A 115,159-nucleotide genomic window follows, 5' to 3' on the forward strand; every position below is an offset into this window, starting at 1 on the left:
ATAAATATAAAATGATTATAAAAGAGTAAACTTTTTCAATTTTTAAAAAATATCTCTTATTCAAATTGCTACCACCATCTTCAATTGGATTGAGATGAGAACATTTTTTTGGAAAGATGACAGAGAAAATGTTGAGATGAGAGAGAAAATATCTATGATGACAGAGAGTTTCTGATTTTTTTTTCAATTGAGGCAATAATAGGATGACAGAGAAAATGTTGGAGTGAGAGAGATGACAGAGAAAATGTTGGAGTGAGAGAGATGAAAGATAAAGGGTTGAGAAGAATGAGGAAGGTGAGTAAGGGTTTGGGGTTCTTTTTTTAGTTTTGAGAATGAAAATTATTTAAATATCCTTAACCTTAAAACTTAGAATCCATGATAAATGAGGGTATTTTTGTCTACTATAATGCGGTACACATTGTTAAAATGTAACAACTGAAAAACAGGCCTACGCGTGTTAACAAACCCCATATATATATATATATATATATATATATATATATATATATATATATATATATATATATATATATATATATATATAAGTAATTGAAGAGAAGATACAATAAATGACAATTTAAGTAGAAATTCTTCGGCTAAGCAACTTGGATTTTATTTCTTCAACACCCAATGTTTTTACTCTCTTATCGGCATGTATAATACTAAAACAATATTTTCCCTACTACGATAATACAATACACTCACGAAAATATATTTTTACACTACTCACATCAATTGACAATCTATTATTAAGATTATTTTTATCATTAAAAAAATTACCATTTGTATTTCTATAAAAAAAAAGAAAGATATGAAAAGGTAAAATAGTAAAAATAAAGTATGTAAAAAGTTATTAAGCATGAAAATAATATTGATACAACTAAGCCTCTACCTAACATATCAAACATGCGAATCCCAGAAAGCGAGTTACAGAGCTAATTCCAAAATGTGTGAATATTATATTAAAAGGTGATGAGCCAACGCCAATGATTTGTTAAGTCTAAGTAATAAAAATCATTAACAATTTCAGAGCTTTAGTCTGGTCCCCCATTTTCATGACCGATAGAATCTCAGCTCGCTTATCATTTTCCAAAAGCAACCCTTACAACCTCATTCCCATTTTTCAAACAGATACCTTAATTATTATCTGAGGTTAGTTAACTCATGATGTTACAGTTAATCACCATTACTATATATTTCAAGTATATTCTATTGGTTTAATCCATTTAGTTGTCTCTATTTTCGGAAGGTTTTCCCATTTTGATCCTTGTCTTATTCGAATCTCCAATTGAGTCCATATAAGTGCTAATTTCAATCAATTAAGCCTCTGTCGTTAAATTTAGTTAATGAGATTAACTTTTTGCACAGCTAGGAGGATGACCTGTTAATTCTATAAATGTGGCCTATTTAGAGTTGAAACGTGGCATGAATTGAGTCTCATAAGTGTTAATTTCAATCAATTTCAACTCTAATTCATGCCACGTTTCAACTCTAAATAGGCCATGTTTACAGAAATTAACAGGTCATCATTCCAGCTGTGAAAAATGTTAACCTCGTTACCTAAATTTAACGGCAGGGACTTAATTGATTGAAATTAACACTTATAAGAACTCAATTGGAGATTCTAATAAGACGGAGATTAAAATGAGAAAAACTCCCAAAAACAGGACAACTAAATGGTTTAAACCTATTCTATTTTGAACTATCATATGTTTAAAACTATTGTCTTAACCAACCCTTCAATTATATTATAGAAAAATCGGACTTCAATTACCATGTCTCACAGCCAACTTGTACCTTTTTCATTATTACTCTACCCACATGCCCTTTTTTATCTCTACACAGTATTTCAATCTATATACTATTCTGCGTATCTTCTCCATTTATGCCTTCACTAACTCTAATTCTCTTCCTTCAGCTGCACACTAGACAAAAATTCACGTAAATCTGTGTCTGGTTTTCCCTTACTACAGTTTATCAGACTTATACCCGAATTGTTCTAATTCTACTTTAGAAGACAGAAGCGAAGGAACAAAGTTCTAGCAGAACTTTCCTGGAAAAGAAAACTTGTAATACCATGCTTTTGTCTTGTAATACAAAGAATTGACATAACTTACCGACAACCAAGATTGCCTGGTCTGAATTCTCAACCCAGAGAGTCCTATAACACTTCACGATGCATTAAAACTTATATAATAAAAGAATATTCAGTCGCACATTTTTTACCCATTTTTCTGTCTCATATTTGGCGTGTCGGTTCCTTTACCCATTTCAGCTTTTCACTACTGCTTTCAATTTTCAAATTTTAACGCTTTCAACAAATTCACGTATCCTCTTAATATTCAAATTCAATCTTTTCCAATCCCAATTTCAGACTTGGTTTGAACAGAGAAAAAGTGAAAAACCCAAAGTTGGTTAATTAATAAAGCTACCTACAAAAAGAAAAGTATTGAAAATTTATACTCGCAACATAAGAGGGACTGTGATTTGAAAAATGGAAAACGAGAGCATTAATGAATCTCTGATACAATCACTAATACATGGACACGGCCTCTGTCTTTTTCCCACCCACTCAGATTCAGACTGAGTAGCACAGAGTGGGTAGAACCAAAGTAAAAAAAAAAAAAAAGTGACATTTTTTCTGTTCTTTTTACACAAAAGTTCAAATCCAAATAATAACAATAATACTGGTATTAAGATTTAAGAGGAGGTAGTGTATTCTGACAATAGCAATGCGAAAATGGATGAACACAGATGTTGACGAATAACAAATAAATTTATATAACAACAAGAAAACGCATTGGACAAAAAGAAAAAGAAAATTCAGCTTCTGCACCTCGTAATGGCGCTGCAACCGCGGCTGTAAGGGTTGGCCTGAGCCCCTGGTTTGCAATTGTAGTAGGAGGCGCCGCGGCGAGAGCAGGGAACAGTGTTCCTCTGCAGCGCACCGTAGCTTATGTAATTGTTGGTGGCTAAGATGCGCCGGTTGATCTCTGATTCCAACTCATACTCCTCCCCTCCCAGGCACTCCCCGATGGACCCCCTGCACGTGGAAGCCCATCCCAATCCCAGGTGGTGGTCCCCGCCTCCCTCGGCTGTCGGCCACCGACTCATCGCCACCAGTATTGCGGCGGCGCAGATCACCGCCATAGCTAAGGAACTCGACTTCGCCATTGATCAGAGGCTTCTCTTTTCCCTTTCCTTGCTCAATTCGGGAGTGCTGCGTTTTTCTTTTCCTTTTTATTTCCAGACGAAACGAATTCAACTCACGCGATGAAATGCACACAGCGAGCTGCAAGTTTCAAACTTTAAACCCTCTCTCCGATCTTTGAAACAAGACACTCTACTCTCTTTATTTACGCTTTTGCCATTTCCGACAACGACAACCACCTCCTTAACGATTTTCTTTTAACCCCTACATCAAAATCTCTCCTTTTATAATTTTTATTTGAATTAAAAATTCAATTTTTCTTTTTCACATTTTAGCCATCACTCAATGGAAAGAAAGTTTTTATTGTGTAACCAAAAAAAGAAAAGAAAAAAACTTAAGTAATAAGCAATCCCACTTAACAAGTTTGTTTCTTTTTATTAAATAAATAAATTTAAATTGCCGAATTTGACAAGTTCATCTCTAAAATTTGGTGGACCGAGATGGAGAGTAAGACGAGACGTGTGGAGCATGCAGAGGAGTGTATTATTTGCATTTTTCTTAGGTATGTTTATTGAGTAAATGTTTATATTTATTTGAGAAAGGTTTATTATTATATTGTGGTAAGTTGACTATTTGTGTGGTATGTTTCCAGCCTAGAACATAGAAGAGTGGTTAGCAGAAGGAAGAAACTAAAATGGGTAGCTGCTATTATATTACTCTCCAAAATTTGCATTCGTTAGTTCCCAACACGTCTAAGAAGTACTTTAATTGGTGTGATTGAGAAGGAAGCGTGAGAAAGAACTATTGGGAAAGAGATTAACTACCAGTATTTTGATGAATTGTACAAGGCTGAGTTTGGTAGAACAGAAAGTCAAGTCTCAGAAAATCAATTCCACTTAGATTAGGTGTTCAACATCTATACTTCTATCTTCCTTTACTTTAAGATTGTTATATTAAAGAGTTACTCGAAAAAACTTGCATGTGTAAAAGTAACTCTGTAAGATAGAAACATGTTATTATTTCATTTTGGCATCATCTTCTGATGAAAATGTTTTAATCAAAGACATGTACTTCAAGTTTGTCGGTATATCGACTCTAAACATGAGTTATAAATCCTACCAAGAAAATTTCATTTACTTTAACCTAAATATATTTGGAGTGAAATCAAATTTATTATTTTTTAGATTGGATACTAGGATTCTATTAAACTCAGTCTCACTCAATTATTATATATAATATGCTTTAGTTTTAATTTGTTAACTATTAATATTTTATAAAAATAAAGATGGAAAAATTTATATGTTTGAATTTTTATTTTATTTTATGCTCTCTTGTCAAAACATTCCTTAGAACATATTTAATACAGACATCTTTCACAACTTCTTAAACTATTTTGTTACATGTTACAGACTTAATGTTGTATTTTAGATACACTTTTTACTCCAACGATAAGCTCGCCATATAGTTTCTTTCATTTTAGTTATCTTAAAACAAATATATATTTTTTATTTGCATAAAATATATTTCTTTAGATGAAAAGGGTTTTACAATAATGTGAACCATATAAATAATGAAAACAGCTCCCTAGAGCTGTAAATGGTGTTAATGTGAATGAGTCCATATATAATAGACTTTTAATTTGAGATAAAAAAAAAACCCAAAAAAAAGACTAATTAAAAAGTTTACAATATTAGAAATATAAATCAAATTCTCTTAACTATAAATCAAATTAACTAATATTTACCTTCCATTCGGATAGTATTATTTTGATCTTCAACTTAAACTAACATATCTTAAATTCAATGAAATTTTAGTTAGTACAGACTCGTCGAATTCAACCAAATTTTGATAAGTCAATTTTGTCAAATTTTGGTCGGGGCCAACTTGGTCACATTTGGCCAAATTTGTGACAGGAAAGACTCGACCAAATTGGCCAAATTTCGACCTCAATTGAAACTTGATCATGTTGGCCCGGATCAAAATTTGATTGATAATCGACCTTGGTCGACATTCGACCGAGTAAGTCTTGGTTGAAATTTCAATGAATCATATTGAGTGGGTCTCGACCAACCTTGACATCCGTCTCAGGCCATCCCATTTCGAACTTCAGTCTGAATTGGTCCATTTTGTTGTTCAGACTCGGATGATCCATCTTAACCTTCGATATGGGTTGACCCATCTTGACCTTCGGCTTGGACCAATCCATTTTGACGTTTACTTTGGGCTAGCATGTCTCAACCTTTGACTCGAGTCGGTCCTTGTCGACAATCGATCTGGGATGAACCATCTCAACGCTCAACTTGGGCCAACCATCACAACCTTCAACGTTGGCCTGTCCATTTCATCGCTCTATCTGAGCTAACTTGTCTCAAGTCGTTCAGTCTCGACAGTCAGTCCAGACCGATACGTCTTGACCTTTGGCACAACTTGACCTGTCTTGACAATTGGTCTAGGCCGTCTGAAGCTTAGATTTGGGCCTTCTCGTCATGACTTTCACCCCAGGTCGACTTGTCTTGACCTTCGGCTCGGACTAGTCTGTTTCAGTTTTGGCTCGGGCAACCCTACATTAGCCTTTGACTTAAGCTAGCCATCTTTACCTTTGGCTTGGGTTGGTCCGTCTCAAATTTTGGCCCGAGCTAACCAGTATTGACCTTGGGCTTAGGCCGATTGTCTCGAATTTCGGCTTGTCCCATCTTGGCCTTCGATCCATTTCAACCTTCATCCTGTGCTAGCCAGTCTTGGTCTTTTGCTCAATCTAGCCTGACATGTCCTTAGGCCTATACTACTTTGTCTCGACCTTAGGACTAACTTGTCTTGACCTTTAGTATTGGTCGACCTATCTTGACCTTCGTCACAAACTAGTTCATTTCGACCTTCTACCTAGACTGACTCATCTTATCATTTGGCTTATGTTGACCTTCAATCCATACCAATGTTCGATCTTTGACCCTAGTCGGACTATCTCAGCCTTTGGTCTTGGATGACCTGCCTCGACCTTCAACCTTAGTCGAACTATTCTTTTTAAAAGTTAATTAAAATCTTTGAGAGGGGTTTGAGGGCCGGGGAATTTTTTGGCCCCATATTTAAGCAAGCCATAAAAAGAAAGCTTAACGAAGGGTGCGTTGATACCTCTACCTATAAAATATATTTTGAATGTCTGATGAACATTTAAGCTTCGATTCTTTGATAATTAAGCCAAAAGGTATATATGTCTTCATTTCTTTGGAAGCTGAGACCTATATGTTTGCAAAATTTACAAAAAATTCATTCTGTCGTTTTATGTTGTGGTTTCTTAAACTGAAACCTATTTAGTGCATTAGAAGATTTATTTTATACTAGTGATCCCATAACATATCAAACCAAAATTATGAATTAGGTTACCTATACTTAATTATCAATAATTAACATATTTATGCATTATTTAAAGTAAACTAAGTTATCATCCCAACGATGACTTTGAACAAATGAATGTTAAATTTCTTCATCAATTGTAATATATTTGGTAAAGGGATTTTTATCTTTTTTTTGTTTACCAAACACGATTTTGACTTAAACTAACGATATTTGAAAATAAACGAAGAAAAACATTTACTTTTTAATATGAATACATTGAAAATATCAAAAGTCATATGCAATAGAAAAATCACAATATGTTTATACAAGAAAGATCAATACAATTAAACTACATCATTAAAATTAAATATGTTACAAAGGGTTGCAATTGACCTAAAACATAAATTTCCATCAGGGTGTAAGAATGGAAATCTTCTCACATCTATGTAAGATAGAGTGGTTAGTCCCTTCCATTCCTAATGCATCTTTATTGTAAATCATATATATGTTCAAAGGAAAAAAATAAAAAAATATTAATAACAAATGTAGAAATTAACATATCATTTAGCAAACACAAATTATACCACAATATTAATATATATATATATATATATATATATATATATATATATATATATATATATATATATATATATATTTATTTATTTATTTATTTTCTCGTCTTAATCCTCAATAGGGAGTATACTCCTATAAATTAATAAAAAGTGTAAGAAATTACAAATATGTTTATCAAGACATACAATTTTAAAAGCATAAAAGAAATAATAGATGAAAATTATTTTGTTGCAAGGTCTATATTGTATGTTCTTACCATTGCTCTAAAAATGGTTGTTATGTTTAATTATGATTATGGTGTGATGATGTTAAGATATAATTGGACTTTAAACAATGTTACACTCCAAGAATATCATATCATGAATCCAAGGTAAATAATATTAATTGTTTTGGAAGTTGGAATTGCAATTGTATAATTGGATGCACCTTATGCAATAACCGTGCAACAAATTTTTTAAATCATTGAAATGTAATATTTATATACCACATTAGTCATTCTAACTTAAGTAGTATAGCACAAAGTTGAAACTCAAAAGATGTTCTTCCCATGCCAAACACTGGAGGGAATATGTTCCTCTCTTTGAGGAAGGGAATCTGAAATTGAAATATAAACGTATAAACTGATTAATTGAATAATGACTATTCTTAAATTGCTTTTGGGTGTTCATCGATTCTCATCTTAGTCACAACCTTTTGATTTTAATAGAGTCTATTCTCATCACACCTATGAGTCTATAAGAAGCATATATCCCTCTATAGTAAAGTCATGGATATGAGGTAGTGGAGCATGTGGGGTACCATAACAACTCCAATAATTTTAATTTTCCAATATATATATATATAATTATTCTAGTCATGATATGGAAGTAAAAAACAAGAACAGCCACTGAACAAAAACCGAAGGCTCAGAGCCACATTGACCCATTATTGTAACTTACTTTTCATCCTTTCCATAAAAAAAGAAATAGTTTTTTTTCCCTAAAATATATTAATAAAAAGGAGGCCTGTGATAATATTCTTGTATATCTACAAGCATTACAAAATTACTTGGATGAAATGATTACATGCCATGCAACTCACATTCACATGAGTGAGCACGCATTAGGATTTTCATCGCTGAAGAGCTCGAAAGAATCCGACGGCTGCGATGGAGCATATGATGGAGTATACGATGGAGCATACGATGGAGCATACGATGGAGCCTCGTACATGTAGGGTGGAGGCTCCACTTCGTACCCAGGGCGCACCACGTGGGCGTACGAAATCGGTCGCGTAGGGGCATAGTACGCAGCGCCGTAGCTGCTGCTAGGATGCGCCGTATGGTAGCTCACACTGTGAACAACTTGCGGAGGAGCAGGAGGAGGAGGAGCGTAGTAATGCGGTGGGTACTCACGGTAAAAGTGATGATGACGTGTCGCACTATCATTGGTTGGGATCGCAGAAGGAACTGAACTTGAAACTGGAACCGCTGGCTCATGAACATGACCTTGACCATTTGACTGGTTACTGGAACCTTCTTTAGCTTTTGCATCACTGGCAACGTCGTTCCCGTTGTTGTTATTACTCTCTTTCCCGGTAGCCGTCACCTTCTTTTTCTTCTTTTTCGCTCCACCGGCACCGGCTCCACCGGTTGTATTCTCATTCCCGGTTGCTTCATTGTCGTTAGGAACTTGAACAGCGATGCTCACTTTTTTTTCGGTTACCGGTCCTGCCGGTTGTAACACCACCGTCTGCCTCACCTCCGGTTTTGGCTCGTGCAACTGAACAGCGGCTTTACCGGCGGCGCATCCGTCGCTGTTTTTTTTAACGGCTTTACTTTTGGTACTATTATTGTTATTGTTGCTACTTTCCGCGTTTTTGGATGGGTCTTGCGCAACAACCTTAACATCTTCTTTATCGTTTTTCTTAATCCCGTGGTCGCTGCTTTCTGCGTCGCTTTGCCGCTTCTCTTTGCTCTCTGAATTCGCTTGCTGTTTCTTTTCGGAATCTGCGTTTTCAGGCCACAACTCTGCATGCTTCCCCGCCTTGGTCAATTTCCAAATCAACAGCTCGGCGTCAACGTTCCCAGTAACGACCACTTTATGTTGCTTCTGATCGATGTCTATGTCGTAAACACCTGCAGCAGGGAAAGAGAAACGAGTGTAACGCAACAAAGAAGGAGGAAAAGGAGGGAAATTGAAAATGAGTGTTTAGTTTTGAAGGTGGTTACGTTACCGTAAATGGCTTGGAGAATTTTCTTGACTTTCTTTTTGCAGCCTTGGCAGTGGATGGAGACCCTCAACGCCACGGTCTGGGAGACAGAAGCGTAACAAGTTCAGAACCTGTTGGAGAGTACTGGGCGTTGTTAAGCGAATAAAGAAACGTAAAAGATGAAACGATGTTTTACCTTGCATGCGATGGGTTCTCTTTCTACGCGCTCTTCCGCTTCTTTGGGTTCCGCTTTAGATTCTGTTGCTGCCATTGGAGCTTCAAAGAGAGAAGAAGAGAAGAAGACAGAAGAATAGGGAGAATAATGTAAGAAGGCTTAAAAAGCTGAGAAGGAGAGATTTGAAGCATAAGAGAATAATTTATTTATTTATTTAAAATTAAAAAGAGAATAATTTATTCATGAAAAGAAGAACCTGCATTGGGAAAAAGAATGTGAAAACACGGTGGTATCAGTTTAGACGTAATTCAACGGGAATCGTTCGATTTTCTTTTATGCAAATTTAATTCTTTTGTTAGTGGACACATACTTGATTCCATTTTTGCCTTTTTCAACTGGGTTTTATTTTCCTTCACATCATATACATATATTGATGAACTAAATGTTTCAAAGGTTTTACTTTTAGGAATTTCGAGAATATATTCTCATACCTTCTTCTAATCATAGGCTTTATTAACACATAATAAGGTTTAATGTATTTTCTTAATCCTACTTTAATTTTCTTAATCATCTTATTTTCTGTTTGTTTTTAAGTTTCTAATTAAATTTTTCATCTTTTCTAAAAAGTTATAATTTTAACAGATAGTTAATGAAAGAAAAATATTTTTTAATACATCTAAATTTTTTATATTTATTTAATATTACAGAACTAAATGCACCCATGAAAGTTTAGGTTTATGTAAGTTCAATCTTTATCAATTAGAATAATTTTTGTCACTAGTTTGGATTCCATTACTCCCCGTGGAATTATTAATCAACTGGGCTCAAATTAAGTTTATTTTAATTTTGAAAACACAAGTTTAATTTATTTCCGAAAAAATTAATTATCTATTATTACTCATGGAGTTATTTAATTTAAAATGTTTATTATTAATTTAAATTATAATAATGACAAATCAATTAAAAAATAAATTTGTAAAATCTTTAGATTTGAAGATACTTACGAGTTGTTTTCTTTTACTTTAGGGGGTATCGCATAACACTCTAAATTTATTTAAGAAAAAAATTAGTTGCTTCTTCAGGTAATTTAACTTTAAAAATAATTATAAATATCTGTATCCACCACGTGTGTGCCAAACATAAAAGAAGTATCAAGTCGTTAACAAATAAACACCAAATATTCTCCATAACATTAACAAAAATCCACGTCACCAACATTTTACTCTTTCGTTAACGATTATTTTTGCCGCCGTTAACAATTATAACCTATTTACATAATATTTTAAAAAATAGAGACCTAATTGATAAAAATAAAAATTGAAGAATCTATTTAAGATTTTTTTTTTTTTTACAAAATTCAACCAAAACATAATTAAACATTTCTTATAAAATGTCATCAATATTTTCACTATTTTCTATTTATACTTATAGACATATGCATAAAACAAAATGAGATAACTATATAAAGGAGCACAGGGAAATACTGTACTTGAAGGCGACTATTTAATAAAGAAAAAAAAGACATTTATTTCTTTTCCTTTTTACTTTTTACACCACTTTTATAGAGAGTTTGCAAATTGCTATTGGATATACAGATAGGATTTTGCTGTAAAATCATGGGAAACATCTTTAGTTGTAAAGCAATTTTGGAAGCCTTCTATGTTAAGTTATCATAGTCCAAAATCAAATTTTCAGTTTATACTTTTCACTTAAAATTTTATTATATCCTCAATAATTTAAAAGTAAGAGATTAAAAGTAATTTGTATAATTATTTAGTTGAGATATTCTCATCCAATCAATAGTTTCCCAATTCTTTTTATTATGTAATGTTAAGTATCTCCAAAGAATCTGTGGTGATCAAGTAGTGTTTTTTAAGGATAGTACAAGTTGGTATTCATTGGCTGTTTAGCACGGGCACCTAATTTTATATTTTCCTTCAATAAGATGGTATTAATTAATAGGTTTAAACTCTTTTTTTGTCCCTAAGTTAAGTTCTGATGTTCAGTTTAATTTCTGCTTTTAAAAATGTCAGCATTTAGTTCCTATATTATGAAAAATGTATCAAATTAATCCTATTCATTATCAAATCACAAGTTTTTCATTAAGTGATTTGTTGTTCATAACACCTTCGGTTAACAAATCACAAAACATTGAATATCTAGGTATGAGAATTTGTGATTTATTGTTTATTAAGTGATGTCATGAGGACCTGATTTGATACATTTTTTATATTATAGACATTCTTAAAAGCGAACTAAATTGAACATCACAACTTAACTTAGAGACAAAAAAGGATTTAAACCTAATTAATACTAGTAGCGGATAGATAATGACTTTAATGCTAGAAACATCTCATTTCAAAGTACTCAATTGAAAGGCTAAGGCTAATTTGTTTGTTCTGATTAAAACTCTTTTATTAGAAATCAAGCTAATTTAGACTAAACCAAACCCAACAAGTCTTGTAAAGTTACTAGGATTGATCATCCAAATTTTTATAACACTCTAATAACCAGTGACAGTGACACAACTCAGCAAGACAGATATAGATTAAAGGATTCTGACACCATATATATGTAAAGAAGCAAAGTTTTATAATGGTAATTATTAAAAAGAGGGAAAAAGAACATGAGTAGTAACTTCTATATCTGTTTCATAGCATGAAGTGTAGAAGGACTAAAAGATGAAATAAATTCATTAAACTGGAAAAGATATAATTACTTTGTTCATTTAGTTTTTTTTAGACAGAACATTATTTTTAGCTCATTTTGGCATAGAAAGTAGTATAATATAAACTTATTTATCATTTGAACCAAATACCAGCATAATTTTTATACAAAATATTTTACTAGTTACTTTTCAGGTATTGAAGACAAGTATCTTTAAAGTAGTAAAAACTTATTTTACTTAAGTTAATGATTTCAAGTCGAGATCGGTAGGCAGCGAATGTGTGACACAGTAAAAGTTCATTGGTCACAAACAAAGTAAGGAGAAAATGAGAATTTCGTAAAAGAAATATTCAAACTTCTGTATTTGGTCATTTGGTCATTCCATCTCTAAGTATCTTCCATTTCAGGTTGAACACTTGACGGAGAAGATGAGCTCGCGCATGGTTCGCTGTCTCGTTGCGGCGGTCATGATTGTCGCGACAAAATGTTAATGGCGATTCACGGTGAAGGAAGGGAAAGATGATCACGGTAGTGTTTTTGGATGGTTGCTGGATGAAGAAGATGAACAACAGTGGTGGCGACGCGACCATCTAATTAGGGTTTCGAAATGTTTGATGATGGAGGTGCGAAGATGGTGGCTGGCCGTGAGCGTGGCGGCGGCGGTTAGGGTTGGAGGGAAATTAGGGTTTCTGGAGACAGGAGATAATGATGATGTGTCAAGGGTGATGTGTCACTTATTGTACACTTAAACTCTCTGTCGTTAACGATGTAAATAATGTCTACAAAAAGGACTAAATTGAACATAAATTACATTCTTTAGAACAATTAGAGTATTAAGCCTTAAATAAACTAAGAAGTTTGACATATATTACAAAACAATTACAGTAACCATTTGATGTGATAATATGAAAGCCCAACATATCAGGACTACACACTACTTAAAAAGAAAATGCAACTTCTAGATACATGTAAATTCCATGTATCAAATGCAGCTAGCTATATACCACCGCTACAACAAAAAATAATCCAACTATAGTCTATATATGAATACATTTACCAAAAAAAATATCAAAATAAGTGAAAAGAATCTAAAAATTTTCTTTGTGAAAATCGAACTTGGTGCTGGTTTTCCTGGAAAAGTCGAGAGAAAGCCTTTTCAGTTCCCCAACCAATCCATGTGCCCCACAGTAAAAAACACCTGAAAATATTGCAGGATGCAGATGCAAAGTTAGGTGAGTAAAATGTCTCTTTAAAAATCAGGAATGAAATTGAAAACAAAATGAATATAACACTTACCAACTCTTTTGTCAGGGTGTTTGAGGGCTGTATGTTTAAAGACATTGCGCCAGTTTGGTCTTGCAAAATGTGTCTTTACCCTTGTTCCCGATACTATATCCACACCACTTTTGGCATGGTGAAGGGATTGAAGCATAGTGATCAAAGCTGACCGAGCATCTCCTTCTTCGTACACACTTGTGCAATAATTGTGAAGCTCAATGACTCCTTCCTTGTCATTCTCTGCCACCTCATTCATCACCCCTTTAAACCATTCAAAGGAACCTTCCTCACGGGTAACCCAGTAGAAATAAGCTCGCTTCGTGGCAAAACCTTTTCTCTTGTTGTCCTTAACGCCACTTTCCACCACTCCTTCTTCTACGTCTTGATGTTGCTTGATATTGTTTAGCACGTCTTTCAGTATGCTAATCAAAGGGGTGGCACCAATTCCAAGCCCCACAAGAAGGATCACGTCATAGTTTTTGTAGTCTTGTGCCGGAGCTCCGTATGGTCCATCGATTAATAGCCTTGGCATCCTGAAATTTTGTTCATGGTTACATATCTCTTTTAACACACATTTAAAATGACATTTTTAAGACAGCTAAACATACCTTGGTTTGTTGTTGCCTTGTAGCATATCAGCTCGTAGAAGACCACTTTGGCCATCGTTTGCTGGTTGACATGCCTGCATAAGTCATATTGAGAATGTTCGATGATCAGCCATGTCATCAGAGAGGATTAATTTGAAAAACAAAAAATAAAAATGTTATGCAAAATTTACCTTGGCGAAAACAGCTTTCAGTTGTGATGTCCAATCACCTAAAGTTCGAATGTGCACACTCACGTAGTCATCTCCCGGAGCTGATGTAATAGAAAAGGGATGCCTACAAATAGATATCAATGCCACATAATTAAATTAACTTTGTTCATGATCACCATCCTGGTAAAAGCAGTTATATATATATGAACTATGAAAAAATAAAGGTGCATACCATTCAAATGGGGAAACATCTGAACAGTTAACATATATATACTGGCCACTAGAGTACTTAAATCCTTGTGGTTTAGACACATGCAATGCTAGAACATTTCCTGGGTACACAGCAACCTGGAATATTTTTTGTTCAAATTTCATTTAGTAAAACAATTGATATCAAAGCAGAGATGGAATGAAGTTGTTGGAAATATACGCACCTTGAGAATTCTCACAGATTTGTGGCGAGACCTAAACGCGCGAAGTAGCCTTTCGCATCCGTATAGTATCATGGGAACGGCGAGATACATCCATGTCTGTCGTGTAACCAATTTAAAAAAGAAAAAGAAAAAACATCAATAAAGAGGATTTGCAAGAAAAAAGGGAAGAGAGAATGAACAGAGGTACATGTCTGAGAGAGACCATGCACGTACCGTTTTCTTGTACCATTTTTTGCTCAGGTATAGGAAGTATCCGTGAATGATGAAAAGCACATAGACGATTACAAAAAGGTGGTGGGAGTACCAAAAGGCATTGAAACCGGTGAGCTTCTTGAGGGATTTAGGGAGGTTTAGCCTGTTCCTTCGGAACCATGGTTGTGCCAAAATGAAAGCTATAGCCATAAGCACCACCATCAACACCCCGGTCCATCCCTCAGTTCCTTTCACAAACCACCAATAGTTATTGGGTCTATCATCCCCAAAAAATGGCTTCATGGGCTCGTATTCTGCGTCCGTGGCATGCAACAACCTTGGGAAATCGCACGTGAGATGTGAAATCGCATGCAATCCAACACCAATTGCAATGCCAAAGGCTACAACCTGTATATAAATGTTCAAGTAAGTAATAGTACTGGTAGTACAATTTAATCAAAAAATGATAACCAGTATAATTTGTTTTTGTACGAGGGTCTTGTTTTAGTTTTGTTTTGTTTACCTTGTGAAAGTTGATGTTGTCATCAAAGGGAATTATTGCGCCTAGTTTGGTCCTGCTTCTGAGCCAAGTGATGGTGTTTCTGCATACAGGCAACAAGATCAAGGCCATGTTGAACTTAGTTGTTTCTGCGCCCCCCTTAGCTACTGTGACACAGTAGCCCATGACATGGAACACGGCGCGGTGCTTGTATTGGATGAACTTCCAAGTGAAAAGGCCAGCGCAAATGGAAAGCCACAAGGCTATGACCCAAAGGCGTTTCCAATTGTCCTGGACGAAGTATGACACCGCCCTAAAGCCACGTTTGATGGGGTTGTACTCTTTCGTAGGGACTAATCTCTGGCTCAGCATTTGGCTCAGCACCCTACTATCCGTGGTTATGTGGGTTGATTGTGCTGGCGCTTGCAGAAGCAGCATTTCCAAGTTGTACAACTGCATCACACCACAGCTTTACGTCAGGTAACATTTTTCATAACAGTATCAGAATAATTTTTATACCCACTTCATATTTATCGTTTTACTCTTTAATTACTTTTAATTAATAACTATATTACCCTTAAAAATGGATTACGAAGTGGTGTTTGTACTGTCAACAAATTATTTTTATATCATGTAGAAGTGCAGCCGCTGGTCCAATATGGGATGGGCTTGAAGGTGCTAAACACGCGTCTTCTCCACCATTGGGTGCTAAAATTTTCAGCAAAAGAAAAAACAACCAATTGACCAAAAGAAAAAGCACCACCACCACCAGAGGCCAATAATGCAGCCTACCAACCATGTGTAGGAATATAAAAAACAATGACAAAAGATAAACCTCAAAGTATAAACATATTAACAAGACCATTAAACCATTTTCAATCTGATTAACTTATTTTGTTTTGTATTTATGAATGTAAAATATAAACCTCAATGTATCCAAAGTTGTCCGGATCCAGCTCCTCCATGATAAGGGCAGCATATTCCTCTGCACGTTCTTGTAACTTTGACAACTTATTAGCTGAAGCGCTTAAGGTGATAATCTGCAAAATCAAGCATACAACTATGTTCACGTCTCCACCAGTCTCCAAATTAAAAAAATAAACAATCTAAATCATTGAAAACTAAAGTTTTAATCAGGAGCCATTGGGCATTTGGTTCGATTAATGGTCTCTGTAATAATTGTCTTTTCCTTCAGAGTATCCTTATATATATCCAATAAAAATAAAAGAATTTTTCTTTTGGGGAGTTCTTTATAAGATAATAGACTCTTACCTCTTTTACTTCTTCTTCAGTGATTCGTCCATCAGCATCTTTGTCCACCCTGACATGATTTACGTTTATCAGCAACCAAAAGTGCATGTAGACCTAATCAGTGATGTAATATTTCTTACATCTGGCTTAAAAATATTATTATTATTATTATTATTATTTATTTACTGTGACATGCATACATAAATTCTTCAAATAGAGCCGCTTTCCATTTATAATTTTATTATAGTCACCTAACCTTGGTTATGCACACATGACAGTATTTATTTGTATTCGATCATTTATAACATCACTCCTATTTGTTTGTGGAAACTTGAATAGTGAGTCATATAATTGAAACGGTTGGAAAAGTAAAACAAAAGGTTTCATGGATGTAATTGATACGTAGAAAAACTGTACATTAGTCATCAAAACAAATTACTGACTCCAACAAAAGAAATTGTGACTTCAAATAATTTTAGTTACACACGAAACAGTTGCATGGGATTAGCATTCTTTTATATATCACAATCCACAACATCGTCATAACATTTTCTTAACATATCCTATATAACACATTTAATCAACTAATTAACACAATATTATATTACGACAAATGATTTCACATGCAGATTCCACGAAACGCGGTAACGATATTTGGAAGTCTTACAGAGAAAAAAATGATAAAGGGAAATGATTTTCTACATAATAATTATTTGAAAACTACTTTGACATCAATAGTCCAACCAAGAAATATTTGTATATAGAATTTGGGCCATCTGTGGAAGCAGACAAAATCCGTCTCTTTCATGTTGCCTAATTAAATTAGGAAATTAAATAATATCTTCTGGCATGCATATCCTAAGCAAGTAGTTTTTCACTACAAAAGCAAAACAATGAGCTGTTGAATTATTTGTTAGATATTTTTAAACTATAACAACATGAGCTTCCAGATGAAAATGAAATTAGAATTAAATAATATATACTAGAAGAGATGCTGATCATGGAGACTTACATGTCGAAAAAGGTCTGAAGCCGTGAATCAAAACTGTCATCGGTAATTTGCTCCCAAAACTCACGCAACTCGTTCTTGGTTACGGAAGATGATGTAATTCCCCGGCGGCGAGCTAATGCGTCGAATAACTCACCGGCAAACTCCTTGGACTCCGTCATCCCTGGTTGTCATAAAAACTAATTAGTTCCAGGAAAAGAACTAATTTCTGAAAACGAGTTTATTATAAAGTGCTGTTGTAGATGATAGTTTAATTAACTAATGTGTGTATGTGATACCTATGCACTGGCTAAAGCGAGTCTTGGGCAATTTTGCGTCAATGGCCAACTCATCGAAGCGTTTCTCAACCAGTGACCAACCTTCTCCACCTGCAGCGCTTTTGGTCATGAACTTGAGACCGCGTAGGGCGCGAGCAGCACCGGATTTGCTACGGTCAACTTTATCGAAGGCCTTGTTAGAGGTCATGCGTTTGAGTTCGCGTGACACCTGTCTGAGGCGGCCGGAGAAGGAGGAGGGCCTCATCTCGAGGCGACTGGCGAGGAAGGCGGTCTCGGAGTCACCGCCGCGGATGTTCTGGACGGAAACGGCGTCGTCGCGGACGTCGAGCGTTATCTCGACCATCTCGTCGTCGTCCTTAAACCTGGCGCTCTTGTTCTTGCTGCCGTTCCTCTTGTGGCTGGTGGTAACTAAAGGCCCGCTCAAAGGCCCGCTGAGAGGCCCACTGAAGCCCACATGCATGCCTCGGCTTCCGATGCTCTCCGTCTCCGACCATGAGTCTTGTTGGTTTTCGTGAATCTCCATGTTTCCACTCTTGTCTGGCATGAGTCCGAATGTAAAGAAAAAATGGTAAATATTTGTATATTTTGAATGAGAATTATATTGAAGGGTTGGTTGGTGGAGAGATTTTGGGGCAATATAAGGTGAGAAAATGGAGTGAGGGGAGAGTGTGGAAGTTTATATAATGCAAAAGAGAGAGGAAAAGGTATATAAAATGGATATGTAAGTCAAAAAATGGGGGAGGTGAATCAAGGGGCGCAGTGGATATTCTTGTTCTGGTTTTGTTTTGGACACACACGGAATAGAGTTGTTGGGATTCAAACCCTTATTCTCGTATTCAAACCAAAACCTATTTCTTACGTATGGAAATGGTTAAGTTGCATTTTCTACTTATTTTTTTCACTGCAAATTCCACTTTCGAGTGTCTAGATAAGCTTTGGAACAAAATATTGCGGTAGGGCAGAGGAGCGAAAGCGACACAATTCTATTATTCTTACATTAAAAGTCAATGATTCAACTTCTTTATTTCAGATTATGTTGTAAGTTCTGTTTGACGTTTTAACTTTTAACACACATTACTCAACACAGTTTTTGTGCTAGCCAAACACAACTTCACAGATATCATAATATAAGAATAATGCTTTCTTTGCTGCCTCCAAGAAAAGACAAAAATTCCCTCGTGTTTTTTATACAAGTCAATTATAAAATATGAGAGGTCTCCATGTATTACGTATTCTTTCTTCTTCATAATGTAAGACATCAATCTCTTTAAATACCACAACTCAAAATTAAGTTACCACGCTATATTAAATTTTCATTGCATACCCAACCAAGTATAATACTTCTCTTCAATGAACACACAATTAAGTGTAACCCAATATTCGGCAAAAGCCACACGTAAAATGACAATCAAATGAATAAGAATAACTTTATATATTAATTAGGATAATTATTATTATTAGGGTAATATACATAATTTGTTGACTTCAAGTAAAGATAAAAAAAAACCTTCACTAATTGCAAGTTTCAATTAACTTCTTGGTTTAAAGACAAGCATTGAACGAGTGAAAAAAAATGTTCATTTAACTTCGCTCAATAAATCTCAAATTTAATGAAAATAAATATAAAAATGTGGTATATTTTTTAAATTACTAAAAATCTTTAAATTTAGATTCTTATAAAAATCATATATATATATATATATATATATATATATATATATATATATATATACACACACACACTACACAAATTAAAACCAAAATTCACATTATAAGAATTAAAAAGAGTGATCTTAAAGTTTACAAGAATAAAAGGCAAATAAAATCTTTTGCGAGGACCAAAATTAGAACTCACCAATTTTTAAGAGATTACATATATATACTATTTTTTAGAATAATAAAATATATTAAAAAATAGAGTTTTTGTCTGAAACTGAGTTAGAATCTCCCCAAAATGTAGTTTTGCAGTTCTATGATATATAGTAAAGTTCATATTGTCAAATCATTGTCACTAAATTGTAATATAATAAGTAATGGTTCAGCAAAATATTAGTTAGGATAAGATTGATTAAAGTAAAGTTTATGGTTTGGAATATAGGAAACTTTGAACATTGACCATTGAAAACTTTTATTCGTGGATTGAATATTACATCTACTTAATTTATATATACATGTGTGTATTATTTCAAGGATTGAATATGCATACGAAGCGTAGCAAGGCACCCTAAATTAAATAATTTTATTTACAATGATTTAGAAATTAATATACGTAATTACTATGGTAGTTGTGAAAGGTTGGGTAACAAGGCATTGGACTTGTATGCATTGACCGTGTGAAAAAGTATTAATAGGAAAACAGCTTGGTACATGGTATAACTAAAACTATACAACTAAGACTCCTTAATTAATGATAGTTTAAGAATAATAATTTATACGTTAAACAAAATATATTTCTAAGATGCCAAAAAGACGTTTGACTTTAACATCCACGATTGCCTTTATCTATGACTTATCGTTGAACTTATTCATTAAATAGCAATTTAAATTTTCCTTGTCACACTAAAGACATATTGCATTATCGTATTCTTCTTGACTGCTGCGAAAAATGCTTTCAGCTTTCTCACATATATAGTTTAGGTTTGAGGTAATAAGATAGTTTATTCTCGTGATCAAATCTTCTGAAAATAGAAATTTCAAACTTAGAAAAATCTATTCGGTAAACGTTTACTGATACTAGAAAAACTTACTGAACAAATTATTTGAATGAGATGAAAATTGAGAAGGTGGAGTTTTGCGCGTATTGTGTTGGATAGTTGTTAGAAAGTGAGTTTGTAAGTCTAACTCAATCTCACAAAACCAGCTTGTAAGGTGAGGTTTGTACCTCACTTATATATTATAAATTGGCCTTATCTCTAGTCGATGTGGGACTTCCAACAATAGTTAATATTATCTGCGTCTTAGTGAGTTTGTGTTTAAATTAATAATTTTTCGTAAAGCAAACAACCATTTTTGTGAGAAACATAATAGAAGAAGAATTGAAGAGGTTGTTGAAATGGGAAGAGTATGATGAAAGGAGAAGCACGATGGGCAGTGAGGAGCACTAGGGGTTGTGCTTATTGGAAGTTGTCTAATTATAGTGTTGATAATGTTAGTATGATCTTGGATGGAACTTGAAATAATTAGATATTTAGATTTGTTTTTCGACTTTTTGTGAAAAGGACAAGCACTAATGACCCCTTCAAAGAGACGGCGTAAAGCGCGTTAGAAACGGTCAAGAGCAAAATGACTACATGCATCACAATTGCATTTCAACTATAATTTTCATTTTTATCCAATTACTTTCCTTATATATGTTTTACATCACAAGTACGAGGGACTCTTGTTAAAATAGTGTTGTTAATTACTACTCTTTTTTTATGCACGGATTTTTTTTAACTAAGATGATAAAAGAGAGAAAACTTGATAGGTTAGTTATAGTCAGTTTGTTTATTTCGATCATCCTATTATCTAATTCTTTTGTTATCTCGTTAGTTTGATTTATCTCGGTATCTCGTCTATTCATTTATTTTGTCAATCTGCGTTTTGAATCATCTCGTTAGTTTGATCCATCCTGATCATCTCGTCAATCCGTTCATCTTGATCATTCTGTCAATCCATCCATTCTGACTATTTTGTCAACTCATCCATCTTATACATTTTAACTATTGATAGATGACTTTTTATATCGTACAAACATCATCAAATAACATTAAAACAACCCAATAATATAGATGAAAAAAATGTGGTTAAAGAAAAATAGAAATTAAGATCAAATAACAACATGAAGGATCAAACAAACACAAATTTTGAAGAAGAAAAAACTAAAAATAAGAACACGAAAGATTTAAAGTAATACAAGTTAAAGAAGAAGTGGGAGTGAAAAAATTAAATGATAAATAACTAATTAACTAAAAAAACTAAACAAATGTGATTATATCATACGTGATATAATTTCCTAATATATTATTTTCTTACTCAATGAAATCTTTAAACTATCATTAGTTTCATATTATTCTCGAATAACAATAAATAAAAATCTCTTTTTTATTTTTGTATTAATCATAAACAGTTTAATAGCATAAATAAAAATATATAGTCTAATTTTGATTTTGAAGACTAGAGTGAGTGATTTTGTAAAAGTTAAATCGAATTAATTAATTTTAAGTAAATTAAATAAAAAAAAAAATTGTTGGTAAGAATACAAAAAAATTCCCTCATTTTAATTATTTCTTTTTATTTCTATTCTTACAAACAAAATGTTTATTTATATTTCCTTGTTTTAATTGATTTAAAATTGAATCTATTAATTAAGTTATTTAAATTATATTTTAAAATCAATTCAAAATTTTATCCACCTATTATAATAACAATAAAAAATTTAAATTCTTTCTATTAAAAATTTCTATACTTTTATATGCTTAATAGATAAAAATTTCTATTTAAAAAACGAACTCAACACCTACATATCGAATTCCAGCATGCAATCCATCAAAGCACATACATAATTAACTCCATTTTAAGTTTATTAGAAAAAAAAATCCATACAAATTCATAGAAATATTAAAATGGCATAACCATAGATGCAATACAAATATTATCTCATAAAATAAGAAAGTATGCATCAAAATACCAACCTATATTTCTTTGTATCTGAATTCACATAACATTATTCCTCAAAAATATAAAAGTAAAAATAAATATAACCATTTAGAATTAAGTAATAATATAAAACCTCTAACACTGTTAAAATATATCTTAAAGACAACTTTTTTTCTCTTGTAATAAAAAGTGACCAATGTTGTGAAAACATAAATTTTAAATATATAAATTATGTTCTCTTCCCTTTAAAAATACTATATTGAACAAAAGATTGGAATAAACATGTCAAAGATTTGTAACTTCATTTTTAAATAAATTAAAGAATAAGCTATTAAATTATTTATTCTAAAAATAAGTTAATATATGTTAACAAATCTTATATGAGTTCTAAACATAGAGTCACTTATTTTTAAAATGATTATTTTAATAAATTACAGTTTATATTTTCTTAAAAAGACATTTATGTATAACTTTATTTTTGACAGTAAACTTTTAAAGTAGTCTAATGTATATATTGTTATATAGTGTTTGTCTTGAGGCCTGGTGTTTTTCCTATCTATTTTCTGGGTCTTCTTCCTACACTCCCTCTTTTCTTCTTACACTCCTATAAAAACTGTAATTATCAATCTATCTTTTATGTCTTGTTTACTTGAGTGGATTGTAGGAAAAGTAATTGAGTGAATTTGAGAGGACTTGAAGGTGATTTTTTTTTTGTTTATTTGAGCGAATTTGGAGATAAACGAGAATAGATTTGGAAGTAAAGTTTGTCAAAATTAGTGTAAGATTTAATTTATATGATAGATTAAAAAAATTTATTTTTAAATTGACTCTCACTTATCTCCAAATCTATTTAAATAAACAACAAAAAGATTTATCTTTAAATCCTCTCAAATTTTCTCAATTACTTTTCTCCAAATGCAGTCAAATGAAAAAAACCTAATAAAATTATAATAAAATTCTATACACACCGGTATTTTCATATTTTTCATATTAGATATTTCGGAAGATATTTTTGAATATAGAAAATAATTTTCGAATCAGGTATAAAATAATATATTTTAGATTAAGTGTTTAAAATGTCTTTTTAAATCGAGAAATATATTTTGAAACGTCAATCTGAAATAAAAAAAAAAAATATTTTGAAACAGATGTTTCACAAATGATTTTCTAATTTAAAAATACATTTTGAAACACCTGTTATAGATTTTATAATTTTTGTATTCTTAATTGAGTTTTCTAGTATATGTTTTAGTATTCTTGATTAAGTGTTCCAGTAAACGATAATAGATTTGAAAATACGTTTAAAATAGTCATCGTAAAAAAAAAATTGAAACATGTGTTCTAGTAGGTATTTCCATGTCTAAAAATGACTTTTAGAACACTCGTTCTGGAGATTTTTTTTTTTTATATATTTTAAAATTAGTCATTTGAAAATACAAAATAAAAATTCAAAATGAGCATCTTAGAAGTAGTTTTCAAATACAGAAGTAGCTTTTAGAGGTGAGTCGGCTAGGGCAAACAGAAAGAAGACATGATGATTCACATATTTACACTTTTAATTTTTAATAATTTTTAAATTAAGGTTGGTTAGGTAATTTACTTTAGGCTATGAAGTGCATGAAGAAAATATGAAGGTGCAGAAAAAAAAGCCTCAGATTAATGGATGAATAAATTTGTATTAAAAACTAAAAATAACTAAATTTAATATTGTTATCATAATAAACACTAACATTAAATAAAAGATAAAACTTAATATAAGGTGATTTGGTAGTTGAAATTTGTTAATGGTTCCATTCACTTACCATTACTGAATACGTTTCCTTTTCAGAAAACCATAAATAAAAAAACAGAAATACCACTAAAAAATAGATAGTGCAGGCTAAATAATAATAATAATAAAATAAATAAATAAATAAATAGATGAAGAAGACATATGTCTATTAATTTGTAATTTGATTTTTAAGAAGAATAATAATACTTTTACAATATTTTTTGATCATATTTTAATTTTATTTATATATATCATTCTGTGGGTGATGTTTATAATTATTATAGATATTGTGAAATAATTTTAAATCAATCACAAAATGATATATAAATAATTTTAAAATGTTGTAAAAAAAATATATTTGGAGAAAATGTTGCATTGGATACTGTTTCCATTTCTTTGTTTGATCTTGTTGTTTGAAGTCTGTGGCAATGCATATGCGATATTCTTTATTCCCTCCCATCAATTATGTATCATTTGAATCTTCATCACATTATGGCTTCCTATTCCTCTTTCTGCCATCTGTTACTTAAATTTCTATAAATATTTACTCTTTTTTCACCCTTCAACTTCATCTACGCCATAAACAAGAATGACGGACAATCTATCATGTAGCCAAGTAATTTTCCTATTTTACATTTTCTTATCCAGAATGAATTTATTTCAAAAATAAATATTTTAATAAAATCATTCCTACTTTAATTTTTAAATTACACTTATTTACTACATAACTTCATCATTGTACCTTTAAAACTTTATTCAAACTGAAATAAATTTCCACTCTCTTCTTTCAATTTAAATTAAATTCACTATCTACAACATACAAAATCTTTAACTCAACACCAACTCATTCATCATTCATGCACATTGACCAATCTTCTCAAATAAAAAAATACCAAATCTTTTAAATTGAAGTATCATACAAAAATAAATTAGCTTCTCTTACGTTAATCAAACTTCTTGATTCTATGTGCTCTAATAACTTTTTATTCTCTCATAATATACAATACTTGTAACAGAAAATTCATATCAATAATATAAAAAAAAACTCTAAAAATTTTAAATAAACAAATATTCATATTGAATCTAATTGAATCCTATGAAACAACATATTTCTCATGTATGCATAACTTTCAAAAACTGATTCAAAGAAAAAAAAAACAAAAAATTGTTCTATTCTACTTCACAATCTTTATAATGGATTCTAATTAAAAGAAAATGAAAAAATGTTTCAGAAAAAAAAAAGTTAGAAGAGACTATGATCTTTTTAAAATAATTGATTGTTTTATTTGTAAACCTATCACTTTTAATAATAAAATATTTAAATACCATATAAAATAGACCACTTTTATTTTTAATTAAAGTCCTTAATTACATTTCTCATAAACTATGTTTTTTTACCGAAATACGGTTCCAAAAACATAGACTTCAGTTCCAAACATTTTCGAAAAACTGTTAGAATAGAAGATGAAAACAAAAATGAGTAGCAATCTAGTGGAGTGTAATAAAAGAGATTATAGATTTGGATAAAGATACTTAGATAACATTTTCTTGATAACATTTGAACATCATTATACATGTCATTGTGTGACTGGTCCATGGTGATGTCATTGTGTCATTTGGACCAATCACATAATAACACATGTGATAATATTCAAATGTTGTCAAAAAAATATTGTCTATATATCACTAGATAGATTTTAGTATAAAGAAGGATAAAAGCTATCTTAAATTTTTCTTTTTATTTGGTGAAATATTATATATATATATTTAAAATAGGAATGAAGTGAAATTAGAGTTAGAAGCAGGTACATCTGATTTACCTTGATGAAATGGTACAGCAAGTCAGAAAAACAAACGATGGGAAGGCGACACATAACAGGTTTTGCAAGTAGCTGTCAAGACCAGACCATTCTTTGAGGTTAAATCAGACATTCAGACGTGTACATGTCTGCTTCTTAATATCACCTCTCACAAAAAATTATTTTTTCCATATATTATTCTAACATTAGCTCACAAAATCTCAATTGCAACTGTAGCCATAAGTAAGTTGCGTTAAAACAACACACTTGAGACTGAATAATCATGTGGGAAGAAAACCAGCAGTTTCTGTAACATCTCATTATTAAACAATCAACATACTGCTTTTACATGTCTTCACGTGATAAGATGAGAAAAAGTTTGTGAGCATAATTAGCATATTTAATTAGGTGAATCTAAAGGTTTATATTTATTATACTGTACTGATAAGCCTGAGATAAAATTTCAGTCACTATATAATAAGTCTATGTGCCATTAAGTTTGCAGACGCAGCCTGTTGTTTGTTTATAATAAATAATAAAGGGTTGGAGAAATGTTATAGAATGGCCTCATAGCGTTAGGCAGGGCCAACAAAAGAGGACCTACCATATACTTTTACATGGTGTTGATTAGGTGACTTTTAGGTACTAAAAAGTTTTATCCAAACTTGAAATTCTCAAGAGAACATCGGTTTGAATCCTCAACTTAACACTAAAAGGGAGTGGATATTTGGATGTTTTAATCAGCATAAGTGGGAGAAAAGACCAATAACTTTTCATTTCTGACAAACACAGCTTAAAAAGGCATACAAGACAAAAGAATTAAGTCAAAATGGAAAGAGGGAAAACACTTTGGCTGTGTTATGTATGCAATGCATTAACAGTTGTGTTTTGTAGGGTAGAATTGATTATGGGGAGAAGAGATAAGAGTGTAGGAACAGGGAACTAAAGAAGGACCAGTACAACCACAACTGCCAGGTTCAGGGGTTCCTTGGAGTAGCATTAAAGACACTGTTCCAGATCTTCCCTCACACATCACCACCACCACCACCCAAATCACAATTCTTCACAAATTTATGCAATCGAATGGAACCAAACAACTTTTATAAGAGGAAACATGCATTCCTGTCTTTATGACCTTTTAGCTCGGACAAGGAAAAAACAAATGGCTTCTGCTTCTGACCATTTTTCTATCTTCTTCATCATCACCCTTTTCCTCCTCCTGTCATCACACATTTTTACTGTCGCGGATTCTCTTTTCAATGCAGTCGGAAGCTTCCAACTTCATGCCCTACCAGATATGCATTTCATTGAAGGGAATGATGAAAACCAGATTAAGAAAATCTCAGGACTCGATGAGAATGAAAAGAAGCAAGCTTTCATAGTGGACAAGTTTAGATCCTTGCTTGGACTAAAGACTTTCCACACCAAAGTACCACCTAATGGTGATTTCGACTTTCTCTCTCCCTCACCTTCTCCATCTCCCCTCATTGAAGATGCTCAGGCTTCAGCCCCTTCTCCTTCTCCACTTCCACACGTGCACTCTCATTCCCATCATCCACGGCAACGCACGAATCCACCGCTTCACCAAACTCATCATGAAGATAGAGGCAGGGCCAAAATAATACTAATAGCTGTTCTTGTATCTGCTGGTGTTGCTACATTGATTGGTGCTTGTGGATTATTCTTGTTGTGGAGGAAATTCTCAAGTCACAAAAAGAAACCCAAAAGGACAATGCCACTCTGTAGCAAGAGCAAGGGAAGTGGAGGTTCTTATCAAAGTTCATCCAGCAAGGTGAGTTTAAACTCTGGACTAGATCTGTTTTATCTTAATGCTTTGGGCGAGGACGTTGAGCAACACGGTTGCACCTTGAAAAAAACTTGCAAGGATGGTGTAGAGTATGATAATGTTAGCGGTTCTTTCACCAAGGAAATTGCATCTGTTCATGAAGATGCAGACTCAGAAAAGGGTGAAACTGAATCTGATGGCGACAACTCTTCTGGGGATAAGATTATCCCTGAAGATTGTCATTCTTCAGACGATGAAAGCTTCCATTCCTTCGTTGATTCTCATTCCAATAATAGACTTTCCAATGCTTCACCTTGTAATCTTAGTGACACAAACTCTCTGTCACGTCAAAATTCAAGTTCATTACTGAACCAATTTCTTAGCTCTCCATCACACAACTCGATCCCAAATACACAATCTCACCAACCATCAAGTAGTACAAAACATGAGGAGCAAGAGACTGAGACCACTCACCAATGTTCAAAAACATTTACTCCCCCTCCACCACCACCACCACCACCTCCTCCTCCTCCACCATTGCAAATGCCATTGTTTTCTTTGCATTCTCTCACTTCTTCCTCTAGAGTCTCTTCTCATTCCCCACTTTCTTTGACATCTAACAATTTATCATCTCCGGTAAATTCAGACACTTTCTCAGGTTCAAATCAAAGTCCGGAAAAGGAGTTGCCTTCCACACCTGAACCTTACCCTACACATTCTCCTCCCAACATCCCCCCACCACCATGCCCACCTCCATTTCTCAAAGGCAATAGTAACAATGCCAAAACCCCACCTCCTCCTCCACCGTCTCAACTCCCCCAATTCACCCCACTTGGTAAAGATGGTGCACCATTGCCAAAACTAAAACCACTTCACTGGGACAAAGTAAGAGCCGCACCAAATCGCACAATGGTTTGGGATAAACTGCGATCGAGCTCATTCGAGTATGTTCAACTTAATCACTCATAGCCCAGCATCAATGTTTTTTTATTTTCATTTGCTTTTACAGTTTAAGCACATTATGGATTTGATTCAGGTTGGATGAGGAAATGATCGAGTCTCTTTTTGGTTACAACTTGCAAAATTCAATTAAGAACGACGAAACAAAGAGTAAAACCCCGTCACCAGGCAAGCACGTACTTGAGCCAAAACGCCTGCAGAACATAACTATACTCTCAAAAGCTCTGAATGCGACAGCAGAGCATGTCTGCGAGGCCTTAATGCAAGGTAAAGTTAACTCCTCAATTATGAAATATGCCGAAGAAAAAGGTGAAAAAGATGAAATCGTTATTTAAAAATGTTCCTAACTCCAAAGCGCATGTTACCATAAGTATACTTATGGTGAAAATAATAATATATAATGTATCTCTTATTCCATTGACAACGTCAATAATAATCAATTTTGTTATGACCACTAAGTAAATTCTCACACCGACTTTTATTTTCATAACATGAGAGTATTCATGTGCATTTATTCCATATGCTGGAGAAAATTGATGGTCATAATAATATTGTCGAAGGTCTTATTGTTTTCTTGAAAACCAGGGAAGGGGCTGTCTTTACCCCAACTAGAAGCACTAGTGAAGATGGTACCCACCAAGGAAGAAGAATCCAAGCTCTTCAATTATAAAGGTGACATCAATGAATTGGGGTCCGCCGAAAGGTTCGTGAGAGCAATGCTTGATGTGCCATATGCCTTTCAAAGAGTAGAAGGCATGCTTTTCAGAGAGACGTTTGACGATGAAGTAGTTCACCTCAGGAACTCATTTTCAATGCTTGAGGTACCCATCAAAGACAAAACTTACATATCGATCTGTACATTTTTTTAGTACTTAATTTCGAACAAAATTAGAATTTTTTAGTAGGTGCACCAAATAAAGGTTGCATTAAATGTTAACATAAATGATAAGATAAAACTCTAAATTTGATCTGACAGCATTATTATTTCTGGGTTTTGTTTAGACACCAAACTTAAGTTCTTTTCATCCCATTGAAAGCAAGCGAAAGCTTTGTGAATTCTTTCTTTCACGTTGTCATTTTCCCATTTCCATAGGAAGCATGCAAGGAACTTCGATCAAGCAGGTTATTCTTGAAGCTACTAGAAGCAGTGCTCAAAACAGGAAACCGTATGAACGTTGGAACAATCAGAGGAGGTGCTAGAGCATTTAAACTAGATGCCCTTCTCAAGCTTGCAGATGTTAAGGGAACTGATGGGAAAACCACATTGCTCCATTTTGTTGTTCAGGAGATTGTTCGTTCGGAAGGAGTAAGAGTTTCAGATAGCATTATGGGAAAAATCAGCCAGAGAAGTAAGAACAGAACGGAGGAAGAGAAGGAAGAAGATTACAAAAGAATGGGATTAGAACTTGTTTCTGGTCTCAGCACTGAGTTATACAACGTGAAGAAAACAGCCACAATAGACTTGGATGTTCTTGCAAGCTCTGTGTCGAATCTATCAGAAGGTATGAAAAAGCTGCAACATATAGTGGAAAAGGAACTGCATAAAGATGAGAGAAGCATTAACTTTGTACAGTGTATGAAGTCATTTCTGAAGTATGCTGATGCAAACTTGAAAGAGTTACGAGGAGATGAAAATAAAGTATTGGTACGTGTGAAAGAAATCACGGAATATTTTCATGGGGATGTGAGCAAAGAAGATGCAAATCCTTTGAGGATATTTGTGATTGTTAGAGATTTTCTGGGGATGTTAGATAATGTGTGTAAAGAACTTAGAAAGTCTAAAGCTCCACGTAGTCCAAATCCTCTTGCAATGCTCCCTTTAGATAGATCATAGATTAGAATTAAACACTGTCTCGTGTGTTCATAGGAAATGAAAAATTTTAAACAGAGTGTAACTTTATTTTTGTTTTTATGCAGTTTTGGAGTATCTGGATTTTGTATTCACTGACTTTCCTAATCATATGAAACTTCGATTGATTAAAACTTTTCGTCTGTTCTTAGGAAATTATCACGTAGGGAAACATATATCTAACTTTATAATAAAGTGCTGTCCCAACGTGTTTTATCTTCTGCACTATGATCATCATCATCATCATGATGTATGCTCTTTTATCTTAGCAATGGAGTGGAATGTAAATACCATGCTTGATTAAATTTTGTATTGTTTGGGTTGTAATGAGTATGCATGTTGGGTTTGAATTCATTATGTTGTATTTTGGTGCATATTGGAAAGGATAATCATATTTTGAGAACTTTCTTTATAACGGGACACGTGTCATCATTTTATTGGTTTATTTGAATTTATTTTTAAAAAATATTTAAAACAGACCAATCACAAGCTGTTACGTATGCGTTTTCAAAAAGTTGTTAAAAAAGTGTTGTTAAAAGAAGTTTTTTCTATTGGAAATATGAAATGATAGGAAAAAGTATTGAAAATTTAAGATAATACCAATTTATAATATATAAGTGAGATGTAAAACTCATCTTACAAATAGATTTTGCGAGATTAAGTTAAATTTAAACCGACTATGTAATAAAAAATAAGAATGAGTGCATTGAAGTGTGGTACACTAAAAGGATTTGCTAATGAATCCACTTTGCCTTTTAAGAGAATTGTTCTTGTTCATAAAGAATAATTGTGCTAAAATCATTCTTAGTGAAACAAACAAGTTGGACCAATCAAAAACTGAGAACAAAAACCAAAATAATTACCAAATATATGCTTCTTAAGAGGATGTTCAATAAAACACGACAGCAAATAAGCATAATTTATTAAATGCTTTAAACTGTATTTTCTCTCTCTTGTTAATCCTTCCCTCTCCCAATCAGAAAACAAATTTGCACTTATCTACTTTCATGTTATTCTAAATTATGTTTCATCTCTTTTACTTCTAAAATAAACATTTATAATTATTTTATGTTTTTAATAAAGTAATACAAATATCTTCTAAATTATTAAAATAAATATTTGCATTTCTCGTATTTTTAATTAGTGATATTATTATTTTAATAAAGTGACATTTACAGATGTTTAATTATTACAATATTTTTTCTTCTTATAAAATACTTTTTTATATATTTTTTAAACTTTATTTTATAAATTTATGGTGTTTATTTAAATTTTAGTCAATATGACGTTTTATTGAAATATAAAGAAATTAGTGCTATTAATTAAAATAAAAAAGAGGTTAATTTTTATTTTAAAATAAAAAATATGCAGTTTTTTTATTAAAAACATAAAAGAATTAATATTTATTTTAAACTAGAAAAAAATATAAATTTCATTTAAGATAATCTCACCTGAGAAGATATAAGTGTTATTTCCCATAAAGAAATTCAGTATATATAGAATAAATAGATTAATTGCATTAAAACCAACCTTTAGTGTATTAGTTACTGTCAAATACTTAAGAGGAAACAGTTTCCATGTAAAGGGAAAAAACATATTGAGAAGTTTGAAGAAAAGGATAGGGGTATTAGTGTCAATGTTGTAGGGAAAACTTTGTAACGTGAAAAACCCTCCTATGATTAAAAAATAGGTTAATGTATTAAATGGGATTAAATAACTTTTTTTTTTTTTGCATTTTCTATGATATTAGATTTTTAAAATATTACATAGGACGAAGTTTTTATAATTACGATGACTTCACTTAACAAAAATCTAAAACTGTGTTACATATGATAATTTCAACTGACAATTTTTTCACAACCGATGTTCCAAGCAAATTTTAAATTATTTTCTTTAATGAAATCGTCACACATGACACGTTAGAAGCATTCTTTTCTGTAATAGCTTAAGTTGTATGAGGTAGTTCATATTTTTTTAATTGAAGTTGTTATACTTACGAAGATTTTTAGTTAAAAATATATTTTTCTATTCTTATTGAAGTAGTATGGGTGAGTATTAGGATTCACAAAATAAACAACCTAATTCGATTTGGTCAACTTGTTTCGCATTTTCATTCTTCCATAATTACTAACACATTCTTTTCCATCTTTTTCACTCTTTTATTTTTAGCTCGTCTTCTTTTTCAATTAATCTTTCTTCAATCAATCTTTAATTATGGTGAACCAACTAATCAATCTTCAATTATGGTGAACAGTTGGTTTCGATCACCAGCGATGATAAAAAATAGTTATTGTGTGTCTTCATATTAGTCAGTTTGTTGAGACAAGACAAGCTCATTTATAGAATCTTTGGTTTTGAAGTTTAACCAAACAACATAAAACGAAGTAGTATTGAATATACTTGTAGAAAGAAACTCAAACAACAAACGTTAGAATAGAAATCCTAATCTTAAAAGAATAAGTATCCGCACAACAAATCTAAAGTAGTCTTGAATATGCTTGTAGATAGAAACTCAGAAAACAAACGCTAAGATAGAAGCTCTAAACCTAAAAGAACAAATACCACACAACAAATTTAACATATTAAATCTACCAAGAAGAAAAGTCGTTAGACGACCTCTCAAAATAAAAGTCTAACACACATAAAAACACTTAGGAACATAAGAAACTTAGGACATAAGAAACTTAGGATCGTAGAAAACACTCAAACGCTAAGTTAAACGATTGGGGAGTCAAAAGCATATAAGAGAGTTATGATTAGAAAAACACTAAGGATTGTAGGAAACACAGAAACACCCAGACGCTAAGTTAAACGACTGGTAAGTCAAAAGCATTTAAGAAAGTTATGTTAAACGCATAAATTATACTGTATCCAAACGGTATTAAGTTGAACTATCAGGAAAACAAAAACAGTGTCAAGACTATGTCTTTGACAAAAACAACCTAAAAGCCTAAACTTACACATAAAAGAAAACATAATATGCTAAAAACTCCAAACACTCTTGTTCTGAAAAGGTAAAATCATGAAAAGCGTTTATTAGTTACTGTCAAATAGATTAAATAGATTAATTGCATTAAAAACAACTTTTAATCTATTAGTTATTGTCATTTAAGAGAAAAGAGTTTCCATATAAAGAGAAAAAACATTGAGAAGTTTGAAGAAAAGGATGTGGTATTAGTGTGAATATTGTTTAGGGAGATCTCTGTAATGTGAAAAACCCTCTTATAACTAAAAATATAGGTTAATTTATTAAATGGGATAAAATTACTTTTTGTTTTGTATTTTCTATGAGATTAGATTTTTAAAATATTATATTATAGGACGAAGTCTTTGTAAATGTGATGACGGTGACTTCACTTAAAAAAGGAAAATGTTTTCACACCATTTTTTTGACACCATTTTGACACTGCACGCGTGTTAAAATGTGATTCGACGATTTCAAATTAAAAAGACAAACTTTGGTTTTTCTCTTCCAAATATATCCTTATCTCAACTTTTTTAATTTGAAATCGTCCAATCACATTTTGACACGCGTACAGTGTCAAAATGGTGTTAGAAAATGGTGTTAAAATTTTATTTTCCCTTAAAAAACATTTTTTATTCTTTTTGAAATAGTACGGACTAAAGATAAAGGAAAATGATATTTTGACATCATTTTGACACTGCACACGTGTCAAAATGTAGTTGGACGATTTCAAATTTAAAAAACAAACTTTGGTTTTTTTCTTCCAAATATACTCCTGTCTCAATTTTTTTAATTTGAAATCGTCCAATCACATTTTGACACGTGTGCAGTGTCAAAATAGTGTCAAAAAATGGTGTTAAAATATCATTTTCCAAAAACAAACAATCTGATTCGCTTTGGTCAACTTGTTTTTGGCATGTTGAAAAAACAGGTTGAACTTGCCAATTCGTTAGCACAATAGAGTTAGAAAATGTAACTTGTTTCATTCCTGGATTCGGGTCAGTCCTTCCTTTTTCTAAGGAAAAAAACCACGAGTTTCTCAGACACATGTCTCACAAAATGACTCTCATTAGCTTATTCTCCTTCATCAACCACGGGTCACACATTTCTTTTGAATTTTTTCTGTTATTTATTGTGTATGAATGTGATGAGTGATATGAGCTAACAAGTTAGTCTGTGACCAACTTATTATGCATCCTAATGAATTAACGAATCAAACGAATCAGGTTGATAAATATTGATAACGAATTTTATATCTTTACTCAATTTATCTTTTTCTCCATGAGTTGACAGGTTAATTTGTCAACCTATTTTACCATGGCGAGCATTACTTCATTTTTTTAAATACTTTTTATCTTTTAGAATTTAAGTAATTTATATTAATAGTTTGGTTCAAAAATTTAATAAAATAAATAATTTTTTAATGTTGTAACTTTTTTAATAATTTAATTAGCTTAATTGAATTTTTTTTATATTAATAAAACTAATAGTTGGAAAATATACTAGAATAAGATTAAATATAATTATTAAGTAATATACAAAATTTAAAATAATTGGCAAATAAATAATGTAAAATAATACTTTATTGTCTAATTAGACAATTTCCTGGGATATATCACTTTTTATTTGTTTTCCTCAAGTTCTTACTCATATAAATCACTATAACTTTTTTTCTTGTTTTTTATCTTTGTCACGGATTCAACTCATTGAATTAATTTTTAAACATTAAATTAATTAAATAAAATCTAAAAAATAGATATCATTAAAACCTAATAGATTTTATTTATAATTATAATTATAATTTTCAATAACATAAAAAAGAGTTTTAATTGTGTTGTTTTGATTTTTAAAATGATTTACATTTTATTTATAATTATAATTTAATTTTTTTGAAATAAATGATTTATTTATTGTAAACAAAACAAATTTTTAAAACAAGTTTAATTTTTTTTAAATTTTGATACATATTAAAAAATTAGATTGAAAAGAGTAAATAAATATATTTAACTTATCAACCCATGATAAATCTGATAAATCGGTGCAGAAACAAATTTATCAAATACCTATTAGGTGCATGTGTCGCCATTGGAGTTTATGATTGGAGTGCAAGTTTGTGATTTTCTGGTGCATGTGAGTTGTTCGATGGTTGACTTAGAATACTTATCCCTGGGTTGGTCCCTATTGTTACAAGGTTGTAGTTCTTCATTCAAAGGTTAAAAATCGGACCTTTGTAAGACGGTGTCGTTTAGAATGATGTGTGTTTTTGAATTGCGAAATTGGGAATGCATTAATTAAATCTAATCATAACATTTACCGTCCTCCAGAAGAATTGGCGGGATTGAGTGCAGCATCACTTTCATCTCAGGTATACGCATTCTTCTATGCTCTCTGCGCCAACCCTTTGAATTTTGTTTCCAACCACAACAAGAAGAGATTTTTCTTTCTTTCTTGTAATTTATGGGAAGGAATGCGATGGATGGGAACGACACATGTTGGGACAAAGTCATTGCAGAAATGATTGAAATGGGTTTCGAGCATTCGAGCATAGTCGAAGCCATTAAAGTAGTGGGTCCATCTGTTCCCAGCGCTGTGGAACACATTCTCAATTCTACTACTGAAGAACCATCCACTACCCACACCTCCAATTCGCATGCCCGCAATGGGAATGCTCTCAAAAAACGACCTTTGCGCAAGTGTTTAGTTCGACAATCCAATATATTCGACCATTTCCGTTCCAATGACGATGTCGAAGAACACAAGAAGGAAATCCCTCAATTGGGGATTAAACCCAACCCCATTGTGCTTTCAGAGCCTTTTGAAGCGCAAGATTTGGACGTTGAATCTGATTGGGAGCAGAAGACTAGCAATCTGATGAAAAAGCATTTTGGTTTTTCATCCTTGAAGAGTTTTCAGAAGGAAGCCATCTCTGCCTGGGTTGTTCACAAAGACTGTCTTGTCCTCGCTGCAACAGGATCCGGTAATGTTTGTGCTTTACTCTGTAGTGTAGAGTAGCTTTGTGCATTTATTCATAATTATGTTTTTTGGAACAGGGAAATCTCTGTGCTTTCAGATTCCTGCATTGTTTTCTGGCAAAGTGGTGGTTGTGATTTCGCCCTTGATAAGCCTCATGCATGACCAGTGTTTAAAGCTGACTAGACATGGGATCAGTGCGTGCTTTCTTGGCTCCGGGCAACCAGATAACACCGTTGAACAGAAAGCAATGAGAGGATTGTATAGTATAGTGTATATTTGCCCAGAGACTGTTCTAAGGTAGGGTTAGGGGCCTTGTTCATATTGTCCTTAGCTTCAAGGACTAAAAGTTGATGTTGAAACTTTTCGTCTGTCCTAGAAGACTTAGGTTATGTTTGAGTAAACTTTTTCATAGACATTTACAGGAAATGAAAATGCCTTAAATTGAATTAACCTTCTTACATAAGTTATACGCAACTCTTGCACTTAACTTTTATGTAAACTCTTTCCATTTATCTTCTCCAGAAGTTAAGATGTTTTAGTTGATATTAGTATGAGGAGGAGTTGAATGCATTTTGCCTTCTTATTTCATTCTCTTGTAAGTGTTATGGATAAATTTATCCGAAAAGGGCCTTATTCTTTTTAGTTTCTTTTAATCTTTTAATGTTTTGTTACTTAATTGCAACCCCGTGTAGATTGATTCAACCACTGCAGAAGCTTGCAGAAAGTCGTGGTATTGCTTTATTTGCAATTGACGAGGTACACTGTGTTTCGAAATGGGGTCATGATTTTCGTCCAGATTACAGGTCCGTTTTATCCCCCTCTATTTCCTTATTTTTTATGGTTATTGGAGATGAACTGGACTAATAGTGTAATTAGAATGTCTTGAATGATCTTAAATGCAACTTCTGGTTTGCATTTAAGATCTTGATTGATTTGTGCATATTTCTTTTGTTCTTTGTTTGGTGCTCATACCACAATTTCTTGAATGTCTTTAGTGTACTTTAATAAGTATTACCTGTTTTTAAAATGTTTGCTCTTGTTTCAGGCGACTGTCTGTGCTGAGAGAAAATTTCAGTACAAGCAAGCTAAAATCCCTAAAATTTGATATACCTCTGATGGCCTTAACAGCTACAGCTACAAAAAGAGTACGGGAAGACATTTTAAAATCATTGCAAATGTCAAAAGAAACGAAAGTTTGCCTTACATCATTTTTTAGACCTAACTTACGATTCATGGTGAGTTTGTTCATTATTATAACTTGTATATTCTTCTCTGAATATATCATCTCTTTTACAATAAAGATTCACTGTTGTTTCTTACAGGTAAAACATAGTCGAGTATCACAGGCTTCTTATGCAAAAGATTTTCATGAATTGATTCGTGTATATGGTAGAAAGAAAAATATTGATGAAAAGGAAAAGGTTTTCATCTCGGATGATTCAGATCAGATTTCTAATAGCTCCGATGCTAGTAGTATATCTGATACAGACAGTGTTTCACCTGATGACATGGATGACAACCAAGATGATTATGCTTATAGAGATATTAATATAATGCACTCAGGAAACTCTGATGACTTTTTAACTGGAAAAGAATTGTCAATTGAATTCCTGGAAAATGATATCGATGCCTTTCAAAGTATGGATAACTTAGATGGTACTAATGTTTCTGCTATTTTTGGGTCTCTCATTTTATCCCAAAAATAATTTAGTTAATAAACCAAAAGCAATATTGGATCAAATGATGTATTGCCATATTTTGTAAATGCAGTTGCCCGTGGTGACTTCTGTGTGCTACCTCACAAGGAATTGGAATTATCCAAGAACACCAACATACCTAAGAAACCAGAAGGAAGAGTAAAAATTCTTAACGAGCCTTTGGAACAAGGACCAACAATCATATATGTACCCACCAGAAAAGAAACTCTGAGAATTGCGAAGTACCTATGCAAGTTTGGTTTGAAGGCAGCTGCTTATAATGCAGGGGTATGGGTTATATATTATATTCTATCTTGTTTGATTAGATGCTAGTGAATTAAAATTTATCAGGTTGATCATGTCAGTTGACAAGAGAATCTTAAATTTTAAGACATCATGAAGTACTATGCAGTAGAATTATGTTTTTATTTTTCTTGACATTTTACTTCTGGTTTAATTACGAACTCTTCTGGCATGCTTTATTGTGGATTTCATGGAACCAAACTTAATGGTTAGCCTGTATTATTATACAATAAATGTTTGCCGTACATTCACCTTTCGCCATTTGATTTATGTTTTTAATTAGGTTTTCAACTGATTTACGTGCTCCATCTCCTTTTCCAGCTTCCCAAATTGCATCTAAGAAAGGTTCATAAAGAGTTTCACGAAAATGGTTTAGAGGTATGTATATGGAGCCTGAACTAAATATTACACATGTCCGATGGGAACGGGGCTTTAAGGAGGGACCAAAACGTGTTATTTTAATTGAGATAGCCAATTATCAGTTATGATGTATCATTGTTGCATCTTATATTTGTGGTGTGCTGTTCACATAACTGCTTTTTTTAATGGATGTTTGTCTGATTTTTATGGCCTTTTTAATCTAAGTTGTTACCAGTTTGGATCTCTTCTTCCCCTTTCCTCCTATGTTTGCTTAGGCGTGTTTTTACATTCTTTTAGCAGCTTTGGGTATTTGAAACCCTGCCCTGCCTGGCAAACATCTGAGTTGGGCATTTCTTTGTAGTTGTTGCTTCTTCTGAAGTTTTTGTAAAATCAAGCCCCAAAAAAATGAAGAATTAAATTTCTTGAAGCATGACACGGATCTGATTTGTTTTTACCCTTGTTTATTCCGATGTTGTTTGTGAAATTACTACATAATTTATGTAATTTCCTTCATCCTGGAACTTTAAAAAGTTTGACCAAACAACATGTATCCATCCGTCTTTTATCATTCAGGTTATTGTTGCTACAATAGCTTTTGGAATGGGTATTGACAAATCAAATGTCAGAAGAATCATCCACTATGGTTGGCCACAGGTCTGTTATTCATATACATTTTTCCAGCCATAGTTAATTACAGAATTGGATTCTATCTGTATTTCTTCTGCACTTCAATGTTCATTCTTTCACTAGCTGAATTGTCTTTTTCTTTTTTAGAAATCTCAAATAACTAAAACTGTGAATGTGTATTTTTTTATCAGAGTTTAGAAGCATACTATCAAGAAGCTGGACGGGCTGGTCGAGATGGGAAATTATCAGATTGCAGTATGTTAAAGTAGACTAGAATATAATTTTTACCTTATAATGTTTGTTTTTCTCTCTCTCTTTAGATTTTAAACTTATATCACTCCCTCGGTTTACTTAAGTGTATGTTACTCATTTATTTTCCTTCTTCTAACACTAACATTTGGCCAACAACCAGTTCTGTATGCAAACCTAGCAAGCAAGCCATCACTTTTGCCTAGTCGAAAAAGTGAAGATCAGAAAAAACAAGCATATATTATGTTGTCTGACTGTTTCAGGTTTGCCTTGACAAATACATCTTTGCCTTTTTCATTTTTATCATGTAGTACAGAACCTTTTGTATATTTACAGATATGGAATGAATACTTCATGCTGTCGAGCTAAGATTCTTGTTGAATACTTTGGAGAGGATTTCGGTCATCAGAAATGTCACTTGTATGTTAAGTTTGGTCTCAATGCTTACTGTTTTGTATGTTTCAGCATGCATGAACTGAAAATATTCTAGAACAGAATAGCTAGTATGGAGTTACCTTGATAATTGCATCAGCACATTTACTTCTTTTTGTAGTCAAAGGTATTAACCCGTGTCCATATTTACCTGTAGCAAGTTAGAATGTTTGAATCAGCTATTAATGCATGTTACCCTTCATATTGTCACTTTCCTCATATACCTCCTTTCACGCAGATGTGATGTGTGCATTGATGGTCCACCTAAAAAGCAGAATCTAAAAGAGGAGGCCTGTATTTTTCTGCAAACTATAGGTGCCCAAAATGTATGTTGATTTCATTCTTATTCCAATTACCAACGATGCTATCAATTCCATCTTAGTTGTGAATTTATATCAAAATTGTCTCGAATTTTTAAAGCATTTTTTCAAAACGTGAGCACATTTCCCTAGTTGTGTATCTGTGTGTTTCTGTGGGTTTATGATATGATATAATGTGATAGGTTATAATGGGTAATGGGTGCAGGACAGATGATACAGTTTAGGAATTAGTTGTTAGTTTGGTTGCCTTTATAAAGAGACAGGGAGCTCTTGTGTCAAGGGACTTTTGGATAATCTTGTAGATTGAGCTTTGGCTCTTTGTGAAGGGGAAACTCTTGGAGGAGAGAGTGCTCTCCTATTTTGTGTTCTATACAGTCTATACAATAAAGAATATTACTCTTTTGTCTCTTCTCAATTCTGGGTTCCTATGAGTTTAAGTTTCAATTTGATGACTTGATTAAACAACAGCTTCGTTTTTGGAGTTCCAGGACCTATGGTTTTAGTATAGGTCGAGTTTTGTGGAACAAACTTGTTGTATTTTCTTTATTCCATTATAGGTGAAAAGGACGTGACATGGATATTAATTTAGCAGGGGCGTAGGGATTCCAAGGATTACTCATATGACGATGATATACATTTTGACTACAATTACAGAGGACAAAGAGAGAGGCCGAATCTTAGGATGTTGGTTGGAAAAATAAGGCAGCAGGTGAACCTAGTTATGATTGTCATTTATTACTGTTTGATATATTGGGTGTTCTCTTTTGTTGCTAATCCATGAAACTAGACTTGTTTTCACTTGAAAAATGTCCGTATACAGTTTCAAAAGTTTTCAACCACTGACATGTTATGGTGGAGAGGTCTTGCTCGAATTTTGGAAGTTAAAGGATACATCAGAGAAGGAGATGACAAGGTATACTTAATTGCTTTACCCAGAAATAACTTGTCCTTATAGTTTTTATACATGAAAATACTATATATTTATAATTACAAAGTCTGTCCATAAATATTGTTGCCGCTGAAAATAAAAAAAGTATACAATTAAGTAGTGATCCTAGAAGAAAAAAATTCAGAGATTCATAATATAACTCATGGAAAGCTCTTTTTATGGAGGTTTTTAAAATTTAAGGACTGACCAGAAAGATATTTCTGCATTCCGCATTCATATGGAGATGTGCCACTGATTTGCTCTTCAATAAATTCACCCAAGTCCTAAACTCCAACCAAAACCATAGTGTGACTATCTTATTGTGTAGGTGCTGTATTATCTGCAATATGCAGTTATGTGTTGTGGTAATTCTGTGATTTGATCTCATCAGTTTCCACCTTACAATTGCAGAGCCATGTTCAGGCAAAATTCCCGGAATTTGTGAGGTCCATGAATGAGGAAGCTTTCTGGGTTTACCCTGAAGCAGATATGTTGCTTGCAAGAAAATTAACTGAGAAACCATTTTCCTCATTCTCAGAATGGGGAAAGGGTTGGGCTGATCCTGAGATCCGTCGCCAGCGCCTAGAAAGAATGGGAGTGAAGAGAAAGTCAGGGATGGTGTCAAGTTCCAAAAGGAAACCAAAGAGAAAAGTGCAACATGATTTGAGGACTTCTCGTGGCAGACTAACAGCAAAACTCTCAAAATATAAGTGATATTTTATCAGCTACTAATGCAATGCATACAATTTATTCGTTGGCACCTGCAAGTGAACCTTTTCAACATTAGGTGTAAAATCATGATCAAACATAAGTGATATTTATCAGCCGCTGATCGAACAACATTAAATTTTTCTCAGAATTTTAGTGAAGCATTTATTGTATAAGAACATCAATAATATTTTAACTCTGAATATTGCGAATTATTCAAAAATATCAATCACCAGGACTGAGTTAAGATTTAACTCGGTGAGATGCGTTTTGAAGGACAATATAAAAATATCAAAATAAGAACATTTTGAAATTATCTTCATTTTGATATATTAAAAAGTTTTTAGTATATTTTTTTAAATATTAAAATTAACATATTTTGAAGACACATAAATATCATAACAAATTTTGGGAGGGGATTGCGATGGGCTAATTAATTTAATTTTTTCTTTTTACTTTATAAAAATTTAAAGAAATTCAATGAAATTAAAAAATAATAAGTATAGATTTTTAATTAAATTTTCCAATTGAAATATTAACTTTATAATAAATTTATCAAAGTATAAATGATGATAATGATAGATAAATACTTAAAAAACATAGTAATGAAAAAAATAATGTTAGAAACACACGATAAAGTTTAACTGATAAAATTTAAAATTTTTGATATTGAATAAAATATCAGAAAAGTATGTGAGTATTTCCAGTAAATGTGTGACAGAGGTTAGAACGATATAGTTTAGAAAATAATAATTTACCAACGTAAACGAAACGTGCAGAACCAAGGTTTAGAAGATAAGAAAAGTAAGTTTTTGAAAAATAGTAAGATTTATATGAAAAGTTTGAATAAATAAAACGATCTATAAGGAAAAAATGGAAAGGTTGAGAAAGAAAAATGTTTAAAAAATATAAAAAAAGTGATATTTTTCATACGATAATTTCTATTGAAAAATAAATAAATCTATACATGTAATGTTTCATAATATTTAGAAATATAGAGAATAATATATGTTTATGAATAAAGTCGGAAATAAAACAAAATTAGCTGTGAATGAAGTTAATAAATTTTAAAAAATGTATATATATTCTATAAAAATTAGCCCAAGATCTAACAAGGATAGATTCCATGATAAATCATGATAATAAAAGACAAAAATTATGAAGAACACTGTAAATGGAAGAGATCGCCAAGATACCACCCATGCACAACAAGATATTGTAAAAAGTTATTATCATGAAAAATTAAAAAAGAATACATAAAATATAGAAAGGTTTGTAGAAGATGTTATTAACTGACGTGTAATCAAGAATACAGAAAACGAAAAAAAGAAGTAAAATATATAAGATAATCATTTATTGTACGAAAAAATAATTTAATTTTGAATTAAACTAAACAAAGCATATTTGAAAGTTAAAAATAATGAATTTATGAATAATTAGTTTATGATTTTTTTTATTATATGTTATTTATATATTTTTTTATTATATAACTTAAATTTATAAATTTTACTAATTATTTATTTCTCTTTAATAATCAATATATATTAATTATAGAAAAAATTTGGTGTAAATTTTATTAGAAATAATTTTATATTATTACATTTTGGTTAGATTCCATGTTTTTTCTATCGTATTTAGGACTTTATCATGATATACTATCTTATTAAATTTTATATTTTTTCTCTATGAAATTGATAAAATTGTTAAAGTCAATAATTATAGTAAATTATATATTATATGTTTTATTTAATAACATAATAACTAATATAATATAAAAATATTGATTTAAATAAAATAGAATTAAAACATATTAAATTATTTAATAAAATGTATAATTATATATGTGTATATAAATGATATTATTTTTAAGAATTAATTAAAACCTTTTAGTAAAGTTAAATCTACCTTAATTCTAACACATTTGAGAAGATATTTTACGAAGTGAAAACTTTTTTTTGTTCCCTAGTCAAGAGGATTTCCTTAAAAAAAATATTTTTTTAAAAATAAACTAAGACTGATCAATAGATTGTACATCAATAGATTGTATGTCAAGTTAACTTTAAATATAACATATCTAAAGTGAGAAAATAATGATGTCTGATATATAAAATGTTATTAAATAAAAAAAAAATGTGATATTCAAATTTAATTTATACACCACATAAAATATTATGGGAAGAAATAAGTGGAATTCTGTTTAGTTTTTATATATTATCATAATTATTTATAAATTATTTTTTGAGTAAAGTATGTTTTCATATGAAATATTATGTGTGCGTGATAAAATATGTAATAAACATGTGCGATAAAAATAATGTGATGTAAAAATTATATTGATGAATTTATGTTTTAATTAATCTTGTTTATGGTTTGTTTTTGTTATCAAAATTCTATTTGATATAAGAATAGATAGGACTACACTTTTATAGTCGTCTTACACCAATTTAGGGGTGAAAGTTGTCTTGAAAAATTGCAAATAATTATAAGCAGGTATATTAGTTTGTTTTGTTTTATGGATATTATTATATAATACTATTAAAATTATTTAAAAAAATACTAAAAGTTAAAACACTTAATCACATATTTTATTCCATTTCGTTTATAATTTTGTATATTTGTATCTTAATATTAACTTCTTTTCACATTTTATCAAATTTTGAAAAATCTTATTAAAGCAAGGGGGATCACCATCAGCTTAAAACTAAATAAAACCTAATTACTTGAACTATCTATTTTAATAACCTGTAAAATTAATTTGAAACAATACTCTAAATTCAATAAAATAAAATGAAAATTAAACTTTTGAGGTATTAAAAAAAAATGGAAAAACATCTACATGTAAATTTGATGATAATGAGTTTATGTTTGGCAGTAAATATGCATTTTGATTTTCCCACAAACAGAGAGAAAGGGAATAGATAATGAATTGAAGGAAAAGAAATGTGGTAACTCCAAAGCGAAGCAAGGTACTTACCGGGGTCTCTCTCCATTGTCATGATGGTCATATATGGGGGTGTTTGGAGAAGTTGAAGCATGAACACCACCGGTGATGATGGATTTGGGCCACATCGTTTTCGCGGTAATAGGCTTCTCCGCCTCCTTCTTGTTTTGCGTCCCAAACATCAAGAGATGGCAGCGGAAACACCTGGCTGCCGAGAAACTAAAAATGGTTAGCGAGGCGTTGGAAGCGGNGGAGGAAAGAGCTGTGAGATTCCNAGAACGACACGACAGAATTTTGAGCCAAATATGCAGCACCTACTTGACCAATGCAGAGCTTGTTGAAGCAATAGCGGCTGCTCGAGCCACCATGAACCAGGCATTGGACTTTGCCCTTCAATTGAGGAAAATTCAGTTTAGAATCATCACTTCTTTCCCCGATGCAATCGACCTGCTGTTAGACATGGATGCGTCAAAACAATCTCCCACAAATTCATTCAGATAGGGTTTAGGTTACTCAACACCTGCTTTAATTTTTTTCTATATCTTACCATACTTCTATGTATTTATCTAGTCTGTTTTAGTATGTTCTATATATTTCAGTTCATTTTTTTTAATTACAACAACTAAAAGAGTGGTAAACCCATTATAAAGAATGAATTATGTCAAATTCATTAAATACTGTTACAGATGATTAATGATCTATAATAACATCTTTCGAATTTTATAAATTCTCTTGTCTATAATACTTAAGGATTAAAATTTATTCACCATTTTTTCATGATTACTCTAATTAAAAACTTTATTTTCATTTTAAGAATGTATTTTTTTTAACCTTTTTAAAAGTGATTACTCTTAAAATATATTTTTAAACCTTTTTAAGAAAGATTAATCATAAAAACGCATTTCTTAAAAAAGGTTAAAAAATACATTTTAAGAATTGGTTTGGAAAATAAACAATAATTACTTTTAAAATAGACGTCCTAGGTATAAGCACTAAATAGAAACATTTTCCAAAAATAAATTACAACGTTATTAATTAAAACTAAATAATTTTACTATATTAATATTCGTTATTTTATATACAATGTTTAATTAAAATTTAAGTTTATACATTTAGGCATTTTTAATCAAATTTTTATATTTTTTCTTCAATTAGATAACGTGTTATTATGTCCTGAACTCGTTTTTTTAATCAACTACCTGACATAAAAAATTTAAAATAATTTTAATAGATTGAAATTAATTAGTGATTTTCTTTTTCAATAGATTATATTTCAAAATAAAACTTAAGAATGAAAGCTACAGGTTATTCCTTTGTTCCTCTCATTGACATTTACCAACGATCCATGAGTAAAACGAAACAGTGTTCAAAGACCATAGATATCCTAGCGAATTCAATAGAACCAAACAAATTTAAACATTAGACGATAACCAGCTTCAAGGCTGTAGTGAATTTGGAGCAAATGCTGCTGACAATTCATTCTAATTTGTAACCAGGTGTTAATGGTTCATATATACAAGCACCCAACAGAGTAAATTAAACAACATTAGTGGATTTAGCAGTACTCATATTTACAGTTTAAAAGTTTCAAACAACTAAGTGAACAGAAAATTCAAATAGTATTGAAAGCAATATCCACTGAAGGTATATACATGATGCATCCATACTCAACTAGAATGTGTCTTCTGCCTTTAGGAAATTATAATATTCAAGTTGGGTCATCTCTCCACCGCTCGAGGAGTCAAACTGACATCGATAGAAGCTGCATCATCAATTTCAATAGTTACACTTACCATTCACACGAAAAACACCATGCCAGAAAACAAGGAACTAATGCCCCCACATTTAAACCATTTTATACACTTGTTTTCCGATATAATGTTCTCCAAAACATGCATCCTTTCATCATTTGCATGAGATGAAAATACTAAAACAACAAAATAACGATGCAGCAAGCCGTCTGGTTTCAAAATTCAAAGAAGGGTCTTAACCTTGATTGAACCTTTAAATATGAAAAATAACGACACACCACCCACTTTAGGACTGTAAAAACCTATCTGATTTTTTCCGTTTTCTAGACTACCATAAGCACAAAACCTGAATGAAGCCACCAATATTCGTTAATTTTAGAAAAACAAGGTGTACACATAAATAGAAGTTTAATGCAGTGATATGAAGTAGGCTCTAGAATCTAATCCTAAAATCAATCATTATTCCATCATACCCAATCTCTAATATCTCTTAAGCAACATCCCTCACCCATTTCAAAAAACAAAACAAAAAATGGCAGAGCATGACAAACTTAAGAGAGCACGAATGCCCTACTGACATACCTGCCATCCATGCCTAGTATTACAATTGTATTCTTTTGATGGCCAAATGCCACAATATACTGCAAACCTTCTTGCAAGCGAAATTGAGCCACGGACCACTCCGAGCTAAAATACTTAGGTAGCACACCTGTAAAAACAGACAAAATTATATCATCACAAGCAATAAAGTTCATCACACAATTAATAATTTCATGACTGAATGAACCTTGGTAATGTTAAAATGAACAAGGTTCTAAAATACAGTCTACAGCCTCAATTGCAGTTGCATCAGCTGCATTTGTAAGCAACGTCAGGATTATAAAAAAACTGCAGCTGCAACTATTGTTGTTCTAGTTCTTTCACAATCACTAACCATGACACTAAATTTCCAGAAAACATTATTCAAAAAAAATTCATGGCGCACAAACCTTTAATAAATGAAAGAGATGAAACAGCAGTAGGGTTAGCAGGATTAGTCTCGGAAGTACTGTTCGATCTGTCATGCCCCATCAGTCCAGAATCAACCTTCAGGTTGAAAACATGAACGGTACCCTTGTCACTTGAAACAGCAAGCCACTGTGCAGTAGGAGAGAATGCAAGGCTGTATATCTCTGCTCGGTCTGCACCCCTCCTTACCTGAAAATAATCACCCACAGATTCCCATTCAAACCTCCAAATCACTTTGATCTCATCACTAACATCTCAAAACATTAAATGCAATTTATTTCTCAGTTACTAAGCACGCATTTAGCTCCGACTATGCTAACCTATTTGAGCAAATCAATTCCACTCAATTCCTCTTCTTTTAATCCTAGAGAAAGTTACTTGAAAGACATTACCCTGACACCCTTTATTGTATATTGAGTACAAACTAAAGAAACCAAAATGGCGCCAATGTAATTTATTTAATTTTTATTTAATATTTCATTCATACACAAAGGAAAATACTTGAATGCAATTTCTTACTGCTTTTCCAATAAAAATGTGAGTTTCACTTATATAACCCAAATTGAAAAGCTTTCCGACATAAATTACCAAAAGTAAAACTCTAATTCTATTAATAATACTAACAACACATAAGATTTATCCTTGAAAAAAAAAAAAGAAAGAGGAAATGACATTGAATTCACCTCTTGGAGCAATGAACCGTCGAGGGTATTGAAGAGCCTAATGAGGGTGCCCTTGGAGCTAGCGGTGGCGAGCAATCTGCCATCATGTGTGAGAGAAAAACAAGCAATTCGGGAATCGTGCGCCATGATGAACTTGGTTCTCTTGGAGGCGTAGTGCTCAACCCTAACCTGCCCCTTCTGCAACCCGGGGCAGACTAGGACCATGGTGGCCGAAACGTGGGAGAGGTCGCAGAGGCCCTTAGGGTTCGCGATGGTCTCAATTTGGTGCAGCACCTTGAGATCGGAAAAGTTGTACACAAAGATCTTGTGCGCCAAGACCACCACGATGCGGTCGCGCCGGAGCCGGACGCCCTTCACCTCGGAGCGGAAAGATAGCTCGCCGATGCAGCGGGACTGGTGGTCGTCCCAGATCATAACTTTGTTGGGGGGATAGCGTGGGTCGGCGCCGCCACCGACGAAGGCGAGTATGTTGCAGCGGAAGAGCATGTGGACGAGGCCAACACCGCCGCCGGGGCCGAAATCGCGGCGGAAAATCTCCCGGAAAGGGTCGCAGTTGTAGATGCGGAAGCCGCGGTCAGTGGCCGCAGCGAAGCATCCGGAATCTTGGTTGAAAGAAAGGTGGAGGAGCGTGGCGGCATGGGATTCGGGGGTTTGGGCGGCAGTGGCAGCGGATGCGGGGGTTGGCTCCTCGGAATCGAGGGCTTGCGGTGGTGTGTGGGACATTATTGGGAATGGAATCGATTCGAATATGGTAGAAATTGAAGTGTTTGATTCTGAAAGAAGGTTTTGGTTTTGGTTTTGTGTGGAGTTGAAAAATGGAAGAAGTTGAGGTAGGTCCAAATCCAATAGAAGGGAAGTTGTATTGTATTTTGTCGTTTTGTGTTGTTTTGGATTGCCTTCGTGCTTTGCAAGGGATGTGTTGTGTAAACATGGATTTTCACAATCTTAACTACTTTCTTTTCTTTCTCTTTGTAAGAAAAATATTAACAACTAATATAAATACTTAATTTCATCCATAGAAAATACCAGAACTCAACTACCTCTGACGTGTATCATGCCTTCTTTAAGTTTATGAGAATAAATATTTTCCTTTTCCATTTTTTTAAAACAAGTATACTTTTTGTTTTTAAGCATATGCATTGTAATTTAATTATCTCAGTACACATGGAATAATTGTTCTTATACATACACTATTCGGATTATAGAAAAAAAAAATCCAAATAAAAATAATGTTGGATTAAATACAACATTAATGTAGGTCTCTTCTTTATTTATCAATAAAATTTATTAATAATTTTTTTCAACAATAATTTTTATTTTAATAATTATTGACAAAATATAAATTTTTTCATCTATAAATATTATCAACTACATCAGATTTTGATTAGTCAATAATACATTGGAAAAAAAATTTATTATTATTAACATAATTTTGACATTTTAATACTTATTTTTTAGTAAATATAAAAGTAATATTGTTAACAAAAAGAATATTTATATATTTTTTTATACCATATAACTTGTTAAATCCAAAAATTTATAAAATATATTTTATATTTTGTTTAACTATATCATTTAATATAATATATAACTGGTTATACCAACATATAATAAAATATAATTTATTGTTTTTGTACAAAGCCTCCATAGATTTAGTTTCCAAGCTAAATCAACAAACAAAAGCTAGGAGTAAATTAAACATAATAGTCCAAATATTGGGCGTGAGATACCATTCAGAATCTTCATAGATTTTTCATCTATTTTCATGGTTGTAGAAATAGTTTAATTTTGAATTATATAATTTAAAAATATATTTTAAATTATATACTTTAAAATTGAAAAAATATATTTTAAATTGTATACTTATTTAAAAAAAATTAAATTATATAGTTGAAAATGTATTTTCATATTAAAAAATATATTAGAAATTATGTGATTCAAAAATACCTTTTGGATTGTATAATACGGAAATATATTTTAAATTTTCAATAAAAAATATACTTTTAAATTATATAACTCACAATTAATTGATTAGATATATATATTCTCTTTATTTTTTATTGGTTATATTTAGTTTTTCATTTTTTATTTTTTTTTTCCCTATATTTACTTTCGTGAAAAAAAAATGTAAGATACTTAAGTATAACTTTAAATAGAATAAGTTATTATTTTCTTGTAAATTATATGAGATGTTGTGTTTCATCTGGTTAGAATTGTACATACATGTGTAATTTGATAGGGAAAGACGAATATAAGTTAGTAAGGTAATATTGATGTCTGTAGTTATTGAATTAGGTTTTATAAAAATACGCTAAAATTGTTTGTACCTTCTTTTTAAGTTGGTGACCAAGTTTTCAATAAATACATGACAATTGGTAAGTGAAGTTGACTGAATTCTCAATTGTAATTAAATGTTGTCATCATGTTTAGAGTTAACAAGTCTAGGATATATAAATATGAAATCTTTCATTATTTTTAGATTTTGTAACACTGTTGTTTTTAATTTGTTTGATAAGTGAAAGTTTTAATTAGTAATATGAATACGATTATTAATTTTTCTCGAATCTTAACCATGATTGTGATATAAATAATATTCAATTTTAGACAAAAATAATTGAGTTCTAAATAATATTTATTTGTATCTTGTATTACTAGTTTACCTAATAAAACTTAATTTGTCGATTGAGAACAAGGTGTAATATTTTTTAATAAGCCAATTAGTGTAAAACATAGTTTGAATATTTATTATTTCTTATCTTCTTAAATTGTATAATATTTAATTGTAACTAATCTTTGAAAGAGAGTTTTTTTGTGAAAATAAATTTTGGAAATTTTAAAACAATCCATTTTATCAATCTTAAAGTTGAGTTTTACTCATTTGACACAATCTCTTAAGAAAATTACTTGATTTTGTCAAGCAAAATCATTGACTAACTGCACATCATCAGACTTCATTACAAGAAAATTGTGATATACATAGAAATAATTACATACGGATTTAGATCTGAAGGTAAATTAGTTTTATATACATATTTTACCTATGAATATGAAAACTGAGTTACATGTGAATTTTTTTCGTAGGTAATGTAAAAAAGAAAATCCTACCAATTTTTTGAAAGTGAAATCTGTATGTAATTTTGGCGTGTTAGTTCCCTAATCTTCTTCAATCAATCTAACTTTGTCTCTCTTACTCACCATTGTCCTCTGGTGTTGACTCACAAGGAAGAAGAAGTTCATTCTTTTTGCACTCACTCACTCTTCGTTCTTTTGGAGTTCATTCATTATTCATTCACCTGGTAAGTAGTTTTTTGTGTTGATCCTTAAATCCCTAATTCCTAAAACCCTCATTCCTTATCTTCTTTGTTATGATTGACAGAATGCAATGTCATGTGGTTTGCGTGTTATGTGTACAAAACTTTGTTACATTGATACGAGAGTTTGATTGAGGTGAGGGTGTTGCGTTTTGGAAAGATTGAGAGTGCTATTAAGGTATGTTTCGTTGTTTGACTGCTTTTTTAGTTGTCTCTGCTTAGTTGCGGAGTAAAATCATTCATTTGTTTAAAACTCTTTATAAGAATAAAAGGAACAAGTTGAAATGGGTTTGGAATCAAAACTTTGTGAAAAAAAGTGATTTGTTATTTCTTTTACCATTTTGTTACGAGCATAAAAGTTGGACACGTATAAAACTAATATAAGGTGTGAGCTTTTGATAGTATAATAAAATGAGAACATTTGTGTCGATTTTTGTTCCTTTATTAATGTATGAAATGTCAAAGGTTAGGTCTTGTTGGTTCATGAGACAATATAACAAAGTAACCACATAATATATGAGAAGGACATTTGACATTACATATAACAAACATGTAGCTAGGAGCGAAGAGAATGTTTAACATGACATTTCTGAAGTTATAAATATGAGAGGATAAACAAACTCACGAACTAAGTTAGAATGATCCTATTAAATCTTATCCGATTAACATCTATATGTAATCTCCAAGACAGTTCTTTGCTTAGTTTATGATTATGAGATAATAGTTGGTGTTAATGTTACTAGATGTGCAGTTTGCACGAAAATAAACCAAAACCTTAAAATATATTTATCTTTCCAAACATTTCAAATATTTAAAATAAATATTTGCATTAACATTGTTTATAACTCTATCAAAATAAATAATAATATTTATATGTATAAATTAAATACATGACATATAATTTATATTGATTCTTATGGTGTAGTTAAGCAACCAGTTCAAAATTTCATTTTTTTTATAAAATAATTGTGAACTCACAATTATTAGTTTCGTACCAAATCATAAATCATGTACAAAACCATATAGCGGTATTTTCATTAATTCTACCTTTATTATTTCCAAATAGATTTTAAAAGAAAAATTATTTGTCAATCCTTATTGAACTCATTTCGAAATAAAAAAAAAAATTGAGACTTTTGTATTAGTAACAATCTAACAATAAATTAGTGTCACCTCATTAATGATGGTGACACTTCCAATGTTGACAATTTTAGACCTGACGTCAAAGATAAAGAAAAACACAAATAAAGAAACAAATTATTCATCTCATCTATATCTTTTCCTTATTATTTTCTATATATGGTGATGAATCATTACTAAAATCTAACATAACAATAATATTGTTAACCAAAAGGTACTTTTTTTATATATTTTTAAATATTTAGTTTGTTAAATCCCATAGTAAATATAATTTCAAACCATCTATAAAAATTTCGAAAAAGATAAAAATATAAATTACAGTTTTTTTAAACAAGTCAGAAGGAGTTAATTTCTAAATAATATAACCAAGGCAAAGGTCAAATCAAAACAAAAGAAAACTATGGATTAAGACAATTTCTTCTTGTACCTTTATGCTTTCAACCTACAATCTTACAAACTATTTTATTTTAAATTTTATAATTTAAATATAAATTTTGGATTTTAAAATATATAATCTTAGATATTATTTTTATATTTTAAAATATAAAATTTAAAATATATATTTTCTACTTTAAAATATATAAATTAAAATATAAGTTTTATTTATATATTTTGAAATATATAATTTAAAATATACAAAATTATATTCTGAATCATACAAATCTGAAATATAAAAATTTATGAGATGTTGGAAGAGATTACCTTAAATTAAACACATGTGAAACGGCCCAATAAATTGGGCCGGATTACAAATAGCACCACCACCCATGTCTGATGGGCATTACGTGGGAGTTTGAATGCTTTCAAGCTTGTGTGTTGAAGACCTAAACAAAAGGCAGTTGCAGGTGTTGTGCAAAACTCAAACCACCGGCATTCAAACTCTGGCCTCCGCCACAGCATCGATTTCTGACGAATTATTACGCTCAAACATCTGACGGTCGCCGGCTCGTTATGGCGGAAACGAAGTTGAAAGAAACTGTTCACGAAGAAGAAGAAAAAGAAGAAGCAGATAACAAAAGTTTCGAAGAACTCGGCGTGGACGCTCGTCTCCTTCGCGCCTTACAAAAGAAAGAGATAGAGAAACCCACTCCAATTCAGGCCGTTGCGATTCCACTCATTCTGGTCACCTTTCTTTCGAGCTTCATCTTTCGCCATTCACCATTCAACTTCACTTGAACCTAAACTTGTTCACTGTCTGTTTCCAGGAAGGTAAGGACGTGGTTGCACGCGCCAAAACAGGTTCCGGAAAGACCTTAGCGTATCTTCTCCCGTTGCTACAGAAACTGTTTATCGTTAGTGGTGATCGGAAGAAGCTAGCGCCCAATGCTTTTGTTCTTGTCCCTACTCGCGAATTGTGTCAACAGGCGTGTTAATTTGTTTCGATTTCTGTCATACTTTTTTTTTCTAAAAAAAAAAACTGTATAACTTAATTTGGTGTTATTTCTTTCTTTCCATTATTTCAGGTGTACGCGGAAGTGTTGTCGCTGGTTGAGTTATGCAGAGTTCAACTGAAAGTTGTGCAGCTGAATAGCAACATGCTTGCTAATGACTTGGTTGGTTATATCTTCTAAAATATTGTTCATTCGTTTAGGAAGGAAGTTAGTTTCTTCATCTGCTACACTGTTTATGTTTATAATTTGTTTTAGAATGTGCTTTGCTGTAATTGTCTCTGAATTGGGTTTGTAGCGGGCAGCATTGGCCGGACCTCCTGATATTTTGATCTCCACTCCTGCTTGCATTGCGAAGTGTTTGTCCGGTGGCATACTTAAGGCGGCATCCATTAACGAATCCCTTGAAACTCTTGTTCTTGATGAGGTGAAACCAGATGCAGCAAATTGTTTGTTTTAAGTTGATTTACATTCACGGAGCATTTGAAACTGTGTTAATGACACACTTGGTATCCAACATATTGTTGGGCTTGCTGGTTTTCATTGATTTCCTGTTTTCACGCTTTGGTTAATGATTTAAGTTATTAACATTTCAAGTAGCTGATGAACGATCTTTGCTTAGTATTTTGTGACGTGATCAATGTTCCAAATAATGTTTTCAGGCCGATCTTCTTCTATCATATGGGTATGAAAATGATATAAAAGCTTTTACACCTCATGTTCCCAGAAGTTGCCAGTGTCTTCTTATGTCTGCAACATCAAGGTGTGCTATTTATGGTGTTTCTTCCACTAATGATATTTTTCATGTTTCCTGTCATTTTCACATCCCTCTCTTTACATGTATGTGTGCGTATATAAGGTGTAATTAGTTCTCACTAACGAGGTTCACTCACTTTTTACCCTATCAATAGTTTTACATAAAATGCTATTTTCATTAGCCTGGTCATTGAATTATATCATTATATTAGTTCACACTAATATGAGTTATACTTACCTTTGCACCAACAATAGCTTTTCATAAATTATTTTAAATTGATTTGGCCATTGGATTATTACGTCCCATTACCTACATTATTTGTGTCAAATTTGTAAAGTTTGCTCAACGATGAGTTCTTTAGATTCATATATTTTAAAATACTTATTACATCAACTTTGGTGTGTATAAATGAGATATGAAATACATTTGGTTTGGATTAATCTAAAATTGTTGCACATATCCATATAATGGGAATACAATTAGCTAGTAAAAGTTTGTTTAATAGTGTGAGTTTAGCTTGCATGAGTGCGAATAGCTTCATTTTTGTTCCCTATGCAAGGATGTGCTTGCTTGCTAGTATCTTCATCATAGGAAACTGAAAACAAACATGTTAATTTTTCTAGTGCATTTGTAGATTATATTGTATGTTAGCTATAGGCTGAATGAAATACTATTCCTGTGAAATTTTAATGGTAAAGTGTTTTCCTGTGTATGCTTATTCACCATTTCCCGACATTAAGGGTTAGTCTTAGATATATTATTTCCATTTGTTTAATATCTCATCTAGTGCATTGATTTGTTTCAAATGTACTGTCTGCAGTGCGGATGTTGACAAACTAAAGAAGTTGATTCTGCACAACCCATTTATTTTGACTTTGCCTGAAGTGGGAAATAATAAGGATGAGATCATTCCTAAAAGTGTTCAGCAGTTTTGGGTAATGTATTTCTACCTGTCTTTTTTATCATTGTGAACTTAATTGCAGTTAAGATAATTCTTCGTTGTATCTTCACAAATATTGCATAATTTCTTTCTATAGAGAAGGTGGGGTTTACCATTTTTCTCTGTTTGGGATCTTTCTTCATTTATATTAGAAGGAAATGAGCCAGTCTAGCAAGGAAAATTATAATTTGGAGTGAGAAGGATTTAACACTTTAAAACTAAAATTGTCGTTTGATTCAGTGTTCCCAAGAACATTTCAAGTTTGTTTTATGAATTTAAATCTCTGTTCTGTTTCTACCTAGAGCATGTTTGAAAGCTATGAACTTGCACAATATATTTTAGATTTTTTTTTCATGTATGGCTGTATCTTTCTGTTTTTTCTATGGAACTGATCAGTTTTTAACTTTTTTCATCAAATATTTGTGTCAGATCTCATGTTCTACCAGTGATAAGTTACTTTACATCCTTGCTGTGTTGAAGTTGGGGTTGGTCCAAAAGAAAGTCCTTATATTTACAAATACCATAGACATGAGTTTCAGATTGAAACTATTCTTGGAAAAGGTATGTGTCTGATATATAACTATAACTATTCATAAACATTCACTTATTAGTGTTCAACTTTAGGTACCTGTTAATTTGTATGACATTTTGTGTGGACTGATGTATTGTCATCACTTCAAGCCCATAGGACTCTTGCCTAAAGTTTTGTGGTAGAAGTAAAACCAACCATTCATGATCCTTCATTTAATAGCTTAAGCTTTTGCTTTTTGTGGATTGTTTCTTGATAGAATGTTCATATTTTTAATGAACTCTATCAAAACTCTGATATAAACCTATCAAAGTATGAGAGATGTCCTGGGAAAACCTGTCAACTCCTGCAACAATATACTTGGCAATACGAGAGAATATGAGGAAAAGGAGAAAGGAAATGTGAGTCAAGGAGTCTTATTAAGAGCTTAGTAAACAGAGTAGTTAGAAAGTATAAAGAAACATTGTATGAGTGAAGTTCAAATATGAATTTATGGTAACAAAATGGAGAAAGAAATATCAGATACAAGATAAATCACCTATAAAGCCAATGCTTCTTCTTTAGAATTCATTCAAAAATATAAATATAACTCACAGCTAGGGTTATCATTTTTCTATGAAACTCATTGTGAATGATTACACTAGTAACTCATTAGGGCCCGCCCAGGTCTTATTTGATATCTAAATAGGGCTGGATTGTCTCTTTCTTGTGGCAAATGGTATACCATAATGTATATACTATGGAAACTAATCGCATAAACTGTGTTATCTCTTCATTAGGACAAAGAATATCAATTGGACAAATCACATTTAGCTCACGGCCTTCATTTCTCAATTTTTAGAGCAAACAATGACCTGTAACCACCCATAATGAAAATGCAATCAAATATACTATGAGAAGTAAATTTACACCAGTCTATCAAGACTATATTCTATCTCAAGTCTTTCATCGTTCAGATCAATACTTGCTTAAATTGTACATGAATTCATCACCACTACTGTTCTGAAATATAAAATCTCATAGTACAAGAGGAAATTAAATGATAGAATTTTTAAAATATGGAAATCAGCATAAAAGATAACAAACACTTTTTATGTAAATCATTAGCTTGGAATACTCATTAAAGTCGTCACCAAGTAGTTTAGCTATTACAAAGGACTAGTTTGGTCTCTATCAATGCATTCAGGAGGAGCTACTGGAGTAATTTCGTGATTCTGAGCGTCAACAAATTAATTTTAAGATTCCAGAAATCTATTCCAAAACCCATAATAATGGGTAATATAGATTTACCAAACCTCCAATTTACAGGCCTGGAGTTTTAAAAGAACCCATATAAAGCCTGGATTTAGCTTTCTACTGCTCAGTACAACAACCGTTACCCATTCATGCCATAAAACAAAATCCCAAAACAAATTCATTGTTGGTTTACCTCAACAATTTCATTCGCGTAAGTTCCTTAGAATTGTATTTCTCCTTTAAAGTTTCAACTCAAAACAACAATTGTTAACCTTTACTTCTCGTGGATGAAAAGGATTTGAGATTAGAATGTAAGAAAATGAAGGGAAAAAAATTTGATGAAAGAAGATGCAATAGCAAAGTTGATTGCTTCCTCACTTTCTCCTCCATGAACACTTGCTACCACTGTTGGATGTGTGTATTTCTCCAATCTGCTTATTCCTGTAAAAATAAGCTCTCTCTTTTTCTTTACTTTTGTTCTAATATATAGTTCCCCAAGTTAAACATGTGAACTTTTGCTATTTTTATTTATGTCAATTCTTATACTGTATCAATTCATTGTATAATCCCCCACTCCCCCTTCAATATATCTTTCCGAAAAGTTTGGATTATGTTTTGAATCAACAATGGGTTTAAAACATCTATACTGGCAATGTGATTATTTTGTTGTCATTATTCCTTACACATTTCCCCTTTTTTGTCCTTGTAGTTTGGGATCAGATCTGCTGTTTTAAATCCTGAGTTGCCTCAGAATTCCCGTCTCCATATTCTGGAGGTAGGCAATGTTATTCAATTCCCTTTTATTTGGCCAATAGCTGCCAAGAGCTTTCTACTTAACCTGGTGCTTCAGAATTCCTGCCAACAAAGCTTGAGGAGTTCATGTTTTCATGAAAAGTTATTTTTATTAACAATTCATTATGATTTATGGATCTTCATTTTCTCACACGATGTTTACAAATCTGTTTTTATCAGGAATTCAATGCGGGCCTATTTGATTATCTAATTGCAACAGATCTTAGTCAGTCAAAGGAAAAGGATGAAGTGTCTAAGGAAAGTAATGTCGTATCACGGAAGTCTAGAAAACGTGCTAAAGTAAAATTAGATTCTGAATTTGGAGTTGTAAGGGGAATTGACTTTAAAAATGTATTCACGGTATGCAAGTTCTCTCTATCTCTCGTCTGATGTTACTTGGTAAATTGCATCTTCTAGTTTACATCCTTGTTTCATGGGGAGGTAGCCCTGTTCACTAAAATCAATTAGTTAATGCTTTCTCTTGTTGATGAAAAGGTTATAAACTTTGAAATGCCTCAAAATGTTGAGGGATATGTTCATCGAATTGGACGAACAGGAAGAGCATACAATTCTGGTACTTCTGTCTCTCTGGTGAGTTCCTGGGACAAAAATCAACTTTTTTTCTTTCTGCCTAAATTCTAAAGTGTATTCTTAGTTGCATTTTTCTCTCTCTTGTCCGATGGGTATTTCATGGAGATCCCAAATGGCACCAATCTGCATATTAGTGTCATTTAGATATTGGTTTTTACATCTCAGGTTTCTCCCGATGAAATGGCTACTTTAGAAGAAATAAGATCTTTCGTTGGAGATGACGAAAACAAAGGCACAAGTTCTATTGCCGAGTTTCCCCTTCTCACCAAGAATGCAGTTGAATCTCTACGGTATAGAGCTGAGGTGATTTATTATTTCCTTTACCCTTGTCTAGCGGAAAGAAAGAGGCGCATGTGTGCCTATACTTCCATCCTGTTGTTTTATTTTGTTGAGTTAAATTTTTATAGTTTATATTACTTTTAGTTTTATATTATTAATATGCATGCATTGGTGAGTGATTTGCTTGTGTTGTGGGTAACGGCTAAAATGAATATCCATAGATGCGTGAGGGAGTGATTTGTTTGGGTAGCAGTTGAAATATTTTGAATAGAAGTTTATCCCAGCTGTTTTATAGATTATTGAAAGTTAATAAATTTAGTTTGATTGGAGACGATTTTTTGTAGTGAGAGCTTTCATCTGCCTAAAGGGTAATTTGTGTAGACAAAACTGGGTATTTGTCATTATTCATTGTTGAAGATGAAAAGCTAAAGAAGGATTCTATTGATCCATCAAACCTAAGAGTTTTTTTTTTTTTTTTTTCTTGACTAGTATACTTTGCCTTCTGTATTTGGTTTTGAACTTGAAATTCCGCTTGATAAAAAAACTATCTTATGTGCGTCAATATTTTAAAAGCTTTTGACCACCCAAACGTCAAGCATTTGTTTTGCGATTATCTTGTCATTCATGTCGCAGTTAAACTTGAGTGTATGGACCTGCATGTTGCTTATACTCTCGTATGTTTTTCTTTTAAATGGATAGCGTATAGAATATATCTTGCTTTGCGCCTTCTCTTTTTACCTGAATTTTAAGTGGATATGCTATGCATTAGTATATCTGATCTAACCAGCTGCTTTTGCAACTAATGGGATGTTGGCTTTCTCTTGCAGGACGTTGCCAAGAGTGTAACCAGAATTGCAGTCCGAGAATCACGAGCCCAGGATTTGAGGAATGAAATTTTGAACTCTGAAAAGTGAGTACTGGGTATATCATTTGGTGTGTTATTGAAAACTTTAACTATGATCTTAAGTTTATTCACGTTCTAATTTATTGCTGCATACCTGTGTTTTTTTGAAGGTTGAAAGCCCATTTTGAGACTAATCCAAGAGACCTAGGTAATGTAATTGGTTGATATTAAGGTTAAATATGTCATTGACACATTTATTATGGATAAGGCTTTCTTGCTGTTAATATTGAAGTTGAATTTAAAATATCGAAATCATATTTGAGCAGATCTACTGAAGCACGACAAAGTTTTGAGCAAGAATGCTCCACCTCCGCACCTGCGTGATGTGCCTGACTACCTATTAGACAAACAAACGAAAGAGGCAAGGGAAATGGTCAAACTGGCGAGGGATGCAATGGGAAATAATAATCGCCGCAAAGGATCAAAGAGAAAATTAAGAAAAGATGGAGACCCTCTGAAGGCTATCTCCGCTTTGGTATGATCAACCTTTTATCATCAATTTGACCTCACTTTTATGCCATTTCTGAATCTTTAACTATGAAGACTAAGAAAAAAAGATGGACAAAACACTTGTAAATGCATACACAATATGAATACAATGTTGCACTGATCAGAAGATAATACTGAATAGTGTCTTGTTGCTTTCTTTTAGATTATTCTGTATTCTGACTTTTATACATTTTTGTCAGGCATCAAAAAGACCGCGCAAAGTTAGGAAGACTGGTGGAAGCGATGGCAACAATAGCAGTGATAGACATAAACGCAAAAGCAACAAGGGTTTATGATTGATTTACCCTTTTCCACAAAGCCTTATAACAGGTTCAATTTTGTTGTAATTTAGTTCCAAATATCCTAAATCAAAAATAGTACAAGTATTAGAATTGTTATTCCCTTTAGACCGTGTAGGATCTAAAGCTAGTAATTCTTGTTACAAAATCAAGTTTTGCTTATTGAAACCATAATATCGCATTCATTCGTATCTCTTCTCTTGCATGTGGCAGTGCTAGTTCATACGGTACCCTACAATGTCTTTCCTTTCCATTCCCAGAACGTCACTGGAGTTACTTGTGGCCAATTCAGTTTTAATTTTAACACGTCAAAATGTGTTTTAATTTTTTTTTTCTAAAATTATTATTTTTAAAATGACCGTAGGTAGTGAGTATATCTAGCTTTTTGTGGAAGTCCGAATTGTATTTTATTCATTGACCACATCTTTGAAAACATGACGTGAACTAAGAGCGAATATATCTAATTTACATTGTTATATGAGATCATTTTTTTAATGACTTCTAATTTCATTAATAATTTAAATATGTTATAAAACTTTTACAATTAAGTTTTTTTAATAAAGTTTTTTTACGATCGTGTTTCAAAAGTAAAAAAGAATTATTTTATATAATGATTTGTTATTACATGATAATGTATGTCTTTTATTTAATTAGTCCATGGGTAGACTTTTACTCTTTAAAATATTCTGAAAATGTTATACAAGGAGTATCTATTTTTTTTATCAAGTTACTATGAGTATGATTGTACTTCGGGGTATGAGTGTTTAGAATATCATTTTAGCGTGTTAGGAGTTAATTTTAGTGAGATTAAAAACTGTTAAAAACACTCGTTTTTAGAAATAGTAAGATTGATTCATACCATCATTAGTTAGATGTTCATTTAAGTGACATACTCTATGAATGTGATATTTTTATTTTTGTAATTGAATGTAAATTATCCTTTTATATTATCTACAACAAGGATAAGTTGTGTAGTACAAAACCCTTTATTATAATGAATAAGGTTTAGAAACCATATGGATGGGAAAAATTTATAATATTTTGTTTTGTTTTTTACTTTTAGTCTTAGACAAATTTTTCTAGTTTTGATTATTATATTTATTTTGGTAAGATTATATCTTAAATTCTAAATTCTAAACTTCATATGAAAACCTAACTTTTATACTAACATGTGAAAATTATTTCATTTAGCATAAATCTTCAACTGTAAATATAATCAATTATAATGAAAAATTATATTTTAATAATACTCTATAAAAATTGAAGTCTAATTCAATGGTTTATAATGTAATCATAATTTTATTAAGATAATTTAAGAATAACTTATATATATATATATATATATATATATATAATATATATATATATATATATATATATATATATATATATATATATATATATATATATAAATTGTTTTTTTTGTAATTTATCAATTTATTTATAAAAACACAATTCAATAAAAAAAACTTAAATATAGTTAAAAAAGAGAGTATTATAATTATACATAAGATAATATTTTTTTAATATTATGCATAAGAAGATTTTTTTTAGTTAAAATATTATACATAAAATCTGGATGTTGGAGAAATAATCCTTCTCACTATCAAATTGGACTGGAAATAATAAAAGTTCCGCGGGTATTTATACACGATGATTGAGGATTGAGGATTGTGAGTTTTGGGTAAGAAATATTTTAATATTTTCTTATAAACGGATCGGGTTTGAGTATTATAGTATTATACTTAGAGCTGTCAAAACGGGTAACCCGGCTTGACCCGGTCCGACCCACCACGGGTTGGTCACTTAGTGAGCCAACCCAACCCGACTCATTTATTAGCGAGTCAGAAAAACTTGAACCCGGCTCGACCCACCACGGGTTGGTGGGTAAACGAGTTGGCTCACTAGCCTATTTAATTACATTTTTTTTAAATAAAAAAATACAAACTTTCTGTAATTTAAATTTAAACAATTTCCACTCCCAAAAAATTATGTTAAAGATAATTCAAAATAAAAAGTACAATATAATCCAAATGTCATTAAAAAAAAACACAAAAACCATACAAATAAGTTTTTTATATTCATCATTTTTTGTCCTTGTTGTAACCCTTGACCCTTGTTCTTGTTGTCTCCAAATTCACTAATAAATATTTTTCTAATATCAGAACAATTACGGCAATCAATAAAAAAATATTAGTATAAAAAAAGAGAACCAGTACTCAACAACATCAACAAAAAATTAATAGTTTAATCTGAAACATAATTTCCAAATTCAAAGATATCAAAAAGAGCTTGTTCAAATAATGTATACTCAAATTGTTTAAATAAAATGAACAAAATCTAATACAAGCATGTCACAATATGAAAAAATCATTCCATGTCTTCAAATCCCCCATAACAAAAAACAAATTCGCAAACCCCTATTTTAGTCATTATAGGATTTTTGAAAAAATAAAGAAAGAGAAGTGAGAAAACAAAAATATGGAGAAAAGAGAAGAAAAAAGGAAGGGTATTTTACCTACTCCTTGAAGAATTTCAGTGAAGTGTGAGGGTGAGAGCACCGTCAAATAAAAACAAGTAGTGATTTGTGAAAGCAGAGGTTACTTTTTTGGTATATAAAGGGAGTGAAGAAAGTATTTTAGTCTTTAAGGTTTCATAAGTAAAATAATAAATTAAAAAAATAAAATTAGATAGGTGGGTTGGTGGGCCAACCCGGCTCACCACGGGTTCAACCCGCATGAGCCGGGTTAAAATCTAACCCGCATATAAGTGGATTGTATTTTTCAAACCCAACCCGGCCCGAACCCGTGACGGGCCGGGTTGGCTCGCGGGTTGTGACCCATTTTGACGGCTCTAATTATACTATTTGTATTCGTAGATATTCGTTATCCATAAAAAAATAAAAGTTTAATTTATATTTTATTAAGTTAAGTTTAATTAAAATTAAAATTAACTTATATTTTAGATTTAATATCTATTGTGATCCTTTGGTTTGGTCAAAGTGTTCAAAATGGTCTTAAGTTCACAATTGTCCTATATTTTATACAAACGATTCAAGTTGAGTCCTTTTTGTTTACTGTATTAAAAACGATGTAATTGCTCCTATCAAGTTATTGATTGTGTGACACACTGAGGTCAACAACTAACGTGTATATTTTAAAAATAAAAATTAAATCATAATACAATTGCAGATAATGTCAAAACGTGAAATTAGAAAACAAAAGTCCAATTTGAAAACCTTAACCCCTGAATCGCATTAACAATATGCAAAGGAAAAACAAGAGACAAGAAATTCGTAAATCAAAACCCTTAATTCCAAACGAAAACATTAAAATTCCTAAATCATAAGATCACGAAGAACTCCAACCATTGTGCCACCAACTTGCAGAGAAAACAAAACAGAAACACAATCCAAGGAAGAAAAGAAGAAAGGTTCCATGCGATGCCTACCCAAAAACAGAGAAGAGGAAGGAGAAGGGTGTCTCCTTACGCGATGAGGAATTCACGGAGCTGTTCGAAGGAAAAGGAAATCTCGAAAATAGATGTTAAGAGTTTCTAAAACTGGTGATTAGAGTAAAGGGTAATTGACTTCAACGTGCAACACAATCAATAACTAGAAAAGCCTCATTAACTTTTGGCTAGGGGCAATTACACCATTACAGATTAGCAAAAATGATCAACTTCAACAGCTTTTACAAAATATGAGACATCTGAAAAAAAGTTAGGATCACTTTGAACATTTTGACTAAACCAAGGGATTAAAATAGTTATTAAACCTATATTTTATAAAGTTAAATTTAATTAAAATTAAAATTTAATTTAATTTAATTTAATTTACATTATATTATATTATATATATATATATATATATATATACATATATATATTCTTTTAATTTAATTGAAATTTTATTTTAATAACTTATAATTTTTTTATAAATTATATAAATTTTATTTTCCAAACCTTTCACGTATTCTCTAAAAGAAAACAATGGAATCCTTAAGTTTGCACATACAATAATCTTAATTTAATTCACACAAAAAAATCACCTATAAATCAAATCGAAACTAAAAGCAAATATATTTTCTTTTACTCCTATTTTCTTTACATCACGAAGAACTAAACTTTAAATAAAATTATCATTTGTTAGAAATATCCTTTATTGAGAACATACATATATATATATATATATATATATATATATATATATATATATATATATATATATATATATATAACATAAATTCAAATCATATAAAAAAATTTACATCACTTTTAATCTAAAACTTTAAAAAATTAAATTTATATAAACTTTTTATACATTTAACTTTATAATTCTTTCATATGATATATTTTTTTTCAAGTATATATATTATATGATTATCTTTATTTATATTGCTATTATGATATTGTTATATTATGCTAATATTACATTTACACTTAGGTTATTTCTACTATACTATATTAGAAAACTTTAAAAAATTCATGGACACACTTCAAAATCCTAACTTAAACCAATAAATCACCCTTAAATTTAATTCAAATTTAAAACCACTCATTCTCACTAAAATTAAATTCTAACATATCCATGCACTTACTAGAAGGAGAAAAACTTACTAAAGACAACACTTAAGACTAATATTCTAAACGCAGACTTATCTAACATGTTGTCGTAAATCAACTAAAGTTTGAACTTGTTTTAGGTGAGAAGAAAGAAAATTAATGAAAAACATAAAATAAATGAAAGAAGAATAATGGAGAACTTGTGAACGTTATAATGGAAATGAGGGTTCTTTTCATATTATTCATTCACACTTGTATTCTTCAAGTCGTTTAAATTTTTATTTCTCTTTTGCATCACATGCAACTGTGTTATCATGATCTCATTCTCTGGCCAGCATGTAATTACACAATTTTTTTTTTTATGAAATAAATGTGTCTCAAAATCTTTGAGAATAAGAGTGAAAGCAATGGATTATGTTTGTTTAAAAAGTGTGATTTTGAAGGGTTAAAATTATAGAAATTAAAAATAAATAAGCTATATATTTGAATTGTTTTTATAGTTTTTTTTTCATAAATATTTTTCTAATAGTTCTAAATTTTTAAGATTTGTAGTGTTATATAATTACAAATCACTACTGCAAAAACGCTATTTAACGTCGGTTATTTTGAGCTTTTAACGTCTATTAAACAACTGACGTCATTTTCGGTGACGTCAATGGGACGTTGGACATGAATATAACCGACGTCTATAATGACATCGGTTTGAGAAATAACCGACGTCGAAGAGGCACTAAAGACTTCGAAAATGACACTGACTGATGTCTAAAAGGTATTATAGACGTCGGTATATACATTAACCGACGTCTAATACAGTGGTTGTGTTTTAGTGTAGTTTTGTTCCCGTCTTTGGATAGCCTAGTAGCACAATCTCCTTTTGCTAGTTTCTCCCAAAAAAAAGCTTGCGTCTTTTGAATTTCTTATGGCATTTCAACCCAAAACCAAACCTGGGTTGTTGCTTAGTTCCATTTTCATCCGCAAGAGGGAAAAATCACGGTGAAATGATAATTAGGCAACGACCCAGTGTCGTTTTTGGGTTGAAATGACCAAAAGAAATTCACAAGACGTCGCTTTTTCTAGGAGGCAGCTAGCAAATGGAGAATGTGTTACTACGTTATCCCAAGAAAGGAACAAAACTGCACTAAAACACAACACAAAGAAAGCAAATTTTAATCAGTTGAACCAGAAGATAATCGATGAAAGACTAAACTAAACAAAGTTTAAACGGTTAGCATAAAAAAAAACCACGTACCTGGGATGCAATGCCGCAAGAGAGAAAAAGGAGAGGAGGAAGACGATAAAGATATTAGAAACAACAATGGAATGCCGCAAGAAAGAAAAAGAAGAGGTGCCACACGATAAAAAGGAGAAGAGGAAGACGATATAAGAAACTGAATTCTGCGAAGAGTTTGCGGTTTATTTAAAATGAAATTGGACGTCGGTTACTCTAGAAACCGACGTCTATAGTCACATAGACATCAGTTATCCCACTAATAAGACGTCCAAGTTAACATTTAATCTGACTTTTTGAATACCCATTAGACGTCGGCTTCGAGGGGAGCCGACGTCTAGGAAGCTGAACGGATTGACGTTTGATTTCCTGTCAAGGATGTTCGCGACAGTTGTGATGGGGCGCCGACGTCTATAGTAACGTAGACGTCGGTGCCCATCTAGCCAACGTCTAAGGCCCTCGAGTTTGGTGAACATAATTAATTACAAGCACATAGATGTCGCTTCCCCTCAGCACCGACGTCTAAATTGAAGAATTTTTTGTCTTCCCGCCTTCTAGACAGGCCTTAGACGTCGTCTTTTGACTACGTGACGTCTAAGCGTTTGGGAATTAGGTGAAGAACATTAATTGTAGCCCAGTAGACGTCAGTCCCCGTTAACACCAACATCACTGGACTGTCTTCTCACCTACCTCAGACCATTAGATGTCGGTTTGTGGCAGTGGGGACGTCTACACTATCATAGATGTCGTCTTACCTCAAAACTGACGTCTAGTTTACCAAACTATTTACGATAATGTCACCGTCCACTCATATACGTCGGGTTACCCACAAACCGACGTCTTCTGAATGACATTAAACAACATTTTTGCACTAATGAATAATGTTTGTGAACTGAAAATATTTAATTATATGACTATTCATTAAATTTAAGTTGAAGAATTACAAATTATATTTAATGGGGTAGACTAAGAAAGTACTTTAGGAATTAATCAGTCCAAATATTTATAAGAAAGTGAGATCGTTAAAACAGTTGAGACCAAATTTGAATTTTATAAAACAATTACGAACTAAAACATGATTTATAAAAAACAAAAATGACACATAATTGCAACATCATATTATTATTTCACGTAACAAGCCGAAAAACATTTATGATTTGTATTTTGAAAATAATGTTTTTTTATTCATCGTTAAAAAGTGTCTTTTATGATTTTAAATTTAAAGAAAAAAATATTTATTCATGGTTTTGTTTTAAAAAGAGTTTAATAAAATTGTATTGCCAACCTTATATAATTGTATTCGACAGATCAACATTTAATTTTTTTTGTTGAAAATATGTCTATATTTACTAAGAATAATTACATTTGTTTTTACTAATTTTTTTAAAAGACACTACTTTTCTATAGTTTTAAAAAACACTTAGGTCGTACTTCCATTTCCTTTTAAATTTTACAAAAGAAAAATACAATGAGGAAAGTTAATTCTTTTTTAGTTTTAAGTAAATTTGTGCTTGCGTGTTTTGATCCATGAGGTTGTTTAAATTGTTGTGGTATTTGATTTTGAGTTATGATAGTGAGATTAGAGTGAAACTCTGCTTATTTTCGTGCGAGCAAGAGAAAATCTTACTTAGGAGTCTAAAATTTCACTTGGTTCTCCGTCAAGTTTTCTTAGGAGACAACTACTCGTCCAAGTGATAAAATGTGTTATCCAAGTGAGAGGCTTCTCACTAATGTGAGAATGTCATTATAACTTTTTTTGTCTTTATATGGCGCCCAAGCGACAAATTTTTCGTTCAGTGTGATGATGGGCTATTGATGGATAATAACATATATTTGGTGAGGTTTAAATGTTGAGAATACAAATAATACATGCGGGTATGAGAACCTTATGGAATTTTGTTATGGTAATTGTAATTTCAAATAGGAATGTTATATATGGTATCAATTAATGTATGAAGTGAAAATGTTGGTGAAAATTGTTGTAAATTATGTTTTAAGGAAGTGTGATGACTTTAAGAGAGTGTAAATGGATCGATAGAACAATTGTCACTTTGACGTGAGGAGAGGATGTTTCAAGAGCTAGTGGTGATAATGTAAGGGTAGGAAAATTCTTTTAAAACCATTGGGCCTTATAATTGGAGCAGCCAGACCCATGAGCTAAGGGTGCCTTAGCCTTAGAGGGAGGCTTTTTCAGAAGTTAGACTTCATTTGTTAAGTTTTTCCTTCTCTCTCTAAAACCTTGCCCTAACTTTGTGCTCTGCCTTCTCTCTACATTTCCAACACTTTGAACCGTACTCTTAACTGCTTTCTAATATTATTTATGGTGACTCCTTTATTATATTATATATCTTTATAATATAATTAGAATGTCACATATAGCAAGTAGAAGTGAATATGCTTTGGGTAATGTTTGTTTTTTTAGTTTGATGGATATACATAATATAAGATTATTTTACATAGCTCATAGTCTAATGATTGTTTTTGTAAAAGTTGTGATGTTTATAAAGTCTTTAAAGAACTTAATTGTGAAAATTTATGGCTAGTACTATGATTTTATATTTGTGTATGAATGAATCTCCTCTTTGTAGCTACATTTATTCTATAACTAATCATGTAATAATTTGAGATAATACTAACTTATATTTTCTACGAGTGTTACGATACTAGGTAATAAATGATAAATGATGTTTGTTATTTTTCATTTTTCACTTTTTATGATAAATGCACAAATTAATTAAAAACAAGTGTAATGGAAGAAAAATATTATCTTAAATTTAAAATAATAAATTTTGTACACTTACAATGAATGAAAAAATAATAAATTGAAAACAAACCTTAATGTGAAATAAAATAAAGTTGTTTAAACGCAAACAAATAATAAGACTACAAAAACACTTTATGATTGATAAATATAATATATTTTATTTAATATGTTGATTTCTAAAAAAAAATTTAAGGTTAAATATATTTTAAGATCTCTGTTGTAAAATTGAATTAAATTTTATTAATTAGTGTAATGTTAAAAAATTATTTATATAACAAACGAAATTATTATACTCTCTGTACATAAGATAAGTGAGAACCCCATTTGTTAAATTCACAAATTTTTAAATCTATTTAGTTACGATTACTAAATTCATTTAATAACAAAGTTTTATAATAAAATATATTAAAAATAGAAATCAAGACAAAATTTAATTTTTATATAAAAATGATCCAAATGTTTATCAATAAAAAACAAATATTATCATACATATAACAAGTTTTTAGAATTTAACAATAATGAATATATTTAAAATAAGTTTTAATTAATTAACCGTATAAAAAAAAATCTATACACTCATAAATTATACCTGATTATTTATGGAGCAATCGTACAAAAAAGTTGTTACAGACACTTCTCATGGCAACGACCTTAAAAATGTTGCACAGCAAAATTTGTTGAACTATTAAAATTTGTGGTATGATTTCGAAAAGAAAAAATAAATAAAAAACAGATAAATATATCTTTTCTAAAATGATTTAAATTTTCGTTGAATGATAAATAAATTATACACAGGTTCTAATGAATTGAGTCTTCCTTCCAATATTCAAAAATTAATCTGTTTTGAAAAAGCAAATAACTTAATTATAATTTTTTTACCGTTCGAGTTGCAGGCGCACGAAGGGATCACCCTCTCTCAGGCCCTCCATCGTTTACTGAATGTATTATGTAAGCTTTTTCGATGCTTATCCCACAACGCAACTCTTTCTTTCTTTCTCTTTCTCTCTCTGTCAACTTTCCAACACTAATCGCCGCTGGCCGCCGCAGCAATCTCAATCTCCGACTAATTCCACCGCCACGGCCCGTAACACGTTCAACTCACTTGCAATTCAATTCCTCTTTCGGATAGGGTTTGTTTTTGTCTCCTCGTGCTTCGCGCTACTGCTCAGTTAGGGTTCCTCTTCGAATGGATCACGCGCGATCGACCAACGGCGAGGACAATGCGGCGGGAATTCCGGACGACTTACGGTGCAAGAGGTCCGACGGAAAGCAGTGGCGGTGCACGGCCATGTCGATGCCGGATAAGACGGTGTGCGAGAAGCACTACATCCAGGCTAAGAAGCGCGCTGCGAATTCCGCAATGAGGGCCAACCTCAAGAAAGCCAAGAGGAAGTCGCAGTCGCTGAACGAGTCTGATGTTTATTTGGAGAGTAAGAGCGACGATTTCGACGTTCCTCTCTCTGCTATAAGCCTTTCGCAGAAGAAGCTCTCGAAGAATCAGTTTCGTTACACGCCCGAGCGTGACGCTCGAAGAGCCTCCTCTGCGAGACATGCTCATGACGAGGTGGATGTGGATGTTGATGCTGATGCGGATGCAGATGTAGATGCAGATGTGGATGTGGATGTGGATGCGGATGCGGATGCTGATGTGGCGCTCTATGAAGAAGACAATTGGGTCTCCTATGATTCCCCGCCGGACTCCTCGCTCAAGAGATCGCGAAGGAGCTTGGATGCTAATGCCACCACTGTGAGTTCATTTCTGGTTCTGTTTGGGTAGGTGATTTTGATGCAAGCGTAGTGTACTGTGCTGAATTTGGAAGGTTGTGTTGTGTAGCAGGAATATTCCGACGGAACCTCTGGTTCTTCTGAAGACACCGGCGGGCAGACTTGTCATCAGTGCCGGAGGAATGACAGAGATAGAGTTACTTGGTGCTTAAAATGTGACCGGAGGGGATACTGTGATAGCTGTATATCAGCATGGTGAGCATGGAATTTTAGTAATGATAATAACTCTTTCAGTTGGGTTGTTATTTTAAGTTATGGTTTGCTTGTTTTTAGGTACTCGGACATTTCGTTGGATGATGTACAGAGGATATGTCCTGCTTGCCGCGGTATATGTAATTGCAAGACTTGCTTGCGGAGTGATAATTCTATCAAGGTCTTTTGTTTGTTACAAATTTAGATTTCGTTTGAATAAGTTTCTCATTAACACTCATGAAAGAAGACCATTAGCTACTAAAATGAGATGATCTTCTTCTGTTAGCTCAAATTTACTTATGCATTTTAACTTTTGGAAAAGTAAAATAAGAGAACTTCTACGAAAGTTAAGTGCAAAAGTTTATTTTAGCTTATAAGAGAAGCTCCGTTCAACTTACCTTCTTATTTCCTTCTCCTAAATGTGCTTATGGGGACTTTTACTATCCAAGTAGGACCTTATTTGGTGAGGCCTGCCTTTTGAAGTTTTAGCATGTGTAAATTTTTTCACTGTTAGTGATTTTCTGTTTTTGATGGGATTAAGGTTCGGATACGCGAGATACCTGTTCTGGATAAGTTACAGTATCTCCATGTGTTGCTATCTTCGGTGCTTCCGGTGGTAAAACAGATCCATCGTGAACAATGTTTTGAAGTTGAACTTGAAAAGAAGTTGCGTGGTAAGTCCCATTTTAAGGTTTATTTGGTTTTTTGCAGCTTTGTGCCGTTAGTGGTGATTGGTTGTCTATGTTGTTTTTCTTTGTGTGGTGATGAGCATTTGCTGACGTTATAAAAGTGTTTTCTCTCAGGGGCTGAAATAGATCTTCCGAGAATAAAATTCAACACAGATGAGCAGATGTGCTGGTACATTTGTAACAAATTTTGTAGAATGGTTGATTTTAGTGGGTGCTGACGCATCAAGCACCTGTTCCTTATTAACAAGTCATTATTTATTTTGATTTGTTTTCTTGCAGCAATTTCTGTAGGATACCTATTACTGATTATCATCGACGGTGTCCAAATTGCTCATATGATTTGTGCCTTAATTGCTGTCGAGATCTTCGAGAAGCAACAGCAGATCACAATAAAGAACCTCAGACAGAGCTAGCTAAAACTTGTGATCAAAATATATTAAGTAAATTTCCCCATTGGAGATCCAACGACAATGGAAGTATTCCATGCCCCCCTAAGGAGTACGGTGGCTGTGGTCATTCTTCATTAAACTTAAGCCGAATTTTCAAGATGAATTGGGTAGCAAAGTTGGTGAAAAATGTAGAGGAAATGGTTAGTGGCTGCAGAATTGGTGATGTCGATGGTCCACCAGAAACTGGACAGAGTGATCTCAGACTGTGCCAGTGTTCTCATAGAGAAGCCAGTGATGATAATTATCTTTTTTGTCCAGCATCTGACGATATCAAAACTGGTGGGATTGGAAAATTTAGAAAGCATTGGAAAACTGGCGAGCCCATTATTGTTAAGAAAGTATTTGACGGGTCATCCATTTCAAGCTGGGATCCAATGGTCATATGGAGGGGGGTTCAAGAGACAACAGATGAAAACGCAAAAGATGAAAACAGGATGGTTAAGGCCATAGATTGCTTAGATGGATCTGAGGTACACATATCTTTACCTCTTGTCTTTTTGGTGATTGAGATTGTATTGGTTTTATGTTGAACTCTGTTTTGGCTTCATCATTTTTTTTTTTTCTAATTTTAATCACTCTGCTATGTCTGTATTTTATTATTTTTATATTGACAGATTGATATCGAGCTTGCTCAGTTCATGAAAGGATACTTCGAAGGGCGTGTTCATGAAAATGGTTGGCCACAGTTATTAAAATTGAAGGATTGGCCTTCACCTAGTGCATCTGAAGAATTTCTATTGTATCAAAGACCCGAGTTTATCAGCAAACTACCTTTACTTCAGTATATTCACTCCAAGTGGGGCCTTCTCAATGTTGCAGCTAAATTGCCTCATTACTCCTTGCAGAATGACGTAGGACCCAAGATATATATAGCTTATGGAATTAGCGATGAACTTGGAAGAGGTGATTCAGTGACAAATCTCCACTTCAATATTCGTGACATGGTATTGTACTTTATCCTCGTTACATCTCGATAAACTTTGTTCTAATTTAATTTTAATGTTATTGACAAAATCAATTTGATGCTTCATTGTTGATTTATGTTTACTGACAATTTATAATGTCAATTTGAATTCAACTGTCTAAACATGTGGATTGTTTACCTAAGCACTACTACATGCCGTGCATTCATGTTTAATAATTTGAAGTTCTCTTTCTCTCTATCTCTCTCCCTAATCTCTGTGTTATATATTTTCTAGAGTTTATTAATGGAATTTTGATTTGTTTGAAGTAATAAATAATTAATTTATTGAGTTTCAACAGGTGTACCTTTTGGTTCATACAAATGAAGTAAAGTTAAAGGACTGGCAGAGAACTAAAATTGAAATTATGCAAAATGCTAAAGCTGATGAGGAATCTGAGGCGAAAGAGTCACATGGAGATCCTCAAATATTTTCAAGGGGGAGTTCACTTGATTCATCACTTGGTACAAAAAGTAGTGTACTTGACATGGATTCAAACCAGAATAAGTCAATTATGGATCAAGAATTTGAAATTTATTCTAGTGCTGAAGGTGATATGGTCAATTGTAAGGTCCTGTCTACACAAAATGGAGATGTCTCTGAGAAAACCCATCCTGGAGTTCTTTGGGATGTTTTTCGTCGGCAGGATGTTCCAATATTGACTAAATATCTGAAAATACATTGGAAGGAATTGGGGAAGTCAGATGATGGGGGAAATGAATTTGTAAGTCTTTTAAAAAAATCATTTTAAATTACATTGCTTATCCTTTTTTATTTGTTAAGTAACTTGTTTTGTTTTTTCTTATTTCTGATGGTACTCTCCGGATTCAAGGTTGCATGGCCTCTATATGGTGGAGCTATTTTTCTCGACAAACACCATAAAAGAAAGTTGAAGGAAGAATTTGGTAAGATCTTATGTTTTTCTTTGTTTGTTTTTCTCAAATATTAGGGTAGAATAGAATGATTTTATTGCTAAGAGTACATAAGACATATATACAAGATTGGAAAACTAATTTAGGAGATATGATAACAGCACTTAATGTAATTACATCCTTCTGATTTAGGGATATAATCAGATCCCTATGATTGAGGAATATTAAAGTTATAAATTTTAAATATAATATTCTAAATATGGAATAGTAAAATATGATTCCTGACATTTTTTAAAATTTTCAAGAGCTGTATAGAGAAGTGGTATAAATTAGTTTGGCATAAGTGGAATTACAGAGGGCCTTGCCTTGCTCTTGGGTGCTTCGTTGTACCCACTGAGTTGACAAAATCTCGTAGCGTTTCTTATAATTATGGTATAACGAGAGCATGGAAATAGAATAAAATGATTCCCCTTTATTGGGAGTTTAAGATTTTTTTTAGAAGTGGATATGAGGAGAACAATTCCTCTCATTCCCCTAGTGCTATATTTAGAAGTTTAAGGATGTTTTGTTGATGAGAGGGAGGAAGATATGGTCAGAAATCGTCAATTTAATATTTTAATCTAAGGAAATGCGTGAAGTTCTTGTCCTAGTTTTGTAGGTAAATGGAATGAGAAGGTTTAATTGTTTCCCCTCATCAATTTTCTTAACAGAGGTCGAAGTCAAGTTTTTGGAAAGATGTCTCTAAGAAAGGGTTACCTTTGATGGGTTGACTAGAAAGGCTGAGTGAAGTGTCTTACTGTGCAAATTACCAAGATTACCTATAGAGGGTTGAGTCCCCAAATCAACTGTAGATAAGGCCCGAGGTAGGATCAGGTTGCATACTATACTATGACGAGGATGAAATCTTATTAAGTAGAGACCACACCTTAATAAAGATTTGCTTCTTTTTGGAATGAAGGGGAGGGTGGTTAGAATTGCCTTGTATTTAAAAACATGCAATTTACTATTTTACCCTATAAATCCAGTCACTTAAATTGTTAGTTTTGCATGTTGAAATTTTACACAGCCTTTTTTTTTTTTTTTCTGTATAAATTTACTGGTTTAAGAAAAGATAATAAACACTTCTATAAGGCCTAAATGTAGGTATGAGCAATTTTCTCACGTATAACGTTAAAGTGTTTATTATTGGAAATTTACCGATGTGCTTCATTAAGCGTAGTCCTAGAAATTTCTGAAAAAAAGTTATTTATCTGTTTTTAATTTGATTATTATTTTCCAAAATAGGAGTGGAGCCTTGGTCATTTGAACAGAATTTGGGGGAAGCTATATTTGTTCCTGCTGGTTGCCCTTTCCAAGCAAGGAATGTTCAAGTGAGTTCATTTACATCATTATTTCACTTACATACTAAATAGTTACTAAATTGATGACCTTCATAGTTTTATATCCTACACATACAACGGAATTTTTATCTGATAAAGGGTATAGAAGTATTAATATAATCTAGTTTTTATGAACATTTAATCTACTGAATTACCGAGTTCTTGTTCTATGGCTGACAGTGCCATAACTCAAGTGATTTGAAATATATGGTAAACGATATTTGCTTCATTGTTTGGTTTCTACTTGGGCTAGTTTATTACAAAAAATTATGGCATTGGTTGATCCATGACTAAAATTGTTTTTATAAGCTGCTTGAATTAAATTTATATTGCATTTTGTATGTGAAGTGGAATGCTTATATATGTGTGGGTTTTAGCCTATAAATTCATTACAACCCAGATCTGCCAGTTATCACTGAATATTAAATTTGATAATTAAAGTGGATATTCTTGTGTTTAATGGAAACAAAATGAATTCTCATCGTCGAATCTGACTATGTGCGTTATCTCTATATTTTAGTCGAATGTTCAGCTGGGCCTTGATTTCTTATCTCCGGAAAGCCTAGGCGATGCTGTACGATTGACAGAGGAAATTCGCTTTCTACCGATTGAACATGAATCAAAAGTTCAAGTATTGGAGGTGATTATTAGCTTTCCTCCTTAGTTATCACTTGCTTATATCTTATTTTCTCCTTTTAAAATGCTTGATTTATATACTGTTTTTGTTGACCAGTTGGTGTTGGCGTGTACTTGGAAATTTATGCAGGTGGGGAAGATATCTCTCTATGCGGCAAGTTCTGCCATCAAAGAAGTTCAGAAACTTGTACTTGACCAAAAGTATGTAAATTTCGCACTTGTCTTTGTCGATTGCATTAATTTTCTCTCTCTCTTTCTCCCATGGAAATAAGTTGTTTTGGTTGACTGAGTTCTTAATCCCTTGGCTTTATGTTTCCTTCTGCATGGAATTTGGAATGGATCAATTGACCTGTTAGGTCTCCTCCAAGGTCAACCATAGATAGAATATAGTGTTTCTTTTCTTATTAGTTGATTTATTGTGAAAATTAATTATCCAAAGTCAACATCTTATTGCTACCTAAAATAGTGAGACGGCTTACCTGTTGTTTTGCCAGACTTGGCGCCGAGATTGGATATGGAGACCCTAATTTGACAGCAATGGTTTCTGAGAATTATGAGAAGATGGTTAAGCGGAGGCAGATTACTTGTGCTTGACCGTCCACTTACGGTTTGGTCAATGAGTTGGGAAACGGGGGACTTATGTACATTAGTTGTATTTGAGCAATATTTTATGGGTTAGTATGTTTCAATGTAGTTTTGATCACAAATACCTAGGTAATCATTTAAATGTGTATAATAGTTACAGCTGTTAGAGAATCATCATATAGTGACAAACTTCTAATCTGTATTTTATTTCAAAAAGTGGAAAAGAAACGTGTAATATATAAAGTTAAAACTTATTTGTCAGTCCTATTTATTAAATTAAGAAATGCTTGGGTTCTGCTGAAGCAGATGCCCCACAATGTTTGGTTTTCTAGCCATGCAATTCAATAACATGGTTTTGGAAACAAAGCATCTATAAGGTCCGACCTAAGGGAAGCTTTTTGGTCTAGGCTTCTGCCCTTATTTCCTATTGAAGCTTCGTTTTGAATCACTAAATTGTGAGGCTAAATGAATTAGCAATCCTATAGAAATCTGACTTCAATCCTGGCCAATCTGATTCGGGTGCTTGAGCATTTAAAGTAAAAAGCCTACCACCACGAGCGCAGCAGACGGAGACATTGTGTCGCCTAAACGAGGGGCTCTCAACTCTGAACTCCAGTTCGTAGTATTTGGCATTTCTGACAGAATCCTCCCTCAAACTTGATTTTATCAATGTGCCTTTCACCTCAGGGTGTTGCCCTGATCCTGTTATGCTTCGAACCACTGCTTCACCTACCTCATCGGGCCCTCCAAATGCTTCAATCCTAGTGAAAAGGTTAGATATGCAAGCTGTCAATCTTCCTTTTCTTAATAATTAGTATACTTATGAAAAAAGAGAATATCACATGAGACAGGTAATTCATGATTGGCAAACTATTGATAAATTTTGGTTTATTTTTTCAATGCGCCTCTTGACCCAACACCTTGCACTGAAAGGAAAAAGTGAAAAGTTATCCTTTTCTTTTTCAATTAATATATAATTCTTATAGTCGGTAAATAACTAATAAAGTGGAATTGAAGTGACAACTCTAAAATTTACTAGATTCTACTGCTCATACTCACGAGAAATCTGGTGCGACAGGTGAAACAATTACACTAACATTGAGTTCTCCAGTGGAACCCGGGGGACCAAATGCAACAACCGGTTCATTGATGTTAGAACGCCGCCGTACATTCAGGGGAGGAGGATCCAATGATCGTTCCATCTCTCTTTTCTTAGCAGCTCGATACAGAATTGTCTGATCTCCCACCCAATTTGCTGGGTATATGAATTCTGATCATCCAAATACATAAAAACATGAGTTTTTGTTTTCTCTTCTGTTACACAATGGATTTTTGCTTTTAATATAATGAATCTTTAATCCACATTACCAAATCCTTCCTTTGTGTCAATGCAACGGCTGTAGCCACCAATTGGATAAAGCACGTCCAGCTTCAGATTGCGACCACTTTGTGGTGACAAATCAAGAAGAAAACTGGTGATGCCTCCAAAGTTTGCACCAAAAGCCACTAGTGAAGCTGAGCCTATGCCCACAAGAAGACGCCTCTGAAATTTGGTGGCCAGTGGTGCAAATTCCTCTGCTGGAGATGGCCCTCCGTTACGATTGCCGGAACAACGTGGCACTCGAATTGGGTTCCATGTCCGAAACCTGGCTTGCACTGCCAAACCCATGTGCTGCTATTCTAAGTAACAGGGCAGTTGTGTGTGATATTGATGCCAAATTTAATTTACACCGTATATTTTGTCCCTACTACCTGGCCCCTACCAATTCCAACCTTTTCAATTTTGGGTTCCAATCACGAGAAGGATGCAATCCAAGTCGAAGACAAAATAATGAAGTGGTGGATTCCATGCTGCCATGCCAATGGTATACCTCTTATCTGCTTCATCAATCATGTGGTTCTCATTTCCCCCCTTTTACACTATTTTATTTTACATACCACTTCTCAACAACATTAACTAAATGAAGAAAAAATATTAATTTCAACTCATGAAGAAAGTAATCTTATTTTCTAAAATTTTTATGAAAAAAATTATTGGCATGGAGTTATCATATCATATTGCTGTCTTGTTCAACTATTATATTTTTAATTCTCTTTATGGTCTGTAGGGTTGTTTGCTGTGATTTTTTTTTTATATATATATAACTTATGATATATAGGATTTAAGAATTTTTTTTATACACATTTCCTACGAATTGTTTATATAAAATATAAAAGGAAGAGTCAAACTTTCTTGCGTTGGGAGGAAGGATAATTGTTGTTGACGATTTTGATATAAATATTTTTTTTTTAAATGTTAGAATGTCTTGTTATAATTTTTAAGTGAGTAAATAAATAAGATTATATAGTGTTATTAGAAATTTTTTATTAACTGTAAATTTTAATGCATGTGATTTTACTTTTATTATAAATAATGATTAGAAACAGTGATGTAATAATTGATGTTAAATAGATAATACAAATTTATGAAATTAAAAATAACTTAATGTTAATTATCTATATTAACGGAAGATATATATTTTTGTCTATCATACAATATTTTATATTATGATGAATAAGTAATTTAATAAATAAATTACATATAATATAGTAAAATTTATTCTGGTCGGATTTCAGTATGCTATCTTGAAATATTTTCACTCAAAACGAATCCTAAAACTTACTTCTCAGATTTCTCTTTTGAATTTCATATTTATACTATGTTTCTTCACACTTGTATGAGCTACTCATTTATAATTATAATTAAACAGGAGAATACATTAAATAGTGATACATGTTTTTATATATGAGCTACTCTCTAATTCCATATCCCATCATTTTTAGAATCTCATTACATTTAGGAGCAACTGAGGAACCATTAATCTTATTTCTATCTTACTACATTTTCAAATAGTTTTTACTTATTCTAAATATTTTTGTTTTTTTTTATGAATTTGTTATTAATTTTGACATGTTGAAGTGAAAAATGTAATTTTCTCAACTTAATTAAACATATGTTAATATTTTGTTATGTTTATTGTTGAGTTGGAAGTTGCTCTAAGGAAAAATTATATATGTTTTTATAAAATTTTAGGATAGATAATCTATATGAGAAAATGATTTGGTCATAAGATTTTTATTTCTATATATGGATGATGTTTTGTCTAAAAAATTATTTGAATTGTAATTGAGTTTTGGTTAATAGATGGTTGTTTTATAATATTTTAAATTGAACACTCTCACAAGAAGAGGTTGATTTAATGGTTGATTTATGTATGTTAAAGTATATAGTTTATTAAATTAAGTTATGAGCATCAATATTCGTAATAATCGAAATTCGTAAGTATGATTTATCTATAAATTAACTAAGACACAAAGGTTGTAGATAAATCTTTTGTAGTTAATAGTTATATATAAATCTTATTTATAGACATATTACTTTCGGATCTTACTTACGGATAAGTTACTTATAAATCAAATCACTTGGTAATTACATATACGTAATTTACCTATACGTAAGTAATTATCTACTGATTGATAGGTAATTTCCTACTAATATCATATTTGTTTTAATTCAATTTTATAATTTCATAATTTGATAATTATAGTTTTACAATTTTATAATTTGAGATTGCAATTATATGGAATTGATTTGATAATATTATAATTTTTAATTTTGTAATTTATAATTATATATTTTAATGATTTTTTAATTTTACAAACACACTATTTAAATAGTTTAGAACAACAATAAAAAAAAAAAGTAGTTTTTTTTTCTCTCCAAATAATCTAAAAACAATCCACTTACATAATTACTAGCATAAATTACATTTTCTCATAATATAGTTATTTTTCTATAATTTCTCCTTAGTTTATGAGTTTGAATGAAGTATATATGAAATTTAAATGATTAAAATTAAATTAAAATAAGTAAAGAATGATCTTTGAGTAAATTTTAGATTGTATTATTTAAATGTGTTTGAGAGTTGTATCTGTTAAATTGATTTTGCCTAAACATTTGAAAATGAATTTATTTAACTACACAAAATTGATTTTTTTGATATTTTTGCTTAAGTTATTTTTTAGTTAAACAAAAATAGAATAAGGATCAAAACTTTACTTTTAGTCTTATTTTCGCTCAAACAAAAGATTTTTCACTCAAACAAATATAATACTAGAACTCAACTTTTCATTCGACCAAATTTACATTAAAAGGAGACATTTTTGTTCAAGCAAACAAATTTTTGTTCAAGTTATTTTTTTTTTCTTCTAGTCTCTTTAATAAATTGAATATGAATTTTTTTTTTATAAATACAAAATGAATATGATTGATTTGTGGTTTTGTTTAAAATAGTTATATTATATGATAATGTTGAGTAATAATGATGAATTTTGGATTACACACATCAGTTTTTTTTTTTTTAATTATTGTTTAAGTTGTGCATTAAGTATTGACACTATGTTGTAGTGATGATTTTTCTTGATTTACTAATGATCTAAGTCTTATAGATTAATATAACAAATAATGAATAGTTGAGTGAAAAGTTATACACCATGAAATGTGCAAATTTTGATTATCGCGGGAGACAGTAATGGAGAATTTTCCGTAATGGGTAAAAGCCTGACGGAGCAATGTCGCGTGAAGATAGAAGGCCTATGGGTCATGAACTTTTTTTTCCGGAGAATAAGCATTGGCTAACTTTGTGCCAGCAGCCGCGGTAAGACAGAGGATGCAAGCGTTATCCGGAATGATTGGGTGTAAAGCGTCTATAGGTGGCTTTTTAAGTTCGCCGTCAAATCTCAGGGCTCAACCTTGGACAGGCAGTGGAAACTACCAAGGTGGAGTACGGTAGTCAGTGAGCTTGTAGTTTCCTCTGCCTGTTTTTTTCAGTTGGTACATTTTAACAATGTGTACCTTCATATATTATGATTCTAAGTTTTAAAGTCAAGGATATTTAAATAATTTTTATTCTCAAAACTTAAAAAAAAAAAAAAAGAAACCCTCAAATCCTTACTCACTTCTCTCATTTCTCTTAATCCTTTCTCTTTCATCTCTCTCATTCCAACCTTTTCTTTGTCATCTCTACTGTAGTCCCAATTAAAAAAAAATCAGATTCACTCGCTATTAAACAATTTCTTACAAAAAATGATTTTATAATGAGTTTTCATTTTATAACTTTTGTCTTATCTAATTTTATCTAATTTTCACAAGCATAATGACATTAGAGGAATTGGTAATTGGCCTGAAGGTTTTTTAAGAGATGACGATTCAATATCTGCAGATGATGAAATTAGAGAGGTAGTGAAGATGATGAAATTGAAGAGATCTTAAATGAGCCTTTACTTGAAGGCGGATATGCCAATGACTCAACTTTTTACAAAAGTAAATTATTTAACAGCGAGTATTTCTAATTTTTTTAAGTTGGATCTACCATAGGATGATAGAGAAAAGGTTGGAGTGAGAGAGATGAAAGAGAAAGGATTGAGAGGAATGAAAGAGGTGAGTAAGGGTTCGGGGGTTTCTTTTTTTTTAGTTTTGAGAATGAAAATTATTTAAATATCTTTAACTTTAAAACTTACATGATATATGAGGGTATTTTTGTCTACTATAATCCAATACACATTGTTAAAATGTACCAACTCAAAAACAGGCATACGTGCGTTAACAAACCTATATATATATATATATATATATATATATATATATATCATTATATGCTCTATCTATATGAAAAACTCATATTTTCAAATTAAGCATACTCTGGTAAAGTAACCAAATAGCTAACATTCCTAATTTGTCTATATGTTAATTTCTTATGGGATATATTTAATACGAGACTCTCGAAAGACTTCATCAATGTGTGGAGATATAATTTTTGTATATTTGAAAATATATTTTTATAAAATTCAAAAAATGATTTCCTTTTAGTTATTCGTGTAATAACATGCTATGACTATATTATGTAGATGAACATATATAGTTATATAACTACATGAACAATGTGTGAAAGACAATCAATACTTTATTTTGATTTTTTCTTTTTGCAAATAGTTGTATTTATATACTTTTTTTATATATGTTTAAGTTATCTTTTGAAAGACATTTTTCTTTATGCAGACGTTGTAAATAGTTTTTTTAGGGAGTTTCATAAATATTTTTCAAAGACCTTTGTGTCATGGGAACTTCGTAATCATAATTTTTAAAATTTATTTCTAAATCTTATTCCTCTGTCACTTCTTACTAAATTTACACACACAGATTTAATTGTTTCTCTAATTATAATTAAAAGCTATCCACAAAATGTAATTAAAGATCATTTTTGTAAGTTTTTGATAAGCACATTATAATCCAAATTGAATAAATAATATGTAATTCTATTTCGCATGTTATAATCATATGCTAAAAAGTATTGTTAAAATACGAGGATCCTATTTGATAGAACTCTACTTAAAAATTTTAAAAGTGATTTGCTGGCAACATTTTTTTCTTTCTCAAATAATCATTAACAACTCCTTTTAGTAATAAAATATTATATTTAAATGATGATAATAAATATAAATAACTTCTTAGAATATACTAGTAATATATTTATTTATATACTAATAAGTATAACAAGTAATAAAGATGTCAAAAATTCATCATACTTCAGTCAAAATAAAACTTCTGTGTGTACCAAATACTAATCTTTTCCATTTAAAAAATCACATGCAGGTAAAATATACATTAAAAAAACAACATTAATTTTGTTCAGAAAAATAAAAATAAAAAATGGTGGAGAGGGATGGAGAGAAAGGTATGAAGTAATATAAGTAGTGTGATAAAAGAGAGATTAAAAAATGTATTATAAAAGTTTTTCAGAAATTGACATTATCCTTAATGAGCACAAATTTTATCCACTGTCCACGATTCAATGCATCTTCCTCTTTAGAAAGACACTCGTTTCATTTTGTAGCACCCTTTCAAATGCTACTTGTTGCTGAAAATGATTCAAACCCTGCGTTCTTACTTGACCAGTTTCTCCAAACCTCATCCGCTGCACCGTTTTCTGCTTGCTGACCACCACCGTAAAAGTTTCCATGCGCACCGCCGCCGCCGCCTCCGCCGCCACCACCTCCTATTCCCAAAAAGTCCAAAGTCATCACATCCTCACTTCCTTTACTTCCACCGACGTTAATAGCACCACTTGAACCTCCATTTGTTGCACCTCCACTACTGCTTCTGTTGCTTTGCTCTATGATCTTTGATAAAGCCTTGCTTTGGTCCAAGATAGCGTTGAACATGTCCACACCGTTCATTCCAACGCTCCCTCCACTCATCCCATTTCCGCCGAAACCGTTATACTGAGCGGAGATGCTAACGTTGGGATCCTGTTGGCCACTGTGCATGTACTGGTTCATGAAGGATTGTCCATTCGGCTGCTGCTGCTGCTGCTGCAGCACCCCAAACGACGGCGGTGCCATGTTTGTGGTAAAAGTTTTATCCGTCACTGTTGCTCCCATTTGCGCAGCTTTTTGCAGCAGTGCGGTGGCTGACATGTGTTGGGACCCTGCAGCCAGGTGGAGCCCGTTTTCCTCGAATATGTTTGAACTTAGTTGGAGAGACGGTGAAGAGGTTGACGAGAGGCTTCTGGAGAACACTGTTCCTGCCATGGTAGTGTTGGAGTTGAAGGGTTTTGGTGCAGGCATTGGCATTAGCTCGTGTGGGAGTGACAGTGGGTGCTTGTGTTCAGCATGGTTGAACTCCGAGGTGCCACCGATTTGTTGTGGGTTGGGAACAACGTTGGTGTTGATTGGTAACGAGGAAACAAGGTTCGGAATCTGTTGACATTGCAAGTTTGTACCTATCTTTGGTAATTGTCCTTCGTTGCCTTTGTTGTTCTCTTCAGCTAGTGCGTCACAGAAAGCTCTGTGTGTAATGAAACTGTCTCTTCTGCAAAGAAAAAACGAATATTCGAAGGATTCAGTGTAAGTAATTCATAACGCATGACTAAAAGAAAATCAAATAGAGAGAATTTTGACAAGCTGCATATAAATAATGCCAAGTAGGTTGTTCATGAAAACCATGCATGGTTATTATTATTATCAAATATAAAAAGAGCCTTAGCCCGGGAATCTTTGACAGTCAAATAAATTTTATATATATGTTTATGTATTTACAGTGACTTATTCTTCTTGACTATATACAAAGACTTAGGTTCTGGTACTTCTACACATCATGCAAAAGTGTATATAAATGCTATTGCTAATTATTATTGACCATTGATGAAGGGCTGCGTGTGTATATATGTATATATATATATATGATAGAGAAAGGTTTACGAAAACTAGAGACAAAAGTTCAAAACAGATAAAAGCAACCTAACAAAGGTTTACGAAAAAAAATCAAAGGTAGAAAGTAAGGAGTTGATTGTTTAAGTCAACAAGGGTGTGTGTGGTCAAGGAAAGACCCCATGTAACATTTTATTTTCCTTTATTTATATAGTACTGGTACTGCATGAAACTTATGCACGGAAAGCATGGTGAATTATATAGCTGAGTCAAATTTCAAACATACATATTCATAGTAGAATATAATAAAAAAGAAGAATATGATATATGACGTAGATGATGAACCTTGAAAAAATAGTACCACAGTCACATTTGTATTCCCTTGTACCACAGATTTTTGAGTGGGCTTTCCAGTCAGACTGAACAGCGTATTTCTTTGAGCACTTATCACATTTCCACTTCTTCTCGCCGTGCTTTCTGCAGAAGTGCTTTTTAATGCCGGTGAGATCACCGAGAGCTCTTGCAGGGTTGTGGTGGACACACGAAGGTTCTGGACAAACATAAACCCTCTTTCGAACCTCTGTGCTTGTTCTCTGCTTAAGCTTCCATGGCAAGTTGTGGCCTCGCCGGTGCAACTGAAGGTTTTGATCTCTTTGAAACCCTTTGTTGCAGATTTCACATATGAACCGGTTTGTGGCCATTAGTGTGTTTGGTGATAAAGCTATTACTTCAGCACTTGGATCTGCACACACGTCAGTGCCAAAATGGTAATTAAACTATGTACAACTCTATATGCAGACATATCTATCTTTCTCTTAGTAGTATAGCTTAATGTGCAATTATATGTGCACCCAAAGCAAGATAATGATAATTATTATTCAAGTTGTTTCAATGGATATTTAATTAGGGGTGAAGAAAGTGACAAAAAACTAGCAAGTGATGAGGTATAATTTGTAATAATAATGGAGTTGAAGAAGAAGAATGCAACATCTGATTCTTGGTTCACACGAAGATGAGAAGAATGGAAAGAGAAAGATAGAATATAATTTAAACTAAAGCAACAAAACTCCAAGAACTCTCTCTCCTTGTCTCTTCCACACCCTTTCATTCTTTTTTTGACGCATCCATATACAGACACAAGAAAACAAACACATAAGAATACTCAAACACATGGAGAGCAAGAGTTATTTGAGATATAAAAGCATGTATATATGGTCCTTTTATCTTGAAACTATTCTGAAACAAAAAAAACAAACGAAACAAGTAGTCAAGCAAAGTCAACAGTGAACAGCAATGATTGTAAAGCCCTTCAAGGCAATAATTGAGTTAGTTTCTTCGACTACTAATTACTCACCAATAATTCTTCATTTGGGTTATCAAATTCTGCCTTAAAACATACCCAGATCCTTCTCACCCGTTTCAAAGAAGCTGACTTCTAACAGATCAATATCTTAATTAATCATGTCATCGTCCAGAAATTTGATGTTCACCTTTTGTGGGATATCATTTTCTTAATTTCATTATATAAAAGCCCTTTTTTAGTAAAATATACAGACAAACTATTATTTCATTTTTAAAATCAACGACTGGTGAAGATTTTTTCCACGATATAAATACCAGAATAATTCTTTGTTATATAGCATGCGCAGGACATAGATGACAAGATTCATCTATGGCTGCAGCAGCTTTAATTTGACCATCCATTTTTTAAAACTGAAAACCCAATTATTAGAAAATGTTACTTAAACTAGTAAAGGTGAGAAAGCAAGAGAAGAAGAAGAAGAAAACAAAGAATCGTGAATATTGATGTAAGTAGGACCTGAAAAGAGTAAACTTTATTCTGAGATGGCTGTTGAAAAAGTTATACCTGGATTTCCTGGTAGGCTCCTTTTCTTCTTAACAGGTGCAGGTGGTTGTGAATTTGTGTTGGAAGCATTGCTGTTATTTGTTGTTGTGGTTGAAGTAAGAGAATGTGGACTATGGAACTGAGCGAGGATCTCAGGTTGCTGCTTAACTGCTGCATCTTCTCTGGTATTTTCTGTAGAGAAGCTCCCACTATCACAACTTGTGATGTTTGACATTGAAGTTAGCCAGCCAAAGAAAAGGGAAGAAGAATCTATTCAAAAATATTCCCTTACTTAATTTACAAACAACTGTTAGTTTGTTTGTTTCACTCAACTTGTTGCAGCAGCAGCAGCAGCTCTCTAGCTAGCTAGCTGCAGCAAGATGAATTTCTTCAGAAAAACTAAGAAAAAAAAGAGGAAATTGAGACAGAAAAGGTGGGATTTGTGCAACTAGAGGAAGACAAAAACCAGGAAACTCTCCTCCTTTTATGGTGTGGAGACGAGGGTGTTTGCTGCCACAACAATACAAGAAACCACGCTTTGGATTTGCATTGTAATAAAATATATTATACTTCTTTTAGCCACTCTTCTTTCTAGCTATATATATATATATATATATATATATATATATATATATATATATATATATATATATATATATGCCCCTACTCTTCCTTCATATTAATAAAAAGCCCTTCACTTTTTTTCTTTTCTTTTTCTCACTTACTTAAAACATACTCATTCTATTTTATTAATTCAAAACAATATTTCTATACCATTTTATGCTCTTCAAAATGGTTTTAGTATCGTTTTTGTTAATAATTATGTAAGTTTATATTAATATTGGCAAAACTGGTGGATTGTGATAAAATTGTCCATTTAATAAATTTACAAGACTTAAATATCTAATTTTTCATAATTAAGAAAATTATTTCTCAGTATAAGCTTCCTCTTCCATATACATTTAGTTTGAGAATATATTAATACAAGAGACAGAACAAATATCGTGTTTTATAATTACAAGCATTATCTTTAATTTGAATCTTATAAATAAGCCAAGGGAATATTATATATGCATTATAATTAAAAATAGGTGATGATAACTATTATAACAATAATTTATACTACCACTTATTTTATACATATATTAGAAATAATAAGAACAATAATAAGTTTGATATTTTTGTTATAACCATCTCAAAAATCAAATTAATTATAACTTTTATCTGGTAATGCTAACTTATTTTTTTGTACTCATAATGCATAGTCGTTAAATTTGTATTAATTACTTTTAAAGCCGTATTCTATATAATTTATTACTCATATATATAATGTTATTTTTTACATTATTAGTTTGTAAAACTTAAATTAAATCTTTAATATGTTAATTAACAAAGATGACTTTAACTTATTTTTCCTAAATCAAGGAATCAAATTGTGTTTTCTTTTTCAAATTCCACCAACTCCAGAGTATCAATGTGTAGCGATGACATGGCAGTGACCATATACTTATACTTATCAATATAAAATTTATGTCTAATCTCAGAAATATAAGTATTTATCTAAATACTTATTAAAAATAATTTATAAAAAAAATATGATAAAGAATCTAATACGAAGTGGTACATATTTACATTTTTTTAATATCGATCATCAAATAATAAATTATAATCACATAAATTTTAAAATAGAATCTTAATAATTTGAAAACAAAAATAAATATATACATATTTAAGTTTAAAAATTAAATATTAGACATTCACATATTTATATCCATCGATTTAAATATTTCTCGTTACTTGAATAATCCATGTATATAGAATTTTATAAGTGAAGAAGATGAATGAGAAATTGATTGTGAAAAGTGTATGAAAAGTTGTGCTAGTATGGTGAAGTAAACTTTATTCAGAATTGCTATAAGTAGATGATTCCCATACTTTAAATTTTTGTTTTGTTGAAATAGTAAATTCTACTCTATAAACTGTATGGGAAAAAGAGAGAATATTTGCAAATATTCCTTAATAATAATAATAATAATAATAATAATTAATAAGGGTATTGTGGGAAGTTCACTTATGGTAGTCTTTTAAAAGTTTAATTTATGTGACAATACTAGAAGACAAGGGCTTCAAGTTGGAAAGTTTGTCATTTTCTGAGGATATTTTAAAGTGAATAGATTTGTTCCGAAAACACCCCTGTTCTTTAAAGGAAATAACAGAAGTGGCACTATGAGTAAGACTCAGCCGCCTAGAGTTTGTAGTTACCGATTTAACCTTACCCCGTCACGGGTTGATTCTCATCGAATCATTCTCGAAAATGACCCCACAATAATACAAAAATTCTTCTGTTCACGTGTGTTCGGGGTAATTTCCGATGGTTCAGATTCCTTCCTAATTTTGAAATTAAATTTCAAATATTGGACTAATTTGTAATTTCGTTTATCTCCCAGCATGCTTACCAGTGGCGTGCAGCAATTGGTCTTCCTATATTTTTCTTTCTTTTATTTTTTTAATGAATAATAATAATTCATTTAAAACTAAATTCAAATTAAATATTTACTTCTTTCATTTTAGTCACTGAAATTGAGAGAGGAATAAAACATTCAGTTAAATGATTATATATTCAATTCCTCTCAAGTTTCTACCTTATTCCACTGTTATTAATTAGCCTAATTTATTTAATAACAACAGTTATAGATTTTATTTTTTTTAAACTTTCAAGTTGAACTTTTTAATAAAAAATGTAATATTACTGGTATTAATATATGTATTTATTTAACATTACATTATTAGTTGTAATATTATTTATTAGGCGAAAGTTAAGATTCATGAGTGATAAGATTGATCGATAATAGTAATTGTAAAGCAACCTCATTTAATTTTTTAAGTATAGTGAACAAATTTTCATTTTAATTGTGTATAAAAATTATTAAAATATAATATTTATTACTCAAATAAACTTGCATTTGAAAAAGATTAATTTCTAGCTACAAATTCAAAAAATGGTTCAATTATTGAGGGAAAAAAGCCCTAATCATAGTGATACGTTTTTAAATTGATCTTTCTTTTTGGGTTGTCAAATTGGAGCGTTTTTCTTTGAATATTTTAACCATTAAATAAATTGAATATCGTCAAATTGTCACTGTCACAATTTAAAAAAGCAAGAAGGTAAAGAATATATCGTTTTCACTTAACCTAAAAATAATAGTAATATTATTAACAATAATAATATCGTCATTATTTTTTAATAATTCTTACACACATAGTTGCATATTTACTGTCAAAGCTACATGAAATAGGTAAGAAATAATACTGTAAACTCTATTTACACATAAAATTCAACACTTTTACACTATAGTTTATTTTTTCCGTCAATATTTTATATAATTTTCAGGAGCAGTCTTATTTAAAGTACAAGCTAAAGAAAAATGCACAGATTATAACTGCATATATTTATAAAGATTTCTTATTATACAAGCTCATTTAAATTATTTTTGTTGTATATTTCGTATAAAGGTTGATGTTCCTTCGTCAAAGCATTCTAAACTGTTCTGAATATCAGATAAGTTCTTTAATAGTTTTTTATCATTTAAGCTACATATGATGTGATAATTTAATTAAAATATCATTATCGAAATCACTTATTATTATTATATATATTTATTTCTTAAACTTTGGACAATAAAACTACATACTAAATAGACAAATTTATATGTTTGATATTGTTATTATTATTGAAGAGATTTTGGAAGAAAATATTAATGATTATAAGTTTACCAAAATTGTTTTAAGGAATTTAAGATAAGATGAAAAATGAATAATTATAATAGTAAATAAATAATAATATGTTGGATCACGTAGGGCTTTTTGGTACATGGTGAACAATATTGAAGCACTTATTGGCTCCTGCTTTTGTGTCTATCTTCATTTCTCTGTTTGAAAATGACAAATTTGAAAATTGATTAAAATTTAAAGAGGAAATGCATATAATAGCGCTTTCGAATAACGAAAGAAAGTGACTATTCCATCTAACGTGCTGTCTTCCGTCCTTTACGTTCTTTTTTCAATGCCTCTCCTCAGTACAATTTCATCATTATATATATGCTAGTTTTCTTTTACAAAAAAATTTAAATAAAATATACTTTTTAATTTATCATCAACAAATCCTACGTTAATTACATTTTCTTTATTTATTGGTAAAAAAAAATTAATTATGCAATTTTCTGTCAGTGAACACTGTTCTTTACTGAAATTTTCTATATATATATATATATATATATATATATATATATATATATATTTATTTATTTATTTATTTATCTTACAACGAATATAATTAATATGTAATGTTTTAAAAATTATATTGCTTATGGAATACTTGAATATTACTTCATGCCACTAGTTTTACTATGAATAGAGGATGATGATAATAAATTACTTATCAAATTATTGGAAAAGCTAATTTATGTGATTATAATTAAATTGAGGACGTGTGTATTATAATAAATTAACACGATGTCATGAAAATTTTGAATAAAACATTAAAAGAATATATTATACGTGCTATAGAATAAGATAAATGCAAGTGAAAGTCTTTCTTATATATATATACTCCATTTCTTTTTTAAGAATTTTTTTTAAATATTACAACATTTTGTGTGACGCGTTAATTACTAATCTCACTCATTATTTTATAATTTTTAATCAATAATAAAAAAATATGCTACGAAATATACTTTGCTAAACTTTTTCATAAAATAAAATTATTAAATCAGAATATTAATAGCTTTTTGCAGATCACATTTGTTTTATATTATAAATTTATTAACTCTTGCAATATTTATTTAAACAGACATCATACGATGAGTTTTGTTTGATTGACAGGGTAGTTTTTTTTATATCAATAATACATATAAATTAAAATAATCATATGTTTTTTTCGAATAGCATACTTTTAATTGATTTTAGATGATTCCATCCGTTTCTTTCATATTATATAAGAAAGTTTTGAGAATTTTGTTTTGATCTCTTTGTATTATGTTACATTAATCATTCTTCAAAAGATGTAGTCAATTATTCATTAATTGTTCTGTTTGTAGACAATAATAAAGGCCATACACTAACTTCTTGAACTGTCTCACTCCACAAAATCACCCTCGTTTAATTTCATTCACATTGGTTATATAAGATCTAAAGACATTCACATTATATAAATTTAATACCAATGGTTATGAAAGTTTAATAATTTTATAATACATTTAAATGATATAATCTTTTTTTTTCTTGGTGATAAAAAAGTATTATTTAAAAACTCGCTACGTATAATTTAATCCACCTTTGAAATTTGACCTAGGTCATACTAATAAAGACAATGAAATTCTCCATGTTGAGTTTCAACGCCTGAGACTACTAAGTTAGAACAACTTTCATAAATATATGTAGGCATAGTCCACCTTCCTTAGTCACTTTTCCAAAGTAATATTGAGTTAGGGACACTCCTTCTGTTCCAACTTACTCCTACTATACCTAATAAATTTGCCTTTTCCAAAAGGGAACAATTTTCTTCAAACTACTTCATACAAACGCATGCTTTAATTTAAGCTTAAATATATTTATATTTCTTAATTTTTGGTAAAAATTTAAATTAGTCCAGATTTAAAACTTTAGTTTAATTTAGTCTTTCCATTTTAGAAATATGTAGATCTAATTCTTTTAATAAAATTTTGTTAAATTTATTTAATATTTTAAATATGTTTTAAGATAAATAATTCAAATATATTAAATTGTGTAAATAATTTAAATACTATTACAAAATATGTTTGGAATATTAAATAAACTTAAAAAAAATTGAATAAAAAAAACTAAATTTATGTATTTATGAAATGATGAATTAATTCCAATTTTTATTAAAAATTAAAAAATTAAAAACATATTTAACTCTTACTTTTATCTGTGAACAATTTTATGAATCACCCTCAAAGCTGATATTTACTTATTCAATTTTAATCAAAAATACAAAAACAATATATTTAATTAAGCGCGTGCATATAATTAATTAACCATGTGAACTATCCAATCAAATATTTGCTTAATTAGCTTAAAGTTTTTAATAGATTTACAAATTTTTGCATTAGTTGAATTGCATACTGATAAATGAAAAAGCAAAATTTGAGGTTGAGAAATACTGACGTGGTTCATAATGCCCATAAAATCTGTGATTTGCCAGTCTAAGCATTGGTTTCTTAACTTCTAAACATCGTTTCAACAACCATGATTACACCTTTTTGCTCGTACTACTATCAAATAATTGATGCCTGTGAATATATATATTTGAATATAAATTTATAAACATTGAATTGGTTTTCCATGTGAATAAAATTTGTTGTATAATTCCCACGGGTGTCTCGATCTACTTTGTTAATTTATTTGTTATGTTTTTGGAGTAAAAAGCTAGCACTTAGTAAATATATCACATCCCTCTACATATATAGTAAATATCCCTATCAATCAATGAAAAGGTGAAGGATTGTTTTCAACCTTCTTTTCCTTGAAATGTGTTGACAAAAGGAAACCATATAGGTCTATTCAACTCTCTCTTCTTTTCTTTTTTTTCTTCGGTGAAGTATATTCAACTCATTGTGTCAATCACCTGCCTTCTTTAATTTATAACATATATAATAACATTGTTCACGGTAAAAAAAAAAGAAGATAATATATAGTTTTTGATTAAAAAAACAGATTGAATAGTATTTTAGAATACATGAATTGAAAGTGATAATAATCTTTATGATATAATCAGAAGGCAGGGATTGAATATATAGAACAACAAGATCCTCTTAAACTTATTACTTTTTAATGAAAAAAAAATGATTTCGTTGGTCCTTTAGAAGTTATTATGCAAAGAAAGTTTTGTTTTATATGAAATAAAAGTTAAGTTATCTTCATTGATGGTGTGATTTGCTGTAATTGAGCCATGCATATGGCATGGTCCATAGGTCCCCACTAATTTCTGATAAACTTGAAACAACAGGTCCCACTGATTAAGATTGAAACTTTAATGTCGTCCACTTGCAACAACAGCAATATATTTATGCCAGAGACTAATTTACTTATAAATATGTAGCCGATGTTGTTGTCGTTTGCATAGATGAGAGTTGATATAATATTGACGCAACCTAATGGATAGATATATATATTATAAGGTAAATTGGGAAAATAAAATAAAGAAATGGGAAGAGAATGAGACAATGGAATGATGAGAAATGGGTAAGCTCTAAAAGTTGGAGTCAAGCTTCATCTCTACATACCAAACCAGTAACGGCAATTTTGTAGTTTCATTGCTCTCATACTTTGTCATTATTTCCAAATCATGCCTTTGTTACTATCGATGATTATTGGCCTGTGTGAGAGAATCAGACACACTCAATCAATATATATATACACATACATACAAACAATAACATAAATTCAAACGAAACTTCCGATTCACGTACAATTCATACAATCATACAAACAAGACCATTCCACATCTAACCAATAAACAAGAACCTTTGTTTTTTCCCACTTCCTTTGCTTCTTCCTACGACAATGCGTGTTTAATCTGTTTGTACATTTGCTATGTATTTTCACGTACTGTTATGATACAATTATTCATTTTAAAATAATTATGACCGTAATTTTCAATTATAGACTGTATATATATATATAAAAAAAAAAAGAGTACATGAATGATTATATATACAGTGTGATGACGAAACACAGAAGAATGTTATTTTTTTTTTCACGTGCATCGAGGTACATGGGATAATGCGGTCTTATCCCTGTTGCACTGTAATTCTGTAAAGGCAATCTTTGTGTTATGGATGAAAGATCCTGATCAATCATTTTGAGGAAAAGTTTCACTCATGTAGAATTTAAATATGAGAAGGAAGTTGCACTTAGCAGATGTGGGACATTCGTCTGGTTGTATCACTGTGGTGTGGGGGCAAATAATCTGTACATTTTCTTTCCTTTTGTATGTAAATAAGCTTTATTCATGTCTAAAGCCACTATCTCTATATACACTTCTTATTATTATTATGTTCACATCACTCCTTACAAATTCATTTTAGTTACAGTTTATTAATCTAAGAAATAAAACTTAAAAAGAATGATGAATGCAATTTATATAGAATGGAAAATGATAGAGGGTGGCTGAAAAGAGAAGAAAAGCATAAAATAATTGTGAGAGGAAAGGTAAAAGGAGTTATATAGACACATAAGGGGGACAAAAAGTGAAATATTATCACATGCATGAATGGTTTACAGCGGGTTTTATAATTATGAAGATGTACATCTTTTTCTTCTTTTTCATATGATCTCATACGATATGACTCGAAAAAACACCTCTATCCATGAATTTATGATTTAGATGCTGCATTTGCCGACAAAGAGCAAACAAATAATTCCCAAACCCTAATAATAAAGTCCACATAATTTAGGGTTTGATGAGTCACTGCATTGCCCTTAAAAACCCCTCAGTCACTACGTCACCTTTTTCATTCCCAAATGGGACCGACGTCGTTGCAAATGATATGAATCTGCCCAATTCCTCATGTGCAATTGCTTATACGTCTTTGTTTCAACTGCTAAAAGTAAAATTTTCCATCAAAGCTTTTCCTTTTCCTTTTCACACACATATATCAATATACATCTAAATATTTCATAATAATCATTCTCTTTCCTTGTCTTTTCGTATATATGGGGATGAGGGAAAGAGAAGATGGTTCACATTTTTTCTTTTTTTTTTTTTTCCTTTTGCAAATGTGATCAAACTTAGAATGCCATGGTAGATCCACTTGGAGATTATCAGTTCTTTTTGCTAAATAATGATAAAAAGAAACACCAGTTGGTTGAGTTGGATGTGCAATCATGGTTAAAGCTTTTTGCCTTTTACATTAGTTCTTCGTTATTTCAAAATTTGTTTTTTTTTTTTTTATTTCGTTTCCCTGTCCTCCATTAATCACACTTCAATTATAAAAGTGGTAAAAAAATTATAATGAATGATTAAGTAAAGCTGATACACTTTTTTCAACAGAATCCTTGATTCTAAATATATATATATATATATATATATATATATATATATATATATATATATATATGTTGTCTCCTCTCAATAGACGATCGAGTTGGCATAATAGAGTACGTTTTGAATCATCCGACACTTAAATATTTGTACAAAATTTGATTTATTTGGGTCTTAATTAGGTGAAGATGACTTTTACTAATACAGAAAAAAATATTTTGTACAAGATGATAAAATAACTACTCTTATTAAAGAATGGGGTGAAATGGTGGAATTCTCTTCAACTAACATCCTATGAAATCACCAACATTATTTTGTATGCTAAGGATTTAGGCATGATACTTATATTTGTTGCATTTATAAGTTGTCGTCCTAAACTAAATAATCTAGAATATTTATTCTTTCATCTTGTCACTCTCTTATAATGGCGTTTATATAAATTTATTAAAAAGAAACATTTTTATTCATTTTAAATAAAATTGAGACCAAATTAAAATCTTTTTAATGTGTTCAAATATTACAAGAAAAAACCTATTTAACAAAAAATAAACAACAATCTCACAAGTGTCACCGATAATATTGGTAGAGTTATGATAATGACTATTTGTTTTTTTTTTTCTTTTTCTTTCAAATTGGTAGTTGTAAGGTAAGAGATCTAAATTTTAATGTTTCTTTTTCTGTGTGCCATTTTATACCAAACAAGTGTAAATAAGTGTGTGAGCAACCTCAAAATTAAGAAAGCATTGCTCTTTCATAACTGAAAATAACTTAACCCACCTATAAACTATCATGGTAAAATATATATTTTTTTATCAATCATATAACTACTAAGAGTACTTGAGATAGTTCAATCCATTTGCAGAAAACAGTATCTCTTACTGTATCAAACTTCTTCTCAATTATATACAGGATATATGTATTTTTCCTAAACTAGCTAACCTATCCACCCATTAATGTCTTCATCCCCTTTTTAATACAATGGACCAAAATCCTCATTTTACCTCCCAAAAACATTACAACCCTTTTACTTAATCACCTTCTTATATGTGCTAGCCCCCATTTTCTTTTCTCTGTACTCATGTGGGTTTTTTCTTACATTACAAGAATATTTACACTACAAAATTACTAAGATATATTTTTGTCAATAATAAATTCTTCCATAAATATTTTCTATAAAATTTGACAGATATGTACCTCGATATTTGACAGTCAAATTTATGTAAATTTTATCAATAACTTATAATTCTTTTCATAGACGAAATTTTTTTGAAGATAAAGTCATCAATTAAGAGATAAATTTCTCGTTTAATAAGATGTGTTTTTTTAAATACTAAAGGAGAATTGGTGAAAAGAAGAAGAAAAGAATAAGAGAAGGAGAAGGGGAGAAAGAAAAAGAAAAAAAATAAGTCAAAGTTAGTGACACTAATGACAACGATGGAAACATAACAACAATACAAAGGTGACAAGATACGAGGAGAAAGACAGAAAAGAAGAGGATAACAGATGCCACTACAATGAGGAGGGAGAGAAAGAAAAAAAAAAAAGAAAGAGGATGAAGAAGAAGAAAACTTAATTATAGTATTTTTATTGATGATTAGAATTTGTAGATAATTACCAATATATTTGTGGTTATTTGTAATTGAATTTTGCGATCCATTGTAAAATTTATCAATAATCATTTTACTAGTAAATTTTTTTACCATCAATAATTTGTTAATAAACTTAAATTACTTATGAATTTTTGTTATTATCATCTTATAATATAATGTTATTTGCAATTGAGTGTCTTTTTCCCTAACTACTAATTAATGTGATGTATTGAAGAGCATGTTGCTCATACAGCTAAATCCTTTATATGCTTATTCTTGTTGAATTCTCCAAAGATTTCCATTTCATCATAACAGTTCCCAAACTTCCAACATAACTTATTTCACTTCCACAATTAATTGTTTTCACTTGATCATATTGACCAACTACATATTCCAACCAAAAATTCATGTGTGCTTACCACTTTGGTATATTATTAACTAATTTTAGTCACTTATTTCTACTTTAGGTTTCAAATTTGTTCTTTTCAAGTCTTTTTCTTTTTAACTGTGGTTCCTTTTAAAGTATTTACGAATAAATTTATTTTTCTATCAGTTTTTGGACTAAATAGTATGGATTTTGACTAATGCAACATTTTCATACGTCATTAATAATTCGATTATCAGAAAAACTAAAAGATAAATTTGAAATCTAATCTACAGAGAAGAAAACAAAATTATATATGGTAATGAAAGGCATGCAATGGACAATGACAAAGTCTAGTTTTAGTATTTCTTATACATTCGATTGATGCTGTTCAAAAGCTACAACAGGATGCATTTTGCACGCTATACGGAACTAAAAACAAACACCGACTATGAAATGGACCATGCATATTTTACTAATAAGATAATAATAATTATAAACTCAATAAATTACATTTTCTTATCATTTCCTACATTGAACCAGCAACCCTAAAGTAGAATGCGACTTTTATGTTTTATAAAGATAATAATTAAATGTTATAATTCATTTATTAAAATACTTTAAGTAATTATTAAGAATACCAATTTAAAATTCATAAGTTTATTGTAGAGGATGTTCACCTCATTTGAGCATTTGAGTGGTCATCAAGACGAATCTGACTTTGATACTACGGTTAGGTTTATCGAGAAGGACGTTCACTGGAAAAACACAATAATAATGAAATATAAATTCAACTACATAAAGAATTAACACCACTTTTTATCCAAAATCTTAAAACAATGCACTAATAAAATCTTATATCATGATTTATTTTTTCATTTGTACCAAACTCGCACCTGAAATCCTAACAAATTTTCGGCTTATTTTGTATATAGAATGAAGCTTGATAAATTGGTAATAAAGTAAAATATTGAAAAGGAAAAAATATTAGTGGTGTTGTTTAGAGGAGTAGGGTGAGTGGTTGATAAAATGATAAAAAGAAAGTAATAATGAAAGGAAAGATAATCGAAATAGATTCCCTTGTTGGTGTAACCTGGAATGATATAGGATATAGGACCCGTGAAGGTGAGTAGATGTAGGACATGTGGCCCTACGGAAATTGCGATGTGGAGCCCATAATGCATGTCCTTCACTTGGCACTTGAATCTTGAAAGTGAGAGATAAGAGCGGGAATTTGACCTATGAAATTTCCACGAACCTTTTCACTTTGTTCCTTTCAATAATATTATTAATAAGAAAAATCTTCTTTTAATAACATTTTTATTAACAATTTTTTGACAATACATATGTGTTGTGGGTGATCTGTTTTAAATATCTTTTAAACATAAATTCAAATAGACTAATAAAATAACGAGACGTTAAAAAAATTATTAAAAAGTGTTATCAAAATATCATTGTCCTATTATTAATTATATTAACATCATTCTCTCTCTCTACTTCCCTTCATCAACAAGATATATATATATATATATCTATGCAACTAACTTGAAATCATTTTTGTTTTGAAAGTTTGCAAGTTACACTCAATGAAAAGTACGTGCAATCATGCAACTCTTAGATACACAACACAAAAAGCTGTTATCATCACTTAACTCTGCGTAATGCTTTCTTCAGTGTTTGATGCAAATTAATTACCTCTTTGCATCATAAAACAAAAGAGACCAAATATTATTAGGTTTTCGCCTTTCGGTGCTCTCAAATGAACCAAAAGGTTAGGTCAAAAACCATATATATCACCAAATCTTTATGGACTTTTCTTAAAAACTTTATTCCAAATACTAAATTCCTAATTTATTTTTTTCACACCAACAAAGGAAAATCTCATTAAAAATCCATTCTTTATCAATTTTTTCCCTCTATCCCATCCTTCTAGTTTTTGTTTTTCATAATGTACTAAATTAATTCTGGAAAAAAATTTCTGAAAACCTTACATACATTTATTGATAAAATTTCTGGAATTGATTTAGTGTATTTCAGAAAATAAAATCTGAAAAGTAATGGGATGTGAGGAGAAATTGGACACTGCCCATTCAATTAATCTATTTTAGATGGTTTAGTCTATGTCAGAAACTCAAATTCTCAAAAATAATGAGTTTTCTTTTTCTCTCTGCAGGTCCTTAATTTCCAACTGCATCCTCATAATTTTTAAATTAATTATTTTACCATTCATAAAATTGACATTTGGATTATTTGTTTTTTTTTTTAAACTAAATAAGTTTTTCAAAATTTCTTAAATGAGATTTTCATAACAGAATTTCTAGAATGTGGTTTCTAAATAAAATGCATTTTGAAACAGAGTTTTTTCAATAAATTGTTTTTGAAACAAGTTTATATTTTTCTTTCTCCCTTCAAAGAGTACAATAAAGATGAGAAACAAATAGAAGCAGTGATAAAGACCGTCACAGTAATACGGTAGAGGTGAATGTTTCAGCATGGAAGATATTTTGGTCATTTTGAAGTTAGTATGGAGGTGTAGGTAATAATTATCAGAGTGCAGGAAGATAAAAAAAAAATGATACTGTGGACTGTAGAAAGAAGAGTGTTTCATTCTACACCTCCAACACTTCATCCTGCACCTCCAAAAATTCCATTTTTGACCTTCTGACATCTTATCTTACATTCTTTTCACTTTTTCTCTCTTTTATTAAAAGCATTCTACACCACTTTAATAATAATTTAATTTAAAATTCAATTATTATTTAATATAATTTTATGTTAATAATTATTAAAATATAATTTATATTATAATAATAATCATATTAAAAAACTAAAATATAATAATTAAAATAAAAATAATAATAGTAAAAATAAAAAATAAAATAATAATAATCAATTTAATTTATTATATTAAAAATATAATAAATTATATTAAAATATTAAATTAAATTAAATAATTNTTAAATTTAAATAAAAACAAAATTTTAAAAACAATATTCATCGGATATTCATATCCGAACTATATGTTATCGGATTTCCATATCCGNTTAACAAATNTTTTTAAAATTTTATTTTTTCTTTTAATTATAATAGTTATTTAATTTAATTTAATACTTTAATATAATTTAATATATTTTTAATATAGTAAATTAAATTAATAATAATTATTATTTTTTTTATTTTTACTATTATTATTTTTATTTTAATTATTATATTTGAATTTTTTAATATAATTATTATTATTATATAAATTATATTTTAACAATTATTAACATATTAAATAATATTTGAATTTTAAATTAAATTAGATTATTATTATTAATGTGGTGCAGAATGTTTTTAATAAGAGAGAGAAAGAAAATGAAAAGTATTTATTAAAATTAAAAGTGAAACTTTTGAAAAGTTAGAGGTGTAAGATGAGATGTCAAAAAGTTAAAAGTGAAATTTTTGGAGGTGCAAAATGAAGTGTTGGAAATATAAGATGAAACACTCTATAAAGAATTGAAGGAAAATACCCAAAAGTTGTGTAACTTATTTTGTACTAGGTCCAGTTTATTTGGGCCTTAGATCATAAACTGTAAAAGTAGCTCCTAAGAATGGACTTATTTTAAATTTTTACATATTTCTATTATTCCATTCTATTTTATCTACCAAAACATTAAGACTTTAATTCTCACTCCCATTTTTTTTTTTGTAAAATATGACGAAAATAAAATACTATAATGATAGAAACAAGAGTTTGTGTGTTAAATTTGGACGAAAACTTATTGTGTATGATTTTTAAAAAATGTAAAAAAAAGTGTTTGGCTATGTATATAGTGAAATCATCCTCCAACATTATATTTGTTAAAAAAACAATGAACTATAAATCACTTTATAATTATGGAAACCATGTTTACTGAAAAAAAAAAACCTGAAAAAGAGTGAGAAATCGCATGATTTATTAAAGAAAAATATAAAAAATAAAGTTTTTAAAAACATGTGATCTTTGGAACACAGTTGTGTTCTGGAGTTAATTATACACATAAAAGATATTACAGACATTTGGTTGTAAAGTTATTTATTTTTATTTAATGGAAAAAATTGGTATAGCTTTTAAAATATTCTTTTCTTTTGAATTACATAAGATATATTTTTTTAACTGATTATCAATTAACAGAATATTTATGCATTTAGATTTGATAACAATATCTTATTCTCACATATTTTCATTTATAATAAAAGATCAAAGATTACACATTTCCTTTTATAAAGAATATTTTGGTATGAATATTTTATTCGAGTATGAAAAAGATTTAAGCTTAAACGTACTAATTTCACATATTTTGATTAAGTGATACTGTTACACGTTTAAAAAATTGAATAACTTTAATAAACATTTTATACTAAAACTTATAATTATAAGGGTCACTAACTTTTTAAAATTATTACATTAATAAAGATCAAAATCAATTACTTTTAAAATTATTATACAAATACAATTTTAATAGTTAAACAAATATAAGCTCAATGATTATCTTTTATTTATTAAAGTAACCATAACAAACTACAATAAACAAATGCAAAAAAGGTAAGTTAATATACTAAAAGAGTTAATATACTAAAAGAGTTTTCATAAATAAATATGAAAATAAACATTATACAACACTCATTTATAAAATAATTCTATCATATATAATGACTCATTTTAGACTAAAATATTCGGATAAAGAATTGATGTAAAATCTTGAGGGGTCATGCAAATTGTGATAACAACATACAATTCAATAATTTTCAAACATTATAAATTCTAAAACAAAGTCATTATCTTTCCTTATCTAACCAAGGATCAAACAACTTTAAGGATTCTAAGACAGTTTGAAAACTCAAGGAACTCTATCTACTCCTACAAGTTATAGAAACATGATGAGGGTACACTATTAGGACTAGTGATCAACAAATAATCTTATAGAAGATTCAGATGTCACATGCAAACTATAATAACTCACATGCACAGAAATACACAGAACTAATAAAAAGAGTGGAAACCAACTTAGTCTTTTGCATAAACGAATAAGATGAAGTAGAAGAATTTGTCTCAATGATCACTCAACACTCATTCAGAAAACTCTAGAAAAACTATTTCTAGAGATAAAGTGTTTTAAAATAATAGAACTCGACCATAAAAATTTATTTATATTAAACTTTTTAATATTAAAATAGTTGATTCTCACTATTTTTAAATCATTACCACTTTTAAAATGTCATTTTTTAGGTTTTTACACTTAGATCTTTTAATAAATTTTTATTTTGTTTTTTTATTAAATCACACTTATGTTTTAAAAGATGTTAATATTATTTTATATTCTTTATATTCTTAAATACAGTTTAACAACTTCTACATTTATCTTATATAGTTTTTTTTTAAAATTTTCTTATTTTTATAAAACTAAATACTATACATTTATTTTTTATATTAAAAAGATATTTTATTTTTATCTTTTTCATTCATTTGTAATACTTTTAATTTTTTATTTTATTTAAATCAAACATTTTTTTTATTTTATGGAATTGTAGGTTGAGTACACTTAAATGAAGTTTTATGAATCAAACTTCTACTAATTTATATATTATAATTTGACTTTGTTTATATTAATGTGTTACTTTTAAAACGTTTCACATAAATAAAAATCAACATCCTGAAATTAAATGGTTGAGTGATTTAACAAAATACTGATAACAATGACATATTAATTCCAAAGAATTTAATTATGATAAGTATGATGTAATATTAATAAGTAAATTTATGTTTAACTTAATAACTAATAAAGTTATATGTAATCATCAACCATGTTTGACATGATAATAATGGTAATAATAATTAATAACAACAATTATATAAATAATTACTTTTGTAAACTATATTCATAATCTTTTATCAATCCGACAACATTATTGATTTGTTAAAATAAATTAAAATTAAGAGTATGTTTACTGAATAATTTACATGTGATTCTCATTTCAAAATGATTTGTGAAAACACTTCCAAAAAAAGCAGGTTAATGGAAAAATGTGCCCGTATAATTATCTGATACAAAAAAATATTACATAAAACAATTTAACACCAAGAAAAAAAAAATGATCTGATTATCTCATCATGACAGGAAGAAACCAAAATTTACTTAAAAAAGAGATTATGTGAACAATCCATATTACTGATCATAACTATGTACTAGACATAGTTATCAGGTTTCATCAAAATTTACTTAAAAAAGAGATTATGTGAACAATCCATATTACTGATCATAACTATGTACTAGACATAGTTATCAGGTTTCATCGCTGAATGTCATCTAGATTCTCATATTCCACTTTCTTGAACCATCAATCCACAATCATTTTATATTTAGAGGTTGCTAGTATTCTTCCCTTAATTGACATTTGATGAGATGTTGAAGATTACATAGTGTAAAACTGAAAAAGAATGCTTTAACAAGCTGAAATATAAAATCTTGAAGAAACATGAGGACTTTGCTAAAACATGAATAAACTGAAAAAGAAAGAACAACATATTAAGAAAGTGGAGATGCTTATCTGGTTTACTATATGAATTCACTCAGTTAAACGGAAAAAAGTGTTCAGCATAGCTTGAAGATGGTTTAAAAAGTCATTTTAAACCCACTAATTTGGTATATAATCAAGAAATGTCACATAAAAGTACTACACGGATATTATTCCTTTGAATAATGATATTCATATACTTCTGAGCACGTCATGAAACTACAATTGTCAGAAAATGTAAGAAAAACATCAATGTCATCAAGTTTCTCATATGGGAAAATCCTGTACATTATGTCTGTTAACTTCAAAATGTAATAAAGTCAGAGAGGAAGAATACATTTCCAACCTCATCATGACAAGTAACTTATGAAATTCCTAGAATAAAATACCTCTACGATTTAATATAATCTAAAGGCTGGCAAAATACCTTTCATTGACACAAGAATATCTATTCAAATGCTGTTCTTTTATTAAATGAGTCCAATGATCCGAGCTATGACTACACAGCGTTCTTTAGACCTCTGTCATGAGCGCTATGGTTGCAAATTTTATTCAAGGGGTCTTTAAATGAGAGAGTGTCTTTTCTTTTCCCTTTCCTTTGTGTCTGCAAGAAAGATTCCAATGCTCTAGCTGTTAATGGTCTGTTCCTTGTGCTCCTCCTTGGAATTATATCTTTTGGCTTCAGGTCTTGCTTGTCTTCCTGAGCTGTTGTCATCAATTCAGCATCTTCAGACATCAGTAGAACTTGAGATTCATTCAAGTAGATGGTATGTTGTGGTTCACATTTCTCCACTTTATCACCCGAAATGCCTTCGTCCACACAAGCTCTAATAATATTTCTTCTTTCGTTTTCTAATTCTACACTTCCATTGTTGACATGTGGAATGCATGATGACTGAGAGGGTTCCTGTTTTTCTGATCCTATGATTCTTGCGGAGTTCATAAAAATGTGGTCTGTCTCAACATCAGCCGGTGGAGAAAGTTTTAACAGTTTGGTGGGGGGACCTGCAAGATCTAAATGACCTAATCTTGGTCTTCGAATGAATTTATGCCGTATGCTTCTCTTTATTTGATTTTCACTAGCCACACAGATCATCTGATTTTCACAATTTTCTGCCATATAGTTTGCATCAGCATTATTATTATTCTCTTTGCTGGGTACCATAGCAGCTTCTGTCTCTCCCGGATAAATGTTGTCAAACTTACCTTTACTGTGGTTTGCACAGTTAGTAGAAACTTGGTGCTTGAGGTAACACTGGTGATGGTTGTCAGGTTGACCATCCTTGTTAGATCCCTTTTCTGCTTTTTTCTCATTGCAGCCACCAACTTTTATTTTTAGAACTTCCAGTTTAAGAAGATTTGGTTCAGCTATCACTTTGCTCAAGACATCTCTGACAGAATCAAAGTAATGATCACCTTTTACAAGTTTTCTCTTGGAAAACTTTTTAACACCAGGTAGAAGAAAGACCACAACATTTTTGGAGCTAAGATGGCCTTGATTCTTTAGTTTCTCCGAGTGCCAACCTCTTGCCAGTAAGCGGGGCCAAATAGCTTCCCAGAATATATCATTACTTTTGGCTTTGCAGGATTGATAGTCTCCGGTCAAAAGCTTGATTATATCACAGGGTCCAAGAGAAGACCAAGCTTTGCTAGCTTGTATAGAACAATCCTGGGTTTTCTTACCACATTTCATGGCTGGGCTGGTAAGGTCTTCCTTCCCCTTACCAATCCCTACAGCTTCCACAAGAACACCAAGTCCGAAAGTAGACTTCAAAGAATACACATATTCCTCTAGAGAAGTCCTCCCCTCCGAATAGGACTTGGAAACCTGTTATAGACATAAGCAAAGTGAGGACAGAAGGGAATAAGAGTCCATTGACAATAAAGGTCTAAATAATATCACTGGTCCAAAATTAACACAAAAATAAACGGTAAGTCAGATGTTTTTCCCAACCACTATATCTAGCATGCAAAACATTTAATATTAAGCAAATAAAATCCATAGTAACTTAGTGAAGTTGTAACACACATGTATTGGTGAGCACACACAATGCACTGTATAAGCCAGATTATCCTTAGGAAAATGATTATTCAGTCACAAAAAAAAAAAAAAAATCACATAACACAGAAGGAAGTTAAAAGTAGGATGTCTATAAAATTACATGAGAAAAAAAGATATTGAGATCATAGAATGCATTGACACGAGCTAAGCTAATAATCAGGTAGCTGAAAAATACATATCGCAGTTCATCAACAATACTGAGCACAAGGGACAGAAAGAGAAAGCAAGGTTTTATACCTGTTGGAAAGCATCTTTTTGTTCTTCTGAGACACGGCCAGTCAAGCGAGACAACAGTTCAATATGCTTCTGACCAGAAAAAAGTTTGTCTCCTGTTATACATTTTCTCCCTTTTATTTTCTTGCAGTCTGACCATCTACGGTATTCATCGGACTTGTAAAACTTTCCATAGTAAAATGACAGTATTTCTCCCATCTCTTTGTTCTCTAGAAATCTTTTTATCTGAACAAAGTTTTTCCCAAAGATAAATAAACCAAGGAGAAAGCTTTTTACATCAGCATCACTCCACGAGTTATTACAATTAACTTCTGCTACTGGTACAGTTATATTGAATGCACCATCATTCTGTCCAAGATATCTCCACCCTTCATGTCCACTATCCTCCACTTCATTATGTGCAAGTTCTGATTCTTTTATCATGGAAGGAACTTCCACCTGGTATTGATGACCAATTCGAGGACTTAACTGTGGTGCTCTATCTATGTAGCTTACATTAAGAGCACTAGGAGGAATTAGCTTCCTTTTAGATGGACGCCGCATAATATTGCTACAATCCTATTCAATTGATACCACCTGCCAAGCAGTATAGGCTGTTAAACTCATACAATAACTCTTTCAGATATTGAAATATTATAAAGGAAATGTACATTAGATAACAAGCAGAAGAACAGGATTCACACGAGGCAAACTATGTACATCAGATAACAAGCTGAAGAACAGGATTCACACAAATCAAAACATGTACATTTGATAATAAGCAGAAGAACAGGATTGACACACAGGGCATTTCGTATTTCCTTGCCAGCAATTATGCAAAGCATCATACCTATTGAAGGCATTGAGATCTTATAACCATTAGCATGCATTTATTGAAGTTATTTTGCTAACATTTTCATTTTCCTTTTTAAAAATTATGCATGCATATTTTTCTAACAGAATATTAGATACCAACTTGTCTTCACCTTACACTGTCACCATTATTAAATTCTCTAAAACTCGAACACTACATTAACTCTTTGTACTGAATGCTTGACTACTAAAAAATAAAACATCCTAGTTGCACATTGGCAGATTTGAAAGGCGACACAAAAGACAGGGTTTTAGCACAGTGATGAATCAGTTAAAACCAGTTAAGTGTAATTTTTTTTAATATAAATAGTATAACATATCAAGTGAAAGACGAGAGTGTGAATTTCAACCATAAAATTTAAAATGGGTGATTAAATTAGAACTCAGAATAATCTCAATCATTCATGTATAGTTTTATAGTCAAAATTAACTCTCCTACAGAGACTTAAGTACATTATACATACACACACTTCCCCAATCTGCAGTAGGTTGATTGTCTACTATTGCTTTTGGAGGTCAACTTATTGAAAATGATTATAGTACAAGAAATAAGGAGTGACTATTGGGGAAGGAATTTTTCATGTATCATAATTCCAAAACTTGATTTTTTTTTTTTTCTGAGCCAAGGTAGTTAAAACCTAGCTCAATTTAAAACCATCAACTGCTAGCTACCGAAACTCGAACAACGGCTCAAAAAACACACAGAAAACCCTACCATTCTCTTTGCCCAAAGCAAATACAATTTGCCTACCCTACTCCTTCTCGAATACAATATTCTTCGCAGACTGACACAACTTCAGAATTTGATAACATTGTATGACAACCACCGTGTTTATGCGATCTTATAAGCAAAGGAAAGAAAAAGAAAATACCCTTTAAGAAAAATCATACCAATATAACAAAATCCATATCCTCTCACAGGTAAGTTCTTGATCAAAACTAAGAAGTTGGTTACAGATTAAATAATTCAATACTGAGTCGTTATGCCTGAGAAAAAAGTATATGTAATCATGGAAACCAGAGAATAATCAGTACGATGACACAGAGGTTGAGTACAACCCCACATGAGATCACAGCCATATATAATGGTAACAATCAATGGAAACATTATTCTTTGCCAAAAATATTTAAAAGGTCGTTTCTTGGCATCCTATAAATGACAACATGACATCACGATCATACACACAGCTGCACATGATGCTTGATAACAAGATGGATGAACATTTGCTGAAAACGTGAAAAGCAGACATATATAATGCATACAAGAAGGCGAGTGACGATATTTGGAGATAAGTTGCACATACATTAAAACGTGTAAGAAAAGTTAATACACATTTGCGAAAAGAGAAGCTAAATGTAACGACGTAAAGGAATGAGAAGAGAGAAAGAGATAACCTGATGGGTCTTCAAACGCTGAATTCGATCACAAGCCAGCGATGAAGAGAAGAGCGAAGGGAAACAAATATAAAGCACAGTGCATAAACAAATCAACACTCGCTCTAGTTATAAAACGTGACCATAGTTATATACATGTTCTTGAAATTGACCCTGAGTTTACCTTATTAGAAAATCCTTTAAAATCTTAATTGTTAAAATAAAATTGTTAGAATAAAAGATATCATTTTATAAAATAAATCTAAGAGTGATTTTAAATTAAAAAAAAAATCTAAATTTGTTTAATCGTTTGAGTTTTTTAATTTATCCATATATATTGACATTTTTATTTAAGTCATTTCTATTATTTGAAGTTTAGAAACTTGTTTATAATTTTCTTAATTTTTAAAACAAATTTTGACGGTGTTATATATATTTTAGGATTAAAATGGTGATTTATCTTTTCAAAGATAGACTTAAATAATTTATAACTGTTATATTTTATTATAGATTACGCGATTTTTTATATGAGTTTTGGATTTGATCGGTGTAGAAAATTTCATATTATCTATAAGATTTTTTTATTATATTAAATTCTTTATCTTATAGATTAAAATTAAAATTGCTCTAATATATCACTATAAAAAAGTAATTTTTCTATTAGTAATGAAAAAAAAAAAAAATAAGACCACAGATTTGCCAAAGTCATTGCAGTAATTTTTAATGCAATATAATTATATCTTTGCTTCTAATAAGAAGATTTAATAAATCTGATAAAAATATTTAATAATAGTAACTACCATGATATGCTTGGAACATTAGTTTAAAATAACAGAAAAAATTATGAAATAATGACAACATCTGATTTTTGATTTCTTATTTTGAAATGGTCTCACTAATACATTGCATTTAGTTTTCTTACTGCTCATGTTTCTCTTGATATTTTATGTGTTCAAGGAAAGTAGAATAAAATTAACTTGCATACAAAATTTCAAGGATATAAACATTAATTACATAGTTTACTTTAAAATCATATATTTCATTATATTAAATGAATAATATGGTTTGAATCAATTTTAAAGAGGTCTAATATATTTTTATTTATTTTTGTGAAGTCTTGGGCCAAAGCCCATTTCCTTTACATTTATTTTTGTTAAGTCTCACGAAATTTTTCTTATTTCTGTCCCTTGTCCTTTCTACTCTCCTTCAATTTATCTTCTTTTTTTTTTTTCATCATTTCTCGTCATTTCCGATAACGAATTTTACCAACTACAAAATAGTTCAGTACGAAACATTTTTATTTTATCAAAATTTAGTGTAAAGTAGTTTTTTTTTTATTTACTTTAAAATACTAATATTCTTAAGTTATTTATATTATGCAAGTATGTGATAATTTTACTAGTTTTTATAATTGAAAGGTATATTTTTTTCAACTCTTTCATCTTTTTTATTAGTTTGGTCGGATTTCACGTGTCTTGGAAAACTTTGGTGTTATTCTCACTTTCTTTTTTATTTATTGGAATATAAGCAAATATTAGATAAGCATTATAAGATTGATTTAGTGATAAAATTTAGAAGGGAGAGTGAAAGACGTTCTGGGTTCAACTCTCCCTATTAACATTTTTGAGAATGAAAAAAAAAAAGTGAACAAACATTTCATTTGGATAACTCAAAAGAAAGCCTCCCTTAGTTTTCTACTTTTCTCGAATCAATCATCTACATTAAAATTTCATCTACTTTTTTTCAAGTCTCATATGTGAATTGAAAATAAAAAGAAGTTGCTAATAAGTGATAATTCGACAATAAAATAAATAAGTGTTCTACAAGTACTTTGCTTCCCACCAAAAAGAAAAAGTCTTATTCATTTTTATTATTTATATAGAAAGAACAATCCCTTTAAAGACTATGGTGAAATACTTGAAAAACACTGAAAGAGAGGTTGAATAGTGTTAATGGAAAAAAAATTTTACAACTCTTTTGGTATAATACCTTATCGAGCGTTGAGATTACTTTTTTGTATGTTTAGACACTCGATCTAATAAACATTTGTAAACAATTATTGCTTTTAACGTGCTACTCAGAATATACACTAGAGAGTTTTGTAAGAACCTTCTTAGTTGAAGAGTATTTATTTAGCTTGGAAAGTTCTTGTATTTAGAAATAAAAACACAACTCTGTGGTTTTATAAGAGAAACATTTATGTAAGAGAAGAAATAATTGCATAGTTATTTTTATACTAATTTACTCCAACTAAGCTACGTCCAGTCTCTTCCGCAGAAGGTTCCACTATAATCTTCACAAGATTACAGTTGAGTATTCGCACTACTCCTAGTACTAAGCAACCTTGCCTAAATTTCCTTTGAGTATTCGCACCACTCCTAGTACTAAACAACCTTGCCTATATTTTCTTAACTCAATCTAAGTTCAGTTGTAAGTATTTTAATTCTCTCCATAATTGCAATCAAAGATTGTTTACAAGTCGTTCAGACTACAACTCTCGCAGAGAGGATGTGATTACAATACAAAACAGTCTAAATACTCGCAGATGTTTATCTCTTTTCTCTCTTTCTTACAATCAGTAAATAGTATGACAATGATGCTCGAGAGTATTTTTTTTTCTTCTCTTCTCTTTTCTTGTCGTATTCTCTTTTTATACTCAGATACATTCCTTTCTTAAGCTTTTTCTTTTCTTCTCTTTTGAACACTTCTAAGGATGAATATTTCATCGTATCCTTTTTTCTTGTTATCCTCTTGATTTTTCTTTCAAAGGTTCTTCTATTTAAATGTTTTTTTGAATAAACGTCCATTAGACTAAGCTTTTGCCTTGATTCTTGAGCTTTCTCTTTCTTCATGTAAAGCGGTCGTTTGGTAAAGTCAACTTGTCACAACATTCATGCTTTTTTAGTACTTTGCTTAAAGTAGGTTGTACATCCTTTTAGGCATGACTTCAAGTGAAGAACATTATGTGAATATCTCCTTTGTCTCTAACATCCACTTCTAATATTTGATCTGAAGCTTTGTGGACGCGTGTAAAATAACTTATCTGCAAATAGTAGAGTAAATTGTGCATGCAACATATATGTCTTTTCTTATCACTTTTGTTGTTTTTGAAAGTTGAACATTTAATGTCATTTAATGTTTGTTCAAAACAACAAAATGCTTTTTGATTTCCAATCGTTAAGATAACATTTGACAATTAAGTTTTTCTTCTAAAGATATCAAATGTTGTTTAAAGACTTCATCGTTGGACAAAGTATTGTTTTAGCTCATGGTATCGTTTAACCAAGTAAACGCTCCTTGTGATATTGTTTTTTAAGACGGACAATGTTTAACCTTGTTTGTTTTCTTTTAAGGTTTTAAGCTTTTACTATTTCAGTGTCAAAGACATTGTCTTGACATTGTTTTGTTTTTTAGAACTAAACTAGATATCCTTTGGATATGATAAGCTTTAAGCGTTTAGCTTCAATTCTCTTAGACACTTTAGGTATAACAACTGTTTAGCACTACGTCTGGGTGTTTTATCTGTTTTTCTATTTCCTAAGAACCTAAGTGTTTTCCTAAGGTTTTGTGTGTTGGGGATTTTGGTTCTAAGGCTTGTGTTTTCATCATAAGTTATTTTGAAATTATTATCCCATTTTAATGTTATTTGGTTAAACTTCAAAATACGAGAACATTTAGGCGCATAGACGATTTTGTCTTAACAATCTCTCATTTTTTTTTTTATGTTTAACAAATACATATTTAAATGATATATAATCTTTCTTGATTCAGCATTTGAGTTTTAGGTTTTGTGTCTTGGTTCGTTGTGTGTTTTACCTCTTTTATTGTTTTTATCTTTTGCATGCGATTAGTGGACACAGTCGAAATATATGAACAATATTTGCGTGAAACGAAGACATAAATTAAACAACAGAACAAATATTATAAACAACAACCATAAGATAAAAAATAACCAACAAAAAATAGTAAACATAAGATAAACAACAACCAACAACAATTTTATTAAAACATATTATGAATGTAAATATGGACTCCAGATATGAACTCTAAGAATCTAGAGACTTCCCTAATTCTGTGTTATTCTAACTTATCCTAAGTAATTTATTTCCATACTCATAGGTTATTATGCAGACATACAATAGTCCTAATGTATAGGTTATCATGCAGACATGCAATACGTCCTAATGTATCCTCCTATTCTTCTTATATTTCTATTCCTAATGTTGTAAATACGTTCTAATGTTATCTCCCCCTAATTTGGTAAACAATCAAAAAGGGTTTTGCAAGGGGGAAGTTGACTTTCTATCGATTAGTTAGAGGATGCGCAGTTTAAAGAAAAATTAGTCACACAATATATTTACCATCAGAAACACTTGTAGTACCAGTAATGTTATATCCATACGTGTAGTTATGTGAGACTGTAAAAGATATAGGTCAAACATAGTAAATCATACAATCAACAAATATAAGCATTGATGATTGTAATAAGTCACACGGTCAATAGTATTTTGGTTAAAAGTTTTAGATGTGAGGACACATCAGTTATTACTCATGGTTTTGGATTTTGGGATTATTTGAGGAGGGATTGGCTATGATATGTTGAAGAAGAAGTTGGATTTGGGATGGTAGTGCCTCAATTTTCGTCTCAACCCTGGCAGCATGCTCAGCGAGAAGTGTCTTGACCACGGTCAAAACTTTTTCAGTGGCGGCATTATCTTTAGGAGGATCTGCAGATGCTTCATTAGCCACCATTTCCACAGTTGCTTCACCTTCAACTTTTTCTTCAGGCACAACTCCTTCTGCTGGAACTGCTACTCCAAACTCCTCATTAGGTATGTCTTTGAGCGGCACTAGTTTTCCTTGGTAGATGTCTTTCATGACATCAAATCCTACCCCATCAGTGGACATGTTTAGAAAATAGGGAATTTGCCTCAAAGCCTTTTCAAACCTCAGGGTATGCTCCTCAACAATGGCATTCCCCATCTCTTCAATTTGAATATATTCGCCTTGCACTTTTTTGATCAGGGCATCCCTTTCACACCTGACATTGCGTTCAGCCATGCTAAGATTCTTACTGAAACCCACCACCTCGGTCAGTTGCTGCTTCAAGTGCAGGATGGTCGCCCTGTGTTCCTGGTCTTGTTTCCTCAGGACCTCAGCTGCTTCAGCCAGTTCCTCATTCTGTTTTATAAGCTCACGGCCGGTTCTTTGAGCCTCCTCCATTAGGCGCTCAGCATCAGCTATTAATCGGGCGGACTCCTTTTGTTTCTTTTCACATTCAGAATGACCGGCAACTACTTCTTCCAGTTTCAGCTTTAAAGTTGAGTTTTCATTTTGAGACTCATTTAATTGAGCCCTTAGCTTTCCCATGGCATTAGCAAAATTCCGAATTCCCAGCGCCGCCCGAAGAGATAGTTCGAGAGTTGCCTCGGCCAACTGCTGCTCAGACATAAGCTTCAGTACATTCTCCTCGTCCTCGGTCAGGTTAAAATTGATCTTATGGCCTAAGGAGAAGGCAGGACTCAAAATACCACCTGGAATCTCTATTAAATTCTGCTCGTCCTCGGTCAGGTTAAAATCGACCTTATGGCCTAAGCAGAAGAAAGGATTCCAAATACCACCTGGAAGCGAACGGCAAGGGGTGGCAGCTTTCTTGTTCCTTTTGGCTTTCCTGGATTGATAGTCTCCGGTCA

At 31.1% G+C, this 115,159-nt stretch overlaps 12 protein-coding genes across 24 annotated transcripts in view; 4 read left to right on the top strand and 8 right to left on the bottom strand.

Moving 5' to 3' along the window:
- Positions 1–2,486: 2,486 nt before the first annotated feature.
- Positions 2,487–3,410, bottom strand: LOC106771417 (rapid alkalinization factor-like). The gene has a single exon (XM_014657392.2). The coding sequence runs from the start codon at positions 3,172–3,174 to the stop codon at positions 2,824–2,826; it is 351 nt and encodes a 116-aa protein (XP_014512878.1). The 5' UTR covers positions 3,175–3,410; the 3' UTR covers positions 2,487–2,823.
- Positions 3,411–7,947: 4,537 nt separating this feature from the next.
- On the bottom strand, positions 7,948–9,600 carry LOC106770875 (heavy metal-associated isoprenylated plant protein 35). Its single transcript, XM_022785167.1, has 3 exons — positions 9,447–9,600; positions 9,275–9,350; positions 7,948–9,176 (listed from the first exon to the last, which is right to left on the bottom strand). The coding sequence occupies exons 1-3, from the start codon at positions 9,519–9,521 to the stop codon at positions 8,143–8,145; spliced, it is 1,185 nt and encodes a 394-aa protein (XP_022640888.1). The 5' UTR covers positions 9,522–9,600; the 3' UTR covers positions 7,948–8,142.
- A 3,332-nt stretch (positions 9,601–12,932) lies between these two features.
- LOC106772356 (respiratory burst oxidase homolog protein B) lies at positions 12,933–18,582 on the bottom strand. The gene is made up of 12 exons (XM_014658726.2): positions 17,791–18,582; positions 17,516–17,675; positions 16,525–16,573; positions 16,179–16,292; positions 15,277–15,705; positions 14,775–15,161; positions 14,562–14,657; positions 14,360–14,475; positions 14,149–14,251; positions 13,979–14,052; positions 13,389–13,903; positions 12,933–13,290 (listed from the first exon to the last, which is right to left on the bottom strand). Exons 1-12 carry the CDS (start codon positions 18,332–18,334, stop codon positions 13,181–13,183), a joined length of 2,697 nt encoding a protein of 898 aa, XP_014514212.1. The 5' UTR covers positions 18,335–18,582; the 3' UTR covers positions 12,933–13,180.
- Positions 18,583–26,824: 8,242 nt separating this feature from the next.
- On the top strand, positions 26,825–30,688 carry LOC106769804 (formin-like protein 11). The gene is made up of 4 exons (XM_014655569.2): positions 26,825–28,728; positions 28,821–29,011; positions 29,330–29,565; positions 29,838–30,688. Exons 1-4 carry the CDS (start codon positions 27,113–27,115, stop codon positions 30,576–30,578), a joined length of 2,784 nt encoding a protein of 927 aa, XP_014511055.1. The 5' UTR covers positions 26,825–27,112; the 3' UTR covers positions 30,579–30,688.
- A 4,954-nt stretch (positions 30,689–35,642) lies between these two features.
- On the top strand, positions 35,643–42,384 carry LOC106772714 (ATP-dependent DNA helicase Q-like SIM). 6 transcript variants are annotated; one of them, XM_022785168.1, is made up of 15 exons: positions 35,643–36,535; positions 36,609–36,828; positions 37,224–37,334; positions 37,577–37,766; positions 37,854–38,187; positions 38,302–38,516; positions 38,853–38,909; positions 39,465–39,545; positions 39,710–39,773; positions 39,931–40,030; positions 40,104–40,187; positions 40,438–40,525; positions 41,109–41,228; positions 41,307–41,432; positions 41,859–42,384. In XM_022785168.1, the coding sequence occupies exons 1-15, from the start codon at positions 36,016–36,018 to the stop codon at positions 42,159–42,161; spliced, it is 2,613 nt and encodes an 870-aa protein (XP_022640889.1). In that variant the 5' UTR covers positions 35,643–36,015; the 3' UTR covers positions 42,162–42,384. The 6 variants fall into 6 exon arrangements, with proteins under 6 accessions (XP_022640889.1, XP_014514757.1, XP_022640890.1 ...); XM_014659271.2 differs by having other exon boundaries at positions 41,340–41,432; XM_022785169.1 differs by having other exon boundaries at positions 41,112–41,228.
- Positions 42,385–46,523: 4,139 nt separating this feature from the next.
- LOC106769728 (autophagy-related protein 18a) lies at positions 46,524–49,443 on the bottom strand. The gene is made up of 4 exons (XM_014655461.2): positions 48,539–49,443; positions 47,837–48,044; positions 47,430–47,556; positions 46,524–46,858 (listed from the first exon to the last, which is right to left on the bottom strand). Exons 1-4 carry the CDS (start codon positions 49,259–49,261, stop codon positions 46,768–46,770), a joined length of 1,149 nt encoding a protein of 382 aa, XP_014510947.1. The 5' UTR covers positions 49,262–49,443; the 3' UTR covers positions 46,524–46,767.
- A 4,319-nt stretch (positions 49,444–53,762) lies between these two features.
- Positions 53,763–61,641, top strand: LOC106770824 (DEAD-box ATP-dependent RNA helicase 16). Of its 2 annotated transcripts, XM_022785172.1 has the most exons (16): positions 53,763–54,111; positions 54,195–54,353; positions 54,453–54,542; positions 54,676–54,804; positions 55,040–55,140; positions 55,955–56,069; positions 56,504–56,635; positions 58,549–58,614; positions 58,812–58,991; positions 59,127–59,222; positions 59,388–59,525; positions 60,329–60,411; positions 60,516–60,553; positions 60,672–60,880; positions 61,095–61,224; positions 61,407–61,641. In XM_022785172.1, exons 1-15 carry the CDS (start codon positions 53,941–53,943, stop codon positions 61,188–61,190), a joined length of 1,803 nt encoding a protein of 600 aa, XP_022640893.1. In that variant the 5' UTR covers positions 53,763–53,940; the 3' UTR covers positions 61,191–61,224; positions 61,407–61,641. The 2 variants fall into 2 exon arrangements, with proteins under 2 accessions (XP_022640893.1, XP_014512125.1); XM_014656639.2 differs by lacking the exon at positions 61,407–61,641 and having other exon boundaries at positions 61,095–61,367.
- An 8,946-nt stretch (positions 61,642–70,587) lies between these two features.
- LOC106772037 (lysine-specific demethylase JMJ25) lies at positions 70,588–77,558 on the top strand. 6 transcript variants are annotated; one of them, XM_022785173.1, is made up of 15 exons: positions 70,588–70,696; positions 70,796–71,495; positions 71,583–71,728; positions 71,807–71,906; positions 72,267–72,399; positions 72,529–72,583; positions 72,694–73,333; positions 73,478–73,807; positions 74,127–74,549; positions 74,658–74,730; positions 75,982–76,067; positions 76,597–76,716; positions 76,810–76,913; positions 77,069–77,080; positions 77,207–77,558. In XM_022785173.1, the coding sequence occupies exons 2-15, from the start codon at positions 70,935–70,937 to the stop codon at positions 77,304–77,306; spliced, it is 2,883 nt and encodes a 960-aa protein (XP_022640894.1). In that variant the 5' UTR covers positions 70,588–70,696; positions 70,796–70,934; the 3' UTR covers positions 77,307–77,558. The 6 variants fall into 6 exon arrangements, with proteins under 6 accessions (XP_022640894.1, XP_022640897.1, XP_022640895.1 ...); XM_022785176.1 differs by lacking the exon at positions 70,588–70,696 and having other exon boundaries at positions 70,703–71,495; positions 76,843–76,913; XM_022785174.1 differs by lacking the exon at positions 70,588–70,696 and having other exon boundaries at positions 70,703–71,495; positions 71,586–71,728.
- A 31-nt stretch (positions 77,559–77,589) lies between these two features.
- LOC106772038 (psbP domain-containing protein 7, chloroplastic) lies at positions 77,590–78,966 on the bottom strand. Its single transcript, XM_014658178.2, has 3 exons — positions 78,666–78,966; positions 78,357–78,567; positions 77,590–78,058 (listed from the first exon to the last, which is right to left on the bottom strand). Exons 1-3 carry the CDS (start codon positions 78,964–78,966, stop codon positions 77,746–77,748), a joined length of 825 nt encoding a protein of 274 aa, XP_014513664.1. The 3' UTR covers positions 77,590–77,745.
- A 5,107-nt stretch (positions 78,967–84,073) lies between these two features.
- LOC106772342 (protein indeterminate-domain 2) lies at positions 84,074–87,949 on the bottom strand. Its single transcript, XM_014658709.2, has 3 exons — positions 87,412–87,949; positions 85,890–86,286; positions 84,074–85,206 (listed from the first exon to the last, which is right to left on the bottom strand). Exons 1-3 carry the CDS (start codon positions 87,623–87,625, stop codon positions 84,237–84,239), a joined length of 1,581 nt encoding a protein of 526 aa, XP_014514195.1. The 5' UTR covers positions 87,626–87,949; the 3' UTR covers positions 84,074–84,236.
- Positions 87,950–105,231: 17,282 nt separating this feature from the next.
- LOC111242312 lies at positions 105,232–109,593 on the bottom strand. Of its 2 annotated transcripts, XM_022784956.1 has the most exons (3): positions 109,488–109,593; positions 107,244–107,816; positions 105,232–106,772 (listed from the first exon to the last, which is right to left on the bottom strand). In XM_022784956.1, exons 2-3 carry the CDS (start codon positions 107,781–107,783, stop codon positions 105,444–105,446), a joined length of 1,869 nt encoding a protein of 622 aa, XP_022640677.1. In that variant the 5' UTR covers positions 107,784–107,816; positions 109,488–109,593; the 3' UTR covers positions 105,232–105,443. The 2 variants fall into 2 exon arrangements, with proteins under 2 accessions (XP_022640677.1, XP_022640678.1); XM_022784957.1 differs by lacking the exon at positions 109,488–109,593 and having other exon boundaries at positions 107,244–108,077.
- Positions 109,594–113,780: 4,187 nt separating this feature from the next.
- The window catches only part of LOC111242299, an 11,287-nt gene continuing 9,908 nt past the window's right edge, over positions 113,781–115,159 (bottom strand). Inside the window, exon 2 of the mRNA XM_022784872.1 lies at positions 113,781–115,087. Within this exon, the coding sequence (XP_022640593.1) occupies positions 114,012–114,917 (906 nt within the window). The 5' untranslated portion in view covers positions 114,918–115,087 and the 3' untranslated portion in view covers positions 113,781–114,011. The remainder of the gene's footprint in view (positions 115,088–115,159) is intronic.

Source organism: Vigna radiata, chromosome 8, assembly GCF_000741045.1.
Source record: "Vigna radiata var. radiata cultivar VC1973A chromosome 8, Vradiata_ver6, whole genome shotgun sequence".
Taxonomy (NCBI): domain Eukaryota; kingdom Viridiplantae; phylum Streptophyta; class Magnoliopsida; order Fabales; family Fabaceae; genus Vigna; species Vigna radiata.

Excerpts from the sequence above, each read along its gene's own strand:
- LOC106770824 (XM_022785172.1), top strand. The coding sequence starts at position 53,941 with ATGGCGGAAACGAAGTTGAAAGAAACTGTTCACGAAGAAGAAGAAAAA. Across the intron at positions 55,141-55,954 it reads CTTATGTCTGCAACATCAAG|TGCGGATGTTGACAAACTAA; the intron begins GTGTGCTATTTA and ends TACTGTCTGCAG. Across the intron at positions 58,992-59,126 it reads ACTTTAAAAATGTATTCACG|GTTATAAACTTTGAAATGCC; the intron begins GTATGCAAGTTC and ends GTTGATGAAAAG.
- LOC106772714 (XM_022785168.1), top strand. The coding sequence starts at position 36,016 with ATGGGAAGGAATGCGATGGATGGGAACGACACATGTTGGGACAAAGTC. Across the intron at positions 37,335-37,576 it reads GATTTTCGTCCAGATTACAG|GCGACTGTCTGTGCTGAGAG; the intron begins GTCCGTTTTATC and ends CTCTTGTTTCAG. Across the intron at positions 39,546-39,709 it reads TCCACTATGGTTGGCCACAG|AGTTTAGAAGCATACTATCA; the intron begins GTCTGTTATTCA and ends TTTTTTTATCAG.
- LOC106771417 (XM_014657392.2), bottom strand. The coding sequence starts at position 3,174 with ATGGCGAAGTCGAGTTCCTTAGCTATGGCGGTGATCTGCGCCGCCGCA.
- LOC106769728 (XM_014655461.2), bottom strand. The coding sequence starts at position 49,261 with ATGTCCCACACACCACCGCAAGCCCTCGATTCCGAGGAGCCAACCCCC. Across the intron at positions 48,045-48,538 it reads ACGGTTCATTGCTCCAAGAG|GTAAGGAGGGGTGCAGACCG; the intron begins GTGAATTCAATG and ends GATTATTTTCAG. Across the intron at positions 47,557-47,836 it reads ATCTCTTTCATTTATTAAAG|GTGTGCTACCTAAGTATTTT; the intron begins GTTTGTGCGCCA and ends CTGTTTTTACAG.
- LOC106770875 (XM_022785167.1), bottom strand. The coding sequence starts at position 9,521 with ATGGCAGCAACAGAATCTAAAGCGGAACCCAAAGAAGCGGAAGAGCGC. Across the intron at positions 9,351-9,446 it reads GAGAACCCATCGCATGCAAG|ACCGTGGCGTTGAGGGTCTC; the intron begins GTAAAACATCGT and ends TCTGTCTCCCAG. Across the intron at positions 9,177-9,274 it reads AATTCTCCAAGCCATTTACG|GTGTTTACGACATAGACATC; the intron begins GTAACGTAACCA and ends TCCCTGCTGCAG.
- LOC106772356 (XM_014658726.2), bottom strand. The coding sequence starts at position 18,334 with ATGCCAGACAAGAGTGGAAACATGGAGATTCACGAAAACCAACAAGAC. Across the intron at positions 16,293-16,524 it reads CTGAAGAAGAAGTAAAAGAG|ATTATCACCTTAAGCGCTTC; the intron begins GTAAGAGTCTAT and ends TTGATTTTGCAG. Across the intron at positions 13,291-13,388 it reads ACACCCTGACAAAAGAGTTG|GTGTTTTTTACTGTGGGGCA; the intron begins GTAAGTGTTATA and ends CAATATTTTCAG.
- LOC106772037 (XM_022785173.1), top strand. The coding sequence starts at position 70,935 with ATGGATCACGCGCGATCGACCAACGGCGAGGACAATGCGGCGGGAATT. Across the intron at positions 74,550-74,657 it reads ATGATGGGGGAAATGAATTT|GTTGCATGGCCTCTATATGG; the intron begins GTAAGTCTTTTA and ends TCCGGATTCAAG. Across the intron at positions 74,731-75,981 it reads AAAGTTGAAGGAAGAATTTG|GAGTGGAGCCTTGGTCATTT; the intron begins GTAAGATCTTAT and ends TTTCCAAAATAG.
- LOC106772342 (XM_014658709.2), bottom strand. The coding sequence starts at position 87,625 with ATGTCAAACATCACAAGTTGTGATAGTGGGAGCTTCTCTACAGAAAAT. Across the intron at positions 86,287-87,411 it reads GAGCCTACCAGGAAATCCAG|ATCCAAGTGCTGAAGTAATA; the intron begins GTATAACTTTTT and ends ACGTGTGTGCAG. Across the intron at positions 85,207-85,889 it reads TGTGGTACTATTTTTTCAAG|AAGAGACAGTTTCATTACAC; the intron begins GTTCATCATCTA and ends TTTTCTTTGCAG.
- LOC111242312 (XM_022784956.1), bottom strand. The coding sequence starts at position 107,783 with ATGCGGCGTCCATCTAAAAGGAAGCTAATTCCTCCTAGTGCTCTTAAT. Across the intron at positions 106,773-107,243 it reads AAAAAGATGCTTTCCAACAG|GTTTCCAAGTCCTATTCGGA; the intron begins GTATAAAACCTT and ends TGTCTATAACAG.
- LOC106769804 (XM_014655569.2), top strand. The coding sequence starts at position 27,113 with ATGCATTCCTGTCTTTATGACCTTTTAGCTCGGACAAGGAAAAAACAA. Across the intron at positions 29,012-29,329 it reads CTGCGAGGCCTTAATGCAAG|GGAAGGGGCTGTCTTTACCC; the intron begins GTAAAGTTAACT and ends CTTGAAAACCAG. Across the intron at positions 29,566-29,837 it reads ACTCATTTTCAATGCTTGAG|GAAGCATGCAAGGAACTTCG; the intron begins GTACCCATCAAA and ends CCATTTCCATAG.
- LOC106772038 (XM_014658178.2), bottom strand. The coding sequence starts at position 78,966 with ATGGGTTTGGCAGTGCAAGCCAGGTTTCGGACATGGAACCCAATTCGA. Across the intron at positions 78,568-78,665 it reads TGACACAAAGGAAGGATTTG|AATTCATATACCCAGCAAAT; the intron begins GTAATGTGGATT and ends TTGGATGATCAG. Across the intron at positions 78,059-78,356 it reads CCTGTCGCACCAGATTTCTC|GATTGAAGCATTTGGAGGGC; the intron begins GTGAGTATGAGC and ends CCTTTTCACTAG.